This window comes from Schistocerca piceifrons, chromosome X (assembly GCF_021461385.2).
Source record: "Schistocerca piceifrons isolate TAMUIC-IGC-003096 chromosome X, iqSchPice1.1, whole genome shotgun sequence".
NCBI lineage: Eukaryota > Metazoa > Arthropoda > Insecta > Orthoptera > Acrididae > Schistocerca > Schistocerca piceifrons.
The window spans coordinates 109,024,137-109,168,315 of NC_060149.1; the positions used below are offsets into that span (position 1 = coordinate 109,024,137).

The 144,179-nt window shown below is 40.9% G+C and overlaps 1 protein-coding gene across 1 annotated transcript; it reads left to right on the forward strand.

The window, feature by feature from the left end:
- The first annotated feature begins 64,988 nt into the window (after positions 1-64,988).
- LOC124722202 (craniofacial development protein 2-like) lies at positions 64,989-65,834 on the forward strand. Its single transcript, XM_047247399.1, has one exon. The coding sequence runs from the start codon at positions 64,989-64,991 to the stop codon at positions 65,832-65,834; it is 846 nt and encodes a 281-aa protein (XP_047103355.1).
- The last annotated feature ends 78,345 nt before the right edge of the window (positions 65,835-144,179 follow it).

Below are 144,179 nucleotides of genomic sequence, written 5' to 3' on the forward strand. Positions count from 1 at the left end.
AGGTTATCTATAAGTAATTGTTTTGGTATTTTTGTATAAGTTTGAGCTAACTAAAAACAATCTAATCCTTTATAACTTCCTCTAGTAAATTATTCTATATTTGTATCTAGAGTTTCAAGAATCAAAAACTGTAACTTAATTATTTTGACATTCATCTAACAGATTAATTTCATCATTATTTACAATAAAAGTATAAATTTTTTGATTAATTTTATCTTCTAGTTTTTCACATCTTTTCATAAATTCTTGATATTTAGATAGATGTAAGCTTTTAGAACAAATAAACAAATGGTTAATTTATTTCCAATTTAACCATCCAGGTTCTAAAATATAATTATCGATCTTTAGTGCTGTTTTAACCACAACCACTTGGTCCTATTACTGAACACTGAATAGAATTTGGTAAAAGTTTACCATGTTTATTTTTTTATTTCTTTCCTGGAATTTTTATTTTTGGCTATCGATCTGTCATATATTTACATAAATTTTATTAATATGAGTGAGTAAATTTTCAATTTCATTCATCTGTTCTGAATAAAAGATTAACTGAACCATTAAAAGAAACTTATAAAAAGTTTTACTAGTTGGTTTTTATTCAACTTTTTTAACTCATGATATTTGAATGAAAAATAATAAGTTATACATTAATGAAGAAGCTATAGAAAACCCCGTTGGTCAATGAAATTTGAAAAATTTGAAAAAACTATTTAATCGAAAGGACCTAATATACACATTAAACAAGACAAAATTTTTGATTTTGAATTCTCAGCTGTTACTTAAAGTTATATTAAATTATCTATGGATAAAGAAGATTTTATTCATCAAATTTTTGCATTTAATAATTAAATTATTGAAGCTAATGAAAAAGCATTCGCTAATAATGTCCCCAAAATTTTTCCATTTGAATCAATAAATATTAATTTTAATTTAGCTTATTAAACACTTGTTAAAGTTAATGATCTTTTTTATAGGGAAACTAATATTATTTCTTCTTTTAACCAAATTTTGAATTTGTAGGATCAATAATTTATGAACCACATTATCCAATAAACATTAGAATTTTTGACAGTATTCAAAATTTAAGAATTACTATAATGAAAATGATAATTTGATTGTCTTCAGTGGGGATTCTGTAACAGAAATTTTAAAAATAGATTAATAAATTTTTCCACACAAACCAACAAAAAATCGAGAGTTAACAATTTTGCTCATTTTCTGTTAATGAGGAAACAAAAAAATTTAAATCTTCCTTACAAGTTAAAAGAAATTGACATTAATATTGGTGATGGTAGGATTTATCCTAATATTTCACAACTTTATCTGACATTTGAAGTTATTCAAACAGATATAAGAGATTTTTCAGCATATGATGGTAAATCGATTATAAAACTAACTGATAATTGTGTGTTAAAATTATTTGATGCTATTACAATTAAAAAAGAAAAGTATATTATATCTAAAATTGAACATCCATTAATATCTTCATCAATTCCTATTCAAATAAGTTTATCTCTATCAAATGAATTAACTATGGAAAGTCATATTCTTAACAAAGATGAAGTACTTTATCCATTACAATTATTTGGCCGTTTTTCATGGATTTTATAGAAATAGTTTGGTAAGGAGAGTTAATAGTAATTTTCATTTGGAGTTCAAGAAATGTCAACAAGATTCTATTCGTTGATGAACTGTTAATAATGATAGTAATACACTTCTAAAGGAAGTTAAATGTGTAGTTTAAAGTATGGAAATTCGTGTTCCTGTTGCTGAATACGAACCAGAATATTCACTTGAACTAGAACAAGAAAGAACAAATATTTGAAACATTCCAATTTCTTTTTTGAACTACAAACAGTTGAAATTGCTGGAAATTGACATTGATGGAAAAACACATTTTGAGCTACATATTACTTATTATTATAATTCTGCTGTATTTGATATGTCTTACTTCTTTACAGTGTTTTCCAAACTAATCGAAAAAGTGATCAGTTAAATGGCACTTCTTTATTAGATAATATTGAATTACAAAACACTTATGTAAAAATGGAAGTAATGATATTTTTCCTTAAGAACTATGGATTCTTGATCCACCAAATAATTTTTTAAAAGTTTACAATGCTTTTAGAAATTTTAAAATAATAAGACAATTAAATACCGATTTAAATGTAAATCTATCCAGTTTTATTCAACATTATCCAGACTGTATAATAAATATTTCTAGAAGATTGAATGTTTTAACTACTCAGGAAACAACAATGAACATATGTGTATTTTTAATGAAAAATACTTAAAGATACAATTTCATGTATAATTATGTGTGGTAACAAGAATTTATCTTATGATTCACAACATAATATTTTAAATGAAAAATTTTAATTAAATTATTTTATAAATTAGAAAAAGTTTCAGAAGTGTTAATTTCACATTTACATTTCCTTTTGAAATCTTTTCAGGAAGATAGAAGAAATAAAAGCTGGAAAATTTAGATTTAAAAAATTAAAACGTTTGATAAACATTTCAATTTTCGAATAATCTAAATTTTTTCTGTACAAGTAAATGAAAAACAAATGAACATGATTGGTTTCATTGAAAATCTAATAAGTGAGTTTAGCAGTTATAATAATGGTTATGCGAAAGAATTCACTAAAATATCAGAGCTGAAAAAAATAAATCTTTCAAATTTTCAAATGATGTAATTTTGATAACTAAATAATGTCAAAAAGGTTTATTACTTCTAGATGATAAATATAAAATTACTCCTCCAGATCGTTTTACTAAAATCTTTTCAGAAGATGATAGTAAATTACAGAAAATTATTGGATAAAATTTATCAAGGTAAAAAATAAAATAAAGGTAAATCAGTTAATGTTAATGAATTTTAATACTTTTTAAATATTTGTATTTTTTTATTTTAATTTTTTTGAACATTTAATTTTAATTGAATAAATTTATTCTTGAATTCAAAGAAAATTTCGCTTGTTGTATATAGATTAAGTCTTAAATGGGGGAAACAACAAAACTAAAATCTTATTTTAGTTCTGAGAATTTTTAAAAAATATGCTCATTGCACCAGAACCCTCTTACAAATACTACTCCACTGCACCAGTCTCCACTATCATGTATGCTGGATGGCTACTACCATTTCTTATCTAATGGACGCAGGCAAACTGCTGCATAGCAGCCATTGACTCATCACTGTGTTACTTGGGCAAATGGCTGTATAAACAATCAACACTCATCTTGTAGCTGCGAGAACAGTAGGCCTCTCTCTAGAGTCCTTCATGCAGGTGACCACAGGGAGTCAGCAAGCCACCAGTCTTAATACGTGCACTCTAGTAATTTTATGTAATCATAGTTAGACATTCGAGATATTTCCAGACATAAGGCATTGTTAACATTCCATCAGGCTGGGATATTTTTCTGTAGCAAGCTCTGTACTGTATTCATTTTTACTTTGGATGTACTATATGCTAAAAAACTCATTGTTCTCCGATACCGAATTGATCACATGGCACGCCATGTATGACATTACTTTCTCCTTTATACATAAGGAGGATTTCTACACAGTGTTTAAACACAGTGAGGTCTATAACACATTACACATAAGTTCAGATACAGCATTCCCGTCCCTTTTTTTTAATGCACATGTGGATAAAGTTTATTTGTTGTGTAATATTATTTTACATCTCCTCAGATCACTGTCACAGAGCCATTCTAAATGTAGTAGAAATGGCATTTTTACCATGACTTCATGTTTTGCAGAGATGAAAGTGGATATCGAACCCACCTACCTTAGTCAAACAACTGCACTTCATTTCAGAAACTAACATTCAAAGATGGCGCCTTTTAGGCTCGGCCTTTCTTTCACTTTATTTATTCAGTCATGTGGACACATCCAATTAGGGTTTTCGCATTGAGTTATAAAGGCACTGTGATCAATATTATGTTTATTAAAGAATGCTGACAGTGATTGGGTACTGAATAAATTGGTAGCTAATTGCATCGTAATTTATGGTGATGGGACAGAGCTTATGTTCTGTCAGACAGTTATGGCAGCAAGAAAGAGAAACTAGACAGATGTAGATTGCAAAAAGGCCACTTTGATAGTGCCAGTTCGGAGAACAGCGAGGGATGCAGAAATAGGTATTGGCCAGTCGTGGACAGCCTCAGGTCGTCGCATTCATGCAGAGGAAAGTGCAGTGACGAACACCCCAGTGACTGAGTCACACGGGTCCCCTAGCCACAGGCAGAGGACATCTTGTAGTGGACCACAGTACATCGTCCCAAGAACTTTTCTAACTGATTCGCAACAGACCGGTGCCCTGATGATTGTTCTCTGTCGAGGGGAACGCATTCCTCCGAGCCCACAGGTCTCCACCTGACGATTCCTGTGGAACTTCCTGGGAGATAAGTATCTGTTAAGCTCTTGAAAACATTTCGGCTCGATGCCTGAAATGAACTGGCGTGGCAGGGCGGCAAAAACAATGTCGCTAGGATAGCTATTGCGTTTTTTGACTCCTTTAGGCAGCCAAGCAGCGCCATTTCCGCGCGCGCGGAAAAACAGTAACTTGATAGTGACACCGGCAGTGGTTTGAGGAAGCGTTCTAGTCAGTGCCTGGTCTATTCACGAAATGTGATACCATTGGAGGAAAGGTTATTGCCCATCTTCTGGAGGGAGGCTGTACTGTTCACAGAGAATTATGCGATTGTCACATGAAAGTACTGCCGTTTTTGATTGGGGAAATTTGGAAATTTGTAGTAAGCTTCTATGGGACCAAACTGCTGAGGTCATCGGTCCCTAGACTAACTCACTACTTAATGTAACTTAAACTAACTTGCGCTAGGTACAACACACGCAGACATGCCCGAGGGAGGACTCGAACTTCCGACGGGGGAAACCGCGCTAACCGTGACACAGCGCCCCTAGACCACACGGCTACCCTGCATGGCATTTGATTGGGGATTTTAGCTACTCGAGCGTGTTCCACCAATCGAATCGATGCAGAGGTGCACTGATCGCCGCATTGCAGGCCCCTACCGGTGTATGGTGAGCATTTCGCCAACTCCAGCGCATTAGGCACATTTAATGTGAATTGTCAGCGCCTACAGCGTTCTATTTCAAAACAATTACTGTCCGGTTTAGGCATGTTGTGATAGCCTGCATCTCTGCAATTCACAATCACTGTTAAACGAAGAGCATAGTTACAATCAGATCACGTTATCCATAATTTTCACCCTCTCCATAACTTTGTCAATTGCACATCAGTATATCCTTAATTTTTATTCAGCAGGGGCATGAATGTAATCAATGTTGTTTATGTTAATCCATGCCCAATTTCACTCATATTTTGTGTAATAACTCTGTCGTTATTTTGAATGTCATCTGTCTTTCCAGCAGACAGTATTCCTTTGCTCATTTATAAAATAATGGGAATTACCTTCCAGTTACATTATGTCAACTTCAGTTTCTGTCTGCCTAGGTAGATGCGAGGGTGGCGCGGCAGATTACTAACCGAAGGGGCCCAACATCGATTCCTGGCACTCGGAGACTGGGCGTTGTGTTATCCTAATCTTCGTATTGTTATGCTCTTGTTCCAGTTCCTTAGTTCTACCAAGATGAACACAGAGGACTTCCAGGTAAAGTTTAAACAGCTCGTAGCTCTTTGTCTAGAGAAATATGTGCCTAGTAAGTGGATTAAGAACGCAAAAGACCCACCATAGTTTAACAACGAAATTCGAAAATCCTGAGGAAGCAAAGGCTGTTACACTCGGGGTTCAAAACAGAACGCGCAAGTGACGACAGGCAAAGGTTTGTAGAGATCCGTGTGTCTGTGGAAAGATCTTTGTGTGAAGCATACAACAACAATCACCGCCATACCTTAGCAAAAGATCTTGCCGAGAACCCGAGAAAATCCTGGACCTAAGTAAAATCGCTAAGAGGGTCTACGACTTCCATCCAGTCATTCGTTGATCAGTCTAGAACTGCAGATGAAGGCAGCAAAACAGAAGCCGAAGTTTTAAATTTCACGTAAAAGAAATTGTTCAAGCAGGAGAACCGTACAAACATTCTACTAGTTGACCATCGTGAGACTCCTGTGCCGACGATATAGTAATAGAAAAACACTGAAAGATTTTAAAACAAATAAGTTGCCAAGTCCGGATGAAATCCCAGTTTGGTTTTACAAAGATTTCTCCACGACATTGGCCCCTTACTTGTATTTATCGCGAATCTCTCATCTACCACAAAGTCCCAAGAGACTGGGAAGAGGCACAGGACACAGAGGGGTAAAAGAACGGACTAGCAAACTTAAAGACCACTATCCCTAACGTAGGTTGCTGCAGAAACCTTGAACATATTCTCAGTTCAAATATAATAAATTTTCTAGAGACAGATTAGTTGATGTCTAAAAATCAGCACGGTTTTAGTAAGTGTCGCTCGTGCGAAACTCAGCTCGCCCTTTTCTCACATGATATATCGCGAACTGTGTATTAAGGGCAACAGGCAGAGTCCATATTTCTAGATTTCCGGAATGGATTTGACATGGTGCCCCACTCCAGATTTTAACGAAGGTACGAGCATGTAGTACAGGATACCAGATATGCGATTGGCTCAAAGACTTCTTAAGTAACAGAACCCAGCACGTCGTCCTCAACAACGAGTGTTCATCAGGGACAAGTGTATCGTCAGGAATTCACCCGGGAAATGTGGTGGGAAACCTATTATTTTCTGTATACATAAATGATCTGGCAGAAAATGTGGGCAGTAATCTGCTGTTTTCTGCTGATGATGCTATGATGTACGGGAAGGTGTAGAACTTGAGTGACTGTAGGAGGATACAAGATGAGTTAGACTAAATTTCCTGTTGATGTGATGAATGGTAGCTTGCGCTAAATGTAGAAAAATGTAAATTAATGAGGATGAGTAGGAAAAACAAGTCTGTAATGTTTGGAAACAGCATTAGTAGTGTCTCGTTTGACACAGTCAAGTCGTTTAATTATATGGGCCAAGCGACATGAAATGGAACGAACACTTGAGGATTGTGGTAGGGAAGGCTTCGGTTTATTGGGCGAATTTTGGGAAAGTGTGGTTCAAAATGGCTCTGAGCACTATGGGACTTAACTGATTAGGTCATCAGTCCCCTAGAACTTAGAACTACTTAAACCTAACTAACCTAAGGACATCACACAGATCCATGCCCGAGGCAGGATTCGAACCTGCGACCGTAGCGGTCACGCGGTTCCAGACTGTAGCGCCTAGAACCGCTCGGCCACTCCGGCCGCCGGGAAAGTGTGGTTCATCCATAATAGAGACCGCACATAGGATGCTAGAGCGACCTAGTTTTCAGTGCTGGTCAAGAGTTTGGGGTCCCTGCCAGGTCGGATTAAAGGAAGACATCGAAACAATTCAGAAGCAGGCTCATAGATATGTTATTGGAAGCATCAAAGAACATGCAAATATTACGGAAATGTTTTCGGAACTCAAATGGGATTGGGGAGGCACGTTCTTTTCGAGGAACGCTACTCACTCACTCACTCACTATATTGACGGGCCTGCCTTGGCCCGACGTGAAGGAGCTTAAGCTGGTTGAACTGTTCCTCCTGAAATCCTGTCTGTTGGGAATGTTTTCCTTCTCGTGATGGATTGGCCTCTGGTTTCCGTGGATGAAGGAATTTATCTGCCAGATGATTCCGGCGGCTTCTTGTTCTTATGTTTCTTACTGCTTTCTGGCTGCCCGAATTCTATTTTCTTCAGGCGGGAGAAGTCCACTGGCGGCGTCTGTTGCTGGATGTACATGACTGCTTGGTCAGTCATGTACCGCCAGACCTCGTCCGTGAAGATCGGATGCTTGTTTATGAGCTCCAGATCTGCACGCCTGACGAGTTCCCTCCCGTGAAGCTTCTGGTTCAAGGGTTCGCACCCCCAGTGGGATGGATAAGGTTTATGAGGTAGGGGAGGGATGTTGTCTACAGTGAAAGGGTAAGGATGGTCATGATGGGGGTAGCTACCGTCGCGCAGGGAATCTGCGATCTCGGTGAGCACCTCCCTCACACAGTTCTTGTTGGGAAGGGGAAGGCACTCGAACGGCTCGTTTTCTTCTTCTCCCTCGGTTTCCATCGGCATTTCCTGTGTCGTCTGCGTTTCCGCAGAGACAGGAGTGTCGACTGCTTCCGAGGGGGCCGTCTCCTTGTTGTCGGCGGTTTTCCCCGACTGCATGACCACCTCCCTAGCAACCAGTGTTGCCGCGTCGGCCAGGGAGGCGGTCGTTTGTGTTGCCGCGTCTGCCCCCGTACTGGTGGGGGTCGGTGCCACGTCCGTCGTCTTGCGTGACGCGAGGTACAAGGCGACCCTTAGTTGAGTCACCTCCTGACGCGTATCTTCTAGTTCCGCTCTCAGGGCCGCACTCTCCTCCGCCATGGCGGATTTGAACGCGGTGATTGTGTCCTCGTTGGCTTCGAGCAGTGCTTGGCGGAAGGAGTCCACGTCGTCTTGGTGGCGCAGCCCGCTTCCCCTACTAAAGTAGGAGGGCGAGGCGTCCACCTTTTCTTCTTCTTGTGCCACCTCTTCATGTGTGGTGGGCAAATTCCGCTGCTTTCACGTCTTCAGATAGCTGCAGCTGCGCGCGTTTGCTGCGTGCGAGCCACCGCAATTTACGCACACTGCTGCAGTACCCCTCGGTTTGGTGCAGTTCCGTGTGTCGTGCGGTTTCCCGCACTTAACACACGCAACCACGCCGGCGCATTCCCTGGCTATACGTCCCAGCTTTTGGCACTTATAGCACTGTAATTGTGCCACAGGCTTCCGCTTCTTCTTCCTTGTTGCCGCAACCGTTGCTCCCGACAGCGTTTAGCAGGAGCTCAACAGCAGCAGTAATCTTGCCTCTTCCTCCATTCCTGCTTCCCGGCATGGCGTTGGCGTGCGCTAGCGACGGTAACGTAGTGAGCCGCAGCGAGTCGAGCAGCGGAGTGCGTGCGTGCGTGAGGAACGCTACTGAGAACATTGGAGAGCCAGCATTTGAAGCTGACTGCAGAATGATTCTACTGTCGCCAATATACCTTTCGCGTAAAGACTGCGAAGATAAGCTATGAGAAATTAGGGCTCATTCGGAGGCATATAGAAAGTCGTTTTTCCCTCGACCTACTTGCGAGTGGAACAGGAAAGAAATTGAGCTGGAGTGGTACAGGGTACCCTCTGCCACGCATCATAAGGTGACTTGCGGAGTATGTATATATAAGGCAGTGTAAGACTGTAGGGAACTGAATGGTGTTTTAGATGACAGTGACGATGATGGAGGAGTACATTCCCAACACGTAGATGCTGTATTCACGGTTAGAAATGCTTCAGCAAGAAGTAGTGCTAGGTCCGTTTCGCCATAAGAGCGATGTAGCACGATGAGTTCACGTGCGTCTATGTCACAATTAGTGAAGAGGAAGAATACACACATCAACGTAGTCTTGGAATTTTTAAAGCAGTCAGAAGGGAAAAGGCAGGAAGAAAGTAAAGCAATTTTAAAACAAGTAGATAAGAGAGAAGGAAAGACATGAATTCGAGAAAGAATAGAATAAAAACATTGGCGGAATCAAAGACGAAGTGACGAACATTCTGACGATGGCAACTTCGTCGAAACATATAGCAATCGACACAAAGAAAGACGCAAGAGTAGCAAGGATTGAAGCATTATGAGCAAAGAAAGCAGCACTAGTAGCGAAGAACACACGAAACAAACAAAAAATGCAGTACGTCAAACGTAGAAGGTGCTGACTACATTAGAGGATCAGGGCAAGAAAATAGTAACAGAAACAAAGGAAGAAATATAGAAAAATTCGCAGATGATACATGACAGAATATCGGGAGCACCACTCATGGATTAGTGCACAGCAAGCCGAAATTATTAAAGATGTCAAGGAGAGATGGGACCGCGTAAAGCTTGTGGAAAGTTGATGCATGAAGAAATCTAAGATAACCGGTACATTGAGCAGAATCAGCAGTATATCGATCAGCTGCTGTGTATCTAGCACAAGTGAGTGTGCTGCCAGTTGTAAGTCTTGACCTAGAGTTCTGAACCGTCGCGCTGCTGTGTGCCACTCAGGAGATGTGTATCACTTATTAGTGCTGGAGATTTATTAGCCACTTGGATAATGATCCATTATATGAAAGAAATATGCATATTAGAAGCAAGGAAAAGACAGGGCACAAGTAATGACATGGGATTCGACAATAAGCATTTCATCCCAGTTCAGAATTCTTAGAACTATCGAGACAGTGGTAATACATTGTAACCTAAGCCTTGGACTGCACACAGAATAAAACAAGAAACTGTGATGTGTCAGGACCTGGAATCATTTGGATTTAGTATTGTCAGGTTGGTATTCCACCACTGTCCATCGCATGACCAGAAACTTCTTCAGCCTGGAATCTCAATGACTGGAGTAGAATTGTCTTCAGTGATTAGTCTCGCTTCGAAATGAGCCCAGATGACCAGTGAAGACGTGTCGGAAGATGTACCGAGTGGCTGTGGATTACCAGCCTGACTGTCGGCAGCCATACAGCCTGGTAACCGGGAATGATGGTCTGCGATGCCATTTCATTTCATAGTAGGAGCCCTTTGGTTGTCAGCCACGGCACCCTTACAGCAAAGCGGCAAAGCAAGGGTATTCTACGCCCCGTTTTGTTGACCTTCATGGCAAGCCATCCTGGGCTTACATTTCAGCAAGATAAATCCTGCTCGCACACGGCGAGAGTTTCTACTGCTTGCCTTCGTGCTTTCCAAACGCTACCTTGGCTAGCAAGGTTGCCTGATCTCTCCCTAATTGAGAACGTTTGGAGTATTATGGGCAGTGCTCTCCAACCAGCTTGAAATTTTGACGATACAAAGCACCAGTTGAACAGAATTTGGCACGATATTCCTCAGAACATCCAGCATCTCCGTTAATCAATTCCAAGTCAAATAACTGCTTGTACAAGGGCCAGAGGTCAATCACTGCGTTATTGACTTGCTCAATTTGTGAAACTCTTTCTCTTGAATAAATTATCCATTTTTATGTAATTGTAATCATTTGTTTATCCGTACATGTGCGTCACACTTACCGATTTCCGCCCCATTCAGATAACTACTTCGTGGTACGACTGTTTTTTTTTTTTTTGTTTTTTTTTTGTCTTAGAGTGTATTTTGCACCTTACTCTAAAGCAACAGATGGACAAACTTTGTGCCTTCCACACATAAGATCAAGCTCTATTACTGTTCTTGTCTTCCTACCACTCCCACCCATGCGATGGACCATAGCCAGCAGGGTTGTTACATGGATTGCGCCACCACACCTTGCTTCAGTTGCTGCATGCGCCATGGTGGGCGGCGCCTACTCTCCCCACAAAGGCAAGGTATGGTGATGGGCCTCTTCCCAGCGGCTGTCTCATGTGGCACCTTGGGTACCTCTGCAGTTATCGAGATGCGTCCATCTTCGTTTGCTGCTCCGTCTCTGGATGTGTATGCGTTTCCTCAGCCCAGTTAACAGCTGGTGTTCCTGGTTGGGCTGAGGGCATATGCCGGGGTGCAGGTTGGAGCTCAACACTGGCCTCGTTTTCAGCTCCTGTCTCCTCATTGCCACTTGTATCCAGCCTTCGCTCCCCTCCCGCACCACCATCGTCGTTCGCTCATCTACACTACACGACAGCAGTGAGGAGGTTTGGGAGGTGTAACCCAGCCCACCGATTCCATGTGTGACCGATTCGCCTTCGTATTTTTATGTCCGAATCGCGCGTAAACGAACAGTTTTTAACGTTATGTAGCAGGGAAAAAACGCTTTTTCATTACGAACGTGAGAATATTTAGCTGTATGACCTTCTAATATTGTTTAAAATGGAAGTACACTACCGGCCATTAAAATTGCTACACTAAGAAGAAATGCAGATGATAAACGGGTATTCATTGGACAAATATATTATACTAGAACTGACATGTGATTACATTTTCACGCAATTTGGGTGCATAGATCCTGAGAAATCAGTACCCAGAACAGCCACCTCTGGCCGTAATAACGGCATTGATACGCCTGGGCATTGAGTCAAACAGAGCTTGGATGGCGTGTACAGGTACAGCTGCCCATGCAGCTTCAACACGATACCACAGTTCATCAAGAGTAGTGACTGGCGTATTGTGACGAGCCAGTGGCTCGGCCACCATTGACCAGACGTTTTCAATTGGTGAGAGATCTGGAGAATGTGCTGGCCTGGGCAGCAGTCGAACATTTTCTGTATCCAGAAAGGCCATACAGGACCTGCAACAGGCGGTCGTGCACTGTCCAGCTGAAATGTAGGGTTTCGCAGGGATCGAATGAAGGGTAGAGCCACGGTTCGTAACACATCTGAAATGTAACGTCCACTATTCAAAGTGCCGTCAATGCGAACAAGAGGTGACCGAGTCGTGTAACAAGTGGCACCCCATACCATCACGCCGGGTTATACGCCAGTATGGCGATGACGGATACACGCTTCCAATGTGCGTACACCGCGATGTCGGCAAACACGGATGCGACCATCATGAAGCTGTAAACAGAACTTGGATTCATCCGAAAAAATGACGTTTTGCCATTCGTGCACCAAGGTTCGTCGTTGAATATACCATCGCAGGCGCTCCTGTCTGTGATGCAGCGTCAAGGGTAACCGCAGCCATGGTCTCCGAGCTGCTAGTCCATGCTGCTCCAAACGTCGTCGAACTGTTCATGCAGATGGTTGTTATCTTGCAAACGTCCCCATCTGTTGTCTCAGGGATCGAGACGTGGCTGCACGATCCGTTGCAGCCATACAGATAAGATGCCTGTCATCTCGACTGCTAGTGATACGAGGCCGTTGGGATCCAGCACGGCGTTTCGTATTACCCTCCTGAACCCACCGATTCCATATCCTGCTAACAGTCATTGGATCTCGATAAGATAAACCGCAATCGCGATAGATTACATTCCGACCTTTATCAAAGTCGGAGGCATCACGAGGCATTACAACAACGTTTCACCAGGCCACGCCGGTCAACTGCTGTTTGTGTATGAGAAATCGGTTGGATACTTTCCTCATGCTCTGAAGCGCTAATCATTTGCATATCACAGCATCTTCTTCCTGTCGGTTAAATTTCGCGTCTGTAGCACGTTATCTTCGTGGTGTAGCAATTTTAATGGCCAGTAGTGTAATAATGTGCAGAATAATTTCTGTGCCGTTCTGTAGCGTTGGCCGCACTGGGGAAAGTGAATCTATTTGGCGGTCGGGTTTACGGCACCCTGCGCATATACCGCTACCTGCCGCGACTGTCTTACAAAAAAGAAAAGAACGTTCGTCCCTCCCGCGCTCAGTATGTGTCGCTTCTCAGAAAATACAGCTTTTAGTTCGTCCTGTAGAGCATTTTCATTAAACTACATTTGATTACTCTGTTATTATTAACATTAACAACGATCTCCAACGCAAATTTTGACAGGTATTACCTAACAGAATATTTTTGTCAGCAAGGCACCGAGCGAGGTGACGCAGTGGTGTTAGCACACTGGACTCGCTTTTGGGAGGACGACGGTTTCTACCCGCGTCTGGCCTTTCGGATTGTGTTTCCTGTGATTTCCCTAAATCGCTTCTGGCAAAATCTGGGATGGTTCTTTTGAAAGGGCACGGCCGACTTCCTTCCCCATCCTTCCCTAATCCGGTAGGATCAATGACCCCCCCCCCCAAAAAAAATCTACCAACCAACCTTAGCAAGGCACCTAGTTATGTTTTAAACTTCTCTCCAAAGCGAAGCGTGGATAATGGAGTTCGATTTTCAGGATTGGTACGCCACACAAGTTCTTCCACACACAACACTTCACATGACCTACCTGGATTTGGTTTAATGCGCACCCCTGTAGCAAACCGCCTGTAGCTGTGTAGTCTTACCTTACGACAGATCCACTGAAAGAAAACTATATCTATGAAGATTGTTTTGGTTGCCAGCTGTGAAGGAGCAATTTCAGTGCTTTATTTCAGTTTATATTTCATTAAATGTGCCAAAAGTAAATTTACGTTAATGGTTTTTGTGGAAGTAATTTTACTTGGAAACAAGATTATGCGGACTGAGATATTCTTAGACGGATTAATGGCGGCCATCTTTACTTTGAATAATTACATGAAGTTAATATTTTGATAAATGAAATTTAAAGGTAAGAAATCTCATTAGACTGAACTTTACAATGACATAACACAGCGAGCACAATTCTTGTCTCTTCAAATTAAAAGCAAACAACTATTCTAGGAAATTACTTTTATATGACACAGCAAGATTGTCGTAAACCGAAATTAATTAACTACGATCTCTTGACCATCCAGAGTGACACACAATTTACATTTAACAAAATGGCAGAGACCTTTGGATCGGTATATGACTTTGGGGCAATGATTCTAACAAATACCTTTAACACAACTATATTAGAAGTTCGGTAAACCATGTGCTTGACTGTAACATTCCGATACACAGCTAAAGACTGTCAATACGGAAATGTCTTGCCTTGTTCGTTGCAGTCGTATCGATGTTGAAGTTTGAGCTTACTGAATGAAAATTTGGATTAGCTTCTCACGTGTCCAGTAATGGAATTAATTTATAACTACCACATACCTGTAGTTGCCATGTTAATTTGCTGTATCTTTGGCTCCATATTCCATCGTATAAAACCAGCCAGATATTCTTCGTTTCTGACTCATAATAAACTAGAGACGACTTCAGGAAATATAAACCACTGTCACGCCAAATATTAAGCACTTTCACTCCAAATTGTTATGGCTTAAAGCTCACATCGCCAGACATGGCACATCACGATACATACACTGTCAAGGCTCAGCTGCAAATGCCGCTGGTTCTCCATTCTTTTCCTCCCTTGCCGCGTTCGGACTAAGGTCATAAAAAAGACTGGCGGTCGAAAACCCATAGTGGATTCCCTACCTTTATGATTTCATTTTGTTTAAATGAATTACACGTTCTGATAATATTTTGAACTAAATAAGCTCTTCCAGGACATATAGCATGGTTTTTGCAAGGGAAAGTCAATGTTTACGGCAGCACTGGACTTAACCACAAAAATAAGGCAAGGATTCGAAGACAGAGAAAGTGTGACTCTGACACTCTGTGATCTTAGCAAGGCATTTGACTGCATTTCCCACAAGATACTGCACAATAAATTGAAGTGTTACGGTGTCAGAGGTGTTGTTCTGGCAACTTTTCAGTCTTATCTGGAAAACAGGAGACAAGTGGTATCAGTTCATTGGGCAACATCACAAGAACAAAAGCTGGAATATGGAGTACCCCATGGGTCCGTCATAGGGCCTCTCCTGTTCCTTATTTATGTCACTGACATGGGCTATAACAACAATATGTTACAATATTCTGATGACACCACCCTTTTTGCCAAAGGAAGAACTGCTGCAGAATCACTCCAAGAAACAGATGTACTCTTCCAAAACACTAAAGAATGGTTCATCAAAAATAAAATGAAAATGAATGAAGAAAAAACACATCTGATATGCACCCTTAACAACATCGGATGCCATCATAATATGGAGGCTGTCAAACTGTTGGGCTTCATGATAGACAGGAAACTAACAATGAACGAACACACAGTGTACGTGTGCTCCAAGCTCTCCCGTGTAATATAGCTTCTGAGGAGGTTAAAAGGTGTATTGCGTGACCAATATCTCATAACAGTATATTATGCCCCATTCCATAGCCACATCAATTATGGCCTACTGTTATGGGTACATTCTGCAGGTTGTAATGATGTGCTAATTCTACAGAAAAAATCTCTCAGAATAATCACATCAAGCAAAAGACAGGAGCACTGCAGGCATATATTCAAGCAGTTAGAAATTATGACAGTCTTCAGCCAGTATGTGTTTTTATGTCTCATCAGCGTGAAAGAAAACCAAGGAGTCTTTAGCATGAGGCAAGATATACACAGTCACAATACCCGTAACAAGCGGGGCATCGAAATACCCAGGTGTCGACTGACGGAAACGCAAGACAGCTTTCCAGTGGTTCCCCTAAAGATGTTCAACTCACTGCCTCAAGAAGTGCAATCCCTGCCGCTAGGAACATTCAGAAGGAGAGTAGCACAGGACCTGAAAGAACGTCCATTGTACTCCATTAGTGAATTCTTTAATAGTGACCAAAGTGAATGGACAAACAAATATTGTTTCTATTAAGTATAAATGTCTTAATTTTGTGAATATTTTTTAAACGTATATATGTAATTAATCTTGACGCAGTCTGTCCAGTCATGACTGGTAAACGACACAGATCTAGTAATAAAGTAATAATAAAGATACGCTTAGAATGTTACGATCAGTCCATTTATAACTTACTTTCTTTTCTATATTTTATTTTTCATAATATTATTAATGTTTTTACACAATATATACTGTCCTGCCAATGAGCTTTTATCACAGAGAATACCTTTGTGTTTATTGACATAGTTATAGAGGTTTCCTTAATACTAATCTTTTTCATAAGATAGATCATTTTACTCGGTCTATCGTCACTCTATATTGTTTAAATACATAAAAAACTTTTAGACACTGCAATTTGAATTTAACTTTATCATCACAGAGGGAGCGATGTGGTATCACATGTGAATACTATCCCTTGGGTAACTGGCAATGGAATTTTAGTTTTTCATTAGACATCGATAGCGTTTACGTGGGATGTAGCAGACCCAATGGTGCATGCTCACTGAGCCACGCCTTCAGCCTTCAGCGGCTCTGTCTCATGAGCGCCCTCTGCTGGCGTTATGTAGGATGGTCGCGGGCAGCCACGCAGCCCACTCGCACTTCAAGCCTCTTCGCTACGATACCATCATTCATGCTTAGTTCAGAGAGCGTCATCCTTTTTAACATTGAGAGCTGGACTCTGTTTCTCAGTGTATTATTCGTAATGACCGCTACGGTCGCAGGTTCGAATCCTGCCTTGGGCATGGATGTGTGTGAGGTCCTCAGGTTAGTTAGGTTTAAGTAGTTCTAAGTTCTAGGGGCCTGATGACCTCCGCTGTTAAGTCCCAGAGTGCTCAGAGCCATTTTTTTCTTCATAGGCTAGGAGAAATATAACTTCAGTAAATCTTCCGTTTACTGTGTTAGCTTGTTCACTAGCCATTTCTGCTCCTGTCCACCTTTACTACAACAACAGTTGCCGCCCTACTCTGTAGCCCACCACTCCTTACCATTGTGTACAAAGTCGTACACAATACCCATTATGCATGGACTCAACAATTTTCCGAAGTGGTGCCTGCATATACCGTAACGAATCCAGGAAGCGAAGCTTATATTCTAGATCGATCCCCAGAAAATTAAATGTATTTTTCGGTGCTCTCAAGCAAGGCACTAACGTGTTCATTGCGTAAACCGAAGCCAGCCAGCTGCTCAGTAAGGAAATAAGCATCATGCCAGTTTAAATTGTGGAAAAAACGGGTATATGATGTGCTAACTGATATTTTAGGTGGTACAAATTGTGAACAGTACTGCGGAATTTGCCTCTTAGATAGGTACGGTATGTTCCCTATGCAGTTTTTTAGATTTTTTAGCTAACGGCAAACCACAAATACAGCAGTCAACTGCTTCCTCGTAAAATGACTTATTTTTTGCGTTTTAGTCATAGGAACATTGATGTGATAAATTACATCAACTTCCTTTGTAATTTCTTGCGGCTCAGTATGCAGCCCACAGGATCTTCCCCGATGTTTAATTCAAAGTAACTGCAACTTGAGTTGTAGTAACACACAACTGGATACTCTTCCATATGTGAAGTATGTTGTTCTGTGAGGGTAGTATTTGAGGCAGTGGTGTCATACTTACAGAACGTTTCAACTTCTGTAGTCATTTTCATACATATATGGTTCTGGGTAGAGCACTCAGTTAGATGGATTACTAGTCACTTACGTATTCTAAATGGTTTCAAGAACCTAGAGTAAATATGGTATGTGCCTTTATGTTGTGGAAATTGGGAGGAAATTAGGTGTGACATGTTCTCTATCCAGCAGTAGTGCTGCTTAATGTCATCAGAGATAAGTAGCAAATTAGGGTGTTTTTCGAGCTCACCTCCGAATAGAGAAGAGTAGAGGGTCCAGCGACTTTATGTTCCCCTGGTTTGGTTTTATCCAGGCCATATACATGAATAGCTGCGTGTGGCTTCTGCCTCTCGAATTTTACAACTTCCAGGAGTTTGACAGGGAGTTTAATACCGTCGTGATTATACTACCAATGAATATCATGCAGGCAGTATTTACTCATATGACAAGCATGTTTCATGTAATTTCTTCCACAAGCTAGAAGGGACCATGCGAAACATGCTTCATCATCATAATTTTGAATATTAATAATAACCTGTTTCTACGTATATCCTTCAGAAGACAGATAAATGATGGTCCCCCATGCAATGGATCATAAACATGGGTGTTAATGTCCAAATGCAGTACTTTATTTAGGGATTTCCTGGACACTAGTTCATGGAACTCAGAGAGTCTGTAATCTAGTCATCACACATCTCTAATACCATTCTCCGTCCGAACAGGCCTTGGAAGGCCTAACGGCACCGACCGGCCGCCGTGTCATCCTCAGCCCACAGGCGTCACTGGATGCGGATATGGAGGGGCATGTGATCAGCACACCACTCTCCTTACCCTATGTCGGTTTACGAGACCGGAGCCGGTACTTCTCAATCAAGTAGCTCCTCAGATTGCCTCACAAAGGCTGAGGGCACCCCACTTACCAACAGCGCTCGGCAGACCGGATGTTCACCCATCCAAGTGCTAGCCCAGCCCAACAGCGCTTAACCTCGGTGATCTGATGCGAACCGGTGTTACCGCTGTGGCAAAGCTGTTGGCTCTAATACCACTCAGCAAGAGGGAATCCCCACGATATCTCATTGTTTCACCCATACATGTGTATGGGAGTTGAAACAAAATCCTGTTGTCTAAGCACCCTGAATTCGCGACATGAAATTGTTTTGTGTTGTAAGCTGATACCATGGAGCTGCTAGTATTATAGAAATTTCCCATACCCATATGCTTAGACATGTGATTAAGAACTGTACTGAAACAATGCACTCAGCTGTATTATCGATCCAGGCAATCGAAATCCTATCTCTAAATGCACCCATAATCACTTTGTGAAGAAGATCTGTAGCAAGACATACCTGATGTACGTTTTCGTTAACAGGTCAGACTGTAAGACTTCTGGCCAGGAGATTACTATTATAACAATCCGCTATGGATGTTAGCAGTCATGGTGCTGATGGTCCTGGTAACAATGCTCATGATGTAGATGGTCTTATCAGTGGTGATAGTAGCAGCATTGATGGGGGTCTCAGGAGTGAGTGAGTTGCAATATTGATGGTCTACACATAGACAATCCCAATGTAACACATATTCCCATTCATTTACCTGCAAGGAGGTGGAAGGTCTTGTCATACCTACAGTCAGCAACTCAGATGCCATCAGGTCCTCCTCATCTAAACGATGTACACACCTGTTTACATAATGCTGCAACCTTCCGAGCTAAGTAATAAAAAAATTAAAAAAAAAACAGATTTTCTATTTATGAAACAGACAAAATGACAGTACCACATTAGTAAATGTAAATACACGCAAACACTCACACACACTCACACACACACACACGCACACACACACACACACACACACACACACACACACACACACACAATGTGCATTCCTGGATTCATTACAGTTTATGCAGGAACTTCTGGGACCGTGTATCAAGAGGAGATACACCACAACCGAGACACATATTCAAATGATATTGAGTTTCAGATGGTGATAATGCAAGGGGTCTTCCTGTATGAATATCTGGATTCGACAAAGAAACTCAACGAAACCACCTTACCCGATATCTCTGCATTCACCAGTAAACTTACAGGTGATGTCAGAACGGGTGCAAAATATAGGCATGCGGTGATTGTCTGAAAGGAGTTAAACATCTCTAAACTAGAGGAGTATGCAGACTTTATATGTCTGTGGATATACAGCTCCTTACAGGTGTGGCTGAACAATTCTGGAAACTATAACTACATCCTGCTTTCTGTTACACTGCACTTGCGTTAGTGTGGAAATGGCATGTTTACAAGCACTGATGTCATCCTCAAACTTCTGAACAACGTAGACATGCTTTCATTTTCTGAACATGGGATTCATGGAGTGCTTTGCCAATGTCACAGTGGACATGCCAAGACAAGTAGCCCACATATGCGTGAAATGTCCTATACAACTTCTTTACATCATGAACTTAATGCTAACAATTTCTGTGGGTACATCATGCAACAACATTTACCTTTTTGAGGATTTAGATGGTTGTTCAACAAGGAAATCAGCAGATTGGAGCTCTCTCAACTGGTGGACGATTCTGACGTAGAATATGTTTTATTCTCGAGAAAAATAATGGAAAATCGTAAGAGACATAGGTACATTCATTTAATCAATCATTGATACCGGTATTATAGAGTGTGTGATTCTATCTCCATGACATATTTTAAATGGGGAATTATCTTCAATGACAAATTTGATGCGCTGGAGGTGGTTAAGGCTCACGAAACCCGTTTATGCTAGTATCTTTATATTGGATCTATCGAAATTCCAAATGTACTGGTTTCATTATGAGTTTGTAAAATCTCATTTTGAAGATCCAAAGTTACTGTATATGGACACAGATAGCTCTCATATTGGGTGAATAACTGCAATCAATAAGCAATGATAAGGAGCAATCCTGTGCATTTGACATGTTTGGATATGTAGCTGATAATCCCTGTGGTATAAAGCTAGTTAACAATATGGCTATCAGCTTAATGAAGGATGAGGTTAACGGATCGCTGATTGTGGAGTTTGCAGATCTTAGATCGAAAATGTATGCATACCACACTGAGTCACAGCCACAAGAACACTTATGGTTGATGATTACCTGGCATCCCTGTTGTGGTGGTTCATATGATGGCCCCCATGTAGGGCATCAGGTCTCTACCCAACCTACAGGACATGTGGTTCATACTGTGGAACAGCTGAAGACTGGCCTTTCACATCATTATGGTGAACGATTCATTGGTGAGGACAGAATCCGAAATGTACTGCACTCGCACAATTCACTTGTATGATAGAGAGAGCATGGAAGTATGTACACTCCTGGAAATGGAAAAAAGAACACATTGACACCGGTGTGTCAGACCCACCATACTTGCTCCGGACACTGCGAGAGGGCTGTACAAGCAATGATCACACGCACGGCACAGCGGACACACCAGGAACCGCGGTGTTGGCCGTCGAATGGCGCTAGCTGCGCAGCATTTGTGCACCGCCGCCGTCAGTGTCGGCCAGTTTGCCGTGGCATACGGAGTTCCATCGCAGTCTTTAACACTGGTAGCATGCCGCGACAGCGTGGACGTGAACCGTATGTGCAGTTGACGGACTTTGAGCGAGGGCGTATAGTGGGCATGCGGGAGGCCGGGTGGACGTACCGCCGAATTGCTCAACACGTGGGGCGTGAGGTCTCCACAGTACATCGATGTTGTCGCCAGTGGTCGGCGGAAGGTGCACGTACCCGTCGACCTGGGACCGGACCGCAGCGACGCACGGATGCACGCCAAGACCGTAGGATCCTACGCAGTGCCGTAGGGGACCGCACCGCCACTTCCCAGCAAATTAGGGACACTGTTGCTCCTGGGGTATCGGCGAGGACCATTCGCAACCGTCTCCATGAAGCTGGGCTACGGTCCCGCACACCGTTAGGCCGTCTTCCGCTCACGCCCCAACATCGTGCAGCCCGCCTCCAGTGGTGTCGCGACAGGCGTGAATGAAGGGACGAATGGAGACGTGTCGTCTTCAGCGATGAGAGTCGCTTCTGCCTTGGTGCCAATGATGGTCGTATGCATGTTTGGCGCCGTGCAGGTGAGCGCCACAATCAGGACTGCATACGACCGAGGCACACAGGGCCAACACCCGGCATCATGGTGTGGGGAGCGATCTCCTACACTGGCCGTACACCACTGGTGATCGTCGAGGGGACACTGAATAGTGCACGGTACATCCAAACCGTCATCGAACCCATCGTTGTACCATTCCTAGACCGGCAAGGGAACTTGCTGTTCCAACAGGACAATGCACGTCCGCATGTATCCCGTGCTCTAGAAGGTGTAAGTCAACTACCCTGGCCAGCAAGATCTTCGGATCTGTCCCCCATTGAGCATGTTTGGGACTGGATGAAGCGTCGTCTCACGCGGTCTGCACGTCCAGCACGAACGCTGGTCCAACTGAGGCGCCAGGTGGAAATGGCATGGCAAGCCGTTCCACAGGACTACATCCAGCATCTCTAGGATCGTCTCCATGGGAGAATAGCAGCCTGCATTGCTGCGAAAGGTGGATATACACTGTACTAGTGCCGACATTGTGCATGCTCTGTTGCCTGTGTCTATGTGCCTGTGGTTCTGTCAGTGTGATCATGTGATGTATCTGACCCCAGGAATGTGTCAATAAAGTTTCCCCTTCCTGGGACAATGAATTCACGGTGTTCTTATTTCAATTTCCAGGAGTGTATATACAGGGTGAGTCATCCAACGTTACCGCTGGATGTATTTCGTAAACCACATCAAATACTGACGAATCGATTCCACAGACCGAACGTGAGGAGAGGGGCTAGTGTAATTGGTTAATACTCGTACAAACCACAAAAAAATGCACGGAAGTATGTTTTTTAACACAAACCTACGTTTTTTTAAAGGGAACCCCGTTAGTTTTGTTAGCACATCTGAACATATAAACAAATACGTAATCAGTGCCGTTTGTTGCATTGTAAAATGTTAATTACATCCGGAGATATTGTAACCTGAAGTTGACGCTTGAGTACCACTCCTCCGCTGTTCGATCGTGTGTATCGGAGAGCACCGAATTACGTAGGGATCCAAAGGGAACGGTGATGGACCTTAGGTACAGAAGAGACTGGAACAGCACATTACGTCCACATGCTAACACCTTTTTATTGGTTTTTTCACTGACGCACATGTACATTACCATGAGGGGTGAGGTTCACGTACACACGTGGTTTCCGTTTTTAATTACGGAGTGGAATAGAGTGTGTCCCGACATGTCAGGCCAATAGATGTTCAATGTGGTGACCATCATTTGCTGCACACAATTGCAATCTCTGGCGTAATGAATGTCGTACACGCCGCAGTACTTCTGGTGTAATGTCGCCGCAGGCTGCCGCAATACGTTGTTTCATATCCTCTGGGGTTGTAGAAACATCACGGTACACATTCTCCTTTAACATACCCCACAGAAAGAAGTCCAGAGGTGTAAGATCAGTAGAACGGGCTGGCCAATTTATGCGTCCTCCATGTCCTATGAAACGCCCGTCGAACGTGTACCTCACCCCTCATGGTAATGTACATATGCGCCAGCGAAAAAGACCAATAAAAAGGTGTTACCATGTGGACGTAATGTGCTGTTCCAGTCTCTTCTGTACCTAAGGTCCATCACCGTTCCCTTTGGATCCCTACGTAATTCGGTGCTCTCCGATACACACGATCGAACAGCGGAGGAGTGGTACTCAAGCGTCAACTTCAGGTTACAATATCTCCGGATGTAATTAACATTTTACAATGCAACAAACGGCACTGATTACGTATTTGTTTATATGTTCAGATGTGCTAACAAAACTAACGGGGTTCCCTTTAAAAAAAACGTAGGTTTGTGTTAAAAAACATACTTCCGTGCATTTTTTCATGGTTTGTATTAACCAATTACACTAGCCCCTCTCCTCACGTTCGGTCTGTGGAATCGATTCGTCAGTATTTGATGTGGTTTAAGAAATATATCCAGCGGTAATGTTAGGTGACTCACCCTGTGTAACGTGTGATGTGTGTGTGTGTGTGTGTGTGTGTGTGTGTGTGTGTGTGTGTGTGTGTGTGTGTGTGTGTGCCCCATCCATGTCAATTACTTCCATACTGTTGTATATACATATTATTTTTCCCAATGCAAAATCTCAGAACAAAATCTGTATAGTCTATAAAACTGTAGTGTGAAGTAACAACTGTAAATAAGAAGTGCAACAAAAAATGTGATTAAATTGGTAACACTACTATTGGAAACGTCTGTAAAAAAGTATGTATTGTATACTGAAGCATCTAGTCAATAAACTAAATAATTTGTTACTATATATCCTTTTCCTTATTTTACAAGCCATACCTTGAATCCTAAACCGTATAACAATAACTTGTTTATTGTTGTTACATGTATATGGATACAGATAGCTCTTATATTGGGTATTGTATTGCATTAAGCCCAGTTTCCTTGAGTCGTTTTATTAGTGATGTTAGGAGAGTGCAGTGTGATTTGTCATGCACAAGTTGACTCTTTTAGGTATGTTTTAATGCCGACCAGAGTGACCGAGCGGTTCTAGGCCCTTCAGTCTGGAACCGCGCGACCGCTACGGTCGCAGGTTCGAATCCTGCCTCAGGCATGGATGAGTGTGATGTCCTTAGGTTAGTTAGGTTTAAGTAGTTCTAAGTTCTAGGGGACTGATGACCTCAGATGTTAAGTCCCATAGTGCTCAGAGCCATTTGAACCATTTTATGTTTTAATTCGATTCTAGATGCTGTGGTAATTTTTCTTGCTATCAGTGAGCTGTGAGTTATATCTATTTGGAATCATAAAATATGTGAAAGTAACCATCTGAAGCAATATACTGAAAAGTGAAATGAGTTCATAAAAAAATTGCAATGAAAAAGCGTTACACATAGATCACTTATTACTGCTTCTTATCCTTTTCCTTGTGCCTTTGTCCCACATCAGCATAGGATCGCATGGTTATTAACAGATTTGGCATGATTAATTTTAAAAGGTGAAGAGGCCCTGTGAACGACCTGTGTAAGCAGAAAGGTTTCAGGAAGAAGAAGAAAAATTTAGAAAGAGGACTGAATGCCCTTCCTCCTGCCACCTTGTTATAACCTCTTCCTCTCCCCCCACTAAGGATGGAATATGAGAAACCAAACTGTCATCATGTAGAGTAATTCGTGTGAAAGTGAGTGAAAGTTTTCTAAATCCCTGCGAATCTCTTGGGCACCAGCGTGGTATTCACGTAATGTGATGTGAGAAACTTCCTAAAAACCACGTCTAGGCTGGCCGGCATACCAACCCTCATCATTAATATGCCAGGTGGATTCGATCCGGGGCAGGTGCATCTCCTCATCCCAGAAGCGAAGCTTTAACACGCATGGCTATCTGTGCAGGAGGATCACACATTGACATTATCAGTCGTAAAATCGTGTTATGTAACTGATGGTTTGTAATTAACCTGTGTAGCATGTGTAGCAATATTACTGATTTAGTGGATTGTATCAAATCAGTAAAACCCATTCGAAAAATTTAATAGGAAAGCTCCTTGAAAGAAAGATGAGGTATTTTTGTGAAGTGATTTTCTACATCTACATGGATACTCTGCAAATCACATTTAAGTGCCTGGCAGAGGGTTCATCGAACCACCTCCACAATTCTCTATTATTCCAATCTCGCATACGCGCGGAAAGAATATCTTTCCGTACGAGCTCTGATTTCCCTTATTTTATCTTTGTGGTCGTTCCTCCCTATGTAGGTCGGTATTAACAAAATATTTTCGCATTCGGAGGAGAAAGTTGGTGATTGGAATTTCGTGAGATGATGCCGTCGCAACGAAAAACGCCTTTCTTTTAATGATGTCCAGCCCAAATCCTGTATCATTTCTGTGACACTCTCTCACATATTTCGCGATAATACAAAACGTGCTGCCTTTCACTGAACCTTTTCGATGTACTCCGTCAGTCCTATCTGGAAAGGATCCCACACCGCGCAGCAGTATTCCAAAACAGGACGGACAAGCGTAGTGTAGGCAGTCTCCTTAGTAGATTTGTTACATTTTTCAAGTGTCCTACCAATAAAACGCAGTCTTTGGTTAGCCTTCCCCACAACCTTTCCTATGTGTTCCTTCCAGTTTAAGTTGTTCGTAATTGTAATATCTAGGCATTTAGTTGAATTAACGGCTTTTAGATTAGACTGATTTATCGTGTAACCGAAGTTTAACGAGTTCCTTTTAGCACTCAAGTGGGTGACGTCACACTTTTTGTTATTTAGGGTCAACTGCCACTTCTCGCACCATTCAGATATCTTTTCTAAATCGTTTTGCAGTTTGTTTTGGTTTTCTGATGACTTTATTAGTCGATAAACGACAGCGTCATATGCAAACAAGCGAAGACAGCTGCTCAGATTGTCCCCAAAATCGTTAATATAGATAAGGAACAGCAAAGGGCCTATAACACTACTTTGGGGAACGCCAGAAATCACTTCTGTTTTACTCGATGACTTTCCGTCAATTACTACGAACTGACAGGAAATCACAAACCCAGTCGCATAACTGAGACGATATTCCATAAGCACGCAATTTCACAACTAGCCGCTTGTGTGGTACAGTGTCAAAAGCCTTCCGGAAATGCAGAAATACGGAATCGATCTGAAATCCCTTGTCAATAGCACTCAACACTTTATGTGAATAAAGAGCTAGTTGTGTTTCACAGGAACGATGTTCTCTAAACCCATGTTGACTGTGTGTCAATAGACCGTTTTCTTCGAGGTAATTCATAATGTTCGAACACAATATATGTTCTAAAATCCTGCTGCATATCGACGTTAACGATATGTGCCTGTAATTTAGTGGGTTACTCCTACTACTTTTCTTGAATATTGGTGTGACCCCTGCAACTTTCCAGTCTTTGGGTACGGATCTTTCGTCGAGCGATCGGTTGTATTTGATTGTTAAGTATGGCGCTAATGCATCAGCATACTCAGAAAGGAACCTAATTGGTATACAGTCTGGACCAGAAGACTTGCTTTTATGAAGTTGCTTCACTACTCCGAGGATATTTACTTCTACGTTACTCACGTTGGCAGCTCTTCTCAATTCGAAATCTGGAATATTTACTTCGTCTTCTTTTGTGAAGGCATTTCGGAAGGCTGTGTTTAGTAACTCTGCTTTGGCAGCACTGTCTTCGATAGTATCTCCATTGCTATCGTGCAGAGAAGGCATTGATTGTTTCTTGCCACTAACATACTTTACATACGACTACAATCTCTTTGGATTTTCTGCCAGGTTTCGAGACAAAGTTTCGTTGTGGAAACTGTTACAGGCATCTCGCATTGAAGTCCGCGCTTAATTTCGAGCTTCTGTAAAAGATCGCCAATCTTGGGGATTTTGCGTCTGTTTAAATTTAGTATGTTTGTTTCGTGTTCTAACCTGTTTTGTTAATTTATTTGGTATAAATCTCTCAATTGCTGCCCATACTATTTCTTTGAATTTAAGCCACATCTGGTCTACACTTACATTATTATTAATTTGGAATGAGTTGAGATTGTCTCTCAGGAAGGCGTCAAGTGAATTTTTATCTGCTTTTTTGAATAGGTATATTTTTCGCTTATTTTTAGAGGATTTGGGGATTACAGTATTCAATCTCGCTACGACAACTCTGTGTTCACTAATCCCTGAATCGGTTTTGATGCTCGTTATTAATTCAGGATTGTTTGTTGCTAAGAGGTCAAGTGTGTTTTTTGGTAAATTTAGAGCAACTGCACTGAACGAAGACTGTGAGACCATTATGCCGCCGCCATAGTGTATCTGATGTAGCGGTCATAAAAAAAGAGAAAGAAAATTAGGATATGTACAGAGGCCTACAGATAGTCATTTTTTCCTCAATCGGTAAATATACATTGTAGGAAGAAGAGCGATAATATTGTTAAGACGTACTGCCAACCATGCACTGTACAGTGGCTTGTTGGGTTTGTGTTCAGATGTAGATGTAGGCTGTTATCCATAGGAGGGCTGCAACTGCAGTAGGGTGGAGCGATTTGCATGAAGACCGGTGAAGGGTTGGCCATTGGTGCAGGGAATGGTAGTTGGAATTGAACGTAAATAAATGTATTATTGCACCTAATTATGGGAAAAGAGCCACTACTATTCTATTACACTGTTGGCTTGATCATGCAGAGCGATTTAAAGTACAATGACTATGTAAAACAAATAGTAGGAAAAGCAGAGACCAAGCTGAGGTTTGTTGGAGGGATCTTAAGAAAATGAAATCTATCAATGAAAGAAGTGGCTTACAAAACACTTGTTTGACTGATTTTTTAAACATATTTCTTGCCAATCTGGAACCTTTACCACGTCAAATTAATAGAAGATGTAGACAATGTGCTGGTGTAAGCTGACACCTGCACACCAGGCGGCAAAGAGGTTGTGAGAAGATCGATAGAGGCCAAAGTCAGACTAGCAAGAAATGTGCCGCCAACGCCCTCTCGGCCACCAGTATTTAGATGACTGCCACAGACCAGAGGGCCAGTCTGTCATCCAGTGAGTCACCAAGACATCCGCTGCAGCTCAGTCACTTGCAGTCGCAGACAATCGCAGGCAGCACATAGCGACCAGAGTAGTGTACATAGCAGACTTGTGCTTCTGCAGCAGTGAGGCCAATGTGGTCTATTACGAAGAGCTTGTACAACACCTGGACTATCTTGAGTTAAGTAATTTTCTATTCTTATGAATAAAGAACCCAGTTAATATATGCATGGAGTTTGTGCTTTAGAAAGAGGATACCGGCCACCGGCTTCCCATGGTACAAGCCTACAGTGACAACAAGACAACACAAAAGATAATATCCAACAAAGAGAGGTACATTTCGTGGTGGGATCACTATCAAGATGCAAAACACTAATGTGGCGATCACTTTAAGAGAGGCATTATGTATCATGGAAAGATTTACTGTTGCAAAAATCGAAGGGAATATGTTGCAGGCAGTATACAAGTGCATGCTGAAAAGTAATGCCTCCAAATATTTTTAAATGAAGCAGTCGTCATTAACTTTCTACATTTTTATTCTTCACGTTTCATGTTTATTTATCAGTATAGTCACCCTGGAGAGGAACATATTTCTCCTGACGAAAGACCAGTTCGTTAATACCGTAACTGTAGAATGTTTGATTTTGCTCATATAGCCACAGCCTCAACTCTACTTGCACAGCTTCATCACTATCAAAGTGAAGGACTCGAATGTGTTCTTTAAGTTTTGGAAACAGATGAAAATCGGATGGGGCCAAGTTGGGGCTGTATGGAGGAAGAAGGAGTACATTGAACACAAGGTGTCGGATTGCTGCAGACATCGCAGCGCTCGCGTATGGTCTGGCATTATCGTGCTGAAGGAGAGGATGCTCCCAAGTGTGGACGAACTCGAAACTCGATTACAGTATGCTGTTTCTCACACACCAACGTAGGTACATTACACACTGCGCAGTTACATGCTATAATTCGGAGTCTTCTAGTAGCACAGGGCTGCAAATATGTAGACATGAAGAATAAAGGTGTAGAATGTTAACAATGTTTGTTTTATTTAAAAAGCTTTAAGAATTTCCGCATAAAAAATCTAAAGCACATTACTTTTCACAATGCCATCTTATTGGCCGGCCGGTGTGGCCGAGCGGTTCTAGGCGTTCAGTCTGGAACCGCGCGACCGCTACGGTCGCAGGTTCGAATCCTGCCTCGGGCATGGATGTGTGTGATGTCCTTAGGTTAGTTAGGTTTAAGTAGTTCTAAGTTCTAGGGGACTGATGACCTCAGATGTTAAGTCCCATAGTGCTCAGAGCCATTTGAACCATTTTTTTATTTGAAGCCCTCTTATTACTTCCTCCCACACGTCTCGCAAAATTACCAGAACGAGAAACTACGCCACACATCGTCAAGTGATATGCAGGAGTTCCGCATGTGGTTTTCAGTAAGACAGTACTTGTTTTGGTGTACAGTGCAGCCAATGTAAAAATGAGTATTGTACAGATCTTGCTACTGCCGAATATCCCAGAGTGCTGGAATATTAATAATGCCTCATTTCTGGAAATATCCCAAAGACTAATGGTGAGTTATATAAAATTATTAGAGTGCATACCTTAAGACAGTTGGCTTACTGTATGTCTGCGATGGGCTGCATGGAGTATTCTAGACAGGGGCCTACTATTCTTGAAGCTATGCGATGAGTGTTAATTGGTTATACAGCCATCCACCCACATAGCACAGTTATGGGTCAGAGATACAGCTCACTGTGTGCATTAAATGAGAAGTGGTAGTGTACATCTTAGCAGAGCATGATTTGGTGGAAATCAGAAATGCCACACAAGGCCTGGAGACAATGACATGCAGGACTTCTCTTATCATTTTTTGTTTGTTTTAAGTAAAGCACATACCTCTCCCATTCCTATCTTATCACAGTGATGATAGTAACAGCATTCGTGGAGGATATTAGCGTAATCTGGGTACTTGTTGTGGGTGTGTGTCCGTGCATCTCTGTAGACACGTTCCTACCTGCATTTTTTGTTTTCTCGTCTTTATTTACAGATCTGTTATAATCTCACAGTGATAGCTAGCTCTTAGGCTACCAGGTAGTTATGTCGGAATGTGCAGGCAATCGTTTTTAACACACTAATAATGCACAGCTAAGTTCCTTAAATCGACTTGGTACATGTCAAGTGTGTATTTCTCTAAATAATGCACTGTGGTGATTGTTAAACATTTAAAGTCTCATATTTATGATAATCTACATGTGTCTTTGGATGACGATGTTCAATAGGGGACATTTGAAATACCGTGAGAAAACCGACGAGGTTTCCACAAAACGTGTAAAATACAGCTCAAAACTTGTAAGAATTTACCACAAAACTGAAAATAGAAATGGAAGGCAGTCATACTCTTAGTGCTTACGGAAAATGCCATTGGGTGATTGTGATGTTATTTTCTTCTAGGAAAGCGCACTTTATACCTCCGAATTCTTTATGTGAAAACTCTTAAAGCGTTTTAAATAAAACAAACATTATTAACATTCAGCATCTTCACTCTTTGTACGTACATATTTATTTATCAGCGTAGTCACCCTGATGACAAACACATTTCTCCTAATGAGAAATCAGTTTGTTGATACTGTCATGTTAGAAAATTTAGATCTTCTAAAGTCTTCTGATGGGAAAAATTATCTGAAAACCTTATTTGTATCTTACAATGTGATGCCAGCAATTAAATTTCAAATATAACTGGATAAAAACAGTGGGACTCTAATTGATAATCTTTCTTTGATGACACTCAAAGTAAGAAAATAACTGTATAACCATCAAGTAATGCTCTCTCTGATCATGATACACAGTTAGTTAGGATGAATAAGACAGGCATTACAGTACAGATACTCCTCAGTGAAAATTAGTTAGAGCAATTAGCGATGCCAGGCAATAGTTTCTAAGAAACGTTTACAAGAGATGACACTGAATGAAAATTTTCAGGGACCAAATACTGAAATTTAATTTAATCAGTCCGTGATAAATTCATACCATCATTTGAAAATATCTTTCCATATAAGGGAATCAGAAAGCACATTAAACAGATATGTAAACAGCCATGGGTCGCCAGGGAGATTACATCTTGTGAAAGGAAAAGGGAAATACATCTGTTGGCAAAAACAAGTAAAGATTCTGCAGCAGTTGTACACTGCAAAAAGTACTGAAAATTACTAAGAAAGATATTTAAAAATCAAGGAACATCCTCATTATGTCAGAAAGCAGTAATTCTAACAACAGGCTTGAGGTTTTATGGAATGTAGTAAAACGAGAGTCAGCACTATAGCCCACAGAACAAGGTAACATCCCTATCTATTCAAATGGAAGGGTTATAAATGATCAGTCACAGGTAGCAAGTATTTTTAGTAGCCATTTCTTAAATGTAGCGGAAAATATAGGGGTAAACAGTTGAAGAGAAAAATTGAAACAGTGTACTGAAAAAGCAACTCACATAGAATTCAATCACATGAACGTCTCACCAAATTCTGTTGCTTACATTAAGAAAATTACAGATTCTCTCAAAAACAAAAGCACATCTGAATTTGATGGCGTTTCCAAAACAGTACTAAATGTTTGCTCCCTTATAACAAGCTTTTATCTTTTCTCAAATAATCACCAGCTCAGGGGATTTTTCCAGAGAGACTGAAATACGCCATTATTACACCTCATTACAAGGAAGATGATAGGAGAGATGTCAATGACTATTGACCCATTTCGTTACTTCATTTTCCAAAATTTTTGATAATGTAACGTATTCTAGATTAATATTCCACCTGAGCAACCATAACATATGCAGTAAATCACGGTCTGGATTTCAGAAGAGTTGCTCAACTGAAAATGCCTTTTAGACATTCACTCCCAAATTTTACAAGCATTAAAACCAAAACAGCAACTGTTGGTATTATGTATTATGTGTGAGGTGACTAAGGCATTTGAGTGTGTAACTTACGATATTCTCCTAGATAAACGGGGGTTTTAAGGAGTTGATGGTGTAGCTAACCAATGGATAAGGCCATATCGAACCAAAAGAATACAGAAAGTTGTACTTTGCAATTCAACCAATGTAAAAAGAGGAGATTCTTATGATTGGGAAGAAGTCACTTATGGGGTATCACGAGGTTCCATCTAAGGTCCATTATTGTTTCTCTTATACGTAAGTGACCTTCCATTTAATATACATCAAGCGGAATTATTTATTTTTGTGGATGACATTAGTAACATAATTAATCCAAACATACATACAGCAATAGAAGAAATGGTAAATGATGTTCTTAAAAGTATTATTTGGTGTTTTTTTTCCAATGGTCTCCATTTTGAAAAAGATATTGCATATTTAGTTCTGCACATTTAAAGGTAGTACACTGTTGATAAGTGTAACAAATGGTAAGAAAATCATGACTAAAGTGAAAAATTCCAAATTCCTAGGTTCCCATACTGATGAGAATATAAAATATAAAAAAAACATATTTTTGAACTGCCAAAATAATTTAGCTCAGCGACATATGCATTTTGAATCATTGCAAATCTTGGGGAAAAACAAATCAGTAAGTTGACATATTTTGCGAATTTTCATTAAATAATGTCATATTGAATAATGTTCTGGGGTAACTCATCTTTAAGAAAGAAAGTCTCTATTGCTCAAAAACATGCTGTAAGAATAATATGTGGTGCTTACTCAAGATCTTGTAGTAAACACTGTTTAAGGAGTTAGGCCTTGGTTACTGATTCCCAGTACACTTATTCCCTAGTGAAGTTTGTTGTAAATAATCCACTGCAGTTCAAAGGAACAATGATGTGCATGATTACGATACCGGAAGAAAAACATTCATTATGCCACATTAAGGTTCTCTTTAGCACAAAAAAGTGCACAATGCTGCTACCAATATTTTTGATCAGCGACTCAATGATACAAAATGTCTAACAGACAACAAAGCTAAACTTGAAAGCCAACCGAAAAAGTTTCTCCCTGAAACACTGTTTCTGAATTCCTGTTTTTGTAATGTGTAAAAAGTGATGGGTAGGAATTAATAACATACATCTGTGTTTAAGAAAAGAATCTTGAAAATGGTAAGTATGTAGCCATATTTAGATATGAGTATGTAATGTGAAAGTGAAATTACTCTTTACACATTATTATGATTAATTATGTAAACGATTCACGGAACATGAAACTAATCAACTAACCAAAAAGTTGAAGTATAGTGACGGAATTAAGGAATTAGCGAGGACAATACAGTTTACTCATGACCAAAGCAAAATACACAGTGGATGTTCTAGACAAAGGTTGTGTGGTAAATTCCCCCCACTGCTGAGAACTGAAAGAATATGATAAGTTTCGTTCATACATTTCAGAATATCAACATTTATTTGCTTGAGAAAAGCTGCACACACAAACACTTTGCACAATGATGAAATGAATAAATTCTGAAATCGGCCACAATCGAGCACTAAAATGAGCTCAATGGGGACAAGTGAAAATTTGTGCCGTACCGGGACTCGAACCTGAACTTCTCGATTAACGCGAGCGATCGTCTTAACAGCTCTAGTTATCGGAGCACGCTCTCCGTCACACCCACATTTCCATGCTGTCGCACATTACCTGCATAGGGCCCCCTGTCCCCCATTCTCAGTTCTCCCTGGATTCTTACAAGAGTTAAGGTGAGAGAATGCATCCGCACATAAATGATCTTAATGAAAGTCATGCTGTACGTAAGTAGTGTGCAACAAGATGGGAATTCGGGCCTGACAAAGAGCGTGATCGAACAGCCAAAGCGGTTAAGGCGATCGCTCGCATAACGTGGGAAATCCGGGTTCGAGTTCCAGTGTGGCACAAATTATCACTTATCGCTGTTGAATTCATTTCAGTGTCCAGCTGTGGTCGATGTTTTTATTTCATTTCATCATGTGTACGTATGGACGGGGAGATGTCCGAAAGAACAGACACCACACACATATAAATACATACTGCTTGACGGTCATTAAAATCATTTCAATGCAGATGCATTCTTTCTCTTGAATTCATGCAGGAATCCAGCGCCGTGCAGCGAGCAATGGGTACGGTGGACAGTGTACGCAACGTCAGTGATATTTGACAAGATGGGAATTTGGGTGAGATGCCGAAGCGCTTAAGACGACCACTCGCGTAAACTGGGGAATTCGTGTTCGAGCCCTAGTTGTCACCATTAATTTCAATACTCAATTGCGGCGATGCCTAAATTTATTTCATTTCATCATGTACGGGTGTGGGATTAAGAATCATGTCTGTTCTTTTCGACATGTCCGAAAGAACAGATAGCCGGCCGGAGTGACCGAGCGGTTCTAGGCGCTACAGTCTGGAACCGCGCGACCGCTACGGTCGCAGGTTCGAATCCTGCCTCGGGCATGGATGTGTGTGATGTCCTTAGGTTAGTTAGGTTTAAGTAGTTCTGAGTTCTAGGGGACTGATGACCTTAGAAGTTAAGTCCCATAGTGCTCAGAGCCATTCAAAAAGAACAGATACCACACATATATGAAATATAAACAATATTTAGAAGGCAATAAATAGCACATTTTTACTTTATCCTTTGTCTCTTGTTTTCTCTCTATGCGCCAAATAGCATCAGGTGTCATTTTGTTCATTCAATAGTCGTTAAATCTTTTACTATTGAAAAAAATTTTCATTAACAAACGCCTATCTATTTACTCATTTAAGCCCTGTGAAGGTTCTTTCGTGGTCCAAGTGGAAGTTCTTAGCCATGTACACTACTGGGCTATCATGTGTGATAGTTAACTGAGACGCGATGGCTCGTCACTGATCATGTAGCGTCTTATTGTACAAACTTAACTTTATCTCTCTTCTTACCAGTAGATGTGTCTAATCTGCAATTCTTTACATGGGACTTATCCAACAAGTAATAGCCCGCAACTTGTAAGTGTATACGGCACGGCGTAAATAGCTTGATCGAATAATGTAATTTATCCTGAAATTGTACATTTGTAAACTTTGCTGGGCACACAAATATCATTAAATACACCCAATTGCAGGTCCTCAAGTAGTAGTTACTGACGTAACTTATGACACGCTCCGATTACACAAACTGATTCTAATGTACCTAACAAATATACGTTTCGTAACATTGTATGAAGTGTCGATGTAGTCACGGACCAGAGCTTAATGTATAGTATCGTACAAGTTCAACTGCACCAGTAATCGTCTAGCCGGTTCGCGAGATGTCGAAGTATCGCACGAAACTTAAGTTCAGGTTTTGCTCCCTGACTGTGGGTCTGACTAAGTCCATGTCACCTCTTAATAGTATAGATCCCCTCGCAACATTGCAGTATGTTGCCGCCATAAAGCCGATCTCTCGTGAAAATCTGAGAGTCCAGTAATCAATCGCGATGCTCTTAGTCCATCAGCGACACTCTGGAAAATTTCTGTCGAGCTATGCGACGATCCGTTCTAAAGCGAAGTTCCACTGCCTGTCTCACAATGATATTTGGGCAAGTTCCGTTTCCAAATCTCTGTTGCCACTGACACAGTTGTGCTGCTGCAACCGCGAAAATATTTAAGGTATGTATGTATTAAACTGGGGACCTAGAAACGACGGAGAGGCTTCGTCCCGCCGTAGCCCTCAGTGGTTCACAACCCCACAACAGGCCACAGCAGTCCACTCACCCTACGCCGAACCTAGCGTTATTGTGCGGTTCGGCCCCCAGTCGACTCCCCCTTCCCCCCTCATACCAGACAAGTGTAACCTCAGATGTTTTCATGGTAAAGTAATTATGGTGTACGCGTACGTGGAAACGGTGTTAGCACAGCAGTCGCCGACATAATGCAGCTGAGGCGGAATAAGGGGAACCAGCCCGCGTTCGCCGAAGGCAAACCGCCTTAAAAAACATCCACAGGCTGGCTGGCACAGCGGACGTCGACACTAATCCGCCGGGCGGATTCGTGCCGGGGACCGGCACGCCTTCCCGCTCGGGAAGCAGCGGGTTAGACCGCGCAGTTAGCCGGGCGGGCTAAACATTTAAGGTACAATCTTTCAATTCCAGACGGTTCTCCAATGACAGGTAAAGTCTCGCCAATTCGCCTAATTTTCCGTAGAAACTCCTCAGTCTTACGAACTATCCATTCCCATAAGTGGTCGTCGTCATTCATAGTGTGCAAGGGTCTTAAAACGTAAATTCCACATAAAGGTTGGACGATTCTTTGCGATTTTTGTAATGATGATGATGAGTTCCCATACTCCGAGGAGCGTAGGGAACGATGCGGGAGACCCGCACTGCGGCCTAGGCAAGGTCCTAAAGAAGGTGGTTTGTCATTGCCTTCCTCTGACCGTAATGGGGATGAATGAATATTATGAAGACGACACAATAATAACCAGTCACCTCGAGGCAGGGAAAGTTCCTGAGCCCGCCGAGAATCGAACCCGGGACCCCGTGCGCGGAAAGCGAGAACGCTTCCGCAAGACCACGAGTTGCGGACGATTTTCGTAAAAGCTTAACTTAACAGCAATGCCTCGAATCACTTCATCCAACGTTTCGTAATTAATCGCCTTTAGAAAAGACATTTGACACTTAGATTTTCAGACCCGTGTCGTGACCGTGTTTCCGTCAGTGATGAATTTCGTAATTGTCGACGTAAAAAATAAATCGATGTTGTCCGCAGCATGGCTGAAGACGACTGGTGTGTGAGAAAGAGCCATCCTGAAGCATGTCGGGGACTGTACTACAACTGATTTCGATTCAACATTTAGCTATCAAAATGAACTACCCCTCATGGATTCCGCACAATGCGACTAAAGCTCAAATAAAAGTAATTGAAAAAGGGGATCAAATGTTTTGTGAAGTGATTTATCTAAAAATAAGAAATAAAATAGAGAAACATTTGATACGGCTTTGGATGATGCTCGAAATCACGTACAGGAAATGAGGGTTCCGACTGTGAATTTAAAGTTCAATGCTTAACTCAGAATTTAAAGAGTGATAGACGATCTCCGCTGAGCATGATTTCGAGCATCGTTCAAAGGCGTGTCGAATGTTTCTCCAGCCTATTTTCTTTCTTACTTTTGGACAAATTTTTTTACAATACATTAGAATATTTTTCAATTTTTTTATGTTCAAGTTTTGTTCACAAAGCTTGAAATATAATATATTTAAATGAATATCGGTATTCTATTATTTTTAATTATCCTGACTACTTTGAAGTAATTTTTTATTTATTTTTACAAAACCAGATCTCATGCTGGTCAATTTGACATCCTACTTGTACATTTTCCAGTCTTTGTTTGGTAATGAAAATCCGGACAAAAATTTTCTCTCATATCGCCAATTAAGTTTTTCTTCCTTACTTTGATTGCTTTGTAGCAATTAATTTTTTTTTCTGCGAAACGAGACCTCACACTGGTCAATTTGAAATCCCACTTGTCCATTTCCCACTCTTTGTTTGACTATGAAAAATCGGACAACAGTCCATTGTGTCATTCTAGAGAGTCTTGTTTCTGCTCCGCTCAAACATTTGACCAAAAGTAGGCTCGTGGAAGGAAATGTTAAAAGATTCGACCGATGAAATAAAAAAAATCGGTATACAACATCGTAACAAGAGACAAAACTTGGATATATTCGTACGAAATGGAAACGAAGCTGCAATCCAGTTTCCAAGATGAACCGAAACCAGCAAAAGTGATTCGTTCGTGAAGCCCTCCAAACAAAATTATCGCTTGTTTCTTGGCGCACACTAGACACTGCTTCACAGGATCGAAGTGAATCAGACAGAATCATTCATGCTGGGTGGTATGCAGCAATTTATTTGCCTCAAGTCGTCCATCAAATCAAAAAAAGACATCCCAAAACGTCGCATCAGTATTCATCATGACAGTACCAGCTGTCAACAGCACGTCAAGCAGTTGATTATACAGGCATCGTATTAATGTCTCACTGCCCGCAATCAGCGAATGTATCGCCTAACGATTTCTTTCTCTCTCCTCAAGAATATGTTGAACGTGATGTACAGAGTGGAAAAAATATTAACAGAATTGGTTCGAACGCATGCAAAAGTGTATAAATTTTAATGCCGTATATTACGAGAAAGAATAAAACGATTTGCACCAAAAGATGTTTTCCTTTCGCTCAACTTAAAAGGCGGCCCCAGTACAACTGATACGTACGTTCGTCACGACAAAGTGTGATTGATCGATTGTCGTACTCTGGGCGGAATGACAGACAGCAAGTCCGTTATAATATCGATGGGCAGCAGTTCAAAAATCGTTCCATCTCTGTCAGTTTTCATGAAAACCGCATCACGATACGGGAAATACTTTTCCAATGATTTCTTCGTCTTGAGGTTTTTTCTCAAAGTGCTAACCATTTACTATCGTGTTTATTAAAACAATCAAATGTATTTCAGGATTCTCTCTTGAGCAAATTACAAAACCGGAATATTTGTGGAAACTAGTGAACCACGAAAAATTGTATTTTGCGTAAAGCGGGATCCTCAAATATCTTATTACACTGGTCAACACTCATTTTCTTGCCAAGGATATTTGAGTGGCTTTAGGATGGGTTAGTGGTGCTGAGGACGAATATAGCAACCATTTATGCAGTTTGGCTCTAGTTTTTGAGATAATGCATGATTTATTCAAAAAATTAGAAAAAATAGCTAATACTGAACTCGAGCGCTACAAACTACAATGAAAAAAGAAAATAATCTTTATAAATAGCTTCTATGAAAACCTGATAGGCATTTGTCCACGTATAAAACATAATTGAAAAGTTTCTCTATAAGTATATCATTTTCCGTCCATGACGAACCGCTTCCTGCACGCTTTCCTTTTATAGGTCTCTTCAGAACAGTCACGTTGCAGATTCCAGCAATAATCTGCCATCATATGCCTGTCCCATCTTCCTTTATATCTTTCCTCTATTCCTTTCATATCTTGATGGAACCGCTCTCCTTGTTCCTCACTGAAATCACCTAGATTACGAGGAAATCGATCCAAGCGGCTGTGAAGGAAATGCAATTTTATGCTCATGTTAGCTCCTAAGTTTTGAAAGTTAGTGAGCATGTTTTTGACCAGTTCCTCGTAATTGGGAGCTTGATGATTGCCCAAAAAACATTTTACAACAGCGACAAAACTGTTCCAGGCCGATGCTTCAGTGACAGTCATGACACCGAGCGAGGTGGCGCAGTGGTTAGACACTGGACTCGCATTCGGAAGGACGACGGTTCAATCCCGCGTCCAGCCATCCTGATTTAGGTTTTCCGTGATTTCCCTAAATCACTCCAGGCAAATGCCGGGATGGTTCCTCTGAAAGGGCACGGCCGACTTCCTTCCCCATCCTTCCCTAATCCGATGAGACCGATGACCACGCTGTCTGGTCTCCTTCCCCAAACCAACCAACCAACCGACAGTCATGACACTTGTAAAATTGGTATCGTTGATGAGCCTGCGAATTTGAGGACCATAAAATATTCCTGCCTTAAGTTTTTCACTACTGAGTCCAGGGAATGTAGTGCAGATGTATGTGAAGCAATTACCATTTCTGTCTAAAGCTTTGGTGAATTGCTTCATTAGTCCTAACTTAATATGTAATGGTGGAAGAACAATCTTGTCCCTACTAACCAGAGGTTCATTAATGATGTTTGCTTCACCAACAGCCATATGTTCACTTGGAGGCCATGTTTTCTGCTTCCAATGTTCGTGCTTTGCCCTACTATCCCACATGCAGATAAAACATGGGTGCTTTGTGTATCCACTTTGTTGTCCAAGCAAGAAGTTCACCATTTTCAAATCAACACAAATCAACCACTGGTGCTGCATATACTGAATTTTCTGCAGAACCATCTTGATGTTAGCATATGCTTCACAAAGTTTTGTTGAGTGGGCAATTGGAATGGATGCGTAACGATTGCCATTGTGTAGGAGAACACATTTTAAACTTCTAGTGGAACTGTCTATGAAGAGACGCCAGTCCTCTGGTCTATATTCCGGCAGCTCCAATTCAAGTAAAAGTCCAGGTATATTGCTGCAATACACTATAACCTCATCTTGGTTGAAGTATGGAAGAAGGTTTTCTTCTCTCGTCCGGTAAGCTGTTATTTTAACACTTGGATGAAGACAGTTCTTTTCCTTAAGCCTGGATGCTAAGAGTTCTGATGTTTGCTTTGAAAGATTGAGTTCTCGTATCAAGTCACTAAGCTCCTTCTGGTCGAACTGCTGGGGTTGTGTCTCACGTCCTTCGTATTCCGAACCACTACTTGTACATTCCTCGCCGTGCACATCGTCATCTGATGATGTTAGCGTGGGTAATGTTGTGAAGGTTGGTACAGGAACATCGTTGCTGTGCACCACCGGTCTTCTTGCTGACTCCAAATCGGGATATTCCCACTTTCGTTTTTTGAACCTATTAAAACCTTTCACATTAACAATGCAAAAATAGCAATCATCTGTATGGTTCTTCTGCTCTCGCCATACCATAGGCACTCCGAAGTTTAAGCTTTTCCTTTTTCGTTTTGTCCACTGCCGTAAGCACTCTACACAGCATTTACAAACTTTATGGGGTGCCCACGCCTTGTCTTGATCTCCAAGTTTAATTCCGAAATATGCCAGATACGCTTCCTTCACAAAAGGACTGATATTCTTCCTGTTCTTTTGAAGAACGTATTCACCACAAATGTAGCAGAACTCATCTGGATGGTTCACGCAAAGACGGCGTGAAGAACTCATGTTTTCCTAAAACAAAATTGCACAAATACTACATATTATGCAGAACTTTCTTGTATTTGCATGTCAATCACATCCAACAAACATCATTAATTGTTTTGTGTGAAATGAATACTCACCTCTTATTTGCTACGTCACGATGAAAAGGTTCCATCTCCTTGAAGCTGCACTGCACATGTGTGTGACTTTCGACCATCGCCATTTTTCTTGTTTACACTGAACGCTACCTATTGGCTGTTGCGGGGATTACCTCGGCCAACAAATGAATGTCGAGTACCGCCGAATTCAAATCTGCACAACCCTCAATATCTTCAACACACGCACCGCACAACAGGACTGAACACATGCTGACAGTGTGATGTTTGCATAATGTAATCCTCAACCACACAGATGCACTCCCTGAGCACAATTGTTTAATAAAGATAGTACAATATCACTAATTAAAAAACAGGTAGCAAATACTTTACACCATATATGGACCCTGCAGTCGATATTATCCACATGAAACTCTCATTTCCACAAATAACCTATATCTAAAAAACCAGAGCCAATTTGGAAAAAGTACAAATATACTCGGAATGAGTATCATAACAATATCCCATTTTCGTTCAAACTTCCCTGGCAACGAAAAAAAAATTTTATTTTGTGGAGCTGTGTTATCATTATTATTATTAGGTGCCATAGGATCCTATCGGATTATGTTTCAATCTTCGGAGTTTCTAAACAGCTCTCGTTCTTTCTCCGTGGATTCTTTTTCTTTCTTCATTACACTTTTTCCCTGGTTTGCAGGTGGCTTCATTCGCTGACAGTACTTCACATTTGCTAACGTTTTGTCTGCGTGAATTCATGTTGAAAATGTCTGATGGAGCTGCTTTAAATTTTTTTTGCCCTGCTGGATTCAGGGTATGGTTTCGAGTTGTTCTGTGTACTTCGCAATTTTGTGAGTGTGTCTTGTTGGGAGTCCGTGAATATGCCCATAAAATACAATTTTCTTTTTCTGATGTCTGCCACGAGATTCGAACTTTCTTGGTTGTTTTTGGGGTCTGTAGCCTGTGTCCTCTGTTGAGAGGACACGCAAACGTGTGGTTCCTGAAGAGGGGCAACGGTCTCTACAGTAGTTGCAGGGGCAACAGTCTGGATGGTTGACTGATCTGGCCTTGTAACATTAACCAAAACGGCCTTGCTCTGCTGGTACTGCGAACAGCTGAAAGCAAGAGGAAACTATAGCCGTAATTTTTCCCGAGGACATGCAGCTTTACTGTATGGTTAAATGATGACGGCGTCCTCTTAGGTAAAATATTCCGGAGGTAAAATAGTCTCCAGTTCGGATCTCCGGAAGGGGACTACTAAGGAGGACATCGTTATCAGGCGAAACAAAACTGGCGTTCTACAGATCGGAGCGTGGAATGTCAGATCGATTAGTCGGGCAGGTAATAATAAAATTTAAAAAGGGAAATGGATAGGTTAAAGTTAGATATAGTGGGAATTAGTAGAGTTCACTGGCAGGAGAGACAAGACTTCTGGTCAGGTGAATAAAAGGTTATAAATACAAAATCAAATAAGAGTAATGCAGGAGCAGGTTTAATAATGAATAAAAAAATAGGAGCGCGGATAAGCTACCACGAACAGCGTAGTGAATGCATTAATGTAGCCAAGATAGACACGAAACCCAGGCCTATCACGGTAATGCAAGTTTATATGTCAACTAGCTCCGCGGATGATGAAGACATTGAAAAGATGTATGATGCGATAAAAGAAATTATTAAGATAGTGAAGTGAGACGAAAATTTAATAGTCATGGGGGACTGGAATTCGATAGTAGGAGAAAGAAGAGAAGGAAAAGTAGTAGGTGAATATGGACGGGGGGTAAGGAATGAAAGAGGAAGCTATCTGGTAGAATTTAGTTTAAGAACCATGAAAGAAGGTTGTACACGTGGAAGAGGCCTGGAGGCACTGGAAGCTTTCAAATAGATTATATAATGGTAAGACAGAGATTTAGGAACCACGTTTTAAATTTTAAGACATTTCCAGGGGCAAGTGTGGTCTCTGACCACGATTTATTGGTTATGAAATGTAGATTAAAACTGAAAAAAGGTCGGAATTTAAGGAAATAGGACATGGATAAACTGAAAGAGCCAGAGGTTGTAAAGAGTTTCAGAGAGAGCATTAGGGAACGATTGACAAGAACAAGGGAAGAAATACAGTAGCAGAAGAATGGGTAGCTTTGAGAGATGAAATAGTGAACGCAGCAGAGGATCAAGTAGGTAAAAAGTCGAGGGCTAGTAGAAATCCTTGGGTAACAGAAGAGACATTGAATTTAATTGATGAAAGGAGAAAATATAAAAATGCAATGAATGAACCTGGCGCAAAGGAATACAAACGTCACAAAAATGAAATCGCCAGAAGTGCAAAATGGCTAAGCAAGGATGGCCAGAGGGCAAATGTGAAAAGGTAGAGGCATACATCACTAGGGGTGTGGTATCGATAGCTAGGATCCCACGGCGTAGCTGCCAGTTAAGTTGGCACTACGACAGACAGCGACGACAGCGCCCTCTAGCAAGCGCTGTTCAGCTCTACGAGCACGATTGTTGACTCTCCCCATTTGATCAAGAGCAGACGGCCGGGATACTTTGCTTCAGCTTCGCACCCACGAACTAAGTTATGTATACCTCTGTGAATATTCATGCACCAATAAACCACTTTTACTTTCTTGCTGTACCGATGTGTATTACCTTTTCCTGCTCCTACTGACTTCCTTCATTCGGCCAAACTTTCAATTTTCAGGAGCAGACCCACGCGCCGCCTTCCAGGCGGGATACAAGAAGGGGTTATATAGACACTGTCTACAGGAAAATTAAAAATACGTTTGGAGAAAAGAGAACCACCTCTATGAATATCAAGAGCTCAGATGGAAAACCAGTCCTAAGCAAATACAGGAAAGCAGAAAAGTGGAAGGAGTATATAGATGTACTTTAGGGAAATATTATGGATATGGAAGAGGATGTAGATGAATATGACATGGGAGATATGACATTGTGTGAAGAATTTGACAGAGCACTGAAACACTAAGTCATAAAAGGCCTCAGGAATAGACAGCATTCCATTAGGGTTACTGATTGCCTTGGGAGAGCCAGCCATGACAAAACTTTACCATCTGGTGAGCGAGGTGTATGAGACAGGAGAAATACCCTCAGACTTCAAGAAGAATATAATTCCAATCGCAAAGAAACAGGTGTCGACAGGTTTGAAAATTACTGGACTATCAGTTTAATAAGTCGTGGTTGCAAAATACTAACACGAATTCTTTACAGACGAATGGAAAAACCGGTAGAAGCCGACCTAGTAGCCTATCCCCGATGTTATTCAATCTGTATATTGAGACAGCAGTAAAGGAAACAAAAGAAAAATTTGGAGTAGGAATTAAAATCCATTGAGAAGAAAATAAAATTTTGAGGTTTGCCGCCTACACTGTAATTCTGTCAGTGACAGCAAAGGACTTTGAAGAGCAGTTGAACAGAATGGATAGTGTCATGAAAGGAGGATATCAGATGAAGATCAAGAAAAGCAAAACGAGGATAATGGAATGTAGTCGAATGAAATCAGACGATGCTGAGGGAATTAGATTAGGACATGAGACACTTAAAGTAGTAGATGAGTTTTGCTATTTGGGGAACAAAATAACTGATGATGGTCGAATTAGGGAGGATATAAAATGTAGACTGGCTATGGCAAGGAAAGCGTTTCTGAAGAAGAGAAATTTGTTAACATCGAGTAAAGATTTATGTGTCAGGAAGTCTTTTCTGAAAGAATTTGTATGGAGTGTAGCCATGTATGGAAGTGAAACATGGACGATGAATAGTTTAGACAAGAAGAGAATAGAAGCTTTCGAAATGTGGTCCTACAGAAGAATGCTGAAGATTAAATGGGTAGTTTTGTGGCGGTGTTCGTAGCGACAAACACTTGGCTGTAGAAATGGCTTACGAAGTCACCGCCACACTTTTAATAGCGGGCCGACCGGTCCGCTGGAACAGTGAACAGAAAGATGAAAGCCCAAACACTCATATTAAATAAAAGTCGGTACTTATCTTTTATTAATGAAGATACAGTAACACAGTAGTGAACTCGGTGTCTACAGAGATCTGTCTAGTTCGAGTCGGAGCGGCTAGGTCAGCGTCGGCTGACGACAAACAACAACTCTGCTGCGATGAACACACAACTGACTACCAAGTACACAATTCGGAGGCGAGTATACAACTGAGCGGCGAATACAGAACTGTCCTAGCGCTCGCGAATCCAGCGCTTAAGAAGCCAGAAGCCAGCGGTGGCGCGCGCAGGCTTGCGGCGATTTGCTGTCTCGCTGGCGCTACTTATGCGGACGGCGTCCGGACTTTGATGCTGCCAACCTTTTGGCAGCGGGCTCCGTTGGCATTACTGGCTAGGACATAACAGGTAGATCACATAACTAATGAGAACGTACTGAACAGAACTGGGGAGAAGAGGATATGGTGGTACAACCTGACTAAAAGAAGGGACCGGTTGTTAGGACACGTTATGAGGCATCAAGGGATCGCCAACTTAGTATTGGAGGGAATCGTGGAAGATAAAAATTGTAGAGGTAGATCAAGAGACGAATAAACCAAGCAGATTCAGAAGGATGAAGGTTGCAGTAGTTACTCGGAGATGAAGAAGCTTGCTCAGGATAGAGTAGCATGGAGAGCTGCATCAAACCAGTCTCTGGACTGAAGACCACAACAACAACAGTCTGTGTCCATCTTCTGATCCTTTGGGTCCGAGTATTTTTCTTAGAATTTTGCATTTTTCTCTTAGGATATCTTCCTGGTCATCTTTCCTGTGGAATGTGAGCGTCTCGCTAGCGTACATGACTTCAAGTCGGATAATTATGTTGCAGGGTCGATTTTCGTGTTTATGGATGTACGTTTTTTGCTAAAGATGTTGTAGGTCTTGCCGTAAGCTCTGGTAAGTTTCTACATGCGGATTTCCTATGCCATTCCCTCTTCTCCTGTATGTTCAAGTATTTCGCCTAAATACCTTTAATATGGAACTCTCTCGACTTGGCAAGATTTTGTGATTAGCTTATGACTAGGATATACTGAGAAAATACACACTACGTGATCAAAAGTATCCCTACACCTCCAAAAACATACGTTTTTCATATTAGGTGCATTGTGCTGCCAACTACTGCCAGGTACTCCATATCAGCGACCTCAGTAGCCACTAGATGTCGTTAGAGAGCAGAATAGGGCGCTCTGCGGAACTCACGGACTTCTAACGTGGTCAGGTGATTGGGTGTCACTTGTGTCATACGTCTATACGCGAGATTTCCACACTCCTAAACATCCATAGGTCCACTGCTTCCGATGTGATAGTGGAGTGAAAACGTGAATGGACACATACAGCACAAAAGCGTACAGGCCGACCTCGTCTGTTGACTGACAGAGACTGCCGACAGTTGCAGAGGGTCGTAATGTGTAATAGGCAGACATCTATCCAGGCCATCACGCAGGAATTCCAAACTGCATCAGGATGCACTGCAAATACTGTGACAGTTAGGCGGCAGGTGAGAAAACTTGGATTTCATGGTCGAGCGGCTGCTCATAAACCACGCAACAAGTCGGTAAATGCCACAATACGCCTCGCTTAGGTGTAAGGAGCGTAAACATTCGACGATTAAACAGCGTAAAAACGTTGTGTGAAGTGACGAATCACGGTATCCAACGTGGCGATCCGATGGCAGTGTGTGGGTATGGCGAATGCCTGGTGTACGTCACCTGCCAACGTGTGTTGTGGCAACAGAAAAATTTGGAGGCGGTGTTGTTACGGTGTGGTCGTGTTTTTCATGGAGGGGACTTGCACCCCTTGTTGTTAAGCGTGGCACTATTGCACCACAGGCCTACATTGATGTTTTAAGCACCTTCTTCCTTCCCACTGTTGAAGAGCAATTCACGGATGGCGATTGCATCTTTCAACACGATCGAGCATCTGTTCATAATCCACCGTCTGTGGCGGTGTCGTTACACGACCATAACATCCCTGTAATGGACTGGCCTGCACAGAATCCTGACGTGAATCTTATAAAACATCTTTGGGATGTTTTGGAACGCCGACTTCGTGCCAGGCCTCACCGACCGACATCGATACTTCTCTTCAGTGCAGTACTCCACGAAGAAACCTTCCACCTCCTGATTGAACGTATGCCTGCGAGAGTGGAAGCTGTCATCAAGGTTAAGGGTGGGCCAACACCATACTGAATTCCAGCATTACCAATGGAGGGCGCCACGAACTTGTAAGTCATTTTCAGCCGACTTCGTGCCAGGCCTCACCGACCGACATCAATACTTCTCTTCAGTGCAGTACTCCACGAAGAAACCTTCCACCTCCTGATTGAACGTATGCCTGCGAGAGTGGAAGCTGTCATCAAGGTTAAGGGTGGGCCAACACCATACTGAATTCCAGCATTACCAATGGAGGGCGCCACGAACTTGTAAGTCATTTTCAGCCAGGTGTCCGGATACTTTTGATCACATAGTGTACTTGCGTTTTTGGAACGACATTTGGAGTCTAGCTCTATCAGCCTGAAACGTCCCCTTTGAACAATTATACAAGACTGTCCTTAAACTGACACACAATATTTTTTAGTGCAACGCAGTCTGACTTTCAGAAATCCCTACAAAAGAATGGCCCTTACTAACATTAACCTATATCTTTCACAAATCACTTACCTCACCAAAAATCTTGGTTACTCGAACTACTGCAATAAAGCGAGCGCCACTACTGCCAGCTAAATAAAAGATTCAAACTACGGAAGGCACTAACTACTGATAGGGATAGTTAGCAAATGAAAGATTTTAATAGAGAACAATCAATGTATTTACCTTAATATCATCAAAAGCCATAATATATATAGCAGTTCATGTCATCCAGTCTTACAAATTTCAAAACTTCGCCATCTCTCTCCCCACATCCACCACTCCTGGAGGCTCACCTCTAACTGCGCAACGCTACACGCTGTTCACATCCAGCTGCCCAACACTACAATGGCCAACAACAATGCAAACTAGCCACAGACTGCACACAGCACAGCCAGTGATTTTCATACAGAGCACTACGTGGCGTTACCAATATAAAAACCTAAACAGCCTACTTACATAGCCCCCATGCTCCCCACAAAAAATTTTACAAATTGTTTTGGACAGTGGCCAATAATGATTTGATAAAATTTTTCATAATTACAATAACAAAGATATCAAATGCACACACTTATTGATACAATGTTGGTCAAAAGCTAAAATTTTCTCACAGTCCATAAAGACAGTCCTGATCATTCATCACAGTAAAATTGCAGTGTTTTTCTCAAAGTCTGAGCATTAAAAGAAAATGCACACGGAAGTAGCGGATTTCCATGCCGTCTTGAAGAAGTAGTGTAGTCCTTCCAACAGAAAGACAGTGCTGACTCTTGACATGCAGACAGGTAATGGACCACAACAGAGCAAACTCACAGCAGAGTCAGTCGAAGTTTTGAAGAATATTGGTAGGTAGGTCATCACAGGGCAGACCCACTGTAGTCCTGGTAGAGATTACGGTATTGGTGGGCCACCAGAGGTGCGGACCCAGTGCAGTCCTTGTAGAAATAATGGTATTGGTGGGTCATCAAAGGTGCAAACCCACTTCAGTCCTTGTAGAAATAATGGTATTGGTGGGTCATCAAAGGTGCAGACCCACTGTAGTCCTTGTAGAGACGGCCAGCAGCCATCTGTTGCGACTGTGCAGGTGCACAATCACCATCGAAGAGTCTTGCAGAGAATATAGCAAGTCCATAAACCACCACTTGTGCACTCACAAAGTTTTTGGAATTGTCCTTAGAGCCAGCAATGCTGTTATCCAGTCCCTTGCTGAATTATTAACACACGTGCAAACACTAACAGTCCCTACTTCTCACATATTGTCCATATACTATGACCAACAGAAACGTGTGCAGTGAAATGGAACTTACAAGTTAATAATATGATGAACTGGTGTCAATTACAATTTTATAACATAAGAATACAATTACAAAGGTACAAAATACATCCTTAAAGAAAATAACAATACAGATAACATTTGTGGTAATGCACTTCCTGTGAAGGGAAATGTCTTTTTGTGCTCCCTCGTTTTTTTTTTGGAAGTAGATCATTAAATTATTTATTTACTGGATCTGTAGGCATAAAATATCTTTATTAGTACATCTATAAAATTTTATTTTAACCAATGCTGCAGTGCAGCTAGAAACTAGATATTAAACAAAATAGGCAAAGCAAGGCATGAAACGTCATTCACTAGCCATATGGCATTTCATAATGCAGTAAACAATCTTTCAACTAGCAAGACAATAGATGTGAAATGTTTCTCATCATTTCATGAGGCATTTTAGTAAATATCATAAATTACGAGCTCCATAGTGTAATCATGTTTTCAAGTTTGAGCGTGTCGTATTTGCGATGCTTTCCACAAAGAACTGTCAATAGCGAGGTTAATAGTCTCTCTTTTTTTTCCACCTGTGCCTCTGAAAGGCACACACTAATGGCTTTTTTCCAGGCATCTGTTGCGCAGCTGGGTGCCCACGACACATTACGTGAAGGTGGTCACTTAACTTTCTTACCGAAATATTTACGACACCAGTTTGCACTACAGTGACAAGTCTCATATACAAATAAAATTTCACAAGTCGAGAAATTACAGTAGAAAAGTGTAGAAATAAAATCCTATAAATATAACAGTGTCCAGAAAATTTTCGACAGCATTGTAATACATTCACGCATGCACACACATCTCATAATTCTTAAAGTACGATTCTTGGTTTCCAACATCCTTTTTCACATATCAGAGACCCTAACCACTGTTCATTACTCCTTACTTTATTACACATATACATATTTGTTGACGCTTCTTCAATATTTCATCATAAGAAATACATAGCATAATAAATTCCTCATATACAGTAGCATCATCTTACTGATCATAAACATACCTCAGCAGCATAATACACATCGTCGTCGTAATAATAACATCATAACACCTCACTCAAATCTTGAAAACGTCGTAGCTTTCTGCAACAATTTCAAAACCTAAAGAAAATTCTCTGCTCATTTAAATAGTGTCATCTACCTCAAACGTACTATAAAAATCATGACCCCATATCAAATATATCATTCAAAGCTCTCATAGTATCACAATGGTTCCGAAAAAATATGAGCAGTTCACAAAGTACAGACAAAATACAATTTCGTAAGTATGAAATTATCCAACCGTGTAATTGGGTAAACATGTGTCACTGATGTAGTAAAAAAAAAATGTTTGTCTCTCAGTTAAATGATCAGATAGCTGTGTAATTTATGTGTTAGAGAAATATGGTACCGGAGTGTAAAGTTGTATAAGCAAATACCATATTAGCTAGGGCTCCTTGTGCTTGCCAAACACATGGTACACAAAGTAAGCGTGTACCCCCCTGAGGATTAATGTAATCATACCCTCAGGTGTTACAGATTACAGCAATGGAATGAAATGTATCACGGAAAACCTTTGTATCATTGTACTTCAAATATCTTTAAAAATAAATGATTTAAGTACAAAATTAATCACTCAAATACGTGTCCTGTAGCGCTAAATGTGCGTCTTGCTGTAAGATAATCTCTGTGGAAGTGTCGTATTTATTGTCCTCCGAAAGCAAAGTTCTGCAGAAGCCAATGTACTTACCTCATGATAAACAAAAGTGAAATGCTTTGCGTATAGATATCTTAGTTATTACGCTTATTGCCGTGATGAAGAAAGTACTGTGCTGTAACGTATTGTTGTGCTACGGAAAAGGCTGTCTCATTGTAGCTATACCACAAAAGTTATTACTAAAACATGTTTTACTTTCCAGAATAATTCAGAAAAACTGTGCAGATATAAAACAGAAACACCGCAAAAGCAACAATGTAAATTGTGTCACATATTAGTAGCGTCCTGATATAATCGTGTAGCCGTCAAAGAAACCAAATACTAAGTCATCTTTAATCTCACAGAAAGTACTTCAAATAAAGAATGTGTTTTCAAGTAAACCAAAATGTTGCATTAAAATCTCATTAGCAGTATATGTTCTAAGTATGTAAGCCTGATAGTCGTTACGTAATCGTGCAACTAACAAGCAAGAATGTACAAATAACAACACTGTGACGTCTGTGATTTTCATACAGAGCGCTACGTGGCGTTACCAATATAAAAACCTAAACAGCCTACTTTCAAGCACATTCCTTGGGAGTTTCTATGTGTTTGACGACTGTCGTCTCGTCGTTTACGAGTATTGCTGGTTCGTCTGTGAAAGCTTGTCTAGAAATCTGGATGTCATTTCTAGGTCTTTCAAGTTGTATGGTTTCTAAATAGTTTTGGTTTTTAAGTTCTATTTCCCACTCTCGGATGACGTTGTGTAAAATTAAATTAAAGAGGATAGGACACAGACTATTCCCTTGCCCAACACCGGTATTGATCAGAAATGGTTCTGACAGCTAACCCATGAATTGTGCTGTGGGATCTGTGTTGGTCAGTGTTCGTCTGAAGAAATTTAAGGTTTTTGGGTCGAGTTCTTGTTTCTCCAGGATGATCAAGAGGGATTGGCAATCGACTGAATCAAGTCCAGAAAGGAGCGTATAATCGGGCTGGTCGTGTATGACTTGTATTTTAAAATTTCTTTTAATGGAATATTTATGGTATACAGTTTTGCCCAATGCGGAAGCCGGCTTCATATTCGTCACCTTTTTGATCGAGTTGCCCCTGAAATCTCTTGAGGTGGCGTACAGACAGCATTTCGTATGTAACTTGAAGAATGGAGTCTTCGATGGGTGTTTAAACCCGTTTTGTGCAGTGGGTGAATGAGGACGCATTTCCAGTCTTCTGGAAGTTTTTCTGTCTGTCGTCTCTCTGTCATGATTTGTGTCAGTTCTTTGAGGGGAGATGGTCCAAGAGTTTTCAACAATTCTGCCACGAAAACATCTGCTCCCATAGCTCTGGTGTTTTTGAGTTTGAAGATATGTCTAAGAATCGCTTCTTGTGTGGATGGTACGGATATGGTGTGGTTGTAAGTTGAAATTACCTTAATTAATCTTGAGAGGGGGTGGGGGGGGGGCGTGGTGTTCCGGGCAGTTGAGGACTTCAGATAAATGATATTATTTTCGGACGATGATTTTTAGATTTCTCTGTTGCTTACTGATAGCCTCTGTGCTTAGAAAATGTAGTCCATCAACAAAGGAGGTGGCTTACAAAACACTCGTTCGACCTATACTTGAGTATTGCTCATCAGTGTGGGATCCGTACCAGGTCGGGTTGACGGAGGAGATAGAGAAGATCCAAAGAAGAGCGGCGCGTTTCGTCACTGGGTTATTTGGTAACCGTGATAGCGTTACGGAGATGTTTAATAAACTCAAGTGGCAGACTCTGCAAGAGAGGCGCTCTGCATCGCGGTGTAGCTTGCTCGCCAGGTTTCGAGAGGGTGCGTTTCTGGATGAGGTATCGAATATATTGCTTCCCCCTACTTATACTTCCCGAGGAGATCACGAATGTAAAATTAGAGAGATTAGAGCGCGCACGGAGGCTTTCAGACAGTCGTTCTTCCCGCGAACCATACGCGACTGGAACAGGAAAGGGAGGTAATGACAGTGGCACGTAAAGTGCCCTCCGCCACACACCGTTGGGTGGCTTGCGGAGTATCAATGTAGATGTAGATGTAGATGTAGATGTATTGAAAACATTACATGATCTTCTTCCATGTGAGAAGTTTCGTGTAAACTGAGCAACACACTGGGTTACCGCCACTTAAGTAACAGAACAGTAGCTCTAATACACTTTACTGAAGTCGTACCTTCAGACTACTGTTTCACATGTTCCGACGAGCGTTAGTAACTGTTTTGGTTAGGTTATGTTAAGTTAGGTTGCTAATGTAACAGAAAGAAAGCTTTTTTAATAACTGTTAATTTTCATTGACTCAGTTCGTATCTTTGAACATCCATTTCATTTAGGGGCTACAGAACACTACAAGAAGTATGGACGCACTCAGCTCAGCTCGTTACTAACTACTTTACCGTACACCCTAGTAACTGGTTGCAAAAAGTTTCTGCACGCAGTGCAACTGACGCTCCCAATCAATAACTGTGGCAGCTTGTCCGCTACGGTGATAATACTATTTGGCGTAGTATATTCAATTGCTGAAATCAAAGACAGAAAGTCGAAGTTTGTGGCTATCTTTAGAGTGATGAAGGCTCGTACAAAGCAAAGTGGAATGGATGACACTTTATTCCATTTTCATGAGAGTAAAATAGTAAAATCTGTAAATTTCTAAGAAAAGGATTGATATTTTTCTACATCACGCTATTGTTAGTCAGCATGATTTTTGTAACTCTTTTATTAAAAGTTATAAGTGTTATGATGCGAAATTGATTGTCTGCAGCCATCTAAAGTGCTTACGGTGACGTAAAATAAGGAGACTATTAATTTTTGAATATTTTCATTTTAGGGGCTCAACAGTGACACAGAACAAATCCGAAATGAAGTAAGTTTACGTGCATTCTGATTTGCCGGCCGCGGTGGCCGAGCGGTTCTAGGCGCTTCAGTCCGGAACCGAGCGACTGCTACGGTCGCAGGTTCGAATCCTGCCTCGGGCATGGATGTGTGTGATGTCCTTAGGTTAGTTAGGTTTAAGTCGTTCTGAGTTCTAGGGGACTGATGACCTCCGATGTTAAGTCCCATAGCGCTCAGAGCCATTTGAACAATTTGAATAAGCATTCTGATTTGGTATTTCAGAGTATTTAACTCCTGTTTCATGGGCTTAAACGTGACCGTGGAGAAACGGAAGTCGAAATACTCGGTAGCTGAGATTATTGGACGGAAAGACAATGAAATAGTTCACGATAGGGTTACGGATAACCGTAAAAATGAATGTGCACGACAAAGCTGACACTGAAGGCGAATATGTGCACTATACATTCTGGACATGAAAAATCCCTGTGTGCTGGCTGCCACGATCACTAACTTTTAACCAAAACTTTTAACAAAAACAAAATCCACAGGATTTTCCGCGCAAATTAGTGCGGAACCCTCAGCACATTCCTGAATCCAAGTAATAATCAACAGCATGGGCAAAGGCTAGTGAAAGCTCACCATGAAGGTTCAGGCCTTTCTGTCGGATGAAAAGGCAATAGCCATTGCAATCTGCGATTCCCAGTGTGTAGTTCTGATGGCTGGGAGAAAGGCAGAATCATAATTGGTTCTCAGTTTGCTGCCTTATTGAACGATTTCTAACAGGATTTGACTGAAAAATGATCCAGATCAACACACTGAAATGTGCTCTTTCACCAGAGCTATGTTCCAACTGACGTAGCAGCAAGCACACCGTCGAAAAAGCGTCACTTTCGATCTGAACTGGTTTCTCATTTACTTATTCTTCTGTTCTAGCTCGAGCAGCCACTCCTGCTATTTCCTGTCTCAAAATTGTACTTCTTTACAAGAAATTTTCATCAAAAGACGAAGAGTTCGCTTCCATAACGGAGTATTTTACTGTTCCACAAAACCTACTTCTCTGATAGGTTGAAAACCTTGTAATCTTAGTGGGTCAGATGTACAGTCACAGGAAGGATCTGTTTTCAGTAATAAATACAAAACAGTACTTGAGCAGACTTGTTAATATTTCCTCGGTTTAACTGCGTGCTTCTGGCCACTCACGCGCAAACCGTTGCCAATGCGAGGTTGGCGCGACCGCAAAGGAGGCGTTGACCTCGGCTAGCGACACATTAGCGCATCACGGATCAGGTGATGCGCAGCTTTCGCGGTGATGCCGCTTTCCCAGCGTGTGACCTAAAACGGTGACTCGTACAATGTACACTGCTAGTAAAATCAACGATGAAGTAAGTATCAGGTGTTTACCACCTGTGACAGATGTGGCTGGGGAGATCACAATGGCTTCGATAAGGGACTTACTGATACGATGTTAACAGATACAGTTGTGAAATGATATCGAATTAGTGTACCTTTTGTTAATCACCTCGATAATTTTCTGTTATCTTTCTGTTGACTGTAGTTAGCCGCGTGAGGTTCATTGGGGCAAATAATTGTTAAACGTATCCGCGCTGGGGAAGATACAACCTATACGAATAGTGCTGAGTCCAAACCCACAACTCCCTTGGAAATAATCTTTTTATTCGCCACTGCAGGAGACAGCGTACAATTGTAGCACATTTAATACTTGCGGTTGTAACAAGATCTGGATAAAAGTAGTTAAAATTCCTCACTAAAAGTCGGGTTGCCACAAATATATTTATTTATGGCACTAAAGGTCGTTTTTGAGACACATAATTAAAGTCTAAAGTGTATTGAATGTTTCATAAAAATTTACGGTTCGCTTGCAGTCCACGGCGCAGTTGATAACTGCTGATGATTTTCAATAGAATTACTTAATTATAGGTCACAGAAACGTCAGCGGGACGCTGTGGTTTCAGTAAGATCTGAGCGCTAAATGAACTGATTCGGACTCAAAAACTTATACAGTTAGTTTTCTGATGTATGTTTTCTACTCATTTTTAAAAATTTTCGTCATGAAAAAGTTAGCAAATTACAGCCACAGCGTTTGTAATCACCTTCTTAAGTTCCCGTTAGCTGTCATTTCCTACTGAAAATAAGATTATATTTAAACAAAAGCAGTAAAGGTGACTGATTTCAATTTTTTCTGCTTACTGAACGCTTATTCAGTAATTTCGCTGACTCTTGTTTCAAGTTTAAATTTCCGTCTCTGATGATATCTAATGAAAGCTGTAACACTGATGTATACGAAAGTGAACCAGAACTCTACCGACAAAGTTTCAGATGTTGTTCAGGGATACCTTCTGAGTATAACAGACCCACGGTCTCGTTGCAGAGTAATAATGTTATATTCTATTTATTACCACAGTCACCCTTGTTCCTGTGAAAATTCCTTCACTACAGTGAAGAAGCCTGTAATACACAATAACCAAAACGCGCATCACAGTCAGAACAGTGTAACAACTCTCAGATGAAACACTGTAGTGTGATGTGATTGCCGACGCTGCAGGAACAGCTTCGCATAGTAATAGTTTTCGATGGCGTTGAGCCACAGTCATGCAGTATTTTTTGAAATGCTGTATATTACTGTATTTTTCTTCTGTGCTATCTAGGTTTCGGTTTTTACGTCATTAACGAGTATAATACCTGTACAGTCAGCCGTAAGCAGGTAAATAATAGGCACTTTGGAGTTCATAGCACCATATGCATGCAAAAAAACATGGGTACATACTTATCTATTATCAGGCGATGGCAATTGTCAATGGATGTGTTCAGAATTTTTAGAATTTTTTTAAGACGTTGCATGAAACTTAAAAACTGTAGAATGATAACTAGTTATCTGCTACGCACAATTATTACATAAGAAACGTGTTTTGATATCTTTGCCAGCTACACAGGTGTACTGTAAGTACAGTAAAAATATGCACATAAGTGCAAAGAGGAGATTAGCGGTGATTTATTAATTTTTCGCTAAAGTATGAAATTCAAAAAATTACATTTTTGAAGATCATACATGATTTTTATATAGTTTATTTTATAAAGATGAAAATTCCTCTAGATGAGCTAGGGTAGAGTCGTCTAGATTTAAGCACAGTTTTTACCAACTGCAGACATCTCGATCGACACTAGAGTCATCTAGACTGTATACACTGGATCGAACAGTAGGAAAACGTTTTAGATTTGTTTTTGGAGGCGGTCCACCTTGAACAAAACAAAATTTTTTATTTTTATTTCCCAGACATGTTTCGCTGAAGTTTCAGTATCATCAGGGGATTTTTATTATCTTTCTATAAAACACGAAAAATGCTTTTTACTACTCGTAGACATATAAATTTGAGTTTTTAAAACAATATTTACATATTTGAAAAACAAAAAAATGTGTGGGAAATCTTATGGGACTTAACTGCTAAGGTCATCAGTTCAAATGGTTCAAATGGCTCTGAGCACTATGGGACTTAACATCTTAGGTCATCAATCCCCTAGAACTTAGAACTACTTAAACCTAACTAACCTAAGGACATCACACACATCCATGCCCGAGGCAGGATTCGAACCTGCGACCGTAGTGGACGCGCGGTTCCAGACTGAAGCGCCTAGAACCGCTCGGTCACACTGGCCAGCCAAGGTTATCAGTCCTTAAGCTTACACACTACTTAACCTAAATTATCCTAAGGACAAACACACACACCCATGCCCGAGTGAGGACTCGAACCTCCGCCGGGACCAGCCGCAGAGTCCATGACTGCAGCGCCTGGGACCGCTCGGCTAATCCCGCGTGGCACTTGAAAAACAGACAAAGTTTCTATAAACCTTTGTTACCACATGCAGTGGATTTCCTGGATTTTTAGGTTATTTAATACCGTTGTCTTGTTTCACAGTTTATCATAAGCAATCATATAGAACTGAATATAGAACAATTATTTACTTCGAAATTTTACGGCTGGACATGTAACGGTTATGCCTACCATTAACTAATACTATGTGGAAGATGGTATGTGTGTGTGTGTGTGTGTGTGTGTGTGTGTGTGTAACTTTTTTTCTGCTGAACACAACTAATAAATTTTTCTCTGATTGTACGAGTAATTAGCAATTGAAAGCGACGCAACCCGCTCGCTCTGTGGCGTCTTCGGCGACAAACATAATTAACACTTTCGCAACGGAAACCGATAATTACTCGTGGAAAGGCGGTTAGGCGGACAGCGGATGAGTCTTCGTCGTCAATGGATAAAACTTCGTTGCTGCCATCGAGCTTCTTTCCGTCTATCGATAACCTTGGAGACAGCACATGGAACGTCCTTTGTATTGCCCTGCCTGTAGTCAGTGTTCGAATTCTGACCTCTCTGCACTCGAATATAACGTTTTGTATGTTTCTGCTCTGTGTTGTAACCGTACTGGTAGGTAAAAAAAAAAAAAAAAAAAAAATTGACATGTTCCACATCCACGAGGATCTCCTCAGCACGGATCTATGGAACGAAAACTAATCTAATGTAATCTAATATAAGCTCAGGAACAAAAGAAGTGACCAATGACGTCATAAATAACGTCATGTATGACATCATCGATGAGTCAGCGGATTTCCCCGTCCACCCCCCTCCCCTGCCTGACAAAAGCTAATTCCAAATTTGACAAAAAATTAAAAATATAGTGCGGGATTTGCCCCCACTCCTATTATGTCACTGTGGAAATAGGGTTGTCCTAAGTATAAATTGGAGGGACATACCAAAATACAGGACAGTGCACTGTCATTCCAGAATTCAAAACAGTTGACCTCAGATACTGGTGCAGACCTACTATGAAATCAGAATCCAAGATGGCGATTCAGCATGGCGACCAGAGCAGAATCTGCATATTGTCATGCTGGTGGAAGCATGTCAGTTGTGCTAAGTGAAGAATCCCCTGGTACACTGGCATAACTCTAAGGCACCAGAATCCAAGATGCTAGGACAGATGGATGTAACTTACCTGTAGAGACTGCAGAGTTATTTTAAGTGTTTAATTCCATGCTGCCTGTCGCAAGTTAAGCAAAACCCCTCTAATGTCACCATTTAAACGGTTTTCAAAATAGGCAACACACATATCATACAACATTATGTTATTTCAGTTCAAAAACTCGTACGTTCAAAATGAGCAGCACATATGACACGCAGCATAGTAAGACAACTTTTCCCACAAGTTAAAGTCCAAAAAGTATGCAGTGTAGTAAGAGCAACTGAGTCTTTATTTAACTCCACACTGGAGGACTGAGTTTTCCCCTGACGTTTCACACCATCTGTCTCAAGCTGAAAGCTTAAACAATCCTACCTCCCCCCACCTCTATGACATCGTAATTGAAACAATTAAGTTTGGCGCTTACTTGCCTTAAGTTTAATTCCACTCAGCAATCTGCTACAGTCTTACAGTCCAGCACACCATCAGATGGGAGTTGTGCCTACATTCTCACTGACATATGTAGGGTCAGATTGGGCCACGAGAGCACAGTCCCACTGGCCCTGCTGTCTTGTCACTGGCTGCCAGTGACCACGCTGTGCACAGAGACACCACACATATACTGTCGATTCAGCTGCCTAATGGGAAATGGAGGACACGAGGCCTGATCTCCACCAGTTGTATGCTGTTTGTGATTGTGCTGCAGTCGCAGCTCAGGAAACCCAAGTTAAAATGTAGAAGAAATTTGAAAATGAGAGAATCACACATACACTTTAAACCATACTAGAAAATGGTGGTGGGAAAATTCAAAATTCATCTAGATTTAAAATGAGCCGTAGCCCACGTATACATACAGACCTTCTACAGGGAAATTCAACAAACTGAGTGATGCACAGTCATCCTCCTAAAGTGGAAACTTGTGTGGTGGCTCTGAAGCAAAAAAAGATTAGATACTATACTTTTACAACTCTCCACAGAAATTTGTGTGTTGAATGGACTGTGGCTATTTAAAAAGCAATAACATAGTCAACCACCAGAGAGCCATCTTTTTTTTTCTTTATTTTAATCTCATTCCTCCATGCCCCACACAGGTGGAGGGGGGGGGGGGCGCAGTCAGTGGTACAGTCAACCAGCTCTTCAGCTAGTCGATAAGAAAACCAACATGAGAAGAAAAAAAATACAAGAAACACCAGGGTGAGATATTTACAATGAATTTTAAACTTTTTAATAGTGATAAATAAAATGGAAGTTTTCATACATACAAGAGATATGACTTCCTGCTCTTTTAGTTAAAAAGAGTAATAATAAAAGATAAACCAAAACACAGTAAGATCACATTTAAAAACATTTAAAACATGATGCTGAACACTGATATTTAAAAGAAGCACTTTCTTGGCACTAAAACTGGAAGGACCTGCCCTGGGATAGGGAGTCCATTGTTGAAGGGGAAAACATTGGTTGGTGAGGTGGGCAGGAATGTGGTGGTGTGCAGGTGGAGGACTGGTGCATGTTATCAATGGGATAGATGTGGCTCTTGGGATAGAAGAAGAAATGGAGTAGAGGTGGATATTGGTGTGGCTAAAATTTGATGGAGAAATGGGAGTAGGGAAAGAAAGGTGGATGAGGAAATTAAGAGGTTGGGGAAATATGAGCAGGAGAGTGAGAGGGAGCTGTGATAAGGTGGAATGGTCAGGTTGTATTCAGAGCTGGTAGGATGGGTAAATGTTGGGGCAGAGTTCATAATCTTGGAGGGGAGCTGGTTGAAGTTTCTTTGGTGGAGTACATGAGGGGTGTATAGGTGTAAGATTGGTGGCATATGTTGGTAAGGGCATGGCAAGATTGGAAAGTAAAGAGGAAAACTGTAGGATTATGTGAGTCAAGTTTGCAAATGGTGTAGGGTGTTCAGAAGTGTTCAATGTGAGTGAGGAGAGGTAGGAGTTTGATAAGTTGGTAAAGGATCCTTATGGGGGAAGGTAAATGGGTGCAGCAAGTGAGGCAATGTGCATAACACTGTGGGATCTTGAGGGTCTTATTGTACTGGCCGCATGTGCCTAGTAAAGAATGGGTCAGATAAATGTTTTGTAGGTATTGAGGAGAGTGGAGAGATGTAATCCTCAAGTTTGGCCAGTTAGTAAGGGTAAGGTTTCCATAACATAATGGTGGACATAATTAATTCGAAGTGCATAAATCTGGAGTTTGAAAAGGAGACCATAATGGCATACACAGTTGTAGGCTTTCTCTACACCAACGGAGATTAAAGTAGCACATTTATGAGTGTTGGGCAGGCGAATGGCATATGTGGTTGTAGGCTTTCCTTAAATCAAGGGAGATAAAAATAGCACATTTATGAGTGTTGGGCAGGTGGGTTAGGAGATGGATGAGGTGCAGCAGCTGGTCATCAAAAGAGAAGGTGGGACAGAAAGCATACACGTTAATGAGAAGGGGGTGGTGTTGAATCGGGTGTCGATGGATGCCTTAGGAGCGACTTTGCTAAGGTGAGTCAGATAGGATAGTAGGAGGGGGTATCAGTAGGGTGTTTGTGCAGTTTGGGGAAAAGTAAGATTTTGACTGTTTTCCACAGTTCAGACTAGTAACATATGGAGAGGATAGTGGTAAAAAGGGTTGCAGGGGGTGACTAGAAAGGAGACAGGGCATTCTCCAAGATGCTGATAGGTAACGTTATCATGACAGGAGGAAGTGTTACGTTTTCTGTGAAATACTTGTTTTTGTTGTGTGCTGTGGTTGGGGTATTTATTTCTGTATGTGGTATATTGTCCAAGTACTGGAAGCTGGGAGCCAGAGTGGTACACCAGCCTTCATGTGTTCATGGATGGTAGGGAACAGGAGTAATCAAACTGAGGGTCATCAGTGATGGAGAAGTTGTTGGAGAGATCGGATGCAATGTAATTAACTTTGCTCAGGTTGTCAGGAAAGGGATTGATGTTATGGAGGGTGGGTATTGAGGGATTAAATGACTGCCTGTGAACTGTTGGAATGCTTTTCAGTACTTGGAAGAGTTAATGGGGAGTGTAGTGTTGATTTTGGTGCATATCTCGCACCAGTCCCAGCGTTTTTAGTTTTAGTAAATTCCACATGTGTATCTGTATTTGCTGCTGGTCAATAAGTGTATCCCTGTCACGAGTCCTAAGGAAGGAGTAGTGTAAGTAACGAGATTCTCAGAGAAGAAGTAGGTCTTATGGAGGTAGTGTTGGGTGATAGGGATATATGGCCTTGGTAGGGATGTGGGCGGATATTGCATCTGACAAGATCTGCTGGAGAAAGACCATGGCACAGGGGATATCATCAGGTTGCAAGAAGGTTAGAGAGTGGCTTCCAATCTGGGTATCTATGGATTGCTGGTAGGAGGAGAACAGGTAGGTAGTCACATCCAGTTGGATTGAGGACTTTTGCAGTGAGTTATCCAGGGAAGTTGGGAGATGATAGGGCGACATTTGGGGTGGTACTGCTTTCAGGATGGGTGTGCTGTGGGATGTAGAAAATGTCACCTCAGAGGGAGTCTGTAAACTGATGCCTCTGCTGAAATCCTGCAGGGGACCTACTATGAATGTTGAGGTCAGTGGCAACAATGCAGGTGGATAAGGTATAGTCAATGTAGCTGAGAAAATCATAGGGGATGGGGTTATTAGGTTGGATGTACCTAATAGCACAGGTTGAGATGTGGCGCGCCACTCTCTCACGTTCAAAACATTGTCAGTTAGATTAATATTAATATTTTACGTCATGGTCTCAGTGTTCCCCAGTACTAATTTTGCTATATGTAGTCAACGACTTTTACATAAGCAAATTGTGGGCATAATGTTCATATAACTGCCATGTGTAGCCTGTAGAGAATTTGCACCTGAGGGGCCATAGTGAAGGCGACAGAGCAGGGAGAGAGGAGGGTTGTGGGCCATAAATGCTAAGTGCAGTCACCTGGCCATACGAGTGATTCTGGCAAGCAGCGCTTTATGGATTGTACCTGCAGAGGGGCTTCTGGCTGTAGCACTCCTCTTTTTCTGCTTAGGGTCAGAGCAGGAGAGCGCCAGCTCACAAAATATTTTACTTGGGCCGGGCAGCAGTACGAAACAAAGGCAGCCAGTTGGCAGAAAGTGGATAAAGGAAGCCTTAACAAGAGAGACAGCTGTAAATGGAGCCTTTGTGCAAATTATCGGAAGGTCATAAAACTCCATGCATTCTCATGTTAGAACCTGGGCCGATACAGACAGAACGACTGGTGCACATCTTTAGTGGAGACAAGACTGTAACTCCCCTGACTCCAGAAAGTCGCCAGGTTCATTTAGCAAGCGGCAATAAACATATATATTTCACAGGTACGACTGTCTAGGAAGCTTAACAGCCTTCTTTCAGAAATTTGAAATGGTGAGTCTGGAAAGACTAGATCTCTCCATAAATGTGGTTCTATATAGGTAGATCTTTTTTTCTTTTTGCCAATGACATGACCATGCTTAATGTGAGAATGACGCCTCCCTAGTCTAAAATCTTTCTTTTTTTTCAGGCAAGAGAGATTTTGAATCGCTGATTGGGTCCTCTCAGGATATGCAATATGGAGGCTTGTTGCTCCCCCAGTGTGGGAACTCCGGTGCTGTGTTTGGATTGGCTATCAGGCCAACAGAACAGTCAAGAGAGGAGATTCAGTGAGTAGAGGACAGTTCGACTGGTTTGTACAGAGTAGGGGCAGTTTCGTTTTTGATAATTTGGCTCCTGTACCAAGGTTTAGTGGAAAGTGGTTATGATTCTTTGCATGCTTCATTTCCTAGTCCTCCCCTGGTGGAGAATTTCAGGTCTTTCCCTAGTAGGTAAGAATTGTGGTCAGTATCTTGAGAGGACTAAGTGATAGTGGCAGTTTCCAGCTGTGCCAACAGTGGAACTGTATATCACCTTGGACATATTGTGTGTCCGAAGGGTGAACTTAATCGTACTGTGTCAGTCGTCTGACGTTTGACAATTCCCGCATGCACTGTCGTGCCTGTGAGTTAAATTGGCTTGGGCAGACTAGCAAACAGGTGGACCTCACACTGAACTCTGCCAGGATTTCAGGGCTCTGGTAGGGAAGTTTCCCGCGTTCTGATAATCAGAACGCCAGTCCAAGTAGTTTGCATATTTTCGTGGACACGTCCGAATATTACAGCTGTGCTTCACACCACTCCTCGCCCACAGCGCATCTTTTGCTGCCGCCACCGGAATCAATGCGAAAGTGTAAAATTTTGCTGCACTGGCGTAGGGTTGTTAAATGAGACTCACAGGTCCCTGTTCTCTGTCGACCATAGTTTGTGGTATAATTGGTTGTAGTTAATTTCATTTGAATCGAGATGGGCGTCGCAGTGGATTCATGTAAACAAAGTCAGACTACGTTGTAAAAGGCATTAATTCAGGGGACAATTTGTACAGCTTCCACCCCAATGAATGCTTTGCCAGTCAAGCACAATCCCTTTTCTGATTTGTATCCCCACAGCACTTCATCTAGGAGTTCGCGGGTGGCGTCCAAGGGGCCGCGAGCTGAGTCTGACGTTACTTCCACTTACTTGGTTTTTCTTTCCTATCAGCCTGTCTTGGCCAACTCTTGTTTTTTTTTCGACCCCAACGGTATTAGGTTTCGAGTCTCGATAGTGTCTTTTAGTTTTCTATCTCCCTCACCTCAGTTTTGTGGGGTTTGATGCAGGATCATAGCCCCAGGTTCTGGGTGAAGTCCCCAACGGCAGCTGGGGCGGAGTAGGAGGGCTTCGGTACAGTGCATATGCTTGGCAGAGGGGGTAATGGATTCGGAGTACCGTAGGTAACAGTAGGGTTCAACCTGAACAAGTCAGCATCTCCTGCAACCCATTCAACTCCACACGTAGTGAACTGTCACTCCTGTGGAAACAGTTGTTTGGCTCTAGAGAAAGCCATGAATTCTCGGCAAGTTCGTGGTTTTTAAATATGTCCCAGGCAATGCAGTACCTGAGGACAGGACACTGGGCCTTCGCCTGCAGAGGTTCGGATAACAACACGAGGAGTCGCAGTTACCAGTTTTAAGTGTTGCACTGAGGAATTTGTGTACGGGCGCCAGGTATGACTTTCGTCATTGGTGTAGTGCACTGCGGCTAATTGACTGGTTATCGACTGCCTCAAGTTGTACAGCCCCCAACCAGTAGGGCACTAGTCCGTCCCCCACCTTGCGCTTCTATGGTTGCATGGAGCAGCAAGCATCACGCAGTGCTCGATACGAGGTGGGTTCGTGAGGCACCTGGAAAAAACAACTATAAAGTAGCTCATATGAACAAAACCAAGAATTCAGTAACACGATTTGTCACATAGAATGTCAGAACTATGTTACCCGGACAGGACACTCCTTCAGATGCTGCCCCTGTAGTCAGAAAAACAGCCATAATCGACAGAGAATTGCTGCATCTTCGCATTGATGTGGCTGCATTGCAGGAAACTTGTCTCTCAGGGGAAGGCAGCCTGCGTAAAGCTAATTACACCTTTTTCTGGGAAGGGAGAGAAGTTGGAGAAAGACGTGAGTGTGGAGTTGGCTTTGCAGTGCGAAACAGTCTCCTTAGCTACTGCAAACATCCAAAATCTGTTTCTGAACGATTAACAACTTTGATATTAAGGACAATGTCAGACCCCATCACATTAATCTCAGCATATGCTCCCGCTACGAAAGAGCCACCTGAAGTCAAAGACAAGTTTTATGAAGATCTGTGGAAATGTCTGGAGAATGTTCATGAATCAGATAAACTTATCTTACTGGGAGACTTGAATGGCAGGATTGGGAATACATGGAATAACTGGCCTGACTGCATTGGCACACACGGCACTGGAAATATGAACGAGAATGGCCAGACACTGTTGGAACATTGCAATTATGTTTCTCTCTGCGTCACTAACACTTACTTTCGGAACATAGCCGTGCACAAAGTAACATGGAAACACCCACGTTCAGGTCATTGGCATCAGCTCGACTTCATCATAACCAGAAGATGTGACCTAAGTCATGTCCTTACCTCCCGCACATATCACAGTGCTGACTGTGATACTGATAACTCTTTAGTTATGACCAAATCACTGTTCACATCAAAGAAGATTCACTCAGCTGAGAGCGTTTGTCGAAGAGTAAAGATCTACACCAAAACCATCCAAGATGAAGCGCTATATAAAATGTTCAGATGAGCTATTGAGATGAAACTGAATCCTGAGCAATTGACAACTTCACATAGCTCCGAAAATATGTAGCATCTAGCTACAGAAAATATTATGCAAAAAAGCTGTTAGAACATTTGGGAAGCAGGGTACGTCTCAAAGCGTCTGGTTTGCTTAATGTGAACCTGAACCGCGCCCATATATAGGCAAGACACGTAATGCTCATATACAGGTTATGAGTAATCCTAAAGGCCAACGAGCAATAGCTGACTACAAGGGCTGCAAAGCAGATCTGTAACGAGTTTCTCACCATTGTGCAAATAGATTTTGTACCAGCCTTTGCAAATCTATCCAGATCTGTCGAGACAAAGGAAATTACCATGGGATGTTTCAAGGCATCAAAACGGCCGTTGTACCAACAAGCAGCAAGTACGCTGAAATAAAAGATGTTAACGGTGACCAAATCAACGATAAAAACCAGCAGCTAGATAGATGGATGCAGCACTATGCTAACCTATACTCAGAAGATGTCAACATTTCTTCAAAAGCTTTGACTGGTTTATCAACTTACCCTGTTATGTCTGAGCTTGACCATCCTCCTACTCTCAACAAATTAAAATTCGCACTTAAACGTATAAAGCTAGGCAAGAGTACAGGTCGTGATAACCTACCTGCTGGAATCATCAAACTTGACTGTGTTTCGTCGATATTGTATCAAATCCTACCGAATTGCTGGAAAGAAGGCCCAATACCTCAAGACATGCGAGATGCAAATATAGTAACACCTACACAATTTTGCCTGTTCGAATCTACCCTGAGTCACAGTGCGGATTACGAGCTGGCTGATCCACAAGTGACATGATATTCACCTTGCGCCAGCTACAGGAAAAGTCTCGCAAACATAGAGTGCCATTATATGTGGCTTTTGTAGATCTCAACAAAGCCTTTGACACCATCAGTAGACTCTACAACATATTGGAAAAAAAATTGATGTCCACCAACTTTGTTGCCCTTAATAAGATGTTTTAATGACAATGCGCGTGGCGCTGTAATCTTCGATGGTAGTGCATCCAAACCATTCAATATGAACTGTGGCGTAAGACAAGGTTATGTGTTGGCTCCTACACTTTTCAGAATTTTCTTCTCAGCTCTGCTCCAAGTGGCTTTTGAGAATTGGAATGTTGGGGTACATCTGGTTACTAGGAATGATGGAAGGCTAGTCTTCTGAAGAGTAAGACAAAGCGCTATTAGATAATCGCTCGTGAACTCCTATATGCTGAAGACGTTGCAGTTGTAGCAAACTCTGCAGAAGAGCTGCAAGAGCCAGTATCAAGCTTTAGTTATGCATGCCAACTATTCTCGATGAGTGTAAACAGCAGTAAGACTGTAATATGGTTCAGGGTGCTAATACACAGCTGAATATAACATTAGATGGAACTACTCTGCATGTCGTGGATAACTCCTGCTATCTTGGCTCGACTATAGAATGAAACATGTCTGTCGACAAGGAGATTGATGCTTCCATTGGAAGAGCTACGACAGCTTTTGGCAAGTTCTCTATACGTGTTTGGAAAAACAATAAACTCTCTTGGCCACCAAAATTCTTGTATATCAAACTTGCGTTCTCAGGATCCTTTTGCATGCATCAGAAACATGGATTACTTACGCCAAACAAGAACGTTCCCTTAATGCTTTCCACATGTGGTGCCTGATATTCATCCTCAGAGTAACGTGGAAGGACCGAGTGACCAACGAAACAGTACTACCTAAAACTAACAGCAACAGCATTTGAGCTATCTTGAAGCAAAGGCTACTCCGCTGACTGGGACACGTCTACCATGTGAATCCTGAGAGATTACCACATGAGGTTATGCTTGTAAAGATTTCTACAGCCATAAGGCCTGTAGGACGTCCTGTATTGAGTTTCAAGGACTCTGTACATGGGATATGCAGAGATTTGGCATCAACACCAACAGGTGGAAGGTGCGGGTTAGCATGAGTCCACAGTGGCGTAATGATATATCATCTGGGATGTCGAAGCATGATGGCTTGTTAGACAGATTTAGACAGAAAAAGCTTCGCAATGCTACCACTCCTACTGCCTCAGCAGCTAGAAATACTTGTAACAAGTGCAGCAAGAGCTGCCGTGCTGCCATTGGCTTGATAATCCAAATGAAAAAATGTAAATCATAATCACACATACAATATAACAATCATCTACCAAGATGTTGTGGGCAACATATTTTCATTTTTTTATTTTGTGTAAGATTTATCAGCTCTTTTTAGTTATAACACGATCAAAAAACTTTTTATTATTTTTGTAAACTTAAATAGGCTACTCTTTCTATGCATGCTGCCTCAACTATATACTGTTTTTATTTTATTATGGTGGTCCATGGGTACACCAGCAATTCAAGTTTCAATCTTATTAAATTAATTAATTTGATTATTAATTTGAGTTCTGAAAGTGACCATAGGCAGAGGCAACAAAAGTGCCATGAGTAAATTCACTAATTTCATATATAAAAATGAAGGGTGTAGCTCACCATTTCAAGGTTACTGAGAAGATAATTTTTTTTTTTTTTATTCTTTGCCCATGGACTCCAGCTGAAAATCCAGCTGAGAGTATTGGGTGTGTCACACAATAGGCTGTTAACATCAAACTGGATTTCGTTATATATAAATGAAACAAATAATTAAACAGAAATAGTCTATAAGCATACAAAGGTATTACATTTTTCACATTATATATACACATATGGGTAAGCATTGTAGGGTTGCCGAATCCAATGATGCACGCTACACCACATGTAATAAACACTATTTTTATTTCTCGTAAGCATACATATACAGTTGTTTACATTCTGAATTCTCGGTACACATCCGTACACTTTCGCGCGCGACCACAGACTGGGGCAAAGAGCTTGCCAAAAACAAAGATATTAACCGCGACTTGGTCGATAGTCGCCACATTAGCCCCCCCCCCCCCCCTAGAGTGTGGAGCACAAACATAAATATTGGGGCATACATGTAAAGGGAACACCCAGGGGGGAGGGAGAGGGTGTTTAATCAGAAACCATACCTTACATTACATTACATTAGTAATTGAAGTCTTCGAGCCAGCGAGGGGGGCGGATGGTCCTGCCTGACCGGGTGAATCCTCGTACAGCAGTTGAGGGATCTGGGGAGGGGATGGTGGGTTGTGAGGGGCCAGGATAGCGGATCTGAATGCCTGTGGCGGTACGTAGGACTTTGACCGTTGATGGGTCAGTACCAACAGGCAAGGGGACAGACTGGAGGAGATGAATGTGAGTTAAGTTGTCACTGGGGAAGCTGGCTTGTTCGTAGAAGATGTACACATTACCCGGCTGCATAACAAAAAACACATTAGAGCTGCAAATAAGATCTGTGTTGACATTCACTACCACTTCCTGATACGGGTTGACAGAATCTCCACATGAGTCGTCATCGGTGACATCACACGCTCTGAGGCTGGTCCCTGATACATCACTGAATCCTAACAGGGGAGAGGCGAGGGGCTGCCTGTAGGAGGGTAAGTCATCACACGCATCACTCTGCCTAGGAATGTCACACGCACCTGTAGCACTGTCACACGACTGGGAGTGTGGAACGTCACACGTGTGGGAATGGGCGTCGCTCATCCATGGACTGTCGGTAGATGCCTCATGCGAGGTGGGTGCAGCAGGGGATGGGGTCTGACTGGGAGGGGTATCGGGCAGTTCTCCCAGAGTCCATGCAGGTTTGAGGCGGCAGACGGATACCGTTTGAGGCGTGCTGTTAATGAGCACTTCGAACGTGTTGGTACGCCGTGATATGACTCTATGCGGGCCCGTATATGGAGGTCTGAGTGCCGGTCAGATGGTGTCATCACGCACCATGACGTGAGTACACGACGCCAAGTCCTTATGCAGAAAAACGGGAGGGAGCGTGTGTGGTCGAGGAGGCGGCACGCGGATGTTAGCAATTAGCTGCTTGACCTGCCCGACGAATGTCGAGTCGCAGATTTGATCTGGAGGAAGTGAAGGCTCAACTAACTCTGCTGGGAGTGTGAGGGGTTCTCCATACAGTACCTCTGCCAGGGATGCGCCAAGGTCCTCTTTGTACGCGGCCCGAACGCCTAACATTACCCATGGTAAGGCATCGGCCCACTCACCTCCGTGGCACATCAGGGAAGCTTTAAGCGTTCAGTGCCAGCGTTCCACAAGCCCATTGCTCTGGGGGTGGTATGCTGTAGTCCTAAATCGTTTCAGGACGTGGGGTTCGGAGACTTGTATGTTCTGTAAAGTAGGATAGATGGTGATCTGTGGCTTCTCTGCCAAAAGGGCACAATTCTAGTGCACACACAAGTGTTTCGAAGCACACCGTTCAATGTACATTATTGAACGTGGGACTCTGCAGAAGACAACCCCCACATGTTGACCCAGCGACATCGCCAATTACGATTGAAATGGGTTCATGACCTCCAGGATTCGACTGTCGATCAATGGACACGTGTCGGCTCTTCAGGTGAATCACAATTTTGCTACACTAGGTCTCTAGTCGTCTCCACAAACGCCGTCATCGAGGTGAACGCTGACAGCTGCAAACCACCTGCATCTCTTCATGCTTGATGTCTTTCCAGACGGCGATGTTATCTTTCAGCATCATAATTGTCGGTGTCTCGGAGACAGGACCGTTATACAGCGGTTTGAGGACCATTGTTGTGAACTCACGTTGTAGTAGTAGTAGCAAGAGGAGGAGGAGGAGGAGGAGGAGCAGATCTCTTTTTACAAGGATATAGGACATGTCAAAGTATTTACAAGTTCAGATCAATTTAAAATAAGATAATTCGTATACACATACAATCACAGACTTTTTGTTAGAGACCGTCATTTGATTTACTCTTGGTAAACAATACTTTTTTTACAAATAACTTATTAAATAATATAATGCCACACTGTTCACTCATATCTCACTATCAGTCACTGCACACACTATACACACTTTGTCTCGTAACACTTCACTCACTACACACACACGCACTAGTGATATCTGGGCCATTTTCTGTACCACAATTTCCCATTTGCTATCTTGAAAAACTGAGTCAGCATCCCTCCATAATGAGTGAGATGTTAATCTCAGAAACAGGAAGAGGTGTTAGTATTGTGCTATGCGTAGCTTGGGTGTAAGTTTTTCTGGAAAAGGAAAAAAGAAGGAAAAAACATAGTGTGAGGGTATAATGTAAAATGTTGGATGTTTTATAATCATTATTATTATTTATTTTTATAACTTTTTGTACCAAACCCTACTCTGTTTTATCTAAGTAATTCTTCAATGTATACAATGTATTGCATAATAGGTACTTTTTAGCTGCCTTTTTAAATAAGCATATTTTTGCAGTGTCTTTAATCTCGATTGGTAATTTATTGTACAGTTTTATTCCTTGGTAGAAAATGCTGTTTTGAGTTTTATGTTTATTTTTTCTTTCATGGTCAAGGACAGAGCTGTTTGTGCAGTTATCACGAATTTTATTTTTCATGTATACAAATGACTAGCAAATGTATTCACACAGAGCAGTTAAAATCCCCAGTGTTTTATACACATCTTTACAATGAGCTCGACTACTGTTTTTGGTTATTATTCTTATGGGTGTTTTCTGGTATTTGAATACTGTGTTCATATTTTGTGCATTTGTTCCCCAAAAAAGAGTGCCATAGCTAAGAATTGAGTGTACATTTGAATAGCATGTAACTAAAAGCCACTGCATGTTACACACTGATGATAGAATTCTGAGGGCACAACATGTTGATGAAATTCTGTTTGCAAGTACCTTTGTGTCTTCACACCACTTCAGCTGAGAATCAATAATCATTCCTAGAAATTTTGCATTTGTTACACAGTCTATAGAGGTGCCATCTACATTTAATTTAACATTGTCATTTTCCCTCTTCAAACTGAAATCCATGGCATTAGGTTTCTTTATGTTCAGTGTCACTTTATTGCTTATCATAAACTTCCTCGAGAGTTTCATTTGCTTTCTCTGCAAGGAGTTCTCTTGTTTTCTCATTGACTATAATATTGCTGTCATCAGCAAAGAGAATTTTTTCACCATGAGTAACACTACTGGGAAAGTCATTGGTGTATATCAGGAATAGTATTGGTCCTATTATGCTACCTTGCAGAACCCCTATATTAATGTATTTTGGTTCTGATAAGTGTTTTCCTAAATTTTTTAGATCTATTTGAAGTATGTGTTATCTCTACTCTTTGTACCCTATCTGCTATGTATGATCGAAACCAGTCATTAGCTACCCATCTTATTCCTAATGCTTCTAATTTATTTAATAGAATCTTGTGGTTGATTGTATCAGAGACCTTAGAAAGAGCCAAAATTATGCCTGTGATACACTCATCTTTGTCAAGAGCATCAAGTACAACTTTTGTGAATTCTGCTATGGCTGACTCCGTATTTTTGACACTTCAGAAACCACACTGTGATTTGTTTAAAAGATTGTATTTATTCAGGTAATCCATTAATCTGTCTTTCGTAATTGCTTATAATATTTTTGAGAATGGTGACGGCAGGGAAATGGGCCAGTAATTTTCTATGTCTTCTGCATTGCCTTTCTTAAGCAACTGTTTTAACTGCTCTGGAAATGTCCCTGATGTGAAGGATTCATTTATTATATTTGTTAAGGGGCCTTGTATAATCTCTTTGCATTGTTTCAGTTCTGGTATCTCATCTAAGCCTACTGGCTTCTTATTTTTCAGTTTTTGAACACTTTTATTGACTTCATTCTCTTTGGTTGGATTTGTATTTAGTGCAACATTACTTACAGGTGTTATATTTGTTTTGGGGAATTTTTGCTGTAATTTCTCTGCAATACTTGGAAAATGCTCGTTTACGTAGTTTGCCAGGTGTTGTGGATCATTTATTACCTTATCCCCCTCCCTTAGCAGTATGTTATTCTGCATTTGTTTGCCGCCGACCGAGGTGTCCGAGCGGTTCTAGGCGCTACAGTCTGGACCCGTGCGACCGCTACGGTCGCAGGTTCGAATCCTGCCTCGGGCATGGATGTGTGTGATGTCCTTAGGTTAGTTAGGTTTAAGTAGTTCTCAGTTCTAGGGGACTGATGACCTCAGAAGTTAAGTCCCATAGTGCTCAGAGCCATTTGCTTGCCTCTCCTGGTTTCCATTTTTATAACATCCCAGACTGCTTTGCTTTTATTCTTGCATTATATATTGTTTTGTCATTAAATGACTATTTTGCAGCAATCAGGACCTTCCTATAGATCTTTTTTGTATCTATGATAGGAATTTAAGAATTCTCGATCACTGCCACTCTTTTTCATGGAACTGAGGCGTTTACGTGTTTGGGAAAACTTCTAAATACCTGCTGTTATCCATCTGTTTTGTGAGGTGTTGATACAGACATGCATACTTTTGGAACTACCTTTTCAAAGTTCAGTTTAAATAATGTGGAGAATTTAGAGAATTTCGTATTCATATTGGTTTCCTTATAAACTTCATCCCAGTTTTGTTTTGCTAGTTCTTTTGAAAAATCTTTTATTTTGATTTCTGATAGATGTCGTTTGTAGGCTTCTAGTTTAGGGAATGATTAGATGCCTGATTTTACTGTTGTTATTTGACAGAGATGGTCTGATAGTCCGAACTCTTTTAAAGCTACATCACATTTTTCCCTGTCCATATTTGTGGCCACTTGGTCAATTACTGATGCAGTCATTGTATTAACTCTTGTTGTACTATTGACCAATACAGACATGTCAAAACTTTGAAGGATATTTATGAGGGTGTTGCTGGATTCATTTATGATATTAGTGTTGATGTTAATGTCCCCACACAGAATTATGTTGACCTTTGTGCTTGAGACTTTATCTAGAACTTCTGCTAATTTATTGAAAAAGTGTCCACACTACCACTGGGAGATCTATACACACACAAAATGATTAATTTCTTGGTGATATCAAGCCCTGTTAATTCAATACCTGATATTTCAAAGTGTTTGTCTTCACCTACTGTACTGAGGTCATGTCTTGATTGGAACTGTGTTCCTTTTCTGATATAAATGCATGATCCTCCAACCCTTGAAGCAGATCTTCAGTAAGAGTTTGCCCTTCCATACAATGATAATATCACATGTTGGATTTCTGTGTCTCTACACCAGTGCTCAGTAACACAAACTACTGTGAAGTTCAAAGATTGGAGTTCAACTTCTAATAGTTGCATTTTATTTTTTATTGATTGCATGTTTTGATGGAGGATTGTTAAGTCTGTCAAATGCCCTATGTTACTCTTTCCAATGGTCTGTTTTTCTTCGTGACATCTGGTATGTATGATGTGTAGGTACTCTTTAGTCAGGGGAACCTGTTGTCTGAATTTATCCTAAAAGAGACTTACTTTTACTACCCCTGACAACAGGTATCTGACCATGTGTGGCGCGAGATCCATCCCCTATATTTTCATGAATCAGCTGTACCAATCTTCCCTTCCCAGTCCTGTTTAGGTGTAGGCCATGCCTAGTGAAACCTCATCTGTTGATACTCCCGATAGGCACCAGAGAAACATGAGCAAAGTTGGCTGTCCTCAGAGCCATCCCTAACCCCACATTGATTCACCTCACAGATCCATCAAGATGTGGTCGATCATGACACTGTTGGTGCCATAAGTCAGAGTAGCTACCTTGTCCAGGTCACCACCTATGTCATATGCCCCATCCCTGTCCAAACCGTTTCCCACCCCACCCACAATCGCTACATGGTCCTCTTTTGTAAAGTCATTACATAAAGACTCTAAGTCCTCTATCACATGATTTAGCCCTGCATTTGGATTGAAGATACTGGTGACCAAGTACGCTACCCCTAAACACTTCTGGCAGTGGTAAATATCTGTTTTTGATGTTGATGATAAAACTGTCAGATTGCATTCTCTTTCTTCCTATCCTCCTACCAGCCGCCAGTTCTCAACCACCCTTCTCCCCCCTATATCCCTTGATCCTTATCAGTTCCTTCTTTGCTTCCTCCAACTGTGCCTGAAGGGCACAGATTTTTCTTTCCTGTTCCCCAATCAAAATGTTCCGACTGCGTACTCTTCAGCTCCAGGAGAGCCTCTTCTATTCTTCTATTCTCCCAACATTCTCCCCACTGCATCCCCCCCCCCTCTCCCAGTGAAAATATTTCCTACAAGATTGGCAACAAATCCCTCTGCTCACTACTCACTACCCTATAACAGTTCCGATATTTCTCACTCATGGTCAGTTTCGAAAGAATGTCACGCAAAATTTCGGGTTATGTCGCAATTATCGGGACTTCCGACAATACGAAGTTTTTTTCACGAACAAGCTCTGCTGGGATGCTAATGTTCAGTTGTGTGGACAATACAGCAAATATACGAAACAAAGAAAATTTAAATATGACATTATTTCCTCTTAAATAATTTCCTTTAGCGGACAAAGAAAATACCTTTGATCTCACTTAGCGTAATATCTTGATATCTTGACGACCAAATTCGCGTGATGTAAGTCCTGTGGACCGCATCTGGGTAGCTATCGGCCATTACCACGTACGGCAATCAGCTGCGCGTTATTTACGCTTGGGCGTAGACATCGAATGCCACATACTTCCACAAACCTACCAACAAACTGTCGGACCTCTGACACGCAGAATCAGTGATCTCTTTCGGTCCAAAAACGAACAAACAAGCTATTAAGCAGGTTGTAATAATGTTTTGGCTCATCAGTGTATGTATTCTTGACCTCTCGAAACTTCTCATGTACTGATTCCATTACATGTTTGCGAACCTGAGCTTGACTGACGCCAAGTTACTTCATATGACTACAGACAGTTTTATCTACTGGGTGAAAGGCTCCACTCCATATGAAGTAAACAGGTGTAATCCCAAGGAATTCGAGTAGTCTGGATTTACGGCCGATAATTCTTACGGCTATCAGCGATATGGATAGCCGTACCGTAGGTGTAGTCACAACGGAGGAATATCTGCTGAGAGGCCAGACAAATGTGTGGTTCCAGAAGAGGGGCACAGCCTTTTCAGTAGTTGCAGGGGCAATAGTCAGGATGACTGACTGATCTGGCCTTGTAACATTAACCAAAACGGCCTTGCTGTGCTGGTACTGAGAACAGCTGAAAGCAAGGGGAAACTATAGCCGTAATTTTTCTCGAGGGCATGCAGCTTTACTGTGTGGTTAAATGATGATGGCATCCTCTTGGGTAAAATATTCCGGAGGTAAAATAGTCACCCATTCGGATCTCCGGGCGGGGACTACTAAGGAGGATGTCGTTATCAGGCGAAACAAAATTGGCGTTCTACGGATTGGAGTGTGGAATGTCAGATCGATTAGTCGGGCAGGTAATAATAAAATTTAAAAAGGGAAACGGATAGGTCAAAGTTAGATATAGTGGGAATTAGTGAAGTTCACTAGCAGGAGAAACAAGACTTCTGGTCAGGTGAATACAGGGCTTTAAACACAAAATCAAATAAGGATAATGCAGGAGTAGTTTTAATAATGAATAAAAAAAATAGGAACGCCGATAAGCTACTACGAACAACATAATGAACGCATTATTGTAGCCAAGATAGACACGAAGCCTATGCCTATGACAGTAGTACAAGTTTATATGCCAACTAGTTCCGCTGATGATGAAGAGATTGAAGAAATGTATGATGCCAAAAAATAAATTATTCAGATAGTTAAGTGAGATGAAAATTTAATACTCGTAGGGGACTGGAATTTGATAGTAGGAAAAGGAAGAGAAGGAAAAGTAGTAGGTGAATATGGACAGGGGGTAAGGAATGAAAGAGGAAACTGCAGGTAGAATTTTGCATAGAGCATAACTTAATCATTGCTAATACTTCGTTTAAGAATCATGAAAGAAGGCTGTCTACGTGAAAGAGACATGGAGACAATGGAAGATTTCAGATAGATTATAAGATGGTAAAACAGAGATTTAGGAACCAGGTTTTAAATTGTAAGACATTTCCACGGATAGATGTGGTCACTGACTACAATTTATTGATTGTGAACTGTAGACTAAAACTGAAGAAACTGCAAAAAAGTAGGAATTTAAGGAGATGGGACCTAGATAAATTGAAAGAACCAGAGGTTGTAGAGAATTTCAGAGAGAGCGTTAGGGAACGATTGACAAGAACGGGAGAAAGAAATGCAGTAGGAAAAGAGTGGGTAGCTCTGAATGGTGAAATAGTGAAGGCAGCAGAGGATCAAGTAGGTAAAAAGACGAGGGCTAGTATAAATCCTTCGGTAACAGAAGAGATTCTGAATTTAATTGATGAAAGGAGAAAATATAAAAATGCAGTAAATGAAGTAGGCGAAAAGTAGCACAAACGTCTCAAAAATTAGGTCGACAGTAAGTGCAAACTAGCTAAGCAGGGATGACTAGAGGACAAATGTAAGAATGTAGAGGCATATATCACTAGGGGTAAGATAGATACTGCCTACAGGAAAATTAAAGAGACCTTTGGAGAAAAGAAAACCACTGTGTGAATATCAAGAGCTCAGATGGAAATCCAGTCCTAAGCAAAGAAGGAAAGCAGAAAGGTGTATATAGAGGGTCTATACAAGGGCGATATACTTCAGGGAAATATGGAAACTGATGAGGACATAGATGAAGATAAAATGGGCGATATGATACTGCTTGAAGAATTTGACAGAGCACTGAAATACCTTAGTGGAAACAAGGCACCAGGAGTAGACGTCCCTAGACTCACACACTACTTAAACTAGCTTATGCTAAGAACAACACACACACACCCATACTCGAGGAAGGACTCGAACCTCTGGCGGGAGGGACCGAGCAATACGTGACATGGCGCCTCAAACCTCGCGGCCACTCTGCGTGGCTTGATATGTATTATGAAATTGCCACGAACTGTGTGAATTTATGTACCACAAACGACTATTATACGAGGTGCATTCAAGTTCTAAGGCCTCCGATTTTTTTTCTAATTAACTACTCACCCGAAATCGATGAAACTGGCGTTACTTCTCGACGTAATCGCCCTGCAGACGTACACATTTTTCACAACGCTGTCGCCATGATTCCATGGCAGCGGCGAAGGCTTCTTTAGGAGTCTGTTTTGACCACTGGAAAATCGCTGAGACAATAACAGCACGGCTGGTGAATGTGCGGCTACGGAGAATGTCTTTCATTGTTGGAAAAAGCCAAAAGTCACTAGGAGCCAGGTCAGGTGAGTAGGGAGCATGAGGAATCACTTCAAAGTTGTTGCCACGAAGAAATTGTTGCGTAACGTTAGCTCGATGTGCGGGTGCGTTGTCTTGGTGAAACAGCACACGCGCAGCCCTTCCCAGACGTTTTTGTTGCAGTGTAGGAAGGAATTTGTTCTTCAAAACATTTTCGTAGGATGCACCTGTTACCGTAGTGCCCTTTGGAACGCAATGGGTAAGGATTACGCCCTCGCTGTCCCAGAACATGGACACCATCATTTTTTCGGCACTGGCGGTTACCCGAAATTTTTTTGGTGTCAGTGAATCTGTGTGCTTCCATTGAGCTGACTGGCGCTTTGTTTCTGGATTGAAAAATGGCATCCACGTCTCATCCATTGTCACAACCGAAGAAAACAAAGTCCCATTCATGCTGTCGTTGCGCGTCAACATTGCTTGGCAACATGCCACATGGGCAGCCATGTGGTCGTCTGTCAGCATTCGTGGCACCAACCTGGATGACACTTTTCGCATTTTCAGGTCGTCATGCAGGATTGTGTGCACAGAACCCACAGAAATGCCAACTCTGGAGGCGATCTGTTCAACAGTCATTTGGCGATCCCCCAAAACAATTCTCTCCACTTTCTCGATCATGTCGTCAGATCGGCTTGTGCCAGCACGAGGTTGTTTCGGTTTGTTGCCACACGATGTTCTGCCTTCATTAAACTGTCGCACCCACGAACGCACTTTCGATACATCCATAACTGCATCACCACATGTCTCTTTCAACTGTCGATGAATTTCAATTGGTTTCACACCACGCAAATTCAGAAAACGAATGATTGCACACTGTTCAAGTAAGAAAAACGTCGCCATTTTAAGTATTTAAAACAGTTCTCATTCTCGCCGCTGGCGGTAAAATTCCATCTGCCGTACAGTGCTGCCATCTCTGGGACGTATTGACAATGAATGCAGCCTCATTTTAAAACAATGTGCATGTTTCTATCTCTTTCCAGTCCAGAGGAAAAAAATCGGAGGCCTTAGAACTTGAATGCACCTCGTACATGATAGGTATTAAAAACTCACACAAGTTTTGTGTACCAGTTTAGCAGACGATCCCAGAGCAAGTGAATGGATTCTGTGGGATGATTCTCGACGCCACACATAAAAAAATGCTTGACTGAAAGAGAGATGAGGGACGTCGTACATCTGCTGAATAAACTAGACCTGACCCAATAAGCTTTCATCTCCATCTGTTCAAGAACTTACCCAGAGAAATGTCCAAAAGAACAGATACCATATACATATAAATACGGCAAACACAAGCCAAGGATCATTTCTGTGCGGACGCACACATACGCTTGAACTCATGCAGGAATAGAGGAATAGGCCTTGCCACGAGCATTGAGATTAAGGGGCAGGGAGCACTACTTTCGTAGTGTGTGGAGTAAGTTGAGAATGTGGGTCTGCTGGTTGGAGGGGGGGGGGGGGGCGGGGGCGTGCAGCCGCGCTAGTTCCTGTGTCCTCGGTGACTTAGGGGGTTAGAGTGTTTGCCTAGTAAGCAGGAGATCCCAGGTTCGAATCCTCGTTGGGCACACATTTTCAGCTCTCCCCGTTGTTTTCTATCAATATCCTGTACACAGCTTATGTTTGCAATTCATTGAAATTTCATTCTTCACGGTTGTCAAGATCCGCCATGGGGTCTGTTCTTTTGGACATGTCTGAAGGAACAGACACCCCCCTCCCGTATACCGCTGATAAGTAATGATTTCAGTTAGCTATGTGAGATCAGCAAGATAATATCGCCATCACAATACATCAGGCTCCACTTACTTGAATTGAAAAGACATCATAATGTAAGCATCATCAGTGTTCTGATGAATGTGTGCAGGTTTAGTGTACTGTGGGTCTATTGTATAACTCGTTTTATTTTCTTATTTCCAGAAGATGTTGTGGTGTACCCCCTAACAAAAACAGCTCAATGGGAGTACACATCTGTGTTCGATGTTTCATCCTAAATTCAAGTGGAAGCAAAAGTGTCAGTGTCAGAATGTTTTCTGACAATGAATTCTACGTGGCAGCGTTTATTTGAAGATCCACATTATTGTGGTACAAAAGTAATGTTACCATCTGTAGAATGGTATCGGCTGTGTGGCAATTCATTAGCTATTGCAGGAATATTTACTCATAATTCTCATACAACGCCTATAGTGGTACTGGGTGATCACAAGATCAGTGCTGGTGACTTTCCATAAATAATCAAAATTTTTGACAAAATGGAATCGACTCACATGCAAGAACAGACCTTCAAGAATTTAATGTAGAGCAGTTCTCCATAGACTGAGGTGACAAATTGCATGGCATGCCTTCTAATATCATGCTGCACCTCCTTTTTCTCAGTGTAGTGCAGCAACTCGACCTGGTATGATCTCAACAAGTGGTTGGAAATCCCCTGCAAAAATACTGAGCCATGGTGCCTCTATAGTCATCAATAATTGCGAAAGTGTTGCCGATGCAGGATTTTGTGCTTGAACTGACCTGTCGATTATGTCCAATAAATGATGGGATTAATATTGGGTGATACAGGTGGCCACTTCATTCTCTCAAATTGTCCAGAACGTTCTTCAAACCGGTTCTGAACAGTCGTGGTCCAGTGAAATGGTGCAATGCCATCCATAAAAATTCCATCGTTTCTTAACAACGTGAACCCATGAATAGCTGAAAATTGTCTCCAAGTAGCTGAACATAACCATTTCCAGCCAACGGTACATGTAAGCACAGCCCACACCATTATGGAGCCACCACCAGCTTGCACAGTGCCATGTTGACAATTTCGGTCCATGGCTTCATGGGGTCTGCACCGCACTCGAACCTTACTATCAGCTCTTACCAACCAAAATCGGGACTCATGTGAACTGAAGGAGGGCTCTTTTATAATTGTAACAGTGTATAGATCCCCTTCAGGAAACTTTCATTTATTCCTGGAAAACTTGGATGCCTTGTTGTGCTATCTGACAGATAGGGAAAAGCAAATTATTATTTGTGGGGACTTCAATGTTGATTCATTGAAAGAGTGTAATAGGAAGAATGACCTGGAAGTCTTGCTCGGTTCTATAAATTTGAGATCTGTCATTAATTTTCCTACTTGGGTACGAAAGGGCAGCAGCACATTGATAGATAATACTTTTATAGACCAAGATAAGTTTAGAAACATAAATTCTTGTCCTGTTGAGAATGGGCTTTTTGATCATGATGCTCAGCTAGTTACAGTACATGGCATAGCTCCATTCCGTAATTCAAAACTAGCCTCCAAAGTTGTGCATTCAATTAATGACTCAACAATTAGAAACTTCAGAGAAAATCTTCAACAGTTAGATTGAGATGAGGTGTACAAGGAACCCGATGCTAATTTAAAATATAACTTATTTCATGATACACCTGTAAGAGAATTTTAAAACTGTTTCCCCAAGAAAGCAGTTAAATCTAATTATAAGAAACTATGCAAAAAACCTTGGCTTACTAAAGGAATAAAAATATCTTGTAACCACAAAAGGGAACTGTATCTAACAACAAGAAAGAGTAATGACCCAGAAACAGCCAAATATTATAAAAACTACTGTGCTACATTAAGAAAGGTTATTAAAAAGTCCAGAAGCATGTGCATCATGTCTGAGATTAATACCTCTTATAACAAAATCGAAACAATTTGAAATATTATTACAAGGGCTACAGGACAGTCAAGAGTACAGGATGACAGCATCACTATCAAAGTGAATGGAAACTTGATAAACAACAAGCCGGAAGTCGAAAACATTTTGAATAATCATTTTTTAAATGTTGTAGAGAAAATAGGATATAAATGTTCATTAGAAGAAGCAAGGCAGTTAATGAAAGAGGCCTTACCGAAATTAGGAAGATAATAAACTCTCTCAAGAATAAAAGCTCAAGGGGGAATTGATGGCATTTCCAGCAGGATAATAAAAGCTTGTTCCCAAGAAATAAGTGGGATTCTTAGCCACATATGTAATAGCACTCTGAAGCAGGGTATTTTCCCAGATAGACTGAAGTATGCCATTCTTATACCGCTGCAAAAATAAGGGGATACGTCTGATGTCAACAACTACTGCCCAATCTCTATTCTTACTGCCTTATCCAAAATTCTTGAAAAAGTTATGTATTGTAGAGTAGCTTCACACCTTTGTAAAAATAAAGTTATAACAAAATTCAGTTTGGTTTCCAGAACTTTCACTAATGAAATATTAAATGCTCTGAGTAACCGGAAGTCACCCGTTGGGATTTTTTGTGATCTGTCAAAGGCTTTTGATTGTGTAAATCATGGAATACTTCTAGATATGCTTAAGTATTGTGGTATGAATGGGACAGTGCTCAAATGGTTGAAATCATACCTAACTGGAAGAGTGCAGAAAGTTGAAATAAACATTTCACGTAATATGCAAAAAACTGGTGATTTCTCAAACTGGGGAACAATCAAGAATGGGGTGCCGCAAGGTTCGGTCTTGGGTCCTCTGCTGTTCTTAATATATATTAATGACTTGCCATTCTGTATTCACAAAGATGCAAAGCTGGTACTTTTTGTCGTTGATAGAAGTATAGCTATCACACCAAACAGACAAGAATTAACTGGTGAAATTGTAAACGGTGTTTTTCAGAAAATCATTAAGTGGTTCTCTGCAAATGGGCTCTCATTAAGCTTTGGCAAAACTCAATGTATACAGTTCCACACAGTAAATGGAATGACCCCATTAATAAATATAGACTTCGATCAGAAATCGGTAGCTAAGGTATAATATTCCAAATTTCTAGGTGCATGCATTGATGAGGGGTTGAGCTGGAAAAAACACACTGAGGATCTGCTGAAACGTTTGAGTTCAGCTACTTATGCTATTAGGGTCATTGCAAATTTTGGCGATGTACATCTGAGTAAATTAGCTTACCACGCCTATTTTCATTCTCTGCTTTCGTATGGCATCATATTCTGGGGTAACTCATCATTGAGTAAAAGAGTGTTCATTGCACAAAAGCGTGTACTCAGAATAATTGCTGGAGCTCATCCAAGATCATCCTGCAGACACTTATTTAAAGAGCTAGAAATCTTCACTGAAGCGTCACAATATATATATATATTCTCTTATGAAATTTGTTATTAACAATCCGAACGAATTCAAAAGTAATAGCAGTGTACATGGCTACAACACTAGGAGAAAGGATGATCTTCACTACTCAAGGCTAAATTTAACTTTTGCTCAGAAGGGGGTAAATTATGCTGCCACAAAAGTCTTTGGTCACTTACCTAATAGCATCAAAAGTCTGACAGATAGCCGTATAGCATTTAAAAGGAAATTGAAAGAATTTCTTAATGGCAACTCCTTCTAATCATTAGATGAATTTCTGGATATAGTAAGTGGATAATTTCCCAACCTCCAAAAAACCCAAAATAAAAAAAAGTTGTTGAGTGTCATGTAATATTTTGTCTAACGTAATATCTTGTATAGACACCTTTTATTAACCTGACACGTTCCACATCATTACGAAGTGTCGTATTCATGATCTATGGAACAAGTACTAATCTAATCTGATCTCTAATCTAGGTCACAGTTATCCAGGGTCCAATCGATATGGTTACGAGCCCACGAGATGCGCTGCAGGCGATGTCATGCTGTTAGCAAAGGCATTTTTGTTGTCTATCTGCTGCCATAGCCCAATAACCCCAAATTTCGCCACGCTGTCCTAACAGCTACGTTCGTCGTACATCCCACATTGATTTCCGGGGTTATTTCACGCAGTGATGCTTGTCTGTTAACACTGACACGACACTCCTCTCGATCGTTTTGTGAAGGATGTTGGCCACCGCATTGTCCATGATGAGAGGTAATGTCTGAAATTTGTTATTATCAGCACACTCTTTACATTGTAGATCTCGGAATATTCAATTCCCCAACGATTTCCGAAATGGGCTGTCCTATGCATCTAGCTCCAACCACCATTCCACATTCAAAGTCCGTTAATTTCCACCGTGTCGGGAACCCTTTCACGTGAATCACCTGGGTACAAATGACAGCTCCGTCAATGTACTGCCCTTTTATATTTTGCGTACGCTATCCCTTGATTTCTGTCGCCTCAGTATATAGCATGCTCTTAAGTAGAGACTGAGCTGGCAGCCTTGCATTTTATAGCTTCTACAAAACATTGTGTACTAATTTAGAACTTTCACAGCAAACTCTGAAACCCAGGGAAAAAGATGTAGCTCAGTATTTCGATGCGTGTTGCACATCAATATACAGAACTATGAATGAGTTTACCACACTTTATATAGGTACAGAACTGCATTCTTATATGAGTAAGTCTATATATCCAGCTATCTACAGAAAGAAATGAAGTATGTGTATGACATCTGTGTTCTTCTTTTTCCTATTAAAAACCCCTGTATGCAAGCATAGTCATATAGTATTCAACATGAGCAGATGGACGAAACAATTTCTTCGCAAAGACTTTATAGTAGCTGATCGGTCTGAGAATACCTCAGCAAAACAGAATAACAAGACTGGTTTACTACTGCTGGGCTTTATCAGGTCAATTATCGTTGGTCCATCTGACTGTTGAAAGATAAACGTTCTCATATCCCTGCTAATACGTTCAGATGCTGTTCACTTCGATAATGTGTACGTATTTTCAAAAACACTAGTCCAGTCCAAGTACCAGCTACTTAAGGAAATACGTTAAGGCATTGACGTTATTACATGAAAGACTTTCACCCAAAGTGATGATGTCTTGCCACATGAAGGAGTAAAACCTAAGGCAGTATTCATATACTACGATGTATAAGGATCCTATACGCAAACACGTCTGTTACAGCAGTCTTAGAGATGTTGACATCTTCTGCTTAAGCCAGTTATATTATACTATCCCAAAGCAACTGATCAGAGATAATGTGAACCTCATTATCACGTTCGAACAGGATAATATGAATTTAAAACACATGTACCAGGCACAACTGATATGACATTCAATGAATTTAAAATTTTGTATAGAGGTTGCTGGACTCACTCACAGTATAGCTTTTCAGCTATTGATAAAATAGGGGAGCTGAATGATAGTGCAGAGGAACCTTCAGCATGTTCCTAAAAGATGATGGTATATAGTGTAGCAATAGGGTAATTTCGTCATGATACTTAATGGTACGGACAAGTTTGTGAGATCGCCCAACAACAATCTGCGAGGAGAAGACAGAAGAATGATCTGTATGTTGACATGAAAATTCAGACATTCAACGATATTTTTAAACGTGACTACTAGATGTCATACATTTAAATACTTATTCTCAAACCATTCTGAAGTTAAACAATGAGTTAATTTTAAGAACTGATGTTATCGAAAAGAAGACAAGCGAGTTAACTGCACAGGTTGATGCGATTGAAAATAAAGTATACGGATGTGTATACAAGTTGCGTACTGTTCCAATGTCTGCTTGGTATATAACAACATGTCAAAAAAACATAAAGTTGTTGAAGCATGTAAGGCTAACCGAGAGGAACTGTGATTGGTGAAGTTAGAGCATACGGAAAGAGACCAGTCGCTCAGAGACCGCTTTAAGCCTGTCACAGAATCTCTCGAACAACTCGTGAAAGCTAAAGAAGAGGAGGAAGAAGATGTCATTGGCGATTTCATTAAACATTGCACTAATAATCGGATAGATAGAACATACAAAGTAAGCAAGGAAAAACCATACATGCTCGGTACTCAGCCTATAAGTTTAACCAAGAATACAGTACTAATCATTGACAGAGAATTCGAAAGAACGCCCAGTTTATTGAATCAAATATTCTTAAAAAAACACACACACACAAAACTAGACAGCTATTCACCGAAAGATATTGAAAATTATGGTCATATGTCACGAATGAAGAAAGTATGTAAGAAAGCCAATGGAGTGCGAGCAAAATTGCACCAGCAGTTCGAAATACAGAAACATTATTGAACACGCATTAGCAGACGCTCCTGGTAGTGGGGTTATCGACATCCAGAATAAGAAAATTAACAATAGTTACCCCCAATAATCTATTATGATGATCCCAACGAAATAGCTGAACGATTACTGCTGCTCACAGCATTGTCCGCACGTGGGAATACAGCAGCACATTCGAATGAAATCATTTCTGTTATTTCAGAGCATAGAGATAGATGTGGTATCGAATAATTATGGACACAATTGTTCAGAAGCTCCATATACCAGTACACAAGACATTCCTATGGAGGCAGTTATAATTCGAGGTTTGGATAACTTATGGTAGGTTATCTGGTAAATATGAGGCAATATTTGTGGGAGAATAAAGGTTTCAAATACGTTAATGGTCGTCGATAGATGCTCGAAATTTTCCTGAACTGTGCCTGTGAAAATGAGGAAGGGGAAAGCAGCCGCACAATTACTTGAACAACTGCTGCAGTGAAGAACCATTCGTGTCACATGCAATCTTGAAACAGATCATGATAGATGGTTGTCTAATAGATAGTTCAAGGGGTTAATGGAACAGTATGGAATAGACCACTACTTGACGTTTTCTAAGACGAAAGCGTGTACTGAGGAGTTTTTGAACCAGATAATAAAATTGCAACTGTGGGTGCCTTGTTATGCATAATTGCTCTGTCCAGTGGACCATAAAAATGAGGCAGATTGAAAAATGTGATAATGATCTTCCAAATACTGTTTGCAGCCATACTGAAATGATAGACCCATACAAACAGACATTTAATATAGGTGATTTTGTATGTTTTTCAAACCACAAGACAGCATTTGAGAAGTCGAACCTCCCAAACTGGTCAGCAGATATATTTATAATTTCCAAGGTGCAACGAATAAACCTTAGAAAGTACATCTTAAAGGATAGAAATGGTAGTGAAACAGCTGATAGTTTTTAGACAGAAGAATTAAAAAGAAGCAGTGAACAGACATATTCTCATGGAACATCTCATAGAGCGAAGGAGGAAAAAGACTCTTGTTAAATAGCTCAGATTCCCATCATAACATAACAGTTGAGTTGATGATGCTGATTTGCTATATAACAAGGTGTGCAAACCTCAATCAGCACAGTAGCCTAACATGCGTGATAGGAAGCACATCAGCAGATATAGTGGTGTTCTCAATAAATTGCTAATAGAACTTCATATATCTACATATAACTACTGTGGACCTGGAACCAAACTTGAGGAATGATTCGTAAGTGGTGACAAGGGAATCAATTTTTTTGACAAGGCCTGCAGATGCCATGATGTCATATACACAGCAAATAAGAATCTCCCAGGACATCAAGCTACAAATATGATATTGGCAAACTGAGCCAAAAGACATACGTTGAAGAAGTGCTATCAGTTTTGGTCAGCATATTGCTGTACTTTTAGTAGACAAAGCAGTACTTAAATACTCTGTCGAGTTATGAACGCCGCTCACTGCCTACTAAAGAATACAGATAATAATAAGAAGAATGGCATGTCAGGGTGTTTAGAAAACTGTATTCAGTAATCACTGGCTGCAGCGAAAAGAGCCTCAAAAGAGAAACTGATTAAAATGCCTACAGTCCTACCACTGCCAAGCACATCAGGTGGAATCTTTCTGTTCTTAATTCCAGCCTTGGTGGGGTGTTGAGTAGTTACTTCCACAGTTGGTTGTGTAACAGCTATCGCCAGAACAGTGAAAAATGCGAACAATGCTTAGCAGCCCCTTAACGAAGCCAAAGGACATAGTAGATTCATGGAATCTGTGGCTATTGGGTGAGGACTATATTTAAAACCGCACAGGAAAGTGCTTGGATTATATATTAAAAAGAAAAAAAACTATTAGCTCTACTGCCAAATAGGCCATTTACAAATACCAATCTGCGAAAATTTGTGAGGAAGTTCTCCATCTCAAGATTTCGAGGGGTTTTCATGTGGAACAACGACTCGAGACTACATGAAAGTGGAATTCTAAATTTAGACATTGCAAGAGGACCTGGAACTCACTGAGGGCGTATGTTAGAAGAAGAACCCAAAATAGTGTCTATTACTTCAACTCATTTGGCGATTTACAGCCTCCAGAGGAATCACGCCGCTACTTTGCCAATAACCATATACAGATGCTTTACAATTTTCAGGCCACCAAAAGTTCAGCATGTACCTCTGCAGATACCTGGTCTCATGTTCATCCTGACAGCTATAATGGAGATATAAAAACAGTAATCTCACACTTCAGTTTAACTGTTGTATTTGCGAAACGATATCATACTCCTTAGCCCGCCTGGTGAGCCGTGCGGTCTAACGCACTGCTTCCCGAGTGCCGCTGCCCGGCACGAATCCGCCCAGCGGATTAGTATTGATGTCCGGTGTGTCGGCCAGTCTGTGGATCATTCTTAAGGCGTTTTTCCATCTGCCTCGGTAAATGCTGGCTGGGGGCGGGGGGTTTGTGTCCACCGGGAGCCGAACCGCACAATAACCCTGGGTGCGGTGTTGGGGGGCGGTGGGGTGAGTGGACTGCTGTAGCCTGTTGTGGGGTTGTGAACCACTGAGGGTTACGGCGGAGACGAAGCCTCTCCGTCGTTTCTAGGTCCCCAGTTCCATACAATGCAGTACAAAACTCCCTAACTTTAACTGGTCGATCACCAGTAGTGTTACTTAAACATCGATAAATTATCGATTAATCGATAGCTTACGCACCATCATCACTTTCAGTAGTCTCGTTTAACTATCAATAGTCAAATCGTTTATAATGTAATTCTTTTTTAACTGGCTCCTCAAAAATTGTTGCATCCTATTACGTCCATGGCGTGTGGAGCGCAGACGGAAAATAGATTGCATTGAGGTATCTAATCAACATCAAATATAGTAGCGCCTTAGCCAATCTATGCTGTTTATAAACTATGTTGTTAATATATAGGCCGCTGTGGGGGAGGGAACATGACGGAGGGAATTTTCTTGTTTGTCCTCCGGTGATGACAACTCACTGTTGTGTACATCTCGTACTGACCAGATAGTTATGATAAAAATTACACATGTAAATAACATGGGTTAATGAATGTGAATTATACGGACTGCCATCTTCAAATGTGTGAGTCTACTGACATGTAGCATGGAATAAAAATGTAAATGAAGCTCTTGTGAAACAACACAGTTAGTAGAGGAAAAAATGACATTTTAAATATTTGTTAGGCGTTTGTGATTGTACAGTATAATGCGTTTTAAAATAAATACTATTGTTATCGTTACTTATTAAACACACCCGCTGTTGTCCTCTTCAGTTTCTGAGTCCTCATTGTACTCACAAGTGTTTTCAATTATACATGTTAATGTACAAGTTGATTCAAAAACACAGAACACTGACACAATCCTAACGCCCCTGTATAACTTTTGTTTTTGTAGAAGCACAAATATCGTTCATATGTTAGTTGCCCGTGTTGTGTTCAATTGGTGGTGCTTGTTCCTTAAGGACACACTAGTTTCCACAAAACTAAATATAGTAAATGCACAACCTGTCGACGTTTGGTTTTTTATTTGTACATTGGCTGGATATAATCATTAAAATATGCAGCTATATTTACATACTATCTGCTTTCTAAGTATTGCGATGCAAAAAGTAATGAAGGTGAAACGTGACTGTTTCAATGGATGTGAGACAAAACTAATCTCTTCTTGCCAAGAGTTGACAGTGAATGCCTGGAAATGTTTTTGAAAAAGCTCTTAATCTTGTAGATATTTCTTAAACTTTTGCCCGCTAATGCTGAAACCCCTTGAGTTGACAGTGAATGCCTGGGAATGTTTTTGCAAAAGCTCGTAATCCTGTAGATATTTCTTAAACTTTTGCCCGTTCATACTGAAATCCCTTGCTTGAAACTTGTGCAGCGGGTGATTTAGTTCACCATTGTTTTTTTATTTTCATTTTTTGAGTTTACATCATTCTGCGACCTTATTAATAATTTTTCGAGTGTCACGCGGAAGAATGCTGCCACTATACCTAGCTCTTCGGAGTATCGTAAGAGACGGCCTCAATGTGCCAACAATGGCTTCTTTGCCACTTATTTAGTTATTTAAACGCCACACAACAACAAGATTATTCTTTTTCAAGTAACTATAGAGTCATGCTTGTTGGATCGCTGTCATTGGAAGCAGTGAGTCGAAGAGCACAGTGGCAAGTAAGTGTTCCGATTGGTGCCAACATGAAGCGATCAGTACTTTTCGCACACCACCGATAGTCTGTTGGCTGAGAAAGTTCCACGCTTCCAAGACTATTTTGTTTACGTAAGAAGTACATAAATAGAGTTTTTTGTCATTGTCTTGAAAATGAATCGTGAAAAACTATCGTCTGTGTGGAATTTGTTCAAGAAATTGGGGATAATAGTCAGTTTGTGAAGTGTACTGTCTGCATTAAAGAATATAAACATTCAGAGAATACGACTGAGTTTATTTTTTGTTTATTTACACGTCAAGTTCCGTAGGACCAAAGTGAGGAGCGAATCTCCAAGGTCCTGGAACGTGTCAGTGCATGAAATTACAACATAAAAGTAATAACAGATAAAAATAAATGTTTATGAACCCGAAAAAAGTCAGTCCATAAGTTTAAGTAAACGCAATCAACAATACAATAGGAATCAGCTTAATTTTGCAAGGAACTCACTCCTCGACAGAATAGAAGGACTGGGCCATGAGGAAACTCTTCAGTTTCGATTTGAAAGCGAATGGATTACTGCTAAGATTTCTGAATTAGAGTTGTTGAAAATGGATGCACACCTTTCTGCACAAGAGTTAAGGAAGTCCGATCCAAATGCAGGTTTGATTTCAACCGAGTATTAACCGAGTGAAAGCTGCTTATTCTTGGGAATAAGCTAATATTGTTGACAAGAAATGACAGTAAGGAATATACATATTGAGAGGCCATTGTCAAAATACCCAGACTCGTGAACTGGGGTCGCCAAGAGGTTCGTGAACTTACATCACTTATTGCCCGAACCGCCCGTTTCTGAACAAAAAATATCCTTTTAGAATGAGAAGAGTTACCCCAAAATATAATACTATACGACATAAGCGAATGAAAATAAGAAAAGTAAACTAATTTTCCTGTCGAACGATCACTCACTTCTGATACCGTTCGAATAGTAAAAATGGCAGTATTAAGTCTTTGAACAAGTTCCTGAACGTGGGCTTTCCATGAGAGCTTACTATCTATATGAACACCTAGAAATTTGAACTCTTCAGTTTCACTAATTATATGCCCATTCTGTGAAATTAAAACATCACGTTTTATTGAATTGTGTGTTAGAAACTGTAAAAACTGAGTCTTACTGTGATTTAGCGTTAGTTTATTTTCTACAAGCCACGAACTTAGGTTATCTACAGCACTATTTGAAACCGAGCCAATGTTGTACACAACATCCTTTACTGCCAAGCTATTGTATTCAGCAAATAGAAGTATTTTAGAGTTACCTGTAATACTAGAGGGCATATCATTTATATAAATAAGGAACAGGAGTGGCCCCAACACTAATCCCTACCCCTCTCCCCCCTTACTTGACAGTACCCCACTCAGACCCCACATCATAGCCGTTATCAACATTGTGAATAATGACCTTTTGCTGCCTGTTGCTAAAGTAAGAGGTGAACCAGTTGTGAGCTACTCCCCGTATTCCGTAATGGTTCAACTTCTGGAGCAATATTTTGTGATCAACACATTCAAATGCCTTAGTTAAATCAAAAAATTTGCCAAGCGTTCGAAACTTTTATTTAATCTATCCAGTACCTCACAGAGAAAAGAGAATATAGCATTTTCAATCGTTAAACGACTTCTAAAGCCGAACTGTACATTTAGCAAATCATGTGCTATAAAATGATCAATTATCCTTACATACACAGCCTTATCAGTAACTTTTGCAAACACTGATGACACATAAATAGGTCTAAAGTTATCTACATTATCCATTTTTCCCTTTTTATAAAGCAGCTTTACTACTGAGTACTTTAATCGCTCAGGAAACTGAACATTCGTAAAGGAAAAATCACAAATATGGCTAAATACAGGGCTAACATGTGCAGCACAGTACTTTAATATTCTGCTAGACAATCCATCATAACCATGAGAGTCCTTAGTCTTTAGTGATTTAATTATTGAATCAATCTACCTCTTTTCTCAATCACAGAGGAGTATTTCAGACATTAATCTCAGAAAGGCATTTGCCAAAGAGTAATATCATTTCCAGTAGAAACTAAATTTAATTTAATTCACCAGCAATGCTCAGAAAATGATTGTTAAATACTGAACATATATCTGTTTATCAGTAACAGAAATATTTGTACTGCAAACTGACTTTATATAATCAGCCTTGTGCTGCAGACCAGACACTTTCTTCACAACTGACCATATGATTTTAATTTTATCCTATGATTTAGCTATTCTATTTGCACACCACATACTCTTTGCCTTCCTAATAACATTTTTAAGCACCTTACAATACTGTTTGTAATGGGCTACTGTAGCTTGATTGAATCTATTTCTAACATTTTGATGTAATTCCTACTTTATTCTACAAGATATCCTTATCCCACTAATCAGCCACCCGGGCTGCCAATCATTGCTAGTACCCCATTCAGAACGTTCTAATGGAAAGGAACTCTCAAAGAGCATGAAAAATGTGTTAAGAAAAGCAGTGTATTTATCATCTACATTATTGGCGCTATAAATATCCTGCTACTCTTATTCCTTGACAAGGTTTAAAAAACTCTCTGTTGCTGTTGGATTAACTTTCCTGCATAGTTTGTAATTAAATATGACATTTGTTTGAGTACAAAAGCCATTTAGTGTTAAAATTTGTCTACCATGGTCTGAAAGGCCATTCACTCTTTTACTAACAGAATGCCCATCTAGTAATGAATAATGAATAAAAATATTGTCTATGGCTGTGCTACTGTTCCCCTGCACCCTAGCTGGGAAAAAACACAGTTTGCACCAGATCATATAAATTTAGGAGATCTACCAACATCCTTTTTCTTGCACCATCATGTACAAAATTAATATAGAAGTCACCACACATAACTAAATTATGGTACTTCCTACAAAGTGAGTCAAGAACCCTCTCTAGCTTGAGCAGAAATGCTCTGAAGTCGGAGTTAGGGGACCTATAAAGAATAACAATTAGAAGTTTACTTTCAGTAAATTCAATTGCCCCTGCACAACAATCAAATTTCTGTTCAGTGCAGTGTCGTGATACGTCTATGGAATAAAATGGAATGTTTTTTACGCACGTAGCCACTCCCCCACCCCGCAAGGAACTCCTTGAGAAACAGCCAGCTAATCTGTATCCTCGTAAAGGAAGCCTCTGAATTTAAGAGACCACTTAAAAAGAAAGCATGGTGAAAAACTAGAGTACCATGTATTAGTAATAGAATTGAAAGGTGGGGAATCAACTTTAAGCTAGATGAAGTGCAAGAGGTACAACCAAAAAAACTGAGAAGTTCTATAAAAAATTATTTTAACAGAAGTCAGTTGTACCATATCAATTCAAAAGTTAAAAAAAAGAACTTGATTCTCTTTATATCAAAATGTTGGCTATTGAAATGCTGCCATTCAGAACTTCCGAACATGAAGATTTGAAAAAAAAAAAACTGTTCATGACATAACAGCAGATTTGAGCTGCCAGATAAAACTGTACTCAAATGATCACTGATCCATGCTGCGTTATGGTTCATTTTTGTTATCGGTACATGCCAGTGGCAGTCAATGTATGCTGAGTTATGGTTCATTCTTTTGATCGGTACTTGGCAGTATAAGTCAAGTCGGTATACTTCGCAAAGTTTTTCTTGGCTCCTTCACCCCCCAACCCCCCAACCCTCTTCTGCTCCTCTTGTCGACAGAAATCTGAAGCTGTCGAGTCATTTGTGTTGTTTATTGACACTGCCAACCGTAATAAATAATTTAATAATTGCATTACAACAGGCATAATTTATTTTCTATTCATTTCTACAAATAAGCAACACATCTGAACATGGATGTCTCTATAATGTGCTTTCTCAAAACACTGTTACTTCCGTGCACAATTTATAGTAGATCGCCCAAAGTTTATACTTGAATGTGTGTACGATAACAGAGTTACGAGTGAGAAACTAACATGAACCCCACACACAGTCTGAACCAAAATTAATACAGCATAGCAAAATAAGCTGTCGTGACGTTACAATGTGCTGCTGTCTTCCAAGTTTGTGGCGCTATGGTGCGCGATTTATACGAAAGTGCTTCCACTGAGTTAGCGAGTGGGAACAGAATTAAAACTTTCGGTGCTTTAACTTGATGTGGTATTAACGCGTATCTTTGGCCAAAAAAGGCTCACCATAGTAACTTGTCAATATAGGCCATATTAACCTAATCGGAACTTTCCAATGGTAATGTAAAACTCTCAGCTATTTTGTAATGGAATCTGTTGTATTGCAACTACAGTGAATCGTTAGATTAGTGTATGTCAAGTACGCACTTTGAGCCGTCCAAGATTATTACAGGAATACGTCGGCATGACGGGTGAAGGCGCCAGCACTGCTGTCTCTCCCCACACCTTTTCTTACCCTTCATTACCGTGGGCTCCGTATACCGACCCGTGCGCTTCCCTCGTCGAATGGCGAAAGTGCGTAGAAAATTTCTACAAGCTATACACTTTATGTAGAATGCATTAAGATCAGAGTGCTGCCGATGTCAGTGATGTAGCAGCTGTAGCACTATAGTAGAGAGATGGCCCTATTTTTTTGTACTGAGTGTCAACTCAGAAAGAACATAGTGAGAGACGAAGCCACCCCTGGTCTCTCCAGTGCGGTTCCACTACCTCTCGTTATTCCCGTGTGTAGTTCATACCATATCTGCTGCAGTTAATCAGCAAGCACGCGCGCCTAAGGTTGCAGTTTCGCATGGTAGACCAGTAGACATTTCCCCTCTCGCATGCCTATTCGTAGTGGCGACCTTCTTCTTCCTCTTTTTCTTCTTCCTGCTTTCCCCGTGCTTCTAAGACGCTGAAGCTCAACTTAGCATCGACAAGTATTGTGTTGGCCTGATCGTTATGAGAATTTTTTATATATGAAAGTAATTTTTCACATTATAAGACGTCGAAAAAAAAAAAGAATTTTTTTGAGAGTATTACGCAAAATTTTGGACATATTAGCAGTTGATTTTAAGATTATTTTTTCAGATTATCAATCAAATCTTACTAGAATACAATATTCGTGATAAGACAGTACTAATGGTTACAGACAACGCTATTGTTATGAAATAAACTGACGAAACCTTAAGGATTCGCCTTTCACCCTGTTTTGCCCACTGCATCAACTTAACAGTGCAATGTTATTTCAAAGTAGAAACATTTTATAAAATATTGCTGAAAGCGAAGGCTATTGTTGTAACTTTCTTTCATGACTCCACTCTAGCCACTGACAAACTGCACAATGTTCAAACAAGAGCAAACAAACAATACTGAAAATGATAACAAGAGGTGCTGAATCGATGGAACAGCTCACACTACAACTCAAAAGCATTTTGAAAGCTCGAAGTGAGCCTGTGAAGATCAATGAAAGTTCAAAAGCACCGCCTTCCTCACAGTAGAAAATTACTTGCCTATGCCAGAGGTAATAGGTCTTCTTGAACCTTCTGAAGTAGCAACAACAACAATCTCAGGGAAGTCATACGTCACTGCTTCCTTAATTATACCTCCTATACGAGCTATTTCTGCAAAGTTGTCAGACTTCGAAAGCACCTTAATAACTAATGAAGCACGAAGTGTTCTGGTATCCTTGATTAAATCAGTCAATGAAAGACTTATATCATTTAACACGCGGACTGTTAATCTCCTTGTGACATTATTAGAGCCTAGGTTTAATAAACTTGGTTTCAGGACATTTCGAGAGACTGACAACGCTGCACAATTACAATACCGAAAGAGTATGCTGCTGTCATAATATATGAAGCAGAAGCATCCATGAGCAAGCAGCGCTAATACGTCTACTGATACTTCTACCAGTCTTAAATCGCAAGATCTACTTTTTCTGCCCAAATGGCAATAGCGTAATTTCGATTTCGGTACCCCATTCAATGATCCCATAATTGATTCAATTCAATATTTTGAAAAACTTGTAATAGACAAGTGTGCTTGCGTATTAGAATGCTGGGCAAAATCTAATAGTATGTTGCGTGTAATAACCATCAAATTCCTGCAGAGAGCGTTTTCTCCAAGGCAGGAGAAATATTTAATGATAAGCACAATAGACTAAATGAGAAGAATTTAAATACCTTACTTTTTATAAAACGAAATTTGCACATCTTGTAATGTTATATTTGAAACAACAGACTACAGGAAAAGAATTGAAATACATTACTTTTTATAAAACTAAATTTGCGTATCTTATATTGTTGAATTTTAAACAATAAAAACTCGTAGAAAGTTTTTCTCCTTGAAATACCTGCATATAACAATCAATAGTTAATCGATATATCAACAGTTTTTCAAACTACTATCGATAATATTGCATGTACCAACTATCGATATTTAAGTAACACTAATCATCGGTACTAAGTGTGAATACTTCCCACCAATAGAACTAAGCAAAGGGGATTGGGATATTGAATTGATAGGCTTAAACATGTAGGACACCATTTCTAATATCATAGCATCACACAGTAATCTACATCTGGGAAATGGTAAAGTTGGGCAAGTACCTCCCAGCAAGTATGTTAGGCTGAAGAAGAATAAGAATAATTGTTTTGTATAAGCATGAGAAAATATAAAAGTGCTGTTTAAGTGGATTATAAATTAATTATTTGAAAACTATCACTCATGTCTCCTTATTTAAAAAAACACATCCCTCACAATCTACCCTAAGAACCACCGCCACATGCATCCACTCCTGGTGGAGACTGGAACAGTACTGGCTGAAATCTATGCCCACCACTATGCCACCAGCTGCGCCTATTTAAGAGGGGACAGCAGGCTCAGTTTTGCATCATTCTATTCCTAGCATTCACAGGTCACGTTAGTGCCTAGCATCCATCATCATGAAGCAGTCAGGCAGTGAAAGTGCAAGTATCAGCAGCAACAAGTGCCCTCATTTCGAGCGGGTGACTGATGATGACAGTGTTCCATTGAACATCTTTCATGTTGAGACATTTATCTATTCAATGCGGCGTGCTGGAGAGCACAGGAATGTTGAACATATGTACCATTTATTTTCTATATGTGTGTGAGTGTCTGTCTGTATTTTCGATACTTATTGATTGTTATGTCATTGTTTTGGTGTTGATGCATGATTACATGTTAATTGCAACCTCTGTGGGTATGCCATGAGAGGAGCCTGATGTGACTGATTTAACTTCACCATTCCATGATCCTGACGATGACGGCATGTCTCTCTACACAAGTCTGAGTGTCAGTATTTATCTCACGTTTTACTTGGCAAGTATCGTTTATGCTATTGCAGAATCGATCAATTATAATATCAGTTCACTCACACCATTCAAAGCTCCGACGGTATCAGAGGGGCAGTGGGTAAACATCACTCCATATATTGAAATTTGACTACACCATCTCAGTGGGTGTATTGTGTATACATACTTGTGATAGTGTCTTCGTTCTTCTCGCATTTGTTACTTAGCTGCTACCTTTCTTGCTGTTTCAGAATCACTTGATATTTCTGCACTCATACCGTTTCCAGTATTGCACGCATCTGAGGGTTTGCGGTTAAACGTTAACCCATGTATTCTGATGTTGGTCACACCTTAACAGGAGCCTGATAATGTTAATGATGATAATGACAAGAACATAGAACTTTTACAGAAGTATGTCTTTTACTTTTGTGTGGGTAAATTTTCTGATTACTTGTGGACTGTTGTGCTGTGCTGTTTCAAAAATGCTTCACGAACTGGAGCTGCCGCCCTTGCCAGCAGCAACACTGTAGGGAAGCAGCCTACTCACGCTGTAGTAAATTCACATCAGTTTCCATTGTGTGCCAGCCAGTCTGCTGTAACTAGCTCTGACGTCATAAATGTTGCGCAATACCTTAAAAATCAAGCAAATGACCTAAAACTTTTCTAGCATGTCAGGAATAATACTAAATTAATGTGTGTTAAATATCAGTTCGATAACTTCAGCCATTTTCGAAATTTGGACGTTTTTCTGAAAAAATCATTGGCGCAACAGAAAAGAGCTAGAGACTTCAAAATTTATATTTAGATTCATCTTTCATAATGATTTAATAAAAACAGTACTTTGGATTTCACAAATTAAGATTTTAGTGGAAATTCATGATTTTCTGGTTTTCGTCTCAAAACTGAAGGAAGCAAGATAGATTAAGTAGGCTAATAAATAAGGCTAGGATGTTTAGATTTAAATAGGTTGGAGGTCCGCTATGACTATGAAGATGTGAAAAGTTTCTTTTGAATACCTATAAAATTATAGCGATAGCGGATCTCAAAAGGGCCAGTTCAGAGCTCATCTACTGCGTGCAGTGTAATTAAATTAATTCTCTCGCCCAAAATATTTAACTTAGCCACGTCAAAATTTTATTATCAATACTTACCTGCGTGCTGAATGCACGTTTAAATTAAGAGCTTCATCGGCCATCAGCAAAAGAAGCTATAATTTATTATGTAACTTGAAGTGGTGCGTTACTAGCCCAGCGGCTAGTCGGGAGAGCCGATTTGATCAGGCGTTCCCTTAGCCGTCCGCACCGCGGCTTTATATATAAGAACGCTGCGCGAGGAAGCAAGGCCCCAGTTCTCTCCAGACGCTGAATAACATGCCATCGGTGTCGGGAGTCGCGTCGCATCAGTATCACTGCTACAAACAGCCTCGGGTGCCGTATTAAGTTACTAGAGATACGCGGAACCATGAAATCATTTCAAGTGAAGGGTTAATTCTGGGATGATTTTCATTATCTAGCTTCAGTTTGCGTATTGTCGTATTTTCACGTGCCGTCGCGGGACAGACATTCTACAAATTATTTAGCATGGCGTTTGATGAAATATTCTCATCAAATTATGGCGAGCATTCATTTCAACATTTAATTCGGACATTTATAGTTGCATCAGCGCATTAGACTCTGAACTGCTCTGTTAGTTAGGTTGTAGGGATACTTGTGTTTTTTATCAGTGAATTTCAGAATATACTCAACTATTTTGGAAAATCGTTTTTGATTAGAAATCCCGGACAATCTCCTAATTCCTCAGAGCTATAAGCTGCAACTATAATGGTATTCTCAGATGAAGTGGGCACTAGGAACTCTAATTACAGGCTTCACGTTTTGTTAAATCACTTTCTGGGTGCTAAAAAGTAAATAGAGAGCCAGTGTTGAGAACGGCGAAAGACAGCATTAGCAACATTCTAAAAGCCTGAAACTGATTCAACATGCAAGCATTTATACAGCAATTTATTTTTACAACTTATCCGCCGCCCCACAACACGTAAGCACTGACACCAACTGCAATCACAACATGGGACCGGCCCATCACAATCAACTGTGCTGGTGCTCACACCTTGACATCTGCAGCTGGTTGTGGTCCGGTCTGCACCAGCAGCCTGACCATTGCAAGTAGCAGCAGTGACATCACCAACATCGCCAACACCTGGGCCATCAGGAAGAGGTCTTTGTGGTGCTAGTGTCAATTAACTAACAGCCAGCCCGTCTGCCGATTAGAACAGTGAATATAAGGATTTCAAGTATGTCACGTAGAACTATCATTTTTAGTGATTTGAGGAGCACTTGTAGACAGGGTCTCGTTTACCCACATCCATAATACAGTCAGGTACCGAGCTCTGACTCTTTTCATCAATGTGTGTCTATTAGTTCTGGAAAGGGAGCTTTTCTAGATCTTAAACGATACACAGTAGCCCACCATTATGTGCAGTGCTACGATATGCTGAAAGTTCACTCTCCCACCTAAAGAGCGTATCACAAAGGATGTCTTCCTGCATAAGAAAGATGATAATGGTGAGATATAGCGGAACACCAGAGTTGCCAAGTGGTTTGATGATTTTACCTGAAGCTGATACAGATCCAGCTCTCTTAACTCCAACAAAGAGATTCGGGTAAAGTTCTCTGAAGAATTCTTTATTTGGACATTCACATACATGTTTATGATCCAGTATGAGGGATCCTTGCATATCCGCCTCACAGAGGATATAGCTAAATGCCAAAAATAACTGTGGTCACTTCTGGTTTGCGAAAGCAATTATAAGAAAGGTGCATATCTTGCACTAAAATACTATGTGTATGTCAGTGGGTGTTAGACACATGATGGTATTAAATTCCCCTTGAGCCCTCAGGATGCAAGTAAATTTGAGAAGCAGAATCGCCATATATTTCTTCATATACTATTATGACGACCTGCTTTTAATAGCTTGCTTGTCAATCTTTGGAACGAAATACATCACTGATTCTGTGTATCAGGGTCACATAGTTTGTTGGTAGGCTATTCGAGGTATGTGGCTTTAGATGCCTACGCACAGGTTATTTAATTCGTGTAAATAACGGGCTGCTGATTTGCATTCGTGGTGATGGCATCTGGTGATTTAAGTTACATAATTACTTAGATGTAAACTTCTTATATGGGTAAGCCATGGAACGACCCCTATTTGTTAAACGGTTCCAATGGCAGTCTGATAAGGAAACCACCAGATTTAGTAAAAAGATCAAACATGTGCCAGCAAAACACTGAAACTTACTACAATCTAGAGGTACATTTAACATACCCTATTATTTTGCATGATGCACAAAGCAACTTTCTGCTTTGTCCAGATCACCATGTTCCAGAAAATAGTTCTCACGTGAAGCTGATGACAATGCTGGAGGAGAAAACAAGATACATACTACACTATCGCAATATCCATCAGTCTCAAGCTGGGGTTGAAACTGGATGTAGTCATTTGTACTATTTTCTTCAACCAGCATCCCTGCTTGCAGGTACATATTGATTTAAACACCGAAAATAGGGCTCTCAGGATGTGTACATCTGAGAAACCTATCAATAAGGCAATTTTCAGCAAAACAATGCAAAATGTCAGAGAACAATGGAAAATTCACTTAGCTGCCCTCTTGGAAGGGTGTTATTGCGTAGCAGATTATGCCGCCAGACCACAATCATCAACAAGAAATTTATTACTCTCGAAATGGCTAAGGTTATGGTAGAATTCAGGAAACCTGTCTATGTGGCTTTGTGTATATTGGACCTACCCAAACTCAGCATGTATCACTTCTGTTATGAGTTTGCGAAAACTTATTTCAAAGATCCAGAGTTACTTTATATGCATACCGACGTCTTCATATATAGGGTGAAAATCTGCAGTCAATATGATGTAAATAATGTGCACCCTGATGCATTTGACACGTCTGGATATAAGACCAATAATCCTGATGTCGTAATATCTGCCAAAAATAAGATTATCAGCCTTATTGAAAGATGAGACAAATGGGTCGCCAATTGTGGAATTTGTAGGCCTCCACCCAAAAAGTGTGCATACCATATAGACACATGTGTCACCCCTAGATGGGCTAAGGGTGTGAAGTGTGTGGCGTTAATGGCTCTCATGGTTGAAGACCACTTAAAGTGTCTGCATGGCTCCATTTCCCACTCCACAAATGGTGCAAAGGGTCTGTATTGAGTTGTGAAGACAGGAGATGCACACTATATCAAGGCTCATAATTGGGCTGTAGTAACATGATGACAAGTGGTTCATTTTCGCTGATGGTGTCAAAATACACACACTGTTCACTTGGGCGATAATGCATACATGTATATGTGTGTCATATATAGAGTGAAAAACATCTGTGTGTGGATAAGGAATAGTATTGCCTGCTTATCACATTGAATACAGGCGTACGTGTCTGTAAGTGTATGTGCATGTGATTGCTTGCTGTGAGCTAGTTTTGCACACATTGTGTGCGAGCTATGTAGTTTCCTGCAAACTGTGCATGTGAGGCATACTGTGTGTGTGTGTGTGTGTGTGTGTGTGTGTGTGTGTGTGTGTGTGTGTGTGTGTGTAAGTGCTCCAAATGTATTTGAGTTGTACCGCTTTTTGCACATAGTGTGTGTATTGTCTGTGCAGTATGTTATGTTTCAATGCTGATGGCCACACCAAAAGAGATTGCACTCTAGTTTGGTGTTTTGTCTCACCGGGGAACTGTAAATAAATATTTCATGTCAAGTGTAGATATAATAAATAAGTCCATCAACTGTTTGAAACTGTGCTACAACTATTCCAAGCTGCTGGAAGAAGGAAAACTAATAAGTGCATCAGCAGTTTGCAAACTCTACTGCAAGTACTTCAAGCTATTTGAAGAATGAAAATACATCAACTTTAGAGGAAAACATAGCTTTTGAGACACTGTTTGGAAATTAAGAAGATGAGACCTGGATAAGCTGAAAGAAAAAGAGGTTGTTGAGAGTTTCAGAGGGAGAGTTAAGCAACGATTGTCTAGAATAGAGGGAAGCAATACAGTAGAAGATGAATGGGTAACATTGACAGATGAAATAGTGTAGACAGCAAAGGATCAAAGAGGTAAAACGAGAAAGCCTAGTAGGGACCATTGGATATCACAGGATATATTCAGTTTAGTTGATGAAAGAAGAAAATATATAAATGCAGCAAATGAAGCAGGGGAGATTGACAGGAAATTCAACATGGCTAAGCAGGAATGGCTAGAGGACAAATGTAAGGGTTTAGAAGTGTATTTCATTATGGAAAAGACAAATACCGCCTACAGGAAAATTAAAAAGGCCTTTAGAGAAAAGAGAAGCAGCTATATGAATAACAAGAACTCAGATGGAAGTTAGTTGGTTGCGTGTTCCACTGATCAATCGCACGGTATGGTAGCTGCTATGATGTGGAATGTGTCAAGTGCATAAGAAATGCACAAAATGGTTCAAATGGCTCTGAGCACTAAGGGACTGAGGTCCTCAGTCCCCTAGAACTTAGGACAACTTAAACCTAACTAACGTAAGCACATCACACACATTCATGCCCGAGTCAGGATTCGAACCTGCGACTGTAGCAGACTGAAGCGGTTAGAACCACTCGACCACACTGGCTGGCCAAGAAATACACATATGAAACAAAACTTTTTAATATATATAAATTATTACGTACTAGAAAGTGTAATTAGATGAATGACGAACACTGACTTCACTTAACGAAGGTTTATTCAACACTTGCACATACGAGAGGGAGGAGCGAACTGCCTCCCGGCAGAACTTATACAGTATATATACAGCTACAGAACATTCCAGTACAATGATTCCTGACATTTATGGATACTTCTAGAATATACTCGAACCGAATATAGAAATTAAAGCTGTACAGTCTAGGTGAGTTTTGAACTCATGACCCTTCATGCAACATTTCAGTATCATAACCACTACACCATGGTGCTACTCATCTTCTTCTACGACAATATTACAGTAGAGTGTTAAAGATTAATATTTCTGTCATTTATCCTGTTCCGTTAAATGGCACAACAAGCATATACTATATTTATTGATTTATTTATTCCTATTCAAGAATTCATCTATGGTTGTCAAGGAGATATCATTTCAATTTATTTTTGAAGCTATTACTACTTTCTGTCAGACATTTTACTTCATCTCGTAATTTGTCAAAAAATTGTATTGCAGCATGTTTTACCCCTTTGTGTGACAAAGATAGGTTGAGTAAAGGATAGTGTAAGTCTTTCTTTCTTCTGGTATTATAATCATGAATGTCACTGTTGTTTTATGCCGGGATGGTTCCTTTGAAAGGGCATGGCCGATTTCCTTCCCCATCCTTCCCTCACCCGAGCTTGCGCTCCGTCTCTAATGACCTCGTTGTCGACGGGACGTTAAACACTAATATCCTCCTCCTCCTCACTGTTGTTTTGAAACTGGTCCATGTTGAGAACAAATTTCATTAGTGAGTAAATGTACTGTGAGGCTGTTGTAAGAATTCCCAATCTTTTAAAAAAGATACCTACAAGATATCCAACTATGAACCTCACACATTATTCTAATCACTTTTTTTTGAGCAGTGAATACTTTTAGTCTAAGTGTTGAGTTATCCCAAAATATTATTCCTTATGACATCAGAGAGTGAAAGTATGCAAAGTAAGTTAGCTTGCTCATTTCTATATCCTCAAAATTGGCAATTATTCTGATTGGTAAAGTCGCTGAACTTAGTCACTTTAGAAGAGCCATAATATGAAGTGTCTAATTAAGATTCTCATCTATATGTACACCCAAAAACTTAGTATGCTCTACCCTGTCTACTGACTTCTGTTGATGTGTTACATTTATTGAAGGAACTGTACTTTTTACAGCAGAAAATTGGCTCTACTGTATTTTTTTTAAGTTTATAGCAAGCCCATTTGCAGAGAACCAATTAATGACTTTTATAAAGGCCTTATTTGTATCATTTTCGATTGGAGTTTCTTTTACTGGATTGATAATGATGCTTGTATCATCAACAAACTGTGTCAGTTCAGTTTCTTGTTTCAGATAACACGGGAGGTCGTTCACATAGATCAAGAACAGAAGGGGACCCATGATTGAACCCTGTGGAACACCTAATGTAATTTCACCTCAGTTAGATGAAGTGGCAAACTTATTTAAATCATTTGCCCCATATGAAGAAACTTTTTGTTTCTTGTTCTGTAGGTATGACTTAAACCACTCATGTGTTATTCCATTTATGCTATAGAATTTTAATTTATGTAACATAATGTCATGGTTCACGCAATAAAATGCTTTGGACAAGTCACAGAAAATTTCTGTTGGTGACATTTTACTATTTAAAGACTCTATTATGTAGACAGTGAAACTGTATATTGCTGTGTCAGTGGAACAGCATTTTTGAAATCCGAATTGTGATTTACTAAGTATCCCACTACTGTTGAGACAGCTAACCACTCTTGAGTACATTACTTTCTCGAAGATTTTTGAAAATGCTGTAGGCAAGGATACTGGCCGACAATTATTGACATCTGTGGTGTCCCCCTTTTTGTACAGAGGTCTGACAAGGCATATTTTAACATGTCTGGGCAAATACCTAGAGTTATTGATGCATTACATATGTGACTCAGAACATTAGCTGTAATTAGTCCACATTGTTTTAATACCTTCTTAGAAATGTCATCTACCCCAATGGATCATTTATTTTTCAAAGTTTTAATAATTTTACAAGAGACTGTTAGGTGAAACTTGATCTGACTAAAATTTTTCAAAACTCACTCTTCTGTGTACTGCCTGGCTTTTTCTTTTGAACTATTCTCATCAATTTTTTTCTGCTACACTTAAGAAATGGTTGTTAAATACATTAGCTACTTGTGTACTGCTGGTTAAGATGGTCTGATTTTCTTTAATAGTAATACTACCTATCCCAGTGGTTACTTTTCCTGTCTCCCTTCTGACAACATTCCATATTGATTTGATTTTATTGCCAGAGTTGTTAATTACTTCTCTGACATACATGTTTCTCGATTTCCTTCCAACTTTTCTCAGTGTGTTACAATAATTTTTACAGTGTAAAACTACTTCTGGATCTTTACTAGTTCTTTCTGTCTCATACAGAATTCTTTTTCTTTCTGAAGAGACTTTAATACCTGCAGTAATTCAAGGTTTCTTTGAAAAGTGTGTGATGTTACATTTAGTAACTTTCTTTAGGAAACAATGTTCAAACACAGATATAAATTTATCGAGAAATATGTTGCATTTATCATTAGCATTTGGTTCATTATATACAGCTCTCCAATTAACATTCCTTAAACTTTTTCTGAAGTGCTCTATAGATACCGGGTTGAGCAACCTTGCACTTTTACTTAATGGTTTCTGAACTGTACACCCTGTTAGGCTTTGTAAGTTAATCAGTTGTGCATCATGGTCTGACAATCCATTTATCACAGGGAAAGCATGTGATTGTTTTACATTCTCTTTCTGTACATACATTATCTATTAGAGTGCTAGTGTATTGAGCTATACGTGTAGGGAAATTGACCACTGAGCCTAAGTTATATGTTGTTAATAACACTTCTAGTTCACTTTTCCTATCAGAATTACTTAGAAAGTTTACATTGAAATTACCACAGATTAATAACTTCTCCTTTTTGTCTGACAGACAGCATAACAGGGAGTCAAACTTTTTTATGAATAGCTCCCAGCCTCCCAATGGGGACCTGTAGACTGTTTCTAATATCAGTAATACATTATCTAGCTGAAGTTCACATGCTGATGAACACAAAATTTGCTTACTTCTACAGTTTTGTATTTATACCCTTGTTTTATGAATTGACAACTCCTCCTTTATCCATCCTAGATCAACAAGTGTAAGGTGCTAAATTATACCCATTTATACTGACACTATCCATCCCAACAGTTAAATGATGTTCAGACAGACAGTGCTAAGCAATGACAGGAAAAGTGAAAGGAGTATGTAGAGGGTCTACACAAGGGAGATGAACTTGAAAGCAGTATTATAGAAAAGGAAGATGACATTGATGAAGATAAGATAGGAGATACGATACTGTGAGAGGAATTTATCAGAGCATTGAAAGACCTGGGTTGAAACAAGGCCCCTCAAGAAGACAACATTCTCGCAGTAGTTCCATCAGAACTACTGATAGCCTTGGGAGAACCATCCATGACAAAATTATTCCATTTGGTGGTCAAGATGTATGACTCAGACGAAGATGTGAATATTAGCGAATCAGTTTAATAAGTTATGGCTGCAAAATAGCAACGCAAATTCTTTACAGAAGAAAGAAGAAACTGGTAGGAGCCAGCCATGGAGAAGATCATTTTGGCTTTTGGAGAAATGTAGGAACACATGAGGCAGTACTGAACTTACGACTTTTCTTAGAAGATGTATAAAGGAAAGGCAAACTTACATTTATAGCATTTGTAGACTTAGAGAAAACTTTTGGCAATGTTGAGTGTAGCACACTCTCTGAAATTCTGAACATACCAGGAGTAAAATACAGGGAGCAAAATGCTATTATCAGCATGTACAGAAACCAGATGGTAATTATAACAGTCAAGCAGCATCAAAGGAAAGCAATGGTTGAGAAGGAAGTGAGACATTATTGTAGCCTGTACCTGATGTTATTCGATCTGTACATTGAGGAAGCAGTAAAGGTAACAAAAGAGCTTTGAGGTTTCCCAATGACATTGTAATTACATCAGAGACGGAATTTGGAAGAGAAATTGAACAGAATGGGCAGCATATTGAAAAGAGGATATAAGACAGCACCGCTGAAAGCAAAACAAGTATAATGGAATGCAGTCGAATTAAATAAAGTTATGCTAATGTAACTATATTTGGAAATGAGACACGAAAAGTAGTAGATGAGTATCGGTATTTGGGCAGCAAAATAACTGATGATGACCAAAGCGACGGAAATAAAATGTAGACTGGCAATGGCAAGAAAAGCTTTTATGAAGAAGAGAAATTTGTTAACATGTAAGATAGATTTAAGTGTTATGAAGTCTACTATGAAGGTATTTGTCTGGAGTGTAGCATTGTATGGAAGTGAAACAAGGATGATAAATAGTTTAGACAAGAAGAGAATAAAGGCTTTTGAAATGTGTTGCTACTGAACAAGGCTGAAAGTTAGATGGTTAGATCACATGACTAATGAGGAGTTACTGAAAAGAACTGGAGAGACAAGAAATATGTGGCACAACTTGACTAAAAGATGGGATCGATTGGTAGGACACATTCTAAGACATCAAGGGATTACCAATTTAGTGTTGGAGGAATTGCAGGTGGTAAAAATCGTAGAGGGAGACCAAGAGATGGATACAGCAGGCAGATTCAAAAGAATATAGATTGCAGTACTTATTCAGAGATTAAGAGGCTTGCACAGAATAGAGTAGCATGGATAGTTGCATCAAACCAGTCTTTGGACTGAAGACGACAACAACAACAATAACATACACTGCTCAGCCAAAACATTATGACCAATGTCCACCACGACGTTGGATACCGCCTGGTGGCGTTGCGGGCATGTGACGTGGTAACAAAAGTATGTAAGCAGAACAGACACGGATGGGGGATCACCCTAGAGAAATGTGGGCTGAAAACTGACGTAAACGACTGCAACAAAGAGTAGATTATTATTACGCAGAGCCTGTAAACGAGTACCTCGAAAACAGCGAAGCTGGCCGAATGTTCACTTGCTACTGTCGTGAGCATCTATGGAAAGAGTGAAACTACCACTAGGTGCTAAATGGTTGGGTGGCCACGACTCTTGACAGAACGTGGGGTTCGGAGGCTTGTCTGCTCTGTAAAGTAGGACAGATGGTGATCTGTGGCATCTCTGCTGAAAGGGCACAATGCTGGTGCACACACAGAGTTCACTATTCATTGTACGAGTACACTGTTGAACAGGAAACTCCACAGCAGACCATCCCTATGTGTTCACATGTTGACCCAACGACATCATGAGTTACGACCGCAGTGGGCATGGGATCACCGAAATTCAACCGTCGATTAATAGAAACGTGTCACATTATTGCTACACTAGGTCTCTGGTTGTCTCCACAAACGCCGTCTTCGATGTGAATGGCGGCTCGAAAAGAGCAGTGCGCCACGGATGCATGCTGGTGGGAGTAGTATTATGCTATGGGAAACATTCTCTTGCGCTTGCGTATTATCTTTGGTAGTAATCGAAGACAGACTGACAGCTGCAAACCACTTACATCGCTCCATGCTTGATGTCTTCCCCGACTACGATGTCATCTTTCGGCAGTATAATCGTCTGCGCCTCTGAGACAGAACAGTGCTACTGTGGTTTGAGGAATACTGAAGTGAACTCGCGTTGTTGTCTCGGAGGCCAAATTCACCTGACGTAAATCCTACAGAAGCCATCTGCGTCGCTATCGGGGTCCATCACGACATGCGCAGAAAAGCAGCCCATTATTTGCGCGAATTACATGACCTGTGCGTAGAAATCTAAAGCCATATGCTTCGACAAACCGACTAACAAATTGTAGGATCTCTTATATGTAGAATCAGTAATGTATTTCGTTCCAAAGGTGGACACACAAGCTATTAAGCAGGTGGTCATAATGTTTTGGCTCACTGGTGTACTTCTGTATTATTTTTGGTACATGTTGTGTAAATGGTAATTGTACCATGTTTTTTCTTTGTTGAAACTTATACATTAAGTGAAATGAAGTAGCCCAAAATATAAGCATATATATTTTGTAAGAAAACATATTATCAGATATCTGTTTTGATGAACAAATAAATCCAGTTAGTTAAATTCTGGTCATTTGTTTTCCTTCGTTCTACCCTGTCAAATGTAACATATATAAAATTGTTTCCACTATGCAGTTACATCTGAATTGCCCATGTCTTTTCTGTGAGAATGGATGAATTTACACTTCAAGTTTTTTACTGTATACGTCTCCATAAAATGTTCTGTATTTTTAATAGACAGACACATCTACATTGCATGCAGCCTTTCTGTAAGTAAGGATACATTTACACTTCACTGAAAGTGTGTTGAAATATGATGATATTTAATGTTTGATATATAAGTGATCTTGGTACTAGTTCTGTAGAGTGAGTCATGGGTGAGTTGGCTGGTTGCTGGATCGGACCTACCCTTGCTGATGGCACTGCACATCGGCCACTGCCTGGCATGGTCCAGCCAGCGCCCACATCCCTGGAAGTGTTAGTGCGGTCAGAGACTGCAAAGTACCCTTATGACAAGTGGAAAGATTCAGATATAGAGAAAATGGAAATCAGTGACAGGAATTCTCTTAGTGTACATCCATTCTGAGAGAATAACAGCTCAGGAAAAAAATGTGAACTAATTTTTCATTCTGCTGAAAGGGTTACTAGCTGTAGAGTGGAAAACAACTTCAGGCTCAGACTGGCATCCATTGTTTAATAGAAAGGGTAGGACTTGCATGTGAAGCAAACATCATTTGACATAATTTGTTCTGGAACTGGTACGGGTGGGATGGGAGTGATCTTGTGTTTTGTTCCAGAACCACAGGCTTGGACATTTAGGGGAAAGATACATCCTTTGTCTCAGGGGGTTAAACTATGAAGTCTGGCAACAATGCAGGCTGTGTTCACGTTCCAGGTCTGTCATCTTGGATTCTGAAGTTCTAGAGCTTCACCAGTACTCCAGATCAGCCATCTTGAATTCTATACTTACCACAAGTGACTTACGTCCATCAGCATGACAATGCATCATCTTCGATTGTTTAAATTTACAGCCAATTTACGCTTACAATAACAGCCCTGCTTGCACAGTGACATCAAAAGAGTGGAGAAAAATCCTGTAGCACAGATGGGCTATTTTTAAATTTCCTACCAAAATCTTAATTTCTTGCCTTTTATATGTAGTGCAACTGGCAGTTCTCAGAAATCTGGCAACAGTGCATGACATCATAAAGGAGGGCCTTTATTCAGCACCCTGTTTACACCAGTACTCTACTGTGCTACTCACTAACCCTTTAATTGGCAGTATTAGGCTATTATATTAATCACACCACCTCAGATTCATTTACTGTTTCCTTTGTAGATAACATTTGAAACACTTATTTTACGTGCCACAAATGCTTCGGTTACATTATTCATTGCCAGAAAACTGAGCAACATTAAGAGAATTCAGATAAATATGTAAGAATCTTTGCCTCACCTTAGCAGTATTTTCTGCATAATAGGTTGGCTGGTTGCCCACTGCGCGGCTGAGGTGATAAAATAGTGCAGACAGATGGAAACAACTCCCAGGATGGTTGGATAATGTTTTATTTTTATAGCCATACATTGTTTGCTCATTTTTGGTGATTGCATGGGTAGAAGTCTCAGAGTTTAGGCACTGACTGATGTAAGCTTCACACTAAATATATGCTTGTTTTCATTCTTTAGAAGTTTAAGTTCAATGCAGATGGAAACTGCAACATGGTGTAGAAATTTGGACGACCCAATGAATATGTGTTACACTGACATACTAATGAGAAAAACTCATTGTTAATACTTTTCATAATTACAACACGTTTATTGTTGCTCTTCGAAACATGTCAATAAAACACAGCAATTGATGACTTGTTTCTCTCACTCTCTCTCTCTCTCTCTCTCTCTCTCATGAATATCGAATATCTTGCAAAAACGACACAAATTCCCTGCTGAAGGAACTGTTTCTTCATTCATCAGTCTCATATCCAAAAGGATCTGAGACTCTGTACAATATCTCTGATCTATGTTGAGTTCAAATAATTTTATGAAAACATCACCATGTCACTGAGAAGATCCACTGTTACATCTAAAAATTGTATTACTGAAAATCATGTCAGAACTTCAGGACCTACGATGATTTCTGCAGCTGGAATAATATTCTCCTTAAAAGCAACCATACTGAAAATGCATTTACATTAGTCGTAAGTGCACTGTCAGGTACATTCAAAACTTGTTGCCCTTAGGTAATGAGAAAAAAATAAGAGAACTGCCAGGAAACATGGACTCACAGCTGTGCATAACTGGTTCACACCTGATCTACAAAGACTTAGAACTGTGTTAATGCTTTCCCATGACAAATCAAAGCATAGTGAAACACAAAGGGCAGACTACATAAGGGCAAAGAACAAATATAAGGCAGAAATTAGATTAAGCAAGTGCAAGGCAAATGATGACTGTAAGTTCAAAAATAAATGTAAAGTATTCTTGAATGTTATCAGGATCCTTTTGAATAGGAGTAAATATATTAGCAAAAAAAAATTCCTGTGATGCTGTTATCCCACCAGATGTTTTCTACATATTCTTCGTTAATGCTGGCAGTATGAATAAAACTGCAGCATATGAACATAGCCATAAATATGACAACTTCCATTACTCACATCATGAAACCTTTTGCCTACAAAATTAAGATGTAGTTTCTGTCTTTAAATGGAAAAAAGTCAAAGTAACCGATATTACAACTACAATAGCAAAATTAAGTTACTCAAAATCATAAGACATTTATGGTCTCTCTCCAATTTTGTGATCAAATAAATTTTGGATGTAATAGGACATCCACAATGTCTCTTATAAATCACATGTTTTTCAGTGAGTCTTCCCCATCATCCTTAAAAGATAGTTGTCATTTCTCTGCAAAAAAAAGGGTGACAAGACTTCTCCTAATAATTACTGCCCAATCTCTCTTGTACCCATCATTTCGAAAGTGGTTGAATATTGCATACAGCTCCAAATAAGTCAACATCTGTCTGTGAATAATATTCTTAGTGACTCTCAGTATGGCTTCATGTCCAACTTGTCAATAGCAAAATCAGTTTAAAATAGTATTTAATTTATACTGTCGTCATTTGAGTCAAGATTATTTGTTAATGCTCTCCTTGTGAATCTCAAGAATGCTTTTGACTGTGTCAGACAGATACAGAATACTGCTAGAAAAACTCTACTGCTATGGTTCTAGAGGATCAGAACTATCTTTGATCAGATCATTCCTGAGTGACAGAAAACAAATTGTGCAGTTCAACAATATGAGGTCAAATACCTATGTTAACACACAGAGTAAGCCACAAGGTTCTGTGTTTGGACTTCAATCTCTACATTATATGTAAATGACTTGCTCAGCACTATGTTGTTTAAATACACACTCTATGTAGATAATATCATTTTTGATACAGCTGGGAAAGACTTGGGAACATTAAACCAGGAAAGTAGGGATCGTTCAAGCAGCCTGTGAGTGGCTTCAAATCAATGAATTGTATATTAATCATGAAAAACTGTAAATATCCTCTTTAGCTTGTGTTTTAAAGATGATATTAGTGATTGTGCTGCAGCTAAACTACTTGGGGTCCACCTTTACTCAAAATTTACATGGAAGAGTAAAATTTATTATATCTGTATAAGTTAGCTTGTGTGACATATTTTTTCAGGAAAACTAGGGTCTTGTGTTAGCAATAAGTTATTGCTCAATGCATACTACACCTTTTTCCACACGCTCTTCACATATGCCATTTTGTAGTGGAGGAATTCCCCTGGAGCAAAAATGTTCTCATTTGGCAAAAGAAGGCAATCAGATGCATAAGTGGATTAAGAAGTAATGAGTCCTGTAGATCATATTTGCAAAAATTAAAAGTGCCTACAGTTACATCATTCTTTGTACTAAGTTGATTAAAACATACAAAAGAAGACCAACACAGTCACAATATATGACAATCTGTTCATCAACATAAGTACGTTTAAAAGTGCCACACAGAAATGGCTTAGAGAAAAATCATTTCATGCAATAAAAGAGTTCAAAGTGAGCCTACAGATGATATTAAGTACTAATACAGTTTCATTTAGATTAAACTTATATATCTGAATATATCATGTGCAGTATGGTAGACAATTTGGTATCTTCGTAGACAATAATAATCCAAAAATCTTCTACACCATGTATATTATTTGTATAATTGTATTTCTAGGGGTGTATGTACACAAAAGATGAGAACGAGTGCATCTAAATCTAGAAAACCTGGTCCACAATGACCTTTGTTATATGTCCATTTATATTTCAAGTTGAAATAATACTTTACCTACAAGTTGTTGGGATTCCTGCAACACGAGTACACATCTCACATTTATTTATGGCTAATCAAAGAGAATTTCCTTTCTTAATGTGAATCTGTTATCTTCATACTAGCTGGAGCTTCTGGTAAAATTATAGATGTCATTTTTATTGTGCACCATAAATTATGTTTTTCACATTTGCTGATTCATACTATTGTGTGGAATTAGTTAATTTGGATAGGAGTATTTGCATCATACACAAAAATGTGAATCAAAACGTTTTTGTTTTCTGTTGGTACACAAAATAACAGCAAAACTAAAAGATTAGATAATATTTGTACCCATAGCAGCAAGGTGGCATACTTCCAGATTTTCTACAGTGAATCCATATAATCGGAAATAATATTGCTCTAATTAATAATATTTTTATAATGTGATATTGCATCATCGCCATCATCATACATAATAATCGGTGTTACTCCATTATCACATGAAACTCTTCACTGTCTTCTGGGAGCAATAGAAACTGCCTCAATGGTGGATTTCTACAAGTGTGTGGTTTGCACTGCTCATGAATGTCTTCAGAAGGTTATACCACGTACCATACACATGGGTGTATGATTTAGGAAGTTTCGTTTACCTGTAGGATATCATTGTAAAAGTTGGAGTATGTTATCCAAAATACAACTTTTTCGATAGAAGACGGACAAACATGTTATGGAGAGGATATTCTTTGTTGCAACTGAGCATCAGTAACACTAAATAAATTATGAAAAATGTGAAATATTAATTTCTAGTTATAGGTCTGCTAGTCTTCCATGGCACAGATGTTCCTGATTTAATCAAAACGTTGTGTTGGTAATGGCTTTGCCTTGATGGCACCACAAACATAAGTACTAGATAAAATATTATTTAGACTATTTATTATTTACCTGATAAAATCTTTTAAAAGTACAATGTATGATAGATGTTGGAGAATATTTTAAAGAACAGTAATATTAGACAATAACTCTAGTTTTGTTACCTATATAGACAGACACAGTATAAAAACAATTCTTTTATAAAAAGGATTTGGATGCATTTACTTGATTGGTGCTCTTTCTAATTTCTGGAAGCTTATTGTACAATGCTACACGCAAATGATAAGCATGCTTTTGACATAGAATGTGTATTGGAACAGTAGTATGGTGCTAGTGCACAGCAGGGTTTGGAATAACGACATTCTCCTTCTTCATAATACGTTTCCTTCCATGCAGAATAATTTTTAAAACGTTAAGTGCAGGGAGGGGAAGAATATCAAAATCTCTAAAAAAAGCCTTGCATGAAATTATATTTTTTTGCTTTTTTAATATTCTTATTATTGTCTTTTGGTTCTTGCATATTTTAAGACACTGACAGAATTACTCCAAAAGATAACACCATATTTAACAGTGTGTGTATCTCAGCAAAATACTTAGCTTTTACATTTTTGTGTGTTGCATTGCTGGATAGTACTCTGATTACATACATTAACTTAAAGGGTTGTAAGTTTAAGGAAAATATTTGAAAGTTCAGTTGTAGATATTCTTACAGATAAAGAACAGTCTAAAAACTTTGACCAAGTGATATTTTGAATTTCCTGGTTGTTCATATGAATTACTAGCTTCTCTGCATTTTTATTTTGCTGGGCCTGTAAGTGTAAATTAAACGTTTTTGTGGGTTAAAGATGAGCCTGCTTCTATAGAGCTGCTGGGAAACTTCATTTACAATGACACCTGCAGAAGTTGTAAGATCTTCTCTGTTTTTTGCTTCAATTATCAGACTGGTATCATGTGTATTATAGTATTGCTTTTGCATTCTTTACCTATGAGGGCAGGTGATTAATGTATACTAGAAAAAGAAATGGTACTAAGACAGAGCCCTGTGGTACACCACTTGATAATAAGCATTGCTCTAAAAGGTAGTTCTCTATAATGCTACCATGTCTGTGTTTGACCTCTGTAATCTGAAATCGAGTACTTAAGTATGATTTCAGCCACTCATTTGGTATGCCTTGCGTACCATAACAGTAAAGTTTGCTTGGCAGAACTGAATGATCCATAACATTGAAGGCCTTTCTCAAATCTAAGAAAATTCCTGAGATTTTGGAGTGTCAACTGTATTTAAGATGTGGTTGACAATACTAAAAGCAACAGTGGACTACTGTAATCTGAAGCCATATTGGATTACTGATAATATAGTATTCTAACTAAAAAAACTGTGTTATTTGGACTAGAAAGAGTTGTTCAACAATTTTCCAAAATCCAGATAATAGTGCTACAGTCCATAATTTGACATTTTATGTGAGTTTACTTAGATCTGCAACCAGGTCTGGGTCAGTACCAACGCTGCCATGATGGGATAGAACACTATCATTATGAGTTTATTTCTTCCCAGTAAGTTTATGAACAGCTATCCATAATGCCTTCGTCTTATTTGATGTTTATCGGTCATTTTCTCTTAATTTTACCCTGTTTATGACCTGCTTCATAACTAAACTATACTTTCTGAAATAATTTAGAAACTCTAGAGCACTATTGGCTTTCAAAAGTTTAAATAAATCTATCTTTCTGTTACAGGAAACTCTTAATTCCTGCTGTAACACAGTTCCTTGGCTTCTTCGTGTTTTTGCGCTGGAATTTATTTTTTTGGAAAGGTTGTATGTAAATATTCACTTAATTTTGTTATGAGAAGGTAGAATGTGTCATTTGTATTAGATTTACTAACAACTTTACCCCATGATTCATTAGTTAGACACAGCAGAAAAAATCTATATTCTGAAAGCAGAAGTTCCTCCTGTATGCAATAGATTCATCCTTAGATGAAGGACAACTGAAGGGCACTATAAGTAGCTGTGCAAGATGATCACAATATGATGTATTGAATGTCTTTGCTGATTACCTATCTATATTGACACAGACCTAGGCAAGTAGAGTGGCATTAGTTTTTGTAATGCAGGTTGAAGAGTTTATGGTTAAATACAGGTTATAACTTTTACTGATATTAAGAAAGTTCTGTCTTTCTGTACTACTATTTCCAGAAGTAATACTAACTTCACCGCATAGTACTACACAATAATTAAGTTACTGCTTAAGATCGATTCATACTGGACGACAACGGAACATCACCTCGCTACCCATAAAGATGTATTCATTTTAGACGCAATGACAATATCCTCCATCCCATTACTGAACAGTGCCAGTGAGTTTGTGAGTGCTGCCTGTCGTACAGACACTTGGGAGTTCTGGTATAGCATCAGAATTAAGGAAATAGCAATGTCAGGGCTTATTGCAGCCAAAGCAAAATTTAGAATGGCTGTCGTTGACAAAGATAGTATGGTAAATTATACATACTGTTGGAAACTGAAGGTACAGATGCATTTCCACTCAAATATTTTTATTTTAACTAAAGCTCTATCGTAAAAAGAAACTCTGAAGGAACAGGTCAGACATACAGGGTGTCCCAAGAGAAATGGTCAATATTCAGGGATATGAGAGGAACTGTCATTCAAAGAGAAAAATCTAATAAACAAGGGCTGTAAGATGAAGGTATGCATTTGTTTCACATTATTGAAGATGAAGAAGTGCTCATTGCTCTTGAGGTATACATTTCAGAGCCTTACCAGACTTTTTTAGGGACACCTTGGATCCAGCGGCATGGCTAGAGCACCACAGTCGTCTTAGACTGAAGGTAAATCCAGCATAGGAATGTGGCAATTAATATTTGTCCAAGATCAGAGTCGCAGGTAAATAGCCAAAGAACAGTGTAATCATAAGCAAGTCAGAAGCAAAAATCTGAAATACTGGAGTAGCGATAAGGTAATGATAGCATCTACCTTAAACACAACACTGAATGTACACTGAGAACACAGCCCCTTTTCTCACAAACCACTGCCGGAAGGGTTGCCGAAGAGACACAACATGAGTAGCCCTGCCAGTGACATCTGAGTCCTGTAGTGCTGGTGCCATCGATGGTGCGACAATAGTTGTGAGCGCTGCCATACTACTGTATGATAGGAATACCAAATCCCTCCTGCCTTTAACTGGACCTTAGGGAAAGTAATGATTAGAGTAGAATTTCGACTGGTGATGAGTAGTAGGAGCTGCTAAGGTCCACATCAGAAGCTTCTGCTGTAGTGTATCTGGCTGTTGAGGATACTGTGCAGAAAACTTCAGGTGTTTGAGAGGTGCTAGCAGCGGCTCTGCCTCCACTGGAGTACAGATCTGTTGCAGTATATTTTCTTGGTCCAAAGACAGCGTCAGAAGAGGTGGCAGTGGTGAGCAATGGTGTCAAGAGCACAGATCGTACTGGTGCTGAGATGTGACCATTGCCAGGGTATTGTGACGTGGGGACCAGTTGTGGTCTTGAAGTATTGCTGGTTGTGGCATAGAGGCATCCTCTGATGGTTGCAGCCTCAGCTAGTCACAGCGATATACGAGGGATTCACCTTTGTCTGCAATGGAGAATGTCTCACATCCTCCATGCCATGAGTGATGATCATGTCCATTGTGCCTGGTTCCAAATTAACGGAATAACGAAAATTGTTCATATTTTATTGTGATGGGTACTTTGAAACCTAACCCAGGTTCATTAAGAGTATTGCAATTTTTTCAGAGAGATTCCAGGTCTGTGAATAGAATGGCTTCAGAGATCAAGTTAACTGTGTCAAGAATTTTCGATTAAAAACTGACACAAGGCATATAATCCAAATATATAAGGCACCTTAGAAGTTACACTGATAATCAATGAAAACTTGTCACTAATCTTTGTACAAGTGGCACGCAACAAGCTGCTTTATTTGGGAAATAGCTTTCACGCTGCATGTACTAAAGCTATACTTTGTCAGTAGTAATGTTGTAAACCAATAGCCTAATATGTGTCTTAGTTCTTAACTGACACAAAGGCACCAATATCTAACTGGAACTGCACTTCTGTGTTCTGCATTGTTACCATCATCATTAGTTTGGTATGCCTGTTGCTTCCCAGTTATGAATGAGAACTATGGAGTTTGCTTCAGACTGACAGTGTGATGCAACCACACACGTTTTCCAGGACAGGCGCAATCGCTTTGGACGGTATAACCGGATTTGTGGCAATGTAAACATACTGGATAAGTTTGAAAATAATCTAAACATGATTTACTCGTCTTTGAAAATCATAGTGATGCTCACTGCTGAGCACTTATCTTACGTTAATGGGTTTGGTTTGTTATTGGCCTAAAACTTCCTTGGATTTGTGTGTTGTGCTGGGAGGATGCATAATTGGAAAATGAGAAAGAGAATAATAGACGCATATCTCTCTATGGTTATTGTGGCTTCGTTTACACACTTCATTTGTTTCGTATCTTATAGGCAATGTTCCTTGGGCTGTAGTAGAAACTTTGTGAGTTGTTGCAATGGCGAGTAAGTTCATCACTGCCACGTTGGACAATATTAACGCCTGAGTCTGTGTGTCCAGACTAGAGGTGAAGTGAATCATGATGTTATAAATGATTATGTCCGAATGAGATTCACTACACCCTGCTCAATGCAACTGAGTAAGCCAACTGCTGTGTCATGTGACATAGTCTACTATTTACATAGCAGGGTAGTGTTATACCTGGAAGATTGTGTACCTAAAAAATGGTTCAAATGGCTCTGAGCACTATGGGACTTAACTTCTGAGGTTATCAGTCCCCTAGAACTTAGAACTACTTAAACCTAACTAACCTAAGGACATCACACACATCCATGCCCGAGGCAGGATTCGAACCTGCGACCGTAGCGGTCACGCAGTTCCAGACTGTAGCGCCTAGAACCGCTCGGTCACACCGGCCGGCAGTATGTAAAAAACCTAACATAGTGGAACGTTCTTACGATCGTAACTGACGAAAGCTACGAGGTAAAGTACTGTACTTACTTGTGATGGTCTACTGTAGCCTGCGGTAGTTCTAGTGGCCACGAAATATTCTAGGGACAATACTGCAGTTTATGAGATAAACCGAAACTCTGTGAGCAAGTCTGGCATTCTTAAACTTATCTGCCAGTCGCTGCAACGATCCTAGAAAGACCTCTGAGCCCACACAACAGGCATTGTTTGTTTCAACATGTGCCACAATCTGCAGTTGGTTACACCATGACTCTCAGTGGCTGCCAAAATAGCCTCTTCAACATGGTGAATGAGGCTTCCAGCCATACAGACTGAGTGCACATGGTGTCCATTCCCATCCATTGCTGCCATTTTCCTTACAGGTGTCATTATTTGCCGTACAGCTGAACTATAACCATTTAATGGAACCCTTCTCTTTTATATTTGCCTTCATTGACTTGGGACTCGGCAGATTTCCCAACAGGTGAAGTTGGTTTCACTGGTCCAGTATCAGTATCAGTGGAAAACAGCACTTCGATATTGTTGGTGATGGGGATGGGTGTAGCATCCAGAGTTCCCCCTGGTCCCTGCCTCTCTTGTACATGAGACCTAGACTTATCATTTACACGTCACTTACAGTGAAGTGGACGAATAGTGATAGATCCTGTATTTCCTGCAGAAGAGACAGTATCTACAGGAGACGATAGTACTTGAGGTACCTTTGGTATCTCTGGTACATGACTCTATACATCTACATCTACACGGATACTCTGCAATTCACATTTAAGTGCCTTTCAGAGGGTTCATCGAACCACCTTCACAATTCTCTATTATTCCAATCTCATAGGGCGCGTGGAAAGAACAAACACCTATATTCTTCCGTACGAGCTCTGATTTCCCTTATTTTATCATGCTGATCGTTTCTCCTTATGTAGGTCGGTATCAACAAAATATTTTCGCATTCGGAGGAGACAGTTGGTGATTAAAATTTCGTGAGAAGATTCCACTGCAACGAAAAATGCCTTTGCGTTAACGATGTCCACCCCAAATCCTGTATCGTTTTAGTGAGACTCTCTCCCTATTTCGCGATAATACAAAACGTTCTGCCCTTCTTTGAATTTTTTCGATATATTCCGTCAATCCTATCTGGTAAGGATCCCACACCGTGCAGCAGTATTATAAAAGAGGACGGACAAGTATAGTGTAGGCAGTCTCCTTAGTAGATGTGTTACATTTTCAAAGTGTTCTACCACTAAAACACAGTCTTTGGTTAGTCTTCCCCACTTTTTCTATTTGTTCCTTCCAATTTAAGTTATTTGTAATTGTAATTCCTAGGTATTTAGTTGAGTTTACGACCTTTAGATTTGACTGATTTATCGTGTAACCGAAGTTTAACGGATTCCTTTTAGCACTCGTATGGATGACCTCACACTTTTCGTTATTTAGGGCCAATTGCCAATTTTACACCATACAGATATCTTTTCTAAATCGTTTTGCAATTTGTTTTGATCTTCTGATGACTTTATCAGTCGATAAACGAGAGTGTCACCTGCAAAGAAACTAAGAGGGCCACTCAGATTGCCTCCCAAATCGTTTATAGAGATAAAGAACAGCAAAGGGCCTAAAGCACTACCTCGGGGATGGCCAGAAATCACTTTTGTTTTACTCGATGACTTTCTTTCAGTTACTACGAACTGGGACCTCTCTGACAGGAAATAAGGAATGCAGTCACATAACTGCGATGATATTCCATCATTAGCACGCAATTTCACTACAAGCTGCTTGTGTGTTACAGCGTCAAAGGCCTTCCGGAAATTCAGAAATACGGAATCAGTCTGAAATACCTTGTCAATTGCACTCAACACTTCATGTGAGTAAAGAGCTAGTTGTGTTTCACAAGAACGAGGCTTTCTAAATCCATGTTGACTGTTATCAATAGACCGTTCTCTTCGAGGTAATTCATAATGTTCGATCACAATCTACGTTCCAAAATCCTGCTGCATATCTACGTTAATGGTATGGGCCTGTAATTTAGTGGATTACTCTTACTACCTTCCTTGGATATTGGTGTGACATGTGTAACTTTCCAGTCTTCGGGTACTGTTATTTCGTCGAGCGAACGGTAGGATATGATTGTTAAGTATAGAGGTAATGCATCAGCATACTCTGAAAGGAAACTGATTGGTATACGGTCTGGACCAGAAGACTTGCTTTTATTAAGTGATTTAAGTTGTTTCACTATTCCGAGGATATTTACTTCTACGTTACTGATGTTGGCAGTTGTTCTTGATTCGAATTCTGAAATATTTACTTCGTCTTCTTTTGCGAAGGCATTTCGGCAGGCTGTGCTTAGTAACTCTATTTTGGCAGCACTGTCTTCGATAGTACCTCCATTGCTATCGCGCAGAGAAGGCATTGATTGTGTCCTGCCGCTGGCATACTTTATATATGTCCAGAATCTCTCTGGATTTTCTGCCAGGTTTCGAGACAAAGTTTCGTTGTGGAAACTATTATAAGCATCTCGCATTGAAGTCCGCGCTAAATTTCAAGCTTCTGTAAAAGATCGCCAATCTTGGGGATTTTGCGTCTGTTTAAATTTGGCATGTTTTTTTTCGTTGTTTCTGCAAGAGTGTTCTGACCGTTTTGTGTACCAAGGAAGATCAGCTTCGTTGTTCGTTAATTTATTTGGTATAAATCTCTCAGTTGTCGCCGATACTATTTCTTTGAATTCAAGCCACATCTAGTCTTCACTTATATTGTTAATTTGGAATGAGTGGAGATTGCCTCTCAGGAAGGCGTCAAGTGAATTTTTATCTTCTTTTTCGGACAGGTATATTTTTCGTTTATTTTCGGAGGATTTGGTGTTACAGTATTCAATCTCGCTACGACAAACCTGTGTTCACTAATCCCTGTACCCGTTTTAATGCCCGTATTAACTCAGGATTATTTGTTGCTAAGAGGTCAAGTGTGTTTTCACTCAATCAGTATGTTCCAGAAATTGTCTAAATTTTATTAAAGATGCTACGCGTAAAAGTTTCTTGTTCAGTATTCAATTATCAGTTCCTCATTGTAATAGGGTAGTAAGTAAAATTAAAAACATTTCAGTTAAAGAAATATGATAAAATTACGATAACTACAAAGTATGCATCGCCTAAAATTTGTACAGAGATAAAGTTATCTCTGTTAGCCTTGGCATACCTAAAAAAAGATGCTTTTTTCTGCTTTAGAAAGAATAGCCCTCTTTATCAAAAATTATTTGTTTGAAATATTACCGATAATGTAAGTATTTTGCACTCTGTAATATTCTTTAGCAAAGTTTGAATAACCAGTACTATATTCTTGAATCCTAATTCCCAGGATTCTAAAAATGTATTCCCTACTTTTGTCGAAATTAATGTGTAGATTATAAGGTGATTGTAATTAAAAAGTTTCTGTTCGCGAAAATTTTCTTGGGAAATGCGAGACTATAAATGTGGGCATTGCAAAACCTATTCAGAGAATGCTTGTTTAGCTTTCGACCTGTAAAGTTACTTTGCCAGTCAGTCTGAAATTAACTTTCTATTTGAGAGATACTGCGTCACTCATCTGAAAATGTTTATTTTGCCTGCAGAAGTTGTATCGTGAACAGCTGTTCTGATGTTAATAAATGACGAAAAAGTCGAATAAATGTGCTTCAGTCATCATTTAGTAGCTTCAGTCATCATTTCGTACATATAGCTTTAGACAATTAGCAGGAAGCAATGGAGAAAGATCAGTACTACGTATTTTGCTCATAATTATTTCTTAAAAATGTTCATTTGATAGTATAAGAATGGTGAATATTTATCACTAAAATGCACTTAATTTTTTTTATGTTCAACTTTGTTTCATACTTCTGGGATGTAATATTATTCGCTATAGATGGTAATCATAACAAGGGGAGACGTATACACATGTCAGAGGCTTTCAGTGATGACTTCTGACTCAAGATCGCTGCCTCACTTCAGTCGTCTAGTGATGGACCTCTGGCTCTGGAGAGGGTGGTTCTAGAAGAGGTTAGTTGGATGGCTGGTGATCTACTTCCATCAGACCAACACATACTGTACACCTCATGTTGACATGCAACACTTGGACCAAGCTCAGTTATTAACGGAAGCAATCTGCCCTCACCTACTAAAAACTGTACTATTATGTTACATATGTATCATAGCTCTCAGCCATGGAGGTATAATTATAGCTCCATGCCCCCAACAGTGCTGCTGTCTGCAGTACAATATGAGAATGTTTATGAGATGAGTCAAGTCAAAGCAAATCCTTAAAATCAATGTTTCATTTATGTTGCAGTATTAGCACCCCCTAATAATAATCAACAGGAAACATTAAAACTTAACGAATAACAAGGAGATTAGGTTGATGACTGCTCCCCATGAGGATATTGCTAAAGTGGTCCCAGGAACGCCTGTCGGACATTTTTGTATTTTCATTTTGTGCATTGATGCACTGCTCTTCTAAAGAACAAAAATATCTCTATTTTCTCTAAGTTTAACAGCAACCCCTTTTCATTTAGCACACTGATGCACTCCCCTGTTAAAGAGCAAAAAAACCTCAATTTTCTCTAAATTTAACAGCAACCCCTCTATTGCTGAATAAACTCGCCAGTCTTTATGAGATAATTCTACAACATGGCACGACTACATTTCTGTGGCCTTATCGCGTTTTTTGGTTTCTGTGACCTACCGTTGAATCAATCCTATCTATTAAACCCATGTCAAAACCACTTTCTATCACTATTTGCCTAAGTGTTTTCATTCTGCATCCTTGTTCTTAGGCATTAATGGTATGATATTAGACCTATGCACTGCATTTTTAATAGAATACTATGTTATGTTTAGGGGGATGGCATGAAGTCCTATCAATTACTGCACCTGTGAACATACCTATTATTAGCTTGTTTTTCATGTTCTCAGTCATCAAATTAAGATCATTAAAAATCGCTGTTGGTCATGCTGTGTTATCAATACTCTATTCCTTTGCATCTTGTTAATGTCACTAGGAAGTTATTTTATTTCTTCCTTGAATCATTGATACATTGCTTCATCAACATATCTTCCGTACATGCATAGTTTATCAGCACTATTTTACTTTTAGCGTTGTCCAATGGCATATTAATTTTAAGGTATGTAATACTACAGGGCAATATAGACATATTTAAATAAATGTCAGTATGTGTAGTAACATGAAATAATGATTTCTGTTTCCTTGTTTGATAGAACTTGATATTGGGATAATGTATTCCTGAAACATGTTGTGGTAAATAAATTACATATTTTCGACAATTGGTGCATCATATTTCCAGTACTGATTAACGTTACAGTTGTGTGATGGCTTCATAACAGATACTGAGAACAGTATCAAAAGCGTAGGTGTTCCAGCGGAACGACAAGTGCCGGCATGACGATCAAGAACGAAAGAACAGAGAGAGCTGTGAGACGACGTCAGCCAATAGTACGCTGATTAGGACGACACCAAGACAGAAGTGGCCTACAGACGAAGAGAATATAAGCGCCGCGCCGCCTAACCGCGGCTGGAGTGGATGACGACCGTCATACGAACGCTACAGCAGTGATTTATGAACTGAATTGTTTTTCCTTGCATTGAAATTGTATATACCGAAGGACAATAATTATTTGCATCTCGCCATTTGCTTGTGAGACACGTTTGTGACTACGCAAAGTTAAGTATTGTCAATTTAACTTACTGCAATAAACTCCATTAATACGATTTGTTTGAATTGTTGGTCTAGCGATCCAAGAAAACAGCTTCCTAGGCACCGTACATGAGGCGCGTAGGCAGGATACAAAAAATTGAATTGACGACAAGGATTAAAAAAGAAAAAAAAAGAAAAAAAAAAGAAAAGTGCGCTTCGCGGCCACAGAATTTTCTTTTGTGTTTTGCAGGCGCCTTAATTCTATTTTATCTTTTCTTTGCGTGGGTGTTTGCCTGCTGTAACAGTCTTGAAAAGTACCTTGTTGGGACTATTTAACTGATTGAGAATGTCGCCAAAATTTTGTGTACTAACAACATTTATTTTACTAAAAAAATGGTTCAAATGGCTCTGAGCACTATGGGACTTAACATCTATGGTCATCAGTCCCCTAGAACTTAGAACTACTTAAACCTAACTAACCTAAGGACATCACACAACACCCAGTCATCACGAGGCAGAAAAAAATCCCTGACCCCGCCGGGAATCGAACCCGGGCGCGGAAAGCGAGAACGCTACCGCACGACCACGAGCTGCGGACTTATTTTACTAAACAAGACATAAATTATACTAAACAAGTTATAAATTGAATTCCCTAAACAACTAACAGTCGATGTAACACTCCACTGGGTGGCGCCTGGTTGGCAAAGACAGTTTAACTAGGTGATCAGTGAGTCAAGTACTCTGGACCTAAAAATGCGGATAACACAAGCTGAATTGATCTGACGCTGAAGAGACTTTGACTGATCAAATATACTGAAGTTTCTATACATTGGTGCAGTTGAAAGCTAGTGGCAATTAAGATCTGTACGCCCTGACAATGCCAGAGTGACATTACGTTACCCCGTTTACTTCGTGTGGTGACGTGACATGCAGCTGGCGAGATGTGTGCGGTGGAGGAGGTAAGACGTGGGGGTGGCACCTGTGAATCGATCGCTGCCACGAAATAAATGCAAAAATCTCATGGTCTAGCGATCAGGCACACGGACCGCAATTTACTCTCTACCAGAGCCCTGAAACTATGGTTGATTTCAGTATGTGACACACTCGTCCGCTGGTCGTACCATGGACCAATATGGCTCACTTATACGACAGAGCACACAAGGATGCCAAACGTTAAGACTGGTAAACCAAAAACGAATAAATGTGCCCTCAGCAAACGGGTAGTCCAAGACGTTTGATATCTCACTGTCAGTTCAGTAAGAACTTCACCACAGGCTCCCCAGTCTAAACTACTCGCAAGTGAAGTCAGTGTCAGGACAGTACCAACCACACATGTCAGAGCTTCGACCAGAAGAACTTCCTAGAACAAAGTCCCGCACCCGAGTGCTTCCCATCTATCCAGAAAAAAATTCCGTTTCCCAGCAAAGTTTACGAACGACATTGCCTTCACACCGTCTTGAGCCAATCACAAGACTCTAGAGGCGTTTAATTTCCCCTCCCATATGACAGCACACACTCATGTCAAACCAGGACAAGCGTTTCTGAAAAAAAACGCCAATTACTGGCTTTTTTAAGTTTTCGCATGGCAACAAGTGAACAGATACAATCTCAAAGATCTTTATCTAAATCGCCTGTGCCTGAGCCTTGGGGCATGTTAGTCCCAGCTATGAGGTATAATAAAGATTCCATCCCTAAACGTTTCTCAGATGCCGGAGTTTTCTTATACAACAGGGGCGGCAGAGGGAAGTGACTCACTGGCCTTCTTACAATATCAGTGAACACAAAAACATGTGAATTTTTATAATGTGTGGCTCTGCAAACAATGCGACTCCGCTGTGTAGATGTGTCCCTTTAGACTGTCGCCTTTGCCCAGGCTTCTGCTGGCGCCAACACAGATATTGCGGCATTGTTCTGCTGGAGCCCTGTTCCGACGAGGGGCTGGCCTTTATGGCTGTGGACTTGTCCAGCAAGATTTACTAAGGGATGGGCTCACCGCCAATTGCTTTCAACTCCCAATAAGCCATTTCTATGAGCTAAAAATCATAAAAATACCTCATGCTTTTAGTGCCCTACCAGTAATCTTTATACCCTTGCCTACTTTAGCTCATATGAACAGATAATCGTCAGCATTCAGCGTCTTCCTTCTTCTTGTAGACAGAGTAAATGGCTTGTCTGCCACCGAAGTCCCATAAGGAACCTTAGCAAGGAGTCCTGTACTCTCTGCTATACTCCATGTCTTCCAACCCACAATGTTAGCACCTGGAAAAGCTTCAAGGCCACCATAATCTAAGTGGTTGCCCAATACAACTGCCAAAGTAAGCTATGGACTGCCTCCAAAAACAGCTTGAACATCACAGGTGAACTGCATTCGTAGTCCACGAAACACATTAAGACCAACCATCAATTGTTGCTTATCAAACTGTCCAGTGAGGTCAGTGTCAATAGCTCTCAATGTCTTGTAAATAGGAGCACTGCGCCGCCAGCGCTGACGGTAACCACGTCGCAGAGGCATTGCTGAGGCACGACAAAACAAACCTGTGATGCTCAAGCTGTTTTTGGAGGCAGTACATGGCTTATTTTGGCAGTTGTATGGAGCAACCACGCAGATTATGGTGGCCTTGAAGCTTTTCCAGGTGCTAACATCTTGGATTGGAAGACATAGGTGTTGACTTGCTATGTTCACTGTGTGTTAACGTGCCTCAGCAGTGCCTCTGTGACGTAGTTACCATTGTCGCTGGCAGTGTGGTGCTCCTATTTAGAAGATATTGAGAGCTATTGACATTGATATCGCTGGACAGTTTCGTGGACCAACATCTGGTCAGGCCGTTAAGTTTCTGGAGTCTCACTCAAGGTACATCAGATTGTAATAAAATCTTTAATAATTTTCCATATGCAAAAAATAGGTGAGAGAGTAACTTGTCCTCTCTCACTGATTTTTTTCTGTAAATTGATTATATCGATGTAATGACATTTGTGAGAGAATATGGCACTTGACCACACATGAGGATTGTACAGATCCACCATTGGACTCCGGAACCAACAAGGCAGACGCGACGTCTTGGCCAACGCCAGCCAGCGAGGGGCGAGTGGAGCAGCCAGCCGTAATGAGTCAGCTCTAGCAGCCCAAGTGATGGGGACCGCCCACAGTGACAGAACAGGCCATTGCCCTGGCAACAACCCCCTAGCGGCCAACGACCGGTCATGCCACTAATCGAGGCACAAGTGAGTCACATGGCACTACAGTCAACGCGCATGCTGAGCCTAACCGACTCAGCGGGGTGCCAAGAGTGATGTGTCCATCGACAAAAGGTGAGCTAATCCGATGTCCCACGCTGGCAGGCGTGCGTTCTGATGGAGAGGCGAATGGGAAGAGTAGGGCTGTCCCACACCCCGCTAACGCTGGATAAATTTCTACACCAGGGGGCGGTTGCATGCAAATGCAACGCTGTCATGCCAGTCCTTGACAACTGACTGTTGCCTGACCAGGATGAGGACAAGGGTCCAGTTGTGGTCCGGAAGCTGCCAAAGATGCTGGATGCTGCCAAGATGCCAGATGCTGCCAGAGAGGGAACGCCAGAGACGTCTTCCGCCACTTCTGCCACGTCATGCACTGAGTGAGAGGAGGGACTGTTTATTGAAGAAAGGAATAGAAGGAATGGATGTGGGAACAAGAGGAAGAGGAAAAAGAAGATATCAAATGCTGGACAATATCAAAGGAGACAAATATTCAGAAATGAAATGACTGGCTATGGTCAGACAAAAGTGAAAGAGGCTTAACTCATGACAATACCTGCTGTAAGGCAAAATACTATACCACTATTACTACCACTCTGATGTAAATTGCTGTTCTTCAGTCCTACCAGTCACAGTTTGTGCATGTGCATAAGTGCCATGTTCTCAATTCGTCTGAAATTTTCAATTGTAATATTTGTGTCCCCAGGGACCCTTGTGGAGGGAGCAATAAGATACCTTTCTGAAATACCATTATGTCATATCTTCTTGTAGTTTTTTTTGTATGTATCAACTGAACTGTTTTGATTGTGAGATTTATGTTTCTTCTGTGCATTCATTAAGGCTCTCGACAATGATTATGTGCCTGTATTTGTTTTCATGTCGTAAAAAATAATACACCAATTTACACAACTTAGGTAATAAGACAAACAGATTACACATGTTATTTCCTTGTTCATTGAGAATTTGAGAAGATATGTGTTTAATGATTGAGACCAAATGAGTGATAGAGCATGGGTCAATCAATGAGCTGAGAACAGTTCATACTCCAGGACACTGTAGGTGATTAGGTACATTAGACAGCTCTGACCTCAGTATATGGTGTGAATGTGTACGTTTCTTTGCTGCAAGGCCTTTTAACTGTATATCAAATGTCTATCGGAAGTCTGTGATGTAGCAGTGACCCCTGGGACTAACGTAATTCATACTACTCACAGCAATGTTTACATGCACTCCTTCTGGCTCGCAGCTTCATGTGAGTGAATGACCCCTGGAATTAATGAGGTCAAGCTAGGATGTGTTTTAGCTATGGGCAATCCTGATTGGCAAAGTTTCCTTTTCCACATATATATCGGTTGCCAGGATGAGATTCTCTCAATACTTTCAATGATTTCCTCTGGTTCATGTCACACTAAACAATACTGAAGTGAGACACTACCCATGCAGAAATCAACAACAGGTAGGCGGTAGTGAGAGAGGACAAGTTACACTCTCACCTATTTTTCACATACAGAAAATTATGAAAGATTTTATTACAACCTGATGTACCTTGAGCGAGACTCCAGAAACTTAATAGCTTGAGCAGACATTGATGGAGCCTGGTAGGGCACTAAAAGAATGAGGCATTTTTATGATTCTTAGCTCGTAGAAATGGCTTATTGGGAGTTGAAAGCAATTGGCAGGGAGCACATCCCTTAGTAAATCTTGCCGGACAGGTCCACAGTCATACCAACCAGACAGGGCAGCACCTCTTCGGGACAGGGCTCCAGCAGAACAATGCCGCAATACCTGCGTTGGCGCCAGCAGAAGCCTGGGCAGGGGCGACAGTCTAAAGGGGCGCATCTACACAGTGGAGTCGTCAACAAGGCATTGTTTGCAGAGCCACACATAATAAAAATTCACATGTTTTTGTGTTCGCCAATATTGCAAGAAGGCCAGTGAGCCACTTCCCTCTGCTGCCCCTGTTGTATAAGGAAACTCCGACATCTGAGAAACGTTTAGAGGTGGAATCTTTATTACACCTCATAGCTAGGACTAACATGCTCCAAGCACAGGCGATTTAGGTAAAGATCTTTGAGATTGTATCTGTTCACTTGCTGCCATGGGAAGAGACACGACTTCGGAGAAAATCATCTTTTCTCCCTCTGTGAAAACTTAAACAAGCCAGTAATCGACTTTTTTTTTTTCTTTTTTACACCGGTTTCTTAACACTTGCCCTGGTTCGACGTGCGTGTACGCTGTCATATGGGAGGGGAGATTTAGCGCCTCTAGTGCCTTGTGATTGGCTCAAGATGGTGTGAAGGTGGTGTTTGTAAACTTTGCGGGAAAATGGAAATTTTTTCTTTTTGTTTGGGACAGGTGGGAAGCATTCGAGTGCGGGTCTTCGGTCTGGGAAGCTCTTCTGGTCGAAGCTCTGGCATGTATGGTTGGTACTGTTCTGACACTGATTTCACTTGCGAGTAGTTTAGACTGGGGAGCCTGTGGTGAAGTTCTTATTGTACTGACAGTGTGACTTCAAACGTCTCGTACTACCCGTTTTCTGAGGGCACACTTATTTGTTTTTGGCTTACCAGTCTTGACGTTTTGTATCCTTGTGTACTCTGTCGTATAAGTGAGCCATATTGGTCCTTGGTATGACCAGCGAACGAGGGTGTCACATACTGAAATCTACCGTGATTTCAGGGCTCTGGTAGAGAGTAAATTGCGATCCATCTGCCTGATTGCTAGACAGTGAGATTTTTGCATTTCTTTCGTGGCCCCAATCAATTCACAGATGCCACCTCCACGTCTCACCTCCTCCACCACACACATCTCGCCAGCTGCAAGTCACGTCACCACACAAACTTAACAGGGTAACATACTGCTGGTCTGTCATCGTCAGGGCGTACAGATTTCAGTCGCTTCTTTCTCTCAATTGCACCTACGTAGAGAAACTTCAGTAGATTTGATCAAAGTCTCTTCAGCATCAGATCAATTCAGATTGCGTTATCCACACTTTTAGGGCCGGATTACTTGACTCAGTGATCACCTAGTTAAAGTCTTTGCCAACCAAGCGCCACCCAGTGGAGTGTTTAATCAAAAAATGTTCAAATGTGTGTGAAATCTTATGGGTCTTAACTGCTAGGTCATCAGTCCCTAAGCTTACACACTACTTAACCTAAATTATCCTAAGGACAAACACACACACCCATGCCCGAGGTAGGACTCGAACCTCCGCCGGGACCAGCCGCACAGTCCACGACTGCAGCGCCATAGACCGCTCGGCTAATCCCACGCGGCGGAATGTTTAATCATCTGTTAGTTGTTTAGGGAATTCAATCTATAACTTCTTTAGTATAATTTATGTCTTGTTTGGTAAAATAAATGTTATTAGTAGACTAAATTTTGGCGACATTCTCAATCAGTTAAATAGTCCAAACACGTTACCATTCAGTCTCTTATCGTGTTTTTGCTAATCAGTGTTTTCAGGTGGGTGTTGCAGAAATTTTCTTCACTTTTGTACTTTTTTTTTGCTTGTCTTGTCTGTTTATTGCATTTGTTTCTTCCAACATGCCCACCCCAACTATTCCACCCCCTGCTCAGTCGCCACATCTGACAGCGTTAGATGGAACACAGCTAATGCAGATGTTTCAGTTTCAGAGGCAACAAATATCCTCACTGCTGAACACGGTACAGCAGCTCCTGGCGAACCAAACTCCTAATGCATCACAAGCAACACCTACTGCAGCTCCATGTGCCATACCGCCTTTTCGCCAGTTTCATGAACAAGAAGAGGAATGGCTCGAGTGGTTGCAACAGTTTGAAGCCCATATAATTGCTCACAACGCGCCAGGTGCTATGAAACTTCCCTATCTATTGTCCACGGTAGGCAGTGCAGTGTTTAGACTCATCCAGAAACTGTTCCCTAACGCCACTCTGAGGGAACTTTCAAATGATCAGGTTGCAGATTCGCTAACTAACTACTACGACCAACAAGTGAATGTGATACTAGCTTGGTAGCAATTCTTTAATTGCAAGAAACGGTCAGAACAAACGTATCGTGATTGGGTGACAGATATGCTGGATATGACATGGAAATGCAAATTCAAATGTGCTTATGGTGCCCTACAGTCAGATGTTATGTTGCGTGATGCGATTGTGTAGAATGTAACTAATGTCAAACTCAGAGAACAGATTTTGAAACAGTCCGATCCATCATTTCAGCAAGTAGTGTAAATACTAGATCAGTACGATTCAGGTGCCCTGTCGGCCGATAAATTTGAGCAGCCAGCAATTTGTCAGGTTGAGTCCCTTGTTTGCGACCGGCCCATTCGACAGCGGCAGCTTGCACTGGCCATGCCGCATAAACAAATCTCCACACCAAATAGGCAGCTCGCTAAACAGGCAGCTACACAGGCGAACAGAATTAAATCATGCCCTCGGTCTTATTCACATTACAAACGCCAAGACTGCCCTTCCCAACAAGCACAGCGTTACGCATGTGGCAAGAAAGGACAAGTACAATCCATACGTTTGCAACGGAACAAACATAGGAATTCGGCTCACTCACAGAAATCTAGTCACAAGGCCCATGTCATTAATGCAGTATATTCAATGTCTGCAAGAGGCATTAGGAAAACTAGCAAGCCAGCAGTTTCTTCAGTGCTACGCCAGTCCAACAAACGTTTTGCACATTTGCTTCTTTGTGGGAAATGTGTGACATTTCAGTTGGACACAGGTGCCTCTGTTGCGTTGCTGAATTGTCACACATATGAAACGTTAGGCTACCCATGCTTGTCTAAAACTAGCGTGCACCTGACGGCTTATAATGGACAAGACATTCTCGTTGTTGGAAAATGTACTTTGCCTTCCATGTATTGCTCACATGCGCGAACAATAACTTTTATGGTGCTACAATCACGCGATTGTGAGAACATATTTGATCTTGATTCATTTGATTTGTTTGGCTTTAACCTTCAGGATAATGTGTTGGCAGTGTCTGCATTCCATGCAACATAAAGTATAGCTAGCTTGCTGAAAGAATTCCCAGAACTCTTTTCTGAAGGCTTAGGTAAGGCTAATAATTTTGTTGCACATATTACTATGAAAGACAATGCTCACCCGAAATTTTGCTGGGCCAGAACTGATCCCATTGCATTATGGAACAAAGTCGTTGCTGAACTTAAAGAACTGCAAGAGAACGGAGCTATTGCGCCCATACAAGCCAGTCAATGGACAAATCCACTGGTTTTGCTCCCCAAACCTTCAGATCGCATTTGCCTCTGTGTTGACTTTAAGTCTACGGTCAACCCACAAACTGTGATTGATACTTACCCCTTGCCATGCCTAGAGGGTCTCATGGACTGATTAGGCACTGGTCGCTCCTTCCAAAAATTGATTTTCACAACGCATATCTTCAAATACAGCTCGATAGAGAATCTCGAAAAGTGTTAGTAGTGAATACTCATTTGGGCTTGTTTAAATATTTGCGTTTGCCTTTTGGCAGTGCTTCTGCACCCGCTATTTTCCAACGGTGTTCAGAACAGCTGCCTGCTCAAGTGCCAAACTGTTCAAACTATTTGGACGATATTGTAGTAGCCGGTCACACATCCGAAGATCATATTGCAAATTTGTGTGCTTTGTTTCACGTGTTATCTGATGCAAGACTAAAGTGTAGAATGGAAAAGGGAAAAGTGTGATTTTTTTAAAACCTGAGATGCAGTATCTTGGTCATGTCATGAACAGTCAAGGTGTACATACTCTTCAGTCACATTTGTTAGCCATACATGACCAGCCAGTTGCTCGCAGTGTCACAGAATTGCAGTCGGTCTTATGGAAAATGAAATATTATATTCGGTTCATACTGAATGCTGCTCAAATCGCAGCTCCACTGCATCGCTTGCGTCGCAAGAATGTCCCCTTCGTTTGGACAGATGAGTGCCAAGTAGCTTTTCAAAAACTTAAAAATGCATTGCTCAGTGATCGATGCTTAGCTAACTTTGATCCTGACAAACCAGCCGCATTTCAAGTTGACGCTTGCTCTTACAGAATCGGTTTAGTGCTTTCGCACAGAATGGGTAATGAAGACAGGCCTATCGCTTTCTCCTCGAAAGTGTCGTCCGAAGCTCAGTGTAACTATTCACAAACTGAGAAAGAGGCTTTGGCTATTGTGTATGGTGTCACCAAATTCCACCACTTGTATCGTCCGATTCCGACTGGCCCTGATACAGAGCTTGACGCTTCTGCTGCATTTTGTTGTCACATCGATGCTCAGGATTCCGAATTGCTTCAATCTTTTCCACTGAACTATAGTAAAATTGCACAGGGCACGGAAGCTGATTCAGATTTGAACATTTTGCTAACATATGTTCGCACATCTTGGCCTCGTTCCTTGATAGCATAAAGAACTCTGTAGTGCATCGATACTTTTCACGTCGGCATAGCCTCGCTATACAGAAAGCCGTGATTCTTGTTCAAAATAACAGTGGAAAGTCACGTGTGTTGATTCCTAAAGCTATGCAAAACGAAGTGTTGCAGTTACTTCACCAAGGACACCGGGGAATTGTTCGTACGAAACAGTTAGCGCGTCGATACTGTACTTGGCAAGGTATGGACACCCAAATAGAACAGATGACGTCATAGCGTCACGCATGTGCGGAAAATCAGTCCGCTCCGCCTCAAAAATTCTCTGTTTGGCCTAAGTCGCAATCACCGTGGCAACGTGTGCACATGGACTTTGCGGGATCTTTTTGGAACACTCGTTGGTTGATTGTGGTTCACTCATATAGCAAGTTTCCTTTTACTGAGTCAATGAACTCGACAACGTCGCGTAGCACAATTCAGGTGTTGTCCTCTATTTTTTGCCTCGAAAGTTTACCTGAAGTCATAGTGTCAGACAGCGGCCGTCAGCTCACGTAAAATGACTTTGAAACATTCTGCGAACAAAATGGCATACAGCATCTAACCAGTGCACCGTTCCATCCACAGTCAAACGACGAAGCGAAACGTTTTGTCAGAATCTACAAGCAACAGAGGGCCAAACTTCGCTCCGCACACACCAGGGATCAAGCATTGCTACTGTTTCTCGCCTCCTATCGTTCGCACCCAGGAGATGGACCATCGCCGGCGGAATTGCTTCACGGCCACCACCATCGGACACTGTTCCACCTGCTCCACCCTTGTCAGCATCCAGCGCCGAAGGATAGGCCGCAAGTATCACTTTACGCCCCATGATATTGTTTTACAGGGTTTATAGTGGCAGTAGACGGTGGGCGCGAGGCGAGATCGTCCGTCGATTTGGCGCTTGCATGTATCTCATTTCAGGTCCAGAAGGGCTGCAGTGCGGTCATCACAATCAACTTCGCCATTGTCATGTGCACAGTGATTCTTCTGTGTCTCTTCGCACAGATTCACGGACCCTGAGGAAACCGCGGCCACAGCAACCGCCAGAGGGTGTCATCACGACACCGCGGGACGACCTATGGAGACGGAGCCTTCGCCTCCTCTCGTCCTACCCATGGAGCTGGACCCGCCCACACCGCAGCTGCCGACGCCTTCTACATCTGAGTATTGGACTCAGAAGGTGGATGCGTACCTTCTGGTCGTTTTCCGTCAATGCAAAGGCCGGACGGCGGGGTACGACCGGAAGCTTGACGTCCCCAGAAGCCACAGCTTCCTGTCCAGGGAAGCGCCCACACTCCTACCTCCCCCGCCATTGTTGCGCTCCCTGCACCACGACGATCCATCGCTTTGAGGAGGGGAGTGAGGGAGGAAGAATGTTCCGGCATAACGACAAGCGCCGGCACGACGATCAAGAACGGAATAGCAGAGAGGGCTGCGAGACGTCAGCCAATAGTACGCTGACTAGGAGGAAACCAAGCCGTCATACGAACGCTACAGCAGTGACTTATGAATTGTTTTGCTTGCACCGAAATTGCCTATGCCAAAGGACACTGATTATTTGCATGTCGTCATTTGCTTGCTACACATCTTTGTGAATAAGCAAGGTGAAGTACCGGGTGATCAAAAAGTCAGTATAAATTTGAAAACTTAATAAACTACGGAATAATGTAGATAGAGAGGCAAAAATTGACACACATGCTTGGAATGACATGGGGTTTTATTAAAACCAAAAGAGCACAAAGTTCACAAAATGTCCGACAGATGGCCCTGGACAGCAAAACGTCAGTGACTGCGCATGACAATCGTGTATAAAAGGAGCTGTAATGAGAGAGAGAAATAGATGCGCCACCAGTCGCAGCATGTTGACGTTACCTTAAAAGGCGCTTTTAGTGAAGCTGTATTATCAGTTCAGCGTTACGATCCTATTGCCATAGGAAGGGGATTCGAACGGGTAAAGGTCCGTTGACAAATACAGCTGTGGCGAGAATGATTTCGAAGTTCGAAGCCACGGGTTGTTTAGACGATATATCCCGTAGTGGCCGACCGAGCACAAGAAAGAAGGATCCTTTATTGTATGAGTATATGATAGCGGAACAAACACTGGTAGCAGTAACTTCTGTAAAATATCTGGGAGTATGCGTGCGGAACGATTTGAAGTGGAATGATCATATAAAATTAATTGTTGGTAAGGCGGGTACCAGGTTGAGATTCATTGGGAGAGTCCTTAGAAAATGTAGTCCATCAACAAAGGAGGTGGCTTACAAAACACTCGTTCGACCTATACTTGAGTATTGCTCATCAGTGTGGGATCCGTACCAGATCGGGTTGACGGAGGAGATAGAGAAGATCCAAAGAAGAGCGGCGCGTTTCGTCACAGGGTTATTTGGTAACCGTGATAGCGTTACGGAAATGTTTAACAAACTCAATTGGCAGACTCTGCAAGAGAGGCGCTCTGCATCGCGGTGTAGCTTGCTCGCCAGGTTTCGAGAGGGTGCGTTTCTGGATGAGGTATCGAATATATTGCTTCCCCCTACTTATACCTCCCGAGGAGATCACGAATGTAAAATTAGAGAGATTCGAGCGCGCACGGAGGCTTTCAGACAGTCGTTCTTCCCGCGAACCATACGCGACTGGGACAGGAAAGGGAGGTAATGACACCTCCGCCACACACCGTTGGGTGGCTTGCGGAGAATAAATGTAGATGTAGAAGGCGTAATGCTGCTGAGACAGTTCAGGAAGAAATGGAGACGGTAGCGGATTCGTGTATGCACGGGGAAGTCAGCGCTCGTGCAGTCGCACGTCGCACCGGCATTCCATACACTACTGTTTGGTTGGCACTTAGGCGTACCCTCCGATGCTATCCGTACAAAATCCATCGGCATCATGAACTGTTATCTGGCTATTTAGTGAAGCGGAGGGCATTTACGGTGTGAGCGTTTCAAAAGATGGCGGGAGATGACGATTGGTTCAGTGACTTGTTGTGGACCGACGAAGCTCATTTCACGCTCCGAGGGCCTGTCAACGCCCACAACTGCAGAATTTGGGCTACCGCAAATCCTAGAACTGTCGTGGAAACTCCATTGCACGACGAGAAAGTCATGGTATGGGTTGAATTTACCACATCTACCGTTATCGGGCCTTTTTTCTTCGAGGAAATGCGTGATTCTGGTTTTGTAATTGCCACCGTGACGGGTGAGAGGTACTTCGATATGTTACAGAATCGCATCATCCCCAGCCTGGCTGATAAATTCCTGCTCGAACGTACAATGTTTATGCAGGATGGCGCTCCACCCCATATTGCTAGACGCGTGAAAGATCTCTTGCGCGCGTCCTTTGGTGATGATCGTGTGCTCAGCCGCCACTTTCGTCATGCTTGGCCTCCCAGGTTCCCAGATCTCAGACCGTGCGATTATTGGCTTTGGGGTTACTTGAAGTCGCAAGTGTATCGTGATCGACCGACATCTCTAGGGATGCTGAAAGACAACATCCGACGCCAATGCCTCACCATAACTCCGGACATGCTTTACAGTGCTGTTTTCACAACATTATTCCTCGACTACAGCTATTGATGAGGAATGATGGTGGACATATTGAGCATTTCCTGTAAAGAACATCATCTTTACTTTGTCTTACTTTGTTATGCTAATTATTGCTATTCTGATCATATGAAGCTCCATCTGTCGGACAGTTTTTGAACTTTTGTATTTTTTTGGTTCTAATCAAACCCCATGTCATTCCAAGCATGTGTGTCAGCCGGCCGCTGGTAGCCGAGCGGTTCTAGGCGCTTCAGTCTGTAACCGCGCGACTGCTACGGTCGCAGGTTCGAATCCTGCCTCGGGCATGGATGTGTGTGATGTCCTTAGGTTAGTTAGGTTTAAGTAGTTCTAAGTTATAGGGGACTGATGACCTCACATGTTAAGTCCCATAGCGCTCAGAGCCATTTGAGCCCCATGTGTCAATTTGTACCTCTCTATCTACATTATTCCGTGATTTATTCAGTTTTCAAATTTATACTGACTTTTTGATCACCGGGTATTTTCAATTTAACTCACTGTAATAAACTCCATTAATACAGTTTGTTTGAATTATTGTCTAGCGGTCCGAGAAAACAGCTTCCTAGGCATCCTATATGAGGCGAGTAGGCAGGATACAAAAGTAGGGCCGGCCGAAGTGGCCATGCGGTTCTAGGCGCTGCAGTCTGGAACCGCGAGACCGCTACGGTCGCAGGTTCGAATCCTGCCTCGGGCATGGATGTGTGTGATGTCCTTAGGTTAGTTAGGTATAACTAGTTCTAAGTTCTAGGGGACTAATGACCTCAGAAGTTGAGTCCCATAGTGTTCAGAGCCTTTTGAACCATTTGAACAAAAGTAGGTATTGAGGTCAGTCATCACAGAGTACAAAAGAAACTAAAATCACTCAATAACACTTGGACCTGTTGAAATAGGTCTACATGTAATATTCTACACAGATTATGAGAAGGAACTTGCTCTCCTTCTAGCAGCAGTTATTTGTAAGTCACTAGAGCAACGGAGGGTACCAAGTTATTGGAAGAAAGCATAATTAATTTCATTTTCAAGAAGGATCGTGAAACAGATGCACATAATTATAGGCCTATATCACTGACATCAATCTGTTGGAGTAATGAAACATATTTTATTGAACAAAAACCTGTCTATAACAATCACTAAGGGTTCGAAAAAACAAATATCTTGCGCAACTCAGCTCGCTTGTTCATCTCTGAGATCCAGAGGTGATACAGGGTGAATCACTAACTATTTCCACCTAGAATAACTCCGTAAGTTTGCGGGACAAATGTTGCATGCGGCAACGGGAGCCATAATATGACGTTGGTTTTTTGTTGCTGCGTGGGGTCGTGTCAGAGATATGAAGGTCAACTTTGTTTTTTAAATGGGATGCTACAGTTTGGTACTCATTTTCTGATAACGGCTATCGAGACGATTCCAGTGATGTGTAACAGTAAGGTCTTTGAAGGTCAATGAAGGTCAAAAACGTGGATGAACTTACATTTACAGAAGGTGTTCGAAGTGATGAATTGCTTCTCACCAGTAAATAAATTTTTTGGTTGCCGTGATGAGTTACATTATGTTCACTGATCTTTGCACAAATATTGCTTAAATATACAATCTGAAGTAACCAATTTCTATTAATAATTATTAATAGAAATAATTGTTTATAACTTATTTATAAATGTAGCTTATTTGTAAATAATTATTTAACAGAAATTGCCTGCATGAGATTGCCTATTTCAGCGATTATAATTGACATATCCATCCAAAACTGTGTTCTAAAAACAAAGCATGCATCTCGTCCATCAACTCAATATTATAGTTAGTATCTTTCCACTAGATGATAATCTGACCTCAGTATGTTAAAAAAAGAGATGCATGTACTATTCCCATAGCCTTGTATAGCATTTTGAATAAAAGATTATTTAGTGGCTATAATTTTATAGCGTTATTGATTTTGTGATGTTGTGGGTACTTATTCCTGTAATTTTCAGAGGTAAGAGAAGCAGCCTGACTTAAAAAAACAACATGAACTTTGTCTGAGTACACTGTATACATGAGAGCACAAGCTTACATCATAGCAACATAGCCTAGATTGAAGTCCAAAAATCTTTGCGTTCATTGTCATAGAGACTTGCTGAGCCACATTGCCCCCCCCCCCCCCCCCAACCCCCACCCCCAGCATTGTGGATCGGAAGAGGCAGTCGACAACATTGTGTGAATGGTTGTGTCGTTGCAGGTCCCCATAGGAGACAGGACCAATTCTCGATCAGAGGGGAAGGTTGGTGATGCAGATGTAAGAGACGGCATAGTTTCATAACCAGCCATGCCATGATGCTACAGGTGTTGACTTGCATGGGAAAAAAGGATCTCCAATGGGTGCACTTAGTAATGTGAATGTGCAAGTAGTGTGACAGTAATGGTGAGACTACAGCATCCACCGATGGTGGCCATGATGTTGTCCTGACGGGCATCACTCAGTGACTGAAATGAGCAAAGAAGGGTGATGTGAGGGGTGGCCGAGTCGTCGGGAGAATGAGGAAAAGTGACAGACACGAATATTACTCCATCACGAAATTGAAGAGACAGGTCCTTGACACGAAGGTCAGACACACTGACACTGAAGACTGCAGCACTAAGAGGGGAGGCAGGTGACGAAATTACAGAACGTCTGCGTATCCTAATCATTTCTACAGGAGGGGGAGTGTCACATGAGGCATTACTGTCTGGGGATACACTGGGGGAACAGAGCACTGGGAGGAGTTATCATTACCCGCAGTGAGGATACTGTCTGTCAATACTGCATCTGCATCTGTGATCATACGAAATTCCTCATTCAGTGTCCAAGCAGGTTTGACTCTGCTTAAAGAAACTGACCGATGTTTGTCGTTGAGAAGAGTGTCTGTTGTGTTATGTGCACAGCTAAGGATCCTATGCAGACACGATTAGGGTGGTTTAAAAGCTCAATGAACAGTGTTGTGTAGCATCACAAACCCACAGTGTGCCAGACCACTATGTATGAAAAGTCGCGGCAACGTGTGTCAATACAGTAATGGTGTATGTACTGGGTTGGTGCATAAGTTCATAACGATTTTGCGTAAGTTTAATAAATACAATGGATACACATAACAAAAACTTTAGTCATCAATAATATAGTCTCCTTCACTATCTACAACAGTCTGCCAACGCTGGGGCAACTTTTCGATTCCGCAACTGTAAAAATTATGTGGTGTTGAGGCGAAGAACTCGTCGAGCCATATTTGGAGCGTATTTTCATCCATAAAGCAAGTTTCTTGAAGGTTGTTCGATAGAGAGCGAGAAATATGGAAATCTGAGGATGCAATATCGGGTGAATAAGGTGGGAGGGGAATGATGGTGTGGAATGATTTCCCGAACCAACTTCAGTATAGTGTTTTTTGTCAGTCTAGCAGAATGCAAGCAGGCGTTAACGTGGAGTAGCATCACTTCACGCAGTCTTTCTGGTCGTTGTTCTTGCATAGCGTCAGTAAGATATCCTAGTTCTTGACAATAAATCTCAGCAGTAATAGTTACACGTTGGAAAGCAACGTGCGGTACACCACACTATTGTTGTTCCACCAGATGCATAACGGTGCTTTGTTTGGGTTCAATCATTCCTTTCTTTTCCTTATATTAACATGAAGACATCATTTCTCGTCACCAGTAACGATACAGGACAGGAATGGTCCGTGTTGGTCATGGGTCAACGGATGACGAGCAAGCAGAGATGCACATATGGTCACCCAATGATATTTGTGTTTTTTGCTTATAGCATGCGCTATCTATAGGCCTACATCAGATTTTTCAAACTTCCCCATTGCATGCAAACGTCGCACGGTGGTGGAACGATCACAGTTCATCACATTTGCCAGTTCTCGAGTACACTGACGTGGATTAATACGCTTAAACGATCTTCATCTAACCCTGAAGGTCTTCCAGAACATGAAGAGTCACTAATGTCAAAACGATCCTCCTTAAAACTAGAATAGCATTTTATTGCCGTGTTCTACCCAATGGCATTATCCTCATCCATGGCGCAAATGTTTCTGGATGCCTCCGCCACTGTCATCCTTCTACTAAATTCTGACAGACGATATGTCGGAACTGTTCTGATTTCTCCACTTGACACTCCATTTTCTAGCGTCTACAGCTTCACCCACTACCTCAAAATGACAACATGTAAACTTAATTAGCAACAGTGAACAACAAATAAATAATGACAATCGATAAATAAACTGGAATACCAACATGCAAGACAAAAATGCTTCGAACTTATCCATCAACCTAATACATTCGTGATGTGTGAGCTGGCACGCTTGACTAAGCAGGGAGCTCGTCCTGAGGTGGAAGCTTGGAGTCCTTGATGAACTCGGCAGGCAGAACTAAGGTCTCGTCATAGAATATATCGGCAAGGGAAGAGTTCAGGGCGTCTTTATGAGCCTAATGAATGGTGAGTAAGATTCATGGTAGGGCATTTGATCAGGAACCACTGTGGCACATGAAAGCCAATTTAAGGGTACGTTCGACCAGTCCCTTGCTCTGCGGGTGATATGCAGCTATATGGAACCTGTCCATGCTGCACAGAGAGCATAATTTGGCACAGATTAGGGTCTCAAACTGGCGTCCACGGTCGGTGGTTGTGGACTTTGTGCATCTGAAATACGAAATCCATGCAGAAGTGAAAGTGCACACAACAGAATGGCCCATGATGTCCGAAAGAGGTAACGCATTGACCCATCCGGTTACCTGATCAACAGCCAAAAGAATATATCTGAATCCCTCTAAAGGGGGTAGGGGATCCACAATGTCGAGGTAAATGTGAAGGAAGCATCCCTTTGGTAGGTCGAAATTTTCCAGCAGAGGTTGAGTAAGGTGCCCCACCTTACTCTGTTGACATGGTATGTATGCATGTGTCCAAGAGTGGCAGTCTTTCTTGACACTGGCCCAAACAAAGTGCTCCATGATGAGACATGTTGTAGCTTTAATTCCTAGGTGATCGTGGATAATCGAAAAAACTGTCCATCTTAGAGGAGCCAGAAAAAGGAGATGAAGGTTACCCATCGAGATGTAACACAGTATCAGTCAGGAGGAACTGGACAGGGGGCAGGACACCATGGTCAGTGCTGCATTAGAGTCCTGTTGCAAGATCTGAATTTCAGGATCATCTGCTTGCAGGTGACCTGGATCATCTAAGTCCAAAGTGGAAGTAATGGAACTGGACAGGGGGTAGGACAACAAGGTCAGTGCTGCATTAGAGTCCTGTTGCAAGATTTGAATTTCAGGATCATCTGCTTGCAGGTGACCTGGATCATCTAAGTCCAAAGTGGAAGTAATGGAATTCACATCTGACTGGTAGTCAGCCACCACATTGTCTGCCCCCTGGATAGGCCAAATGTCAGTGGAATACTGGCTGATAACATCCATGTATCGAGATCTCCACAAGGGGAGGTCCTGTGTGGGGTGGAGAACAGTGAGCATGAAAGGTTTATGGTCAATAAAAATCGTGACCTCGCGTCCTTCAAAGTACTTATGAAAATATCTCAAGGCTTGATAAACTGTGAAAGTTCACCGTCTAATGCTGGTCATTTGCGTTGAGGAGCAATGACTTTCCTTGAGAAGAACTGGAGGGCTTGTGTTGTTCCGCCGACTTGTTGCTTAGGACTGCACCGACTGATGTGTCACTCACGGCGACTGTGATGGAGTTATGGGCATCAGACAGTGGGTGCGCGAGCGTAACAGCGTTCGAAAGTGCGGTCTTAATTGCGTTAAATGCCTAGAACATATCATCTGACCACAGTACCTTATGTGTCTCAGAGTTGTTTTTTCTGGCCAATGCAGCTATTGGAGGGACATGCAGAGAGGCAGTATGTGGCACATGTCTTTGGAAAAACTGCAGCATTTCCAAGAAACGACGGAAATCGT

Excerpts from the sequence above, each read along its gene's own strand:
- LOC124722202 (XM_047247399.1), top strand. The coding sequence starts at position 64,989 with ATGTTACCCGGACAGGACACTCCTTCAGATGCTGCCCCTGTAGTCAGA.